This window comes from Harmonia axyridis, chromosome 5 (assembly GCF_914767665.1).
Source record: "Harmonia axyridis chromosome 5, icHarAxyr1.1, whole genome shotgun sequence".
NCBI classification, from domain to species: Eukaryota; Metazoa; Arthropoda; class Insecta; order Coleoptera; family Coccinellidae; genus Harmonia; species Harmonia axyridis.
The window spans coordinates 3,120,712-3,241,931 of NC_059505.1; the positions used below are offsets into that span (position 1 = coordinate 3,120,712).

General features: G+C 35.9%; 6 protein-coding genes and 2 non-coding genes across 15 annotated transcripts; 4 read left to right on the forward strand and 4 right to left on the reverse strand.

Annotated features, from left to right (window-relative positions):
• Nucleotides 1-328: 328 nt before the first annotated feature.
• On the forward strand, nt 329-7,375 carry LOC123680219 (trafficking protein particle complex subunit 11). The gene is made up of 8 exons (XM_045618009.1): nt 329-2,065; nt 2,167-2,550; nt 2,782-3,109; nt 4,344-4,711; nt 4,767-4,924; nt 5,686-5,902; nt 5,959-6,150; nt 7,229-7,375. Exons 1-8 carry the CDS (start codon nt 434-436, stop codon nt 7,292-7,294), a joined length of 3,345 nt encoding a protein of 1,114 aa, XP_045473965.1. The 5' UTR covers nt 329-433; the 3' UTR covers nt 7,295-7,375.
• Nucleotides 7,376-14,041: 6,666 nt separating this feature from the next.
• LOC123680723 (pre-piRNA 3'-exonuclease trimmer-like) lies at nt 14,042-36,658 on the reverse strand. Its single transcript, XM_045618764.1, has 7 exons — nt 36,259-36,658; nt 35,961-36,195; nt 35,003-35,899; nt 34,857-34,943; nt 28,045-28,139; nt 15,024-15,122; nt 14,042-14,163 (listed from the first exon to the last, which is right to left on the reverse strand). Exons 1-7 carry the CDS (start codon nt 36,387-36,389, stop codon nt 14,106-14,108), a joined length of 1,602 nt encoding a protein of 533 aa, XP_045474720.1. The 5' UTR covers nt 36,390-36,658; the 3' UTR covers nt 14,042-14,105.
• Nucleotides 36,659-36,688: 30 nt separating this feature from the next.
• On the forward strand, nt 36,689-36,760 carry Trnaa-ugc. The gene has a single exon. It is a non-coding gene; the product is annotated as a tRNA-Ala (tRNA).
• A 238-nt stretch (nt 36,761-36,998) lies between these two features.
• LOC123680721 (calcium-transporting ATPase sarcoplasmic/endoplasmic reticulum type) lies at nt 36,999-74,417 on the forward strand. 3 transcript variants are annotated; one of them, XM_045618763.1, is made up of 11 exons: nt 36,999-37,163; nt 40,766-40,901; nt 52,626-52,643; nt 63,680-63,762; nt 65,693-65,797; nt 68,109-69,881; nt 69,936-70,445; nt 70,503-70,636; nt 70,704-70,821; nt 71,228-71,345; nt 73,301-74,417. In XM_045618763.1, exons 2-11 carry the CDS (start codon nt 40,784-40,786, stop codon nt 73,327-73,329), a joined length of 3,006 nt encoding a protein of 1,001 aa, XP_045474719.1. In that variant the 5' UTR covers nt 36,999-37,163; nt 40,766-40,783; the 3' UTR covers nt 73,330-74,417. The 3 variants fall into 3 exon arrangements, with proteins under 3 accessions (XP_045474719.1, XP_045474717.1, XP_045474718.1); XM_045618761.1 differs by lacking the exon at nt 73,301-74,417 and having other exon boundaries at nt 71,228-72,969; XM_045618762.1 differs by lacking the exons at nt 36,999-37,163; nt 73,301-74,417 and adding an exon at nt 39,147-39,757 and having other exon boundaries at nt 71,228-72,969.
• Nucleotides 74,418-75,181: 764 nt separating this feature from the next.
• LOC123680724 (synaptonemal complex central element protein 1-like) lies at nt 75,182-77,813 on the reverse strand. 3 transcript variants are annotated; one of them, XM_045618765.1, is made up of 6 exons: nt 77,387-77,812; nt 76,755-76,887; nt 76,406-76,587; nt 76,033-76,352; nt 75,514-75,941; nt 75,182-75,472 (listed from the first exon to the last, which is right to left on the reverse strand). In XM_045618765.1, exons 1-6 carry the CDS (start codon nt 77,599-77,601, stop codon nt 75,269-75,271), a joined length of 1,482 nt encoding a protein of 493 aa, XP_045474721.1. In that variant the 5' UTR covers nt 77,602-77,812; the 3' UTR covers nt 75,182-75,268. The 3 variants fall into 3 exon arrangements, with proteins under 3 accessions (XP_045474721.1, XP_045474724.1, XP_045474723.1); XM_045618768.1 differs by having other exon boundaries at nt 75,256-75,472; nt 76,755-76,895; nt 77,387-77,809; XM_045618767.1 differs by having other exon boundaries at nt 75,341-75,462; nt 77,387-77,813.
• On the reverse strand, nt 77,738-77,810 carry Trnak-uuu. The gene has a single exon. It is a non-coding gene; the product is annotated as a tRNA-Lys (tRNA).
• A 205-nt stretch (nt 77,814-78,018) lies between the features above and the next one.
• LOC123680720 (cilia- and flagella-associated protein 61-like) lies at nt 78,019-100,356 on the reverse strand. 4 transcript variants are annotated; one of them, XM_045618757.1, is made up of 15 exons: nt 99,977-100,312; nt 99,192-99,526; nt 97,248-97,453; nt 96,876-97,084; nt 95,221-95,552; nt 93,146-93,407; nt 92,019-92,209; nt 89,797-90,296; nt 87,128-87,539; nt 85,328-85,723; nt 83,396-83,754; nt 81,031-81,141; nt 80,783-80,977; nt 80,176-80,241; nt 78,019-78,340 (listed from the first exon to the last, which is right to left on the reverse strand). In XM_045618757.1, exons 1-15 carry the CDS (start codon nt 100,162-100,164, stop codon nt 78,155-78,157), a joined length of 3,948 nt encoding a protein of 1,315 aa, XP_045474713.1. In that variant the 5' UTR covers nt 100,165-100,312; the 3' UTR covers nt 78,019-78,154. The 4 variants fall into 4 exon arrangements, with proteins under 4 accessions (XP_045474713.1, XP_045474714.1, XP_045474716.1 ...); XM_045618758.1 differs by having other exon boundaries at nt 99,952-100,119; XM_045618760.1 differs by lacking the exons at nt 99,192-99,526; nt 99,977-100,312 and having other exon boundaries at nt 97,262-97,446.
• Nucleotides 100,357-101,909: 1,553 nt separating this feature from the next.
• Nucleotides 101,910-111,485, forward strand: LOC123680670 (carboxypeptidase D-like). The gene is made up of 7 exons (XM_045618676.1): nt 101,910-102,147; nt 102,290-102,420; nt 104,291-104,630; nt 105,093-105,248; nt 105,380-105,498; nt 106,011-106,190; nt 111,122-111,485. The coding sequence occupies exons 1-7, from the start codon at nt 101,964-101,966 to the stop codon at nt 111,227-111,229; spliced, it is 1,218 nt and encodes a 405-aa protein (XP_045474632.1). The 5' UTR covers nt 101,910-101,963; the 3' UTR covers nt 111,230-111,485.
• The last annotated feature ends 9,735 nt before the right edge of the window (nt 111,486-121,220 follow it).

The window sequence follows — 121,220 nt, forward strand, 5'->3', positions numbered from 1 at the left end:
GAAAGAATTGCCCAAAGTGCTTATGAGAAAAAACCACCATATTGAAAAACGAAAAATATCAGAAAATGTATTCACTAATAACACGTTGATGTGTACTTAGTCATCGTGTAGTCTGTGCATTGACTCCAACAATAAAGATAGAAAGCTTTGAGCCTCCTGTCACGTGACTGACGTCACATAAGCACAGAATATATCTCTAAAAGATATATTCTGTGCTTATGTGACGTCAGTCATATCAGTCAGAATATATCTCTAAAAGATATATTCTGTGGATTGGTCAGCCTCTTGCCTACATCTGGCAACTAAGCAACTTGTAGGCCTTGCAGCCGTCAATGTCAGCTGAACTGTTTTGACATCCAAATATTAAAAACCCAACCTCAATTTCATAAATTCACAATAAAATTGAAGGATTATTTATTGACTATTAAGAGTGATGTCTCATAGCGCAATACAAAATAATTTTGATTTACCTAAAGAACTATGCTCCAAAGCATTAGCTCTTATTGGTGTTTCGGGCCTAGATACTGTAAATAATGCAATTCATAAGGCAATTTGGGAAGCCCTCACAGGATATAGAAAGTTTGAAAGAGCACCTCTATTATTCAAACTCATTAGCAACTCCTATGAATTTCCAGTTATCAAGCCAAAAAGAAATTCATACGAATGGTATATTCCAAAGGGTATTCTCAAGAAGAATTGGATGAATAAACATTTATATGAAATACCTGCCGCAATAGTAATTTTTTACGAGTTGGATTGGAATGATACTCAATGGAATGAAAAGATGATAGAATGCGCCTCAAGGGTTCAATCCATGAGAGCAGCATTAGAAGGAAGAAATACCAAATTAACAGTGGTATTAATACAACATGTTCCAACGCTACCTTCAGGAGAGGACATTCTAGCTTCTGAAAGAGCAGTTTCACTATGTGCCAGCTGTGAATTAAATTCTCAATCTTTATTTATCCTTCCTATTGGTGATCATCTACAGGACTACATTATACGTTTGGATGGTGCATTTTTTGATGTTGCACAAAATTATTACCATAATGAAGCGAAAATTATTCGTTCTCACAAAGATCATCTCAATAAAACCAATCACCAATTTTTGTATGTTAGGCATCAGTTTAAAATGGCATTTCTTTATGAACTCAAACAAGATAATATGACAGCTCACAAACATTACTCCATTGCCTATAATAATTTATTAGAAATAAGAGTTACTGATACTAATGCCAATGAAATAAGAATGATAGCAGGTTTCATTAGTTTCAAGTTGTGCAAATTACAATTTCGTCTGAACTTGCCTAGGGATGCAATATATCATTTTAAAAATCATATTGAGCATTTTAAGAATCGTCTTGGCTCTCAAGAGTTAGCCTTTGAACATTATGCTTGGTTATCAAAGCAATTTCAAGTCTTTGGTGATATTTTTGATGAAACTGTGAAACTGGGTCTTCCAGCTGTTCAAACACAGCACCCTGGCATTTATTACCAGCAAGCAGCTCAATATGCAATAATGCGTAAAAATACATGTAGAGAATTGTGTGCAAACATTAATAATTACCCTCAACCTGATCCTTTAGAGAACTTTGCACAGATGGAATATTATGGCCAAAGGCCTTGGAGGCCTGGAAAACTTACTCAAGATGTACCTGATCCACAAACAGAATTGAATGGTATTCATGCTTTGCAATTTTTGGAAAAACAAGTCAACCATTCAAATATTATCATACAGTTATATGGTTTAGGGATTTCACAATTCAAAACATATAAATGCCCCAGGACTAGGAGATATCTAATTTTACAAATGGCAGATGAATATTATGATGCTCAAGATTTCAGTAAAGCTTTAACTTTGCTCACACATATGTTGTGGGATTTTCGTCAGGAAAAATGGTGGTCGATAATGTCAAATCTTATGATCAAAGCTTTGAAATGTGCATTTTTGATAGCCAGTTCTCACGACTACTTGCTGCTTGCTCTGAAATTACTTGGGAAGTGTACTGATGTTAGTTTGGACTACAAAAAAAGAATATATGAGAATTTCAATAAAGTATTGAAGGTAAATATAATGAAACATGATTTTTTTACTAAAACATTTTGCTCCATATTCATTGTAAGAAACCACAAAATATAATGTTGATTAAATAAATATTTTTTTAGAAAGAAATACCATTTGGCGATCCTGACATACCACATGAATTGCTCCAAAAAGCTATCATCAATTGGCAACCAATATTCACTAATTCACAATTTAATGTTGTATTGGATATGACGAACGTCACAAGCTGCATAGAAACTAAAGCAAGATTCTTGAGAAAGCATTATGAAGTCGATCAAAAAGTATCTGTGGAGATTCTGCTCAGAAATACAAGCCCATTTAGTTTAACTCTGGTTCAAGTATCTGTATGTATCGTCACTTCAACACTCACATCAGAATATGCAGTAAATACTTTGGGAAAAACTATGGAAATTAAAAGTAAAGAAGTGAAAAAATTTATGATTGAATTTTATCCAGATCAAAGTGATATCTTGAAGGATATACAGGTGAGGTTTTTAAGTGAAGTGAAGCTTTGCTGCGAAAAAATAAACATGTAAAAATAATGTTAAAATAGCAAATTTTGCGAATAATTAAAATGAACTACAATTAGCTCATCTACAATAGCAAAAGAACATTTGTATTTATTCGATACTCAGATTCAGTGGAAACCATATTAATTATAATTATAATAATCCATTTTGAATTTTCAAGGGAATGAAAGAAAATTGAAATTTCAGATAGGAAATGTTACCGTCCAAATGGGAACGCCCGGTTGCAAATTGGAACTCAAGTTTGGAAGTAACAATGAATCTAACCAAGTCCATCCTGAATTGCTCCACTTCAAACATACAAAAGAAACTGTAGATTTTGATAACATTAGGTCACAAATGAGTGCAACTATAGTACCTCGAAGATCTAAGCTAGAAATAAACTTCGTTCACAAACAGCCAGCTTTGTTGGGAGAATGGTATGAGGTTTGCATGCATATGGATAATAAAGAAGATAATTCCATAGACAACCTGGAAGTAACTCTTTTCTTGATAGGCGAAGAAGCTGTTTCTACATGTAAGTTTCTACCAGATCTCTTGCTTTGAAAAGTGAAAATTTCTATTGATAAGATAAGCCAAATATGGAAAAACCTCAGAGAAATCAATATGAAGGAAAGCTGTCAGTTTTTGAGCTGTCATCTTTTGACATTTGACAATTAAAAACTACACCATTATTAAAAATGAAACGATACATGTTTCAACAACGCATTGAAATTCACAATAAAAATAGTAAAAATTTTGCAGTCACGGTTCGCAAAACTAAAGCACTTTTGGGACTTCGTGAAGCACCATCGGCAATAGTCAAACTGTAGGAAAAATTTGATCCATTGGGACAAGTTAGTAATGTGAAGAATCGAAACCGTGTGTCCCTCAAGAACAACTGTGAATATTTCTGCTGTAGTCCTTATTGTCAACGAAAACCTATTGTTGATTCGTCATCAACTTGGGAATTGGGCAGTCCACAAAAGACATCAAACTGTATTTTGAATAAAGACTTAAGTTTCAAGACTTTTCATGACAATCTTGGGAATTGATGATTTTTATGTCCGGAAATGGAAGATATTGATAGGGGCGCAGTTTATTTTCAGCAAGACGGCACCACACAAGCAACAAAACAATCGCAATATCGCAAGAAGAGTTTTCTGGCTGTGTTATTTCTCGAAGAGGTGATCACAATTGGCCTTCAAGATCTTGTAATTTAACACCTTTAGAATTCATTTCTTTTGGTACACGTGAAAACTTTGTCAACCACAATGGATTTTAGACCTTAAAGATGAAATACGTGAAGTTATTGAGGACATACAGCCTCAAATGTGCGAATTGGTCATGTAATATTTTATGAAAAGAATATGGTGCAGCAACAGTGGCAGTCACGGCTAGCTGATATCGTTTTCTATAGTTAATGGCATACCTTTCTTTTTACAATGAAATGACATACATGGATTTCTCTCAAAAATTTTTTCAATTTCAAAATGATACCTCTTATTAGAAAATCCTACAGAATGAGCCCAATTAGACAAAATTTCAGAAATATTTCAGTGGATTTCTGGAGTAATATCCATTTTTTCCCTAATTTCTTCTATTTATACAGTTATATCAAAAAAAATTGATATCAAGAAACAGACAACAAATTTATTCAATGTTCATGAAGTTTTTTACTTCTGTTGGTCCACCTGTATACAAAATTTATCTCAATATCATTATTTGCATATCTATCAATGAATTATACTGATATAGTAATTATTTTCAAGCTGACATAACAAATAATGAAGATGGAATACCTCAGAAGGCCCCACTAAGTCTCAATGTCAAAAAGCATATGGAACCAGGAGAAAAAACTTCTTCATATTTCTATTTAAGAGTCCATAAATTAGAAGTGAAAAATGTACAGATAAAATTAACATATTTACTGAATAATGATAACACTCCCGTAATCAGCACAAAGACAGAATCGCTCTTGATATCTGTAGTTCAACCCTTTGATGTTTCAACAAAATATTTATCGGTCCTCATGATGGACATCGACACATTTTATGTGGACGAGCATTTTGGAATAATGCCATCCATAAGTTGTCTTTCTCCTTGGCCTCTCATCGTTGAAACTACGTCTTTTGAGTTTGTATGGAAATAAATAAGTTGGGTTCGATTCATCTTTCTACTAGTTTTTTTTTTAGAGTCCAATGGTTCAAAGTGTTGAAGATAATATTTCTAGTCCCTTACACGGAATCCAGCTCAAAGAAGGAGAAGTGGGCACTGAATTATTCTTAGCGTCTTGTAGTAGATCTTCAGAGCAAAATGTTAACTTGGGACAGTATGTCATCAAATGGAGAAGGTATTTAAAATATTCAATTTTTTTTACTCCCGATAACAAATTCTCAAGAGTTTTTAGAAAATTCTGGCCTACATTGGGAAACATGAAATATCAATCATTTATTCTTTTATAATTTTCCGTTGAAAATATTATAATTAATATATTGAATTTTTTTAATTTATTTATTCATTAATTTTAAAAATTGAAATTTCTTATTATTTGGCGGTAAAATCAATGACATTGATACTTCCAGCTCAGTTCCTTCAATTTGGTGATTAGGATATTAAGAAGGCATTGATATTCTTCCACAAGTTCAAAATTCAAAAACGACCCACAATGTACAAAGATTTTGAATGAACGATAGTTAGAATGAGCCTTCTGTACGAGTATTATACATTACTTTCTCTAATTCACTAGATTTTTATTGAAATTAATGGAATATTTCCGTAAATATCGTTCAGTGATTCTTGCATTGAAAAATGTTGCTTGACAGAAGTGTTTTGTTTTATTTTGACAGATAATAGATGAATCTGTGACAGGAGAGTTCCAGGTACCAACATATAATAATGAAATATAACCATGAAATTTGCTCTGTTTGGCTAGATAACTACTCAGTGATCTAAATTTTTTTTTCTTCAGATTTTCTGAGAAGCAATTAAAAAAGACTATTCTACAGAATATGTATACATAATTCAGCTTTCGTATAGATAAAGAAAAATGTTGTTTGTCATTGTATCACTATTTGAAGAATTCTAATCCAATTTTTTCAATTCCATTTTCAGATCAGACGGAAAACAATCGTCTGTCAGTAAAATTAACATTACGGGATGCCCTGTACAAAAGGTACCACTAAAAATTGAGGTTGTTCTTCCAGCTCACGGTACAGTAAGGACTCCCACAGTGGTTAAATACATTTTGGAAAACAAATCCAATCAGTTGATACAATTGGATGTTGGCATAGATGGAAGTGATGGTTTCATGTTTGCTGGATTCAAACAGGTTAGACATATTAGTATGTTTTTTGCAGAAATATTCAACTCAATCTTACTTTGTAGTATATGGTTAGCATTCTACCTCATTGCAAGCAGACGGTAAAATACAATTTATATCCCCTATTCGCTGGAAGCGTTGCTCTGCCTAAACTCAATTTAAATCTGCCAGTAAATGGTTTAGTGTCACCGTTATTAAGACAAGATGATTTGAACGCCCTGATTCAGAGATCTTTGCCTACTCATCTGTTCATTATGGTAAGTTAACTATCCTATATCATTAGGTTCACCATTTTTTCTCAAATGTGAATACAGAAAGGTTGTGAGTTATTGAAAAGTTTACAATGCGTTTTTCAAGTTCTTTTGAGATTTTTACCGGTCAATGTCAAAGAAGATAATTCAGAGTGCATAGCTTGATTGTTTTGGTCCTAACTTAACGAAAAGTCATCCTGATTTTGGTTTGGAGTAAGTGAAACACAATACTTTCCTCTAATGAAGGGTGTCGATAATTCTGCAAGATATAGAGTTATATTTGAGATATTTTTGGATCCATGTTGGGGCCATTGAGCGAAATTTCATCTTCAGGGGTAAATAAGTTAACATGTAATGATTGACAAAAAGTATATATTGGATAGAGCAAGATGTTATCAGGAAAAAATGAACATTTCATTATCTAAGAAAGACATAATATATTATATATAATATCTTAGGGCCAGTTTCATAATCTATTGGAAAGAGCTCTCTTTGGTAAAGATCGTTTCATTAGAAAGTTTCCTCCAACTGGAGCTTGAAAGTGGCTCCGATTCCACGAACATATTCCGAACGTCTTTTAGAGAAAGCTTTCTTTTATTTTTTTAAAAGTTGAATTTCCTAGGGTTGGCTACTATCAGAACTAGTGATTTATTGCCTGCATATTTCATAGACATTTAAATTTTGTGTATAAAGTGAAAGTAAATGAAGGTCCTTAATTCCAAAAATGATAATTTTGACCAAAAGTCTGTATGGTCGGGGAAAAAGTGTGGTGAAAATGACACAACAGAACGAGGTTATGTTTTCTAGTCATAGAGCATGCGTGAAGAAAAGGATCCCTTTCTTGCCATAAAGGGCCAATATCGGGACTTTATGAGGATTGAGGAGAAACGCTTCAAACCTTTTTCTAACCTCAAAATTGGTTTATGAAAAACAAAAACGTTTCATTTGTGAAAGAAACTTCTCAAGGAAAACGAGACTCTACTTCCGTTTATGAAACTGACCCTCAATCCCTTATATTTCTGTTGGAAATGTCACATTTCGTTTGAATGTATTGCTGAATCTCACTGATTTGACTATTTTTCAGCCTGAGGCCAAAGGATCAGTTAAGGTACCAGACTGTGTTAATCCTCAAAATATAAGTGTTAGATAATAATTTGTTTATATATAATTATATATTTATTGTTTGTAATTGTTATTGTATTTTTATGAATTAATAAAAACAACTCTCTTATATCGTGTTATCATGTTTGCGCACTTTTCCTAAGTCCATACATTTTCAGTTTGTAGGCATAAATCTAGAAATGACGCAACAAGGTCCTGTATGTGCTCATATCAGCTTATATATAAAACTGGAACTAGCTCACGTGAACTTGACATGATTTGGTTTTTAATACTTTTTGGCCGACGATACAAAGCGATAATTGATATTTGGAAAATCGTTTAATTAATGTTGACTATAACTCTCGGCCTCTTTCAATCCCAGCCCTATTTTTCATGCAGGTGTTTTATGTGACGATTGAAATACGCAAGGTCACTCGTAAATTTCCTTCATGAAGGTGCTATCAATTTTGTTTGTCGATTGAATTCGGTGGGGAATACAGAGCGCTCCTAAATCAACGGTACAAACGAAGGATGATTTCTAGGAATAAGGACTCGTAAACATGAAGCAAATGCATAATTTTCGAGATGTTGAAATTTAAATTTCTTCAAAATATTTATCTCACAGCATCTGTCTAGAAATTCAGCTGTATCGAGAATAAAAAGGGTAATAATTCTCTCTAAGTCGTCAGAAATATCAAAATTTCCTAGAAAATTTCCTTGTTGATGGAATATTCGGATAAATTTTCGATTCAATTGTTAGTTTTGACCAATCAAATTGAATTTCTGTGTTTTTATCAGTAAGTGATGTGAAGAATCAAGACCTTGTGCGTCGCTCAAGAACAACTGAGAAAATTGTTGCTGCAGCCGGTAGTTTTTCGATCTCGTGCTACCGAGCACAATTTTTATGACCGGATTTGGAAGATATTGATGTGTATGTACTAACTGACAAAGAAACTGCAACACCCAGAAGGGGTTGTTTGAATTTTAATTTTTTTTTGGTAAAACAGACAGCAAAGCAAGGAGTAAATGATAGAAATTTGGAGAAAAAAAACGAAGGGTTTACAATCTTTTTTATAAATTTGTTAATAATGGGTGTGTCCACCGCGATTATCTATACACTTCCCAACACGTCTCTGCATTGATGCAATAAGTCTATTTCTTCTTGAGAGATACTATCCCAAGCTACATTTACTTTATGTCTCAGAGCCGCCAAAGTCCGTCGCGACTGGGGTAAATTTCCAAGCCTGCTACCCATGATGTCCCAAACATGCTCTATGGGTGAAAGATCAGGGGATCTGGGTGGCCATGGCAAAAGATTCACATGGGTCGCTTCGAAAATTTTAAACTAACTCTGGCAATCTTAGGTCGGACATTATCTTTACTGAAATATTGGATTCTCGAGCCGGTTGAGGTAAGGGAGAACATATGGCTCCACTATTTCTTGAAGGTAACACAGAGCTGTCATGTAACCTCGAATAAAGACTAAAGGTGATCTACTTGCATGTGCAATAGAACCCCATACCATAACGCCTACTGTCCGGTGTACATGACGCTCAGTATAAAACTGTGGTTCACGTTTCATTTGCACCCAAGGAGAATCTAGATTCATCAGAAAAAGGACCTGATGTCATTCCACATTCCAATGTTGACGTTCTCTGCATCACTGTGATCGTTGCCGGCGATGCTCAACTGTCAGAGGTAAAACAAGATCTTATCAGGCGGTAAACCATTCGGACAGTTACAGGATGGCCTTGTTCTCCTAACCGCTCATCAGCCAAAGATCGAGTTGTCGCAAATCGATCTCTAGTGGCCATAAGTCTTACAGGTCGATCTTGAACTTCATTTGTGACCCTTCAACGTCCGGTGCCTACTCTTCTTCCATTTTGGGCATTATGAAACCATGCTTGACAAAATCTCATAACAGTAGTTGAATTTCTGTTCGGACGGTTAACGATTTCTCGAAATGACAACCCCGCCTCCCGTAGACCAATAATTCGACCTCTGTCAGATTAACTAGCTGGCGATAAATTCCGCGTACACGTGCTCCAGGCATTTTAACAACAACTAAACATAGACTTTGGATCTCCTCGAACAGCTGGTTTGTTGTAAAATTTAAAAACTTGCAAAAAACGACTACAATATTTAAGTATTAGAAATTATTTACATGAGATAACCTATTTTCTCCAAATTCAATCATTTACTCCTTGCTATACTATCTTTTACCAAAAAAAAATTAAAATTTAAACAGTTCCTTCTAGGTGTTTCTTAGTCAGTTAGTATATTTTCAACAAGAGAGCGCTTCATGCCACACAAGCAACGAAACAATCGTATTTGTAATTGATATGAAGCTTTTTTTTAGAGAACCCTGTATATTAGTCTCTTTATAGTGAAATGAAATGCGCAACCGTAGCTTTTGCGCGCTTGTTCATATTCTGACGTCACTGCTGGGTTATATTTCGATCTTCTGATCTTAATGCCATTTATATTGATTTGTTGTGGTAGAATGAACATTTGTAAATTAAAAATTCTTCAAAATAGCCAATATTCAAAGACGAAAATAGTTTTCAGACAGAAACCATTCTTATCGAGTCGTAAAATGGAAGCCATCCAAATTTTAGAAATAAATAGAAGCCGAATTTTATCCCAAGGCGAGACATTATTCTGTGGCTGGTTAAATCAAAAATAACACCCTGAAAATCACTTGTAAGTTCCTAAAAATATAATGATCGATATGATCCGAAAATATATTGGGATTTCCGCAAAAATAACAATTACAAAGAATAATGTGCTTAATTAACTTGTTGTTGAATAAATCTTGGATGACTGGTTGATATTCGATGTGGGAAATGAAACAAACTGTCACAGAAATGTGAACTAATGAAATGAACAGAATGAATTTCATAGACGAAGGTGAATTAGGGAGATTTTTTGAAGTTTTTTTCATTAAATAGCATTACAAATGAAAGATTCCAACTTCTTAATGCAATGGAATTTTCAAAATTGCATTTTTCTTAAAAGTAATTTTGAAATATAGGTACCCTATAGGTAGAGCATTGACATGAGAGGCCAATTGAAAAGTCCCTGGTCTACCATAGTAAAACACATTTTTTTGTCAAAATTCGATTTTATTATTCAACATAGTTGCCTTCGAGGGCGATACAGCGATTATAGCGATCTTCCAACTTTTCGATACATTTTCGTAGTACGATTTGTTTTTCGCTTCAAAATAGGCCTTAGTTTCGGCGATTACTTCTTCATTGACGATAAATTTCTTTCGAATGAGCATTCTTTTGAGGTCTGAGAACAGGAAAAAGTCGCTGGGGGCCAGATCTGGCGAATACGGTGGATGCAGAAGCAATTCGAAGCCCAATTCATGCAATTTTGCCATTGTTTTTATTGATCTGTGACACGGCGCATTGTCTTGATGAAACGGCATCTTTTTTTCTTCAAATAGGGCCGTTTTTTAACGGTTTCATCCTCTAAACGATCCAATAACGCTATATAATAATCGCTGTTGATGGTCTGGTTCTTTTGGAGGTGATCAATGAATATTATACCTTGCGCATCCCAGAATACTCATGTCATAACCTTGCCAGCTGACTGTTGTGTTTTTCCTCGCTTTGGATTCAGTTCATCGTGTACAGTCCACTCAGCTGACTGTCGATTGGACTCCGGACTGAAATGATGGAGCCATGTTTCATCCATTGTCACATATCGACACAAAAATTCAGGTTCATTGCATTTAAACAACTTCAAACACTGCTCAGAATCATTAACACGTTGTTGCTTTTGATCGATTGTGAGCTCGCGCGGCACACATTTTGCACACAGCTTTCTCATATACAAATATTCGTGAATTATATGATGTACACGTTCAGATGATATCTTCAGAATGTCTGCTATCTAAATCAACTTCACTTTAAGGTCATTCAAAATTATTTTGTGAACTTCGGCATCTTCGGTGCTCATTTCACCACGTTCAAACTTAGCATACCAATCAATGATGGTTGATTTTCCTGGTGAAAATTTTTTTTTTCGCTTTAACTGTATTTTTCTCCTTCAGAAAGAAATATTTCATCAGCACACGAAATTCTTTTTTTTCCATCTTTTTTGCAAATAACAAAAGTAGCTACACCCTCAACTCAATATTTCACAAACCAATGGTAGGACTGCTGTCAAATTTTGATACGTATCGTTTGAAGGTTGGTTCTAACTAAAAATCATATGGATTTAATACTAGCTTCGTCATCTGTGCATCAGACCGGGGACTTTTCAATTGGCCCAATATGTTCAATATACAAAAGCACTGATATATGTTTTGAATATTCGTGAAAAAAAAAACATACAAAAAATCATTATAAAAGGGGTAAAACTATTATTCTGTGAAAAAAGTAATCGACCGTCGTACTGTGCTGTCTCTACTTATATGCTATAAAACACCATAGAATCTTTGGTCATCGAAGGAGCGCCAGAGCGGAAATGTTTGGTTACCTAATGTTTGACTGATACGCGGAAAACCACCTGGTGGTAATCCCTCTGAAGACCTAAGTCTTAAGTAATGTATACATCATAAGCTGTCTGAGGCCCCACAAAGGCCTAAAAGTATCGGAATAAGAAAACAATAAAATGTGTGTACACAGATGTCTTTTTTTCGAATCATCATAAAATTTTTGATCTTCATCCTAACGCACTAGAACGTTGAATTGAACATGATTCGAAATAACAACTAGCTCTGTTCTCCGAGATAAATCAATAATAGATGTAAAACAAACACAACGCTCGTGATATAATTCGTTGGAGCCAGGGCCCGTAACAAAGAGAAAATTAACTGCCTCGATAAATTAAAATTTCGAAATAGATCGTCTTTCCTCGGAGCACTTACTCTAATTATTTAGTTGCAAATGATTATTTTTTACCGAGGTATCCCGGGGTACGATTCCGGACGAAAATAACTTTGGCTTAGGTTAAATAACGAAAATTCCCACATACATTTTTGAGTCCTGTACAACTCGCGAATGATTTATCTCGACTTGCAATGTCAATTCTATTTTATCAAATGGGTTATTTTCAACTTGACTCTGGATTCGCCTTTGGATAATTTTACTGCACCGATGGTTTTTGAGATTACACGGGCCAACATACATTTTCCTGGTTAATTTTTAGGTGCAGATTTCGAAATAGACCTCAGTTTTTTTATCAGATTTGTTTTTTGAGATATACTACATTTAGCATTTTTTATACTAACTGATAAAGAAACTTCAACACCCAGAAGGAGCTGTTTAAATTAAATTTTTTTTTGTTAAAACATATATAACATAGCAAGTGGTAAATGATTGAAATTTGGAGAAAAAACGAAGGGTTTACAATTTTTTTGATAAATTTGTTAATAATGTGTTTGTCCACCGCGATTATCTATACACTCCCCAACACGTCTCGACATTGATGCAATAAGAAGGTCTCTTTCTTTTTGAGAGATACTATATCAAGCTACATGTACTTCTTATCTCAGAGCAAACAAAGTCTGTGGGGGCTGGGGGTAAATTTCCAAGCCCCATGATGTCCCAAACATGCTCTATGGGCGAAAGATAAGGGGATCTGGGCGGCCATGCAAAAGATTTACAGGATCGCTTCGAAAACGTTTCAACTAACTCTGGCATCATGAGGTCGGGCATTATCTTGCTGAAATATTGGTTCTCGAGACGGTTAAGGTAAGGGAGAACATATGGCTTCACTATTTCTGGAAGGTAGCGTAGCGCTGTCATATTACCTCGAATCAAGACTAGGTGACTTACTTGCATGTGCAATAGCACCCCATACCATAACGCCTACCGTCCGTATACATGACGCTAAACATCAAACTGAGGTTCATGTCTTTCTCCCGACGTCGTCTAACCCTTCTTCGGCCATCGTGTGCACCCAAGGAGAATCGATATTCATCAGAAAAGACGACCTGATGCCTTTCCACATTTCAATGTTGACGTTCTCTGCACCGTTGCCGCCGATACTCAACCAGCAGAGGTAACACAAGATGGGGTCTATTATGCTCTAGTCCAAAAGACCTTATCCGGCAGTAAACCGTTCGGACAGTTACAGGATGGCCTTGTTCTCCTAACCACTCATCAGCCAAAGATCGAGTTGTCGCAAATCGGTCTCTAATGGCCAAAAGTCTTTGACGTCGATCTTGAACTTCATTCGACTTCCGGTGCCTACTCTTCTTCGATTTTGGGCATTATTAAACCACGCTTGACAACATCTCATACAGTAGTTCGATTTCTGTTCGTACAATTAGCGATTTTTCGAAATGACAACCCCGCCTCCCGTAGACCAATAATTCGACCTCAATTCAAATTCACTTAACTGGCGATAAATTCTGCGTATACGTGCTATAGGCATTTTAACAACAACTATACATCGACTTTGGATCTCCTCGAACAGTTGGTTTGTTGTAAAATGTAAAAAATAGCAAAAAACGACTACAATATTTAAGTAAAAATTAAAATTTAAACAGCTCCTTCTGGGTGTTGCAGTTTCCTTATCAGTTAGTATATTTTCAATCTATGTATATTTCGCGTTATAACTAGTATTACTACAGCCAGTTGAAAAAACTCATGGATTTAAGTATTTATCAACAAGAACACATGGACTATTAAAAAAACCTGTATGCATTGGGCCTATCCCGGATAAAAATTCGAAAATTGCAGGCATTTGGGTAACATGTGTTACCCTGTGCGCAATAAGGAAATAAAGTGAAGGATATAAGGAAAAAAGTTTGGTAATGAATAATAACAAAACCATGAAGAAATAAATTTTTGTACTTAATTGTTATAATACTGTGAAACATTTCCTCACCAATGAACAAATCATCTATTTGTAACCATCAGTAACAACAAAGTCATACCAGATAACGTTACACCGCTCCTGGAAATAAAACATACCTATATTAAACAATAACCATCGAAAATAAGGAAAGAAAAACAAAAATGCTTCATTTCGTTTTATGCATAATTCATATCTGCCACCTAACCTTCAAGCCATATTCACAGTAGAAAAATGCAATAACTTTTGACCAACCAATAAAATGGCCCACTGTGTATTTATTATTATCGAATATTCGATACTGATGATGGTATAAATCTCCATTAATCCGAAACGAAGCACCGATTGTAATTCCCAATTGGGTTATTGGGATGACGGGATTGAAAATAATTTATCTGTTTACCCTTATAACATTTCGAAAGGTTTTTGGATATCCCTAGATGATCGTTATCATTGCAAAATGGAAACGTCCTCACGCAATTCAGCAAAAGTTGAACCCATCGAGGAAAAACCAATGGAAAAATATAGCTAATAATGAAATGAATGAGTTTTTATTTTCGATTACACGAACTTCATAACCTATGATTGTATAATATACGCTTATAAAAACAAACAAAGAGATGAAGAAGGTATAAGTTAAGTTTAATTAACCTCATGAATCATTAAAATGTAAGAATAACTAAACAGAAAAATAGCGTAATTTTCATTGGAGTGGCCATACCAAGATTATCCTTAAACTAAACGCCTAGTAAAGAAGGAAATATCATCAGGATTCTCATCGGCACGCTTATCGAATATTTTTGTAGTTATTGTGTTATGTTTTTCTAACTTAAATCGATTTCTGTATAAGTTGCGTGATCATTTGAAGCAATATGATAGTCCTCGTAATGATTAAGAATACTGGGAATCGAAATATCCATTATACTTAAAACGTTGCCTTAAAGTTTGTATTTTACACTTACCAGAGGGCAGCACGCACTATTGGAGAATGCCTAATGAAACTATACTCTTGTACTTTGAACTTCTTCGTTTTGTTGAATTCTCGAATCATGGATTTAGCACTGAAATAAAAGAGAATGTCGAAATGAAATACTTATTGAAATAGTTATTACAATAATAATTACATCCAGTGGGTAGAAAAGGCACAAGATTTTATATATTTGAATTGACACAGCTTCATATTGAGTGGCTTATCAATTTGTCGATTCTTCCAAAAAAGGTAGCTTTTGAGAGATACGCTTGTTGCAATATTCTATTGTTTTCGATTTATTTATCTAGATGAGGGGTTCTCATTAGATTGAGTATTTCATACGTATACTAAATCTTAAGCTAGTCGAATCTATTTTTTTATCGATATTTTGTTTGAATTTTCTATGGTTTTCAACCCAATCGGATATGTTGTGTTGAAAATATTGAATATTTCCCTTCCGATATTCTTCTTGGAATTTCTGTGGTTCTGATGATGTGATCAGCTTGAAATATTACACAAATATTAGAATTTTTGTTTTAAATCTACAGCCAAAATCTCAACTCCGTCGGTTTTGAGGTCATATTGAGGAAATTGTATCTAGTTCTGGATACGCGATCAACAAATTGAAGCTTGAAATTGTTATTTCGCATAAATAGATCAAAACCTTTCAAATAGAAAACTAACCGACAAAAATTACATTAAAATGAATCACAACTTATACAGGTTTAGAAAATACATTCGAAAATATAGAATATTCAACGTTGTTCAAGATGGTGGAATAGTGTAACTAGGGATTCATCAATCCAAGTAGCTTGACATTTTAACCAACTACTTGACTTGAAAATCAAGCTCGTGAACAATTACATACTTGAGCTTGACTTGACTTGATTTTAGATATTTATTGCATGACTTCATATAAAGCTACTTGATATTACTTGAGCTTGATATGCACGCGTCGCACGGCATATATTTCTGCAATCTCGTGCGCGCTTAGACTAAATAAGGGGATTCCTCGAGCGCCGAGAGACTGAAGCATTGGTCAGTGTGACTTTATTAGTAGTTTTCTCACATTTCTATGAAATCTATTTGTAGATTTTGGTAATTTCAGAAATATCTTGTTAACTTGGCCAAAACGACCAAGGATTTTTTATCAACGCCAGCATCTTCAGCTCCTGTTGAAAGACAATTTTCCAGAGCTGCTCCTACAGTTACAAAAGCTGTCAATAGATTAAGCGACAAATTTATAAGATACCTCGTGTGTCTTAGATCCTGGATGGGAAATTATGAAATCAAAAAAAGCCTGGAGGTTTCCCCATATCAATAAACTTTATTTTTTTATTATTCTTTATTTTGTTATGATTTACAGTCATTTAATTTAGGTTTCTATTTCAAAAAAGTTGATATTATCGGTTCTTTTATACAATAAGTTTAATAAATAGAAGTGTTTTTTGCAAGGTTCCTTCTCATGTCATCATTTTTTGTTGATGTGACACTACAAAATAAAACTGCTAAAACTCAAGTAGCTTGATATGATTCATGTACTCGATAAATACATATTTGAGTTGAGATTGAAAAACTACTACTTGTCTTGAGCTTGACTTAAAATCAAGTCAAGCTCAAGCCAAGTACCTTGAAAATCAAGCTAAGCAGTGAATCTGGACTTCTGGAAAACATAGAAAGAAACCAAAAGTCGATGTTTCGATAACTGAATTAGACGATTTAATCATCATCGAAATCTTTACACTGCCTCTATAGTATACAAACAATCCACTGGAAAGAATGAAATCAATTCGCTTGTTGAATCCCTAAGTGTAACAATAAAATCATCTGCGTGATGCGAAATCGAAAGCAAGAGTGTTCTTTTTCAATGGCTAAGTGGGGATAGTCACACTGCGGCTTGATTTACAATGTCAAGGTTTTCTTCAACCGTGGCATGAGTTATAAGACTATATCGGTTGAAAATAAATACGACAATTTCATTCCATAATATGCGAGGAATTTACAAAAGACAAATAACGAAATTTCGAATAATTTCCTCTGTGAAAATAAATATCTAGGTTCTTTTTACCATAACTGGTAAGAGATATGAAGGAGAACAGAATAACGTCAGCACTCTCATAATTATTTCAAAGAATACTTTGAGAAGCGAAATTTCAAATCAAACGAGCTAATGACAAACGCTCAGAAGTTCCCGGCTTCACATGAGTGAAGATTTTCTCTGTAACTATTGCGAAAGACGATTATCTAATATGATAAACCATAAATCCTCATTCCAGCTCAAATCACTACGATCGCCATCATCGGCTACTTTCAGACGGAGAAAGCAGCTTTCAACGCCGCTCTCGCGAATCGAGTTGATGTGTGAAATACCCACCGTGCTTTGTTTTTCAATTTCCTAGGATAAATATAGCCCGCCTTTGATCGGCATTGCCATTCATTTCATCATTTGACAGGACTTTAAACAGACATCGCAGAAATTGAACAAACAAAAAAAAAGAGTTAGCGTGGTCTATTTGGACCGACGAGAGTTTCTAGGAAGCCAAAAAAATACGTCTTGATTCGATCTGGTACCCGATATAAACCCAGATTTGTTGTCTTTGATTAATGCGATCACGAATATTTTCATTTGCGAAGAAAAGGTCTAATTTTAGAGAAGCGTTTTGTGATGACAACGTAAAATCGTGAAATTATTCGATTGTCAGTTTTCTTCGATTTCAGTTTATTGTACTTGTTTTCTTCGGACATTTGAATCCACTCATTAGACAAAAATTTCATTGAAAAAATAATTGAAGCACTGACGTGAAGACGGTTGCTTATGAGCACTCGTTCATTAATTGAAGACCACAGAAGTGTATTTAGGTATCTATATGATCTGCAAGGGCGCAATTGGAGTATGAACGAACAAGTTCCGCTTGGATTCAGGAGCTTTGGAGCTCTCGCGCTTTTCTCATTTTTTTTCGATATTCTGCTTGAATTTTATATGGCTCTAAAGTCGTTATCCCAACAAAACTTCCCACAAAGCTTGTCATAGTTATTTTTCATACAAGCAAAATATCTGGCCAATTGAAAAGTCCACGGTCTACCATAGTTAAACACATTTTTTTTTTTGGCAAAATTCGATTTTATAATTCCAGATGTCCTTCGAGGACGATACAGCGATTATAGCGATCTTACAACTTTTCGATACCATTTTTGTAGTACGATTTGTCTTTCGCTATAAAATAGGCCTTAGTTTTGGCGATTACTTCTTCGTTGGCGCCTAATTTCTTTCCAGCAAGCATTCTTCTGAGGCCTGAGAACAGAAAAAAGTTGATGGGGGCCAGATCTGGCGGCGAATACGGTGGATGCAAAAGCAATTCGAAGCCCAATTCATGCAATTTTGCCATTGTTTTCATTGATTAATGACACGGCGCATTGCCTTGATGAAACAGTACTTTTTTTTCAAATGGGGCCGTTTTTTAACGATTTCATTTTGAAACGATCCAATAACGCTATATAATAATCGCTGTTGATGGTCTGGCCCTTTTGGACGTAATCAATGAATACCTCGCGCATCCCAGAACACTGATGCCATAACCTTGCCAGCTGACTCTTGTGTTTTTCCTCGCTTTGGATTCGGTTTATCGTGTGCAGTCCACTCAGCTGACTGGACTCCGGAGTGAAATGATGGAGCCATTGTCACATATCGGCAACATTTTTACCTAAGTTTTATAGGATTTTTAGGAAAATTGTCAGAAAAAATAGTAAACGTGAGTTTTATGCATTACCTCTTATTTTTTTTTCAGAAAGCTACCCCTTATACTTTTTTTGTGAAGAAAATATAAGCAGCATATGATTTACCGTGAAAAGTTTCTCCTATGACCAAATTTCCATTAAAATCAATAGAAGCGATCAAACATTATCCACGAAAAAGTATGATTAAAATGATGGCTTCGGATAGCTGCGATTCGAAGAGGAAGCATTTTCAGACATTATGTTTATAGGAACTCTTTCTCTAATTCTGATGATCACAATTAGAAAACACCCTGGTATTTCCCGAAGTTACTTTGTGATTCCATATATTATTATTATTATTTGAACTGGGGTCTTTGTGGTTCGGTAAGCCTTCCGGGAACTGCGACCATGTAGATATTTTGTTATATACCCTACCCATTCATGGAAACCCAAGGAGGTTGTCAATAACGTTAATAAAACTGACAACCTCCTAAGGGGCTTTGGCCGTTATCTCTCTGGTATCCAGGACCGGCTTACCCATAAGAATGGTTCTTAAGCCAGCCATCCCCGGACACTTGCATACCATGTGTTCGGCTGTTTCTGCTTCCGATCCACATAACCTGCAAATCTCATCTGCTGACTTTCCCATGCGGTACAAATGATGTTTGTACCTACAGTGCTCAGTCAGCAGTCCCACCATCACGAGCTCGGCTCGTGACAGCTTCAAGAGCTTTTTGGCGTAGGTAGGTGAAATCTTCACTAATTTCTTAGCCTGAGCAAGTCCAGGAGTGTTAGTCCAGTGGATTATCCTGTTATTCAATTCTCGTAGCTGGACCGCAGCTTTATATTGGTCTTTTTCTAGCCCACAGAAAGGCTCAGGTTCAGTAGGTGTTAACCTTGATGCATTTTTTGCAAGTTCATCAGCTTTTTCATTTCTTTCAACCCCACAGTGCCCTGGTACCCATAGTAGAGTCACTTTATTGCCTCTGGCCAGTTGCTTTATGGTGTTACGGCACTCCCAAGTCAAAAGAGATCCCTGGCAGTACGATTCCAGGGATCTCAGCGTGGTTTGGCTGTCCGTGGTGATGTGATTCCATATAAGTTTGGTTGGGCTAGTTAGATCTGCAGGTTTACTTAATTTATCTTAACGCAAATCCGGCAGTCGACCAATTCTCACCGAAATGACGGATTGCGTGTTTATGAAAGCGTGACATCGACCAAGGAATGATGTATGCCACCTGCGATCTGCATGCACACACAGTCTACCCTTTCATTACGTTATATGTTCGAGCGAGCAGCCGCAAAATCGGCAAATCTCGCATAGTGCAATTCTCCTCGTCCCGCCGAATTTATATTTATCATGCGTTTACCCGATACTGAATTAGTGGCCGACCGGCCATTGTCTAAATTTAGACGTCCTATACAGCACCGGTTAAATCTGCAAAAACGACTATTGGCACATGCTCTCGCGAAAATAATATTAATAAGGGACAGGTGGACCGTAATGAGCGCGCGTTAGAATGATACAGAACGGCGGAAAACCTTCGTTTTAAATTCTCTTTAGACTTTTCGAGGGTTCTTCGAAACGAAGCGGTCTAACCTTCGATATAAAAAATTAACGATATGTTACGTAGACGCCGTGAGGTCGGGAATTTAGAGTTTTCGATTTATTTTTATACGTTTCGATTTGCGTTTTGGAGGATATAATCAAGGGACGTAGTAAAATGAGTGAGCATGTTTGTTGGCAGCATTTTTTTCAAGGATTAAGGGTAATGATGGCAAAGGCGCTTTTTCAATCGATTGATTCACTTAGCTTGGTAACTCCAAACCGGCCGAAAATTTTTTAATCTGTGAAGACCATGAGGATAATAATAATAATAATAATAATATTTCTTTATTTCAAATGATTTGTAGGTACATAACATAAACTATACAAATTAAGTGAAATGACGTCACAATTTAAGTTTTACATTGCTCTTTCAAAATATTCCTGGAGACTATAAGGTTCTAATTGAATAAGTAGATTTTTCACTTTGATTTGGAATTTTTTATATTTTGAAATGCTTTTTATCTCGTTTGGTAGTTTATTGAAAGCTCTTATACATATATGTAGGTTGGACTTTTTTCAGTTAATGTTAATCTATGTGTTGGGAAAGTTATGTCTAGAGTTCTTGTATTATATGAATTTATATTTTCGCTTGTGAATTTGCTCCTATTTTTATGTAAAAACATTAAACACTCGAACAAGTAAAGACCATACACTGTTAGAATATTTTTTGATCTAAATCTTCCTCTGCATGATTCCCTAAATCCCAATTTGTATATTATCCGAATGGCTCTCTTCTGTAGTAAAAATATTCTTTCCAGATTTTCATTTGTTCCCCAGAAAATGATTCCATATTTGTAGGTGGCTTCAAAGTTCCCAAAATATACTACTCTTAAGGTGTTCTCATTCATGTACTCGGTGATTGATCTCAGTGCATAACAATTTTTGATAATCTTTTTGATATTATTTCTGTGTGTTGACGCCAATTCAGAAATTGATCGATGTAAACGCCAAGAAACTTGACATATTCCGATAGTTGAAAATTATTATTCGATAAGGTTACTGAATCTGACTTTTGTTTCTGTGATCTGTTTGTATCAAAAAGAATAAGTTTAGTTTTATTTTCATTGAGGATCAAATTGTTTTGGTCAAACCATGACTTTGATTTTAAGAAAATTTGGTTTGCTCGTCTTGTTAGTTCTTCAAATTCTTCTGCACCAGATAATAAATTTGTGTCATCCACGAAATTGACTATGCTACCTTCATTATAATAATAATAATAATAATAATAATATTTATTCACACATGTTACAAATTAATGATTACATGTATAAATATTCGCCATTAAAAATTATATGGCCTGTCAAAAAAAAATATTATCTATTATCTTGGATAATGTTACCTAGATCATTAAGATATACTAGGAACAGTAGGGTACTAATGACACTTCCTTGATCAATTCCTATGGTTCTCATTAATAGATTTGATTTAGTCTGGATATTGTTTTGTGTGATAGAAACTCTCTGCTTTCTGTTGGAAATATAGGACTTGAGCCATTTGTTTGTATTTCCTCTAATACCATATAATTCCAATTTCCTAAGAAGATGTTCTCTGTTCAGTGAGTCATAGGCCTTAGAAAGGTCGAGGAATATACCTAAAGCCATATTCCTGTTTTCTAGTAATTCCAAAACATATTGTACAAACTGAAATATTGCTGTTTGTGTAGAACGTCCATGCAGGTATCCATGCTGAGTGTGGGAAAACAGATTATTTTCCTTGAAAAATTCCATCAATCGGATAATGAGGATAATACACTGGACACACAGCCATAGATTTAGATTTAATTAAGGAGGTTACGTTTCACTGCGACCTAATGGTCTATTGTTGCCCCATCTGAGCTATTCTCTTCATAACGTGATCTGCAGCTCGCCGTTCAGTTCCAGAGTTCTGATGAACTCCAATATCTGGGAAGGCTTCAAGGAGGCTAATTCCACACTTCTACAAGTTTTTTGTCCAAAGCAAGTTTTGCGTTGGCTAGCGATGGCGAGGCATTCCGTCACCAGGTGATCCGGAGTTTCTTCCTCCTCCCCACAGGATCTGCACTCGTCATTTTCTTCTAGACCCATTCTCATGGGGTGTTTCCTAAGGCGGCAATGCCCTGTGAGGAATTCAGTGGGGAGGTGTAGCATATTCTTACAGCAGATACTTCTTGGATCTTGTAGAGTCAAAGTTTCGAAGAAACTTTTTGGAGTGATCCAGACCCGGAAGATTCCGCCAGAGTTTCCTCTTTCGGTTACCTCTTTTTCCTGAAACTCTTTCTTGTAGGTGCATTTGTCTACACCACAGAAAGGTTCCGGGCCGATGAAAGGAGTTTGTGCTCCTTTTCTGGCAAGTGTGTTGGCCTCCTCGTTCCCTCTGATTCCCGAGTGGCCGGAAACCCAGACTAAAAAGACCCTGTTATTCTTACCCATTTCATTAAGTTTTCTTCGGCACTCCAATACCATCTTAGAATCGATGGTATATGAGTTCAGTGCTTAATTGCAGCCTGACTATCAGAATGTATCGCTATATCCCATTTCTGATAGTTTCTTGCTATGTTGATTTCTACACATCTTTCTATTGCCTGAAAGACACTTAGACAGTGGCCTAGCGATATTGAGCATTTGGTACCAAAGTCCTTATTTGTTGATTTTATTGACATGAAAAAAAAATCAGGTGAATTTTTTATTGGAGAATAAATATATGCATGATATATATTTTCTGAAACAAAATTTCTTTTTTTGTGAATTTTCATATGAAAATATTGTACAGAAAGTTCAATGGCTAAAAATGCGGTTTTTCTAAAATTAAAAAAAAATAGAGAAGTAATAGTTTATTCTAAAAAAAGTTGCAGAATGGGAATTGCCTTCTGCAACGAGTATTTGATGATATTTTCTCTATTTCAGTCAAGTTTTGTGAAATATTGTCATAATTCAAAGAAAAATTCAGATTAAACATTCTAGTGTTTGTATTGTATCTTGGCAGTTGGTGTGACTGTTACGAGAATTGACAGATTACGGAATTTCAATTTGAATCGTACGTTTCGAATTTTGAAATAATTCATAATTACGCATTAAATTCGTGAATTATGTCTGACGAAATGGATTTAACACCACCAGAATTAAGAGAAATTATGAATATAATGTCGCAAATCAAATTCAAATTATATTATATTGACAATTTGACGTGTGTTGAATTTTGAAGTCTGTGTAGACAACCACAAAACGAAAAATATAACTGAAAACAATGCTGTAATGAGTTCATTACAGCACTGTTTTTAAAACTGTAATGAACTCATTACGATTATGAAATAGAGAAAAACAAATTCTTGCTTGTGGTAGGAAAGAAAGATAAATCAGAGGAACTTTTGAGGTTACTTCAATCTTGAAAAGTGATGGCACCTCAAATACGCTGATGGGAGAGAAGTAGTTAAACATTGGCAGATCACGAGTATGCCACGTGGTATAAACCCCTCTCAACAGATGAAACCGAAAATTCTATCAATTGTAATTCGTGAAATTTTTGGGGACAACGAAAATGAGCAATGCGTGACATGGAAATAATGAACCTGGCTCTAGCGTTTCGGCTCAAGTCAATTCTGAGTCTTCCCGAGTATTTTCGAATTGAAATTAATTTACTATGCCGTCTCTACGTTCCAGACCATCCATCACCAGTTATTTTCGCGAAATGCTATTATGTAAAAATAGTGTCTCTTCGAGTGACTCGCGAATCGAGCACTGTGACCTTGCTCCCACAGAATTCGAAATGGAAATTACGTTAGCGCAGATTCTTCCCAATTTTTTTTTTTTTAACTGAAGTTGAACCAATTTTCTCGGGATGAATTTTCGGCGGCCAGGAAAATCCCGAACTTATTTCCATATCTTATGACGGCCATATCTCGGTCGCAAAATTATGCGTGCAATAATGTTATTTCAGAGCTTTGGACGTACAAACAGATGCGCACACATTTTGCGTCTATATTTATTGAGACAATAAAAACTGAAATCAGAATTCGAATTTTGTGCCAAAAAATTTAATATTATTAGAATTTTTAGGAGAATTGTTTAATTGAATTGTTGTTACGGTACACTTCTCTGCTATACAGGGTGTTGGTAAATAAGGAGTTATTCTGATTGAAAAAGTAATTACATTTTTTTATATTCCGAGTTACGGGGTGTTCAAGATTTTCTGAAAAACCGACTATTTTTTTAATACTCTGAATATTTTGAAAGGGAGAAATATAACGCCACTGAGATATTCCAAACTAAAATAATTTTCGAATTGCTCGTTCGATTTGTGACAAAAACATTTTCATACCCCTTTTTCGTATATGGAGCCGTTTCATTGCAAAAAAAAATGAACATCTTGACTTTGATACATTATCAAGAACTATCTAATAATGAATAGTTTATTGAAGAAATGAAAATATGCGTTAAGATTGAAGATTTTTTATCACAAATTGAATGAGGAGTTCTAAAATTATTTAAGCTTGAGAACAAGGCATATACTAACAGAAAAAAAAACTGCAACTCCCAGAAGGAGCTGTTTAAATTTTAATTTTTTTAGGTAAAACATAGATAGTATAGCAAGGAGTAAATGATTTAATTTGTAGAAAAAATCGTAAGGGTTCTATCGTGAAGGTTTTTTCATGTGAACGATTTTTGTTACTTAAATATTGTAGTCGTTTTCTGCAGGTTTTTTAAATTTTACAATAAACCAGCTGTTCGAGGAAATCCAAAGTGTTTTGTTGTTAAAATGCCTAGAACACGTGTACGCGGAATTTATCGCCAGCTAAGTGAATTTGAAAGAGGTCGAAATATTGGTCTACGGGAGGCGGGGTTGTCATTTCGAAAAATCGCTAACCGTAAGAACAGAAATCCAACTACTGTTATGAGATGTTGTGAAGCGTGATTTGATAATGCCCAAAATCTTAGAAGAGTAGGCACCGGACGTCGAAGAGGCACTAATGAAGTTCAACATCGACGTCTAAGACTTATGGCCATTAGAGACCGATTTGCGATAACTCGATCTTTGGCTGATGAGTGGTTAGGAGAACAAGGCCATCCTGTAACTGTCCGAACGGTTTACCGCCGAATAAGGTCTTTTGGACTGCAGTAGCTTGTGTTATCTCTGACGGTTGAGCATCGCCAGCAACGGTTACAGTGGTGCAGAGAACGTCAACATTGGAATGTGGAATGACATCAGGTCTTCTTTCCTGATGAATCTCGATTCTCCTTGGGTGCACATTATTGCCGAAAAAGGGTTAGACGACGTCGGGGAGAAAGACGTGAACCTCAGTTTGAAGTTGAGCGCCATGTACATCGGACAGTAGGGGTTATGGTATGGGATGCTTTTGCACATGCGAGTAGGTCACCTTAAGTCTTTATTCGAGGTAACATGACAGCGCTGCGTTACCTTCAGGAAATAGTGGAGCCATTTGTTCTCCCTTACCTTAACCGGCTCGAGAATCAAATATTTCAGCAAGATAATGCCCGACCTCATGTTGCCAGAGTTAGTTTAAAATTTTCGAAGCGACCCATGTGAATCTTTTGCCATGGCCGCCCAGATCCCCTGATCTTTCGCCCCCAAAGAATATATTAAAAAAATTTGTAAACCCTTCGTTCTTTTCTCCAAATTTCAATCATTTACTACTTGCTATACTATCCTTGTTTTACCAAAAAAAAATGTTTTAATTTAAACAGCTTCTTCTGGGTGTTGCAGTTTTTTTGCCAGATATATTGCAAAATTAAAAGATCGAAAATGATCTGATACTAAAATTTTTCGATTTGGGTTCGAATTTTGAAAAATTCAACGTAATATCTAATAAATGCAGATTAAGTTATTTGGTAAACGTCCAAACCCATATCTTCGGAAACATAATTCTTTATATATTTTCATACTGTGCGAAATACCATCGACGATAGACGTTCATATTTCAACGAAATGAATCAATTTCACGGTTTAGAATAAAAACTATTTGTGGCAGCTTTTACTGGCCTATAACTTCGAATTGTAATAACTGTAAACACGGATTCACACCATTCGTTTCTACAAATGATTCGGGCCGGACTATAAGAACAGGAACTTATATTTATGGATAGTAATTTCGGATATATTGGATTCTCTCGTCGTTTGAAAGTCATTAAAATATAAAATACATAAGTATGAGGAGTTTCGTCATTTTCTAAGAATAAGTGGAACTCTCAATGAGAGGTTTCATTTTTATATTAAAAAAACGAGTATATTTTAAGAGAAATTAATGCATGTTTATTTCATTGTAAAGAGGAAGGTATGCCATTGATGATGAAAAATGATAGCAGCCAAATGGCCGCCACACCTACAGTTGCAGAACCATATTTTTTTCATGAAATTTTCCATGGCCAAATAATAATAATAATAATAAAATTCATTTAGCACCCGGCTAGTACAAAAAATATAAAATCAACACAACAATAATATAATCATTCACATTTCTCTGGAGTGGCCATTCAATCTTCCGCAGAATGCACCCAAAGATGGTGCCGTCTAAATTTCCTCTGGGAGACCATTATACAAACGAACACCCTCATAGAACAAGGACTTCTGTAAAGAAGTTGTTCTCACTGTGCAGATATTGAAGTTTTTTGCTGACCTAATATTGTAGTCATAAAAATTTCCTCTTCTTTCTAAGAAATCTTACAGATATCGTGGTACAAGATCATGCTCTATCTTGTAAATTAGGGTTAGATTGGCCTTCTTGATATTTTTTCCACAGGTAACCAGTTCAATTCATTATGCATGACTACTACAGGTGTGAGCTTACTACATCACACATTTACGGCTGTATATCCTTTATAACTTCTCGTATTCCTTCTTTAAGGTTTTGAATCGATTGTGGAGCATTGGTATATATGTGTACCTTATTTTTCACGTGGCCCCCGAAAAAAGTCTAAAGGATTCAAATCACAAGATATTGGTGGCGGATTGTGACCACCTCTTTGAAAAATAACACGTCCAGGAAACTTTTCTTGCAATATTACGATTTTTTTGTTGATTGTGTGGCACGTAGCACCACCCTGCTGAAAATAAACGTCATTCACACTAATCATAGCTCGGTAGCGCAATCTATTCATCGTAACTGTTACACCATCTTTATTTTCGATCAATTCCAATCTCACCACCAACACAAAAACTGCACCAAACAGTGGTACATTGAGGATGGAGATGCTTTTCAACAATCATTCTGTTTCCGAGTCCCAAATGTGACAATTTAGCTTATTAACATAGCCTCCGAGGTGAAAATGAGCTTCATCACATTTTTCGATTGAAATCCGGACCACTTTGATGCATTTCAAAGGCCCAATTAGCGAAGATAACAACTCAAATATCAACCAGTTTCACTATTCTCGGCCGAGGAGGTGCTTCACGTCGACCAAAAAGTGCTTTAGTTTTGCGAGTTGTGATTGCAAAATTTTCACCATATATGTTATAAATTTTAACAATTACAAAACGTTGTTGAAGCGTGTATCGTTCAGATTTTAGCAATGGTATAGTTTTTATTTCTCGAATGTCAAAAGATGACAGCTGCCCAGATAGCGGACTATTCAAAATTGAATTTCTTATTGGAAAACCCTGTAGTAGGAGCCAGGCCAATGCAAATTAGTAGTATGAAGAACTACCCCGGATGTAATAACAGATTTTCATTCGATATATTCTATTTTTATATAAATCTCACCTGGAATAGTTGTCGACAGCTATTAATGCTTTACTATTTTTCCAAGACATCGGTTTGATTTCTATACTGCCGAATGCACTCAAAGCTGAAGTCAACTGAAAAAAAAAATAAGATAATTAATAAAAACTGGAATATTCAAAATTCAATAACAAATTGGAAAGAGTAAACCAAATTCATATCTCTGCAGATTTCCCAAATTTTGGTGTTCCTATATTGAGCTACAAAGGAATATGAGAGAAGGTTTGGATAATTTTGAGAAAAAAATAGCTATAAACATGGGCTCGCAAAAGCTCTGTCTCCGAGATAAAAGGTTTGTAGTCCTACTTTTTTATGATGATCATACCAATTTATCGAATCTTTATTAATCTTCGCTAGACATTGGGTATAGAGATTCACGGCTTGGCTTGATTTTCAAGCTATTTGGCCTCAATCTCAAGTCAATTATTTATTTATCAAGTACTTCAATCTTATCAAGCTACTTGATTTGTACTAGTTTTAGTATGTAGTGTCACATCAATGAAAAAATAATGAAATGAGAAGAAACCTTGTAAAAAACACATTAAACTTATTGTATAAAAGAGCCGAAAATATCAACTTTTTTGAAATAGAAACATAAATTAAATAACTATGAATCATAACAAAATTTTAAAAATAATAAAAGAATAAAGTTTCTTAATATCCAGAAACTTCCAGGCTTTGTTTGATTTCATAATTTTCCATCCAGAATCTGAGACACATGAGGCATCTTATAGATTTGTCGCCCAACCTATTGAGGGGTTTTTGTAACTGTAAGAGCAGCTCTGGAAAATTGTCTTTCAACTGGAGCTGAAGATGCTGGCGTTGATAGAAAATCCTTGGCCATTTTGGCCAAGTTTGGAAAGATATTTTTGAAACTACCAAAATCTATCAATAGATTTCATAGATATGTGAGAAAACTACTAATAAAGTCACACTGGCGAATGCTTCAGTCTCTCGGCGCTCGAGGAATTCCCTTATTTAATCTAAGCGCGCACGAAATTGCAGAAATATATGCCTTGCGACGCGTGCATATCAAGCTCAAGTAATATCAAGTAGCTTGATATCAAGTCAGGCAATAAATATCTACCTCAAGTCAAACTCAAGTCAAGCTCAATTATGTAATTTTTCACGAGCTTGATTTTCAAGTCAAGTAGGTGGTTAAAAATGTCAAGCTACTTGGCTTGATGAATCCCTAAATGTATTGAAAGTTGTTGCTAAAAAGAGGTGAATTTCCCGAGTATTCAATACCGGTTTGGAACCAACAATGAAACCTAATTTCATTTTTAAAATAGTCCAAACATGTATATCGAAAAATGGGTACCGCTCAATTTTTTGCGTCGATCTCAAATCGGATCAGCATATCTAATAATAAAGCATTAAATGCGGATAATTTGTCAAACGTGAAAGCTTCAAAAACAATTGTTACAGCAATTAAGTTTCACCATTCGTCATATGGACCAGTTGTCCGTCTTTTCACAGTTTTAAAATTAATCACGACGACTGACGAAACGGCTACTTCCGGTGTTGAATTTCGGATGCAAGATTTTTCGGGCAATAGAAAATAGACATGAGTATTAATGTGAGGTTTCCGTAATAGAAGTGAAGAATTTTTCATGAAATGAGGAAAAAATCAATTTGGACCAAATCGTTCACCTCATTCAAACTTGATCCATTATTCACTCAAAATCTATCTCAGCAATATGCCATAATTTGGGTAGAAACTCAGCAGATCATAGATTAATGGAATTCTTATGAAAAAAAAAATCTGGAGACAAAAGGACTCACATTTTTTCGAATATTTCTGCAAAATTTCTTTCAGAAAACCTTTCTCATTTTCCATTATATAAATTTGTAGTATTCTATAAGACTATTTGCAGTTTGGAACAAAAATGTACAGGGTGTTTATCAGAATATCATGAACTTGGACAATTTAAATTCATCAATTAGAACCAATATTTTTCATTATTTCAATCAATTTTACGTATAAAAAGAACAGCAAAGCCTATATGTACCTAAAATGAATAGTTATGAAAGAGTGAAAGAGTTATCGTGGAAGAATTGGAGTGTGGAGTAGTCTGTGACTTCCGGAAAACACAGAAAGAAACTAAATTTCGATGTTTGGATAACTAAGTTTGACATTTCATGAATTGTGATTAATTGTTCGTTGTGATTGTTGAGAAATCCATAAACCAATAACGAATAATTGATTACTTTTCTTGAAATGTCAAATTTAGTTATCGAAATATCGAATTTTACTTTCCTTCTATCTTCTCCGGAAGTCACAGACTACTCCACACCATGGGCGCCCGCAGGGGGGGGCAGGGAGGGCCATGGCCCCCCTGAGATTTTGATTTCCTCATTTTTCAGCACAACACCCTCAATATAACTTTATCAATCCAAAGAGCAAGGAAAAAAGGAAAGTAATGGATTCACAACAATTTTCCGGTTTTCAATGACAATCGACGCCTTATCGTTTTGCAATAATTTTCATTTTGCCCCCCCCTGAGAAAAATTTCTGCGGGCGCCCATGCTCCACACAGTTAGAAATTGCGGTTTTTCCTCATTTGAAGTTCTTCCTCGATAACTTTTGAAGTATTCATTTTAGGTATAGGGTTTGCTCAAGTATTTCCCTCTTTTAATACGTCGAATTGACTGAAAGAATAAAAAATATAGGTTGTAATTTGAAAATTTTGAGTTTTGATGAATTTGTATTGTCCAAGTTCATGATCTTCTGATGAACACCCTGTGCATTTTTGGTCCAAACCGCAAGCAGTCTTTTAATACTACGTTTTTGTAGAATCGAAAATGAAAACGGTTTTTTCGAGAAATATCCTGCAGAAATATTCAAAAAAAATGTCCTCATCGCCACCATTTTTTCATAAGAATCCCATTAACTTATGAACCGTTGAGTTTTTACCTAAGATATGGCATAAAAGAACTATCTAATGATGCAATAATATACTGGGTGTGCCATTTGAAATAAGGAAGTAGTAGTATGTTTCCGGTATAACCGGGAGTTGTGGAGATCTGAAAATATTTCAGGGAGGAAGATCAAAGTCTCAAATCTCAACGTGCAAATTTTCAGCACGAAATTATGATTAGTTTTCTATGCACGTCTATTAGGCCATCGTGGTGAATCACCCTGCATAAAATTCTGCGGCCTCCAACCAAAGCAGAAATTGGCGCATGAGCAGCTGTAACCCAAGAGCGAACAGGTACCTTAAATTTGTACAATGACTTCCTAATGACTTCCCATGATTCCTATGATTTTCCATGATTATAATTAACCTTAGTTTCGGCTAATATCAGATTATAATTTTTTTTTTTTGAAAAATAAAAAGTGAAAAATTATTTTCGAAAATAACCCATTAATGCGTGGTTTTTCTTGCAACTTTTTTGATAGAACACTCTACTACTACTACGGCTCACCAATTCTAACACCGCTCACCGATTTTTCGTAGACCTCACAGTTCAAGAAAAAACTGAGTTCAAAATTTGGGAAAAAAACCGTAAAAATTGAATCTCTAAACAAAAATCTGCTAAATAATTTGTCACAGACCCCTCAAATATAAACTTTTTGGAAGTTCAAACTTTGATATGAAACATGATGAGGTTTCAAGTTCTTGCATATAGGTGATATAAAAAAGAAAAGAAAAGTTACAAGAATCATACACTAATTGCCACAAAATTATGATTAGTTTTCCATAAACGTCTGATAGGCCATCTGCGGTCTCCAAAGCAGAAATTGGCCCATGACCAGATGTAGCCGAAGGGCGAACAGGTACCCCAAATTTGTACAATGACTTCCCATTACTTCCCATGCCTTCCCGTGACTTCCTATGACTTCACATGACTTCCCAAAGCTGTTCGCCCCTCTGCTGTAGCTGCAATATTTGACTCTTGACGAGGAAGACCTGGGTTCAAGTCCACAACAATTCCTTTCAATGATATTCTGAGAGGAACTGTAAAACTTGCAGTGTTTTCATTATATGACTTCCTCAATTTACACATTGAAAACAATACTCTTGGCCAATTGTACTTCTTGAAGATAGAACCTTATCTCCAATACGTCAGAGGAGTCAAGAAGTCTACTCGCTGACCACGTCTTCAGCTGACGGAATTAGAATGTCCTCATCTATTTCCATCCTAGCGCAAACCTATACGAAACTCCCGTTGAAGAGAAACGTACAATCTTTTATCTAGTTATTGTGTCTTCCGAAAAACGCAACTATAAATACGAAATTTAGAGGTCCCTCCTGGTGGATATTTTTAGAAAACAATTCGCAGCAATATAAATATAGATCAGTAAAACGTACCGTACATAATTTACATTTCAAAAAGACGGCAAGTCTAAAAGTCTGACATGCGACATGCGTTCCATACGTGTCTACGTAAAATGTTCCAAAGTGAACATCATGGAACAGATTCGTTACTCAACTATATTAACGATGATTATATGACGACAGGATCGAAACACAGGCTCATAAGCGTTGGGGATTATTATAAGTAGCTTCGGATCGTATAATGAACATCATTTGGATTATTTGTTATGATTACAAAGTCTGGTAGGATTAAATTCATATAGATCAAAATATTGCTCCAACATTTCCCACTAAAGGATCCTTTTGGTGTACTACGTACAATAATAAACTTGTTTGAATTGTTCAAAAAATAAAATTTCAAACGGCTAAGTTCTTTTAAGTCCAAATTGAAAAATTTCAAATTTCATTACTTCTTCCAAAATTCATCAAATATTCAAAATTTCAAGAAGTAGAACTTTGGGGTATATTATTATTATTTGAACTGGGGTCGTTGTGGCTCGGTAAGCCTTCCGGGAACTGCGACCATGTAGATCTTTTGTTCTCTACCCTACTCATTCATGGAAACCCAAGGAGGTCGTCAATGGCGTTGATAAAACTGACAACCTCCTTAGGGGCCTTGGCCGTTACCTCACGAGTATCCAGGACAGACTTCCCCATATGAATGGTTCTTAGGCCAGCCAGCTCTGGACACTTGCATGTCATGTGTTCAGCCTTTTCTGCTTCTGATCCACATAGCCTGCAAATCTCATCTGCTGACTTTCCCATACGGTACAAATGATGTTTGTACCGACAGTGCCCCGTCAGCAGTCCCTCCATCACTCGAAGATCGGCTCGTGACAGCTTCAAGAACATTCTGCAGTAGGTAGGTGAAATCATCACGAATTTCTTGGCCTGAGCAAGTCCAGGAGTGTTTGTCCAGTAGGTTATCCTGTTATTCAACTCCCATTGCTGGACCGCTGCCTTATATTTGTCTTTTCCTAGCCCACAGAAAGGCTCAGGTCCAGCAGGTGTTAACCTTGATGCTCTTTTTGCAAGTTCATCGGCTTTTTCGTTTCCTTCAACACCACAGTGCCCTGGTACCCATGGTAGAGTCACTTTGTTGTCTCTGACCAGTTGCCTCATGGTGTTACGGCACTCCCAGATCAACAGAGACCCCTGGCAGTACGATTCCAGGGATCTCAGCGTGGTCTGGCTGTCCGTGGTGTTGTAGACATGAGCCCCCTTGAGGTTCATTTTAAGAAACTTCTGAGCGCATATGTAAACAGCCAGTATCTGGGTCTGTTAAATAGTGGGCTCACTTCCCAGGTCTTTAGAGATCCTCAGTTTAGGTCCATATACCAACTTTGTGGTATAGTAACAGTATGGGTTTTCAATTTCATGATCATACATCATTTTAAGAAGAAAGTCCTATAAACATGGGGCCGCAAATGTTTTTTTTCAAGATACAGAATGTTAAAGTTTGATTTTTTTCTCATTCATCCTTCCTTCACAAGATTTTCAACTTAATGTTAGCATAGATATTGCAATCCAATATGATATAACTAATTGTGAATGCAAATCTACAGGTTGATATTTTTGTGGAGCAGAGCCCGCTTCTTTCTGCCAGAACTTATTTTTGGTGGACCCCTGGTAGTTTGGAAAAATGTAAAAAGGAACTTTGGCCCAGTACTACCACACGTTTTGGTTCCTTGTAGTTTTGTCGTATCTGTTACCAATTTCGAAAAAAAAAATATAAACAATTCTCTAGTAATCCTCAGGAAAATCCAAATTATTATAAAGATCCAGTTAATAAGCTGTGATGAATAAATCAATTATAAGTTTTGGTACTTATTTACCCAATCTGTAGTGAAGATTAATAAAGATTCAGTGAAGTGGTATAATCATCACACTAGGCGCCTCCATTTTTCAAACAATTAGAAGAGTATGAATAAAAATTAGAAAGTTGAATGAACATTTGTGCATTTGCCATACTGTAATATATCAGGAAGAATTTGATAAAGCTAATTGCTCCTCAGAAGATAAATTTGTTGAAATGAGAAACCTGGCCAGACAGCAAAAATTAAAATAATAATAACAGAAAGTAATAATATAAATCATTATCTCTGTTCATATAAGTTTTATAGGAAATATGAAACAGACTACTAACAAATATTTCTTGGTTTTCCTTACATGTCAAAGAAGAAATTGACCTAATGTTCAAATGAATAATTAGATATCACTGCAATCAACCCCTTTTCCTAAACTCACAATTTGATATTTAGAGTCCCATTAGAAGACATAAAAAAAACTATCAATTAACTTTGAATAGAAAGTGGCTTTGATTATGTACCAGATAGGTAGTAATATTAACGGGCGCATTCACCATTTATTTAATAATAATAATTTAATTGGTAATTGATTCGTTATTTTAATACTGTCCGAAAACAAATCAATAAAATTGTCTGCATATAATGTATTTTGCATATGACTTACCTCCATGAAATCGAGTTTTTTATTTCCTTGAGGTTCTATCACATAGTAAGGTGGCCTAATACTTGGAGGATCTTCACCATTCAAATTCTGAAATACATAAAAATAAATGAACTATTCAGCATAACATAATATTTGAGAACACTCACAATGTGATTTACAGAACATCTAATTACATTCAAACAATTATTATACTGCGACATTCCTCTCAAATATTCTGTTGGCATAAATATTTTACCTGATGGATGTTTTTGGCACATTTCAGAAAATGCTAACCGAATAAAAATGTAACCTGCACAAAATGCATCCCAACCTGCATTGTGGTACTTCCCAATCAGTTCTTTATCTCCTTCAATTTGTATACTGGTTGAATCCATCTTTGTTAAATGTCTACCTACTCCATCACTGAAGAACTCATATAAAGATTTCAAGTCTGTATTATTACAACGTTTTTCTTCAGGATTTTTTCTTTGTATATTATAATAGATATGCTTAGTGTCAAAAATTATAGGAAATAGTTTTGTGGACAATTTTTTGAAATCATCATATTTATCCGGTAAATTTCCTTCAAAGTTTGTGAGAAGTATGAGAACATCCATCAGGGCATTATGGCCGATAATAGGTTTCTTCAACGAAACAAGAAGTTTATAAACTTTTCCAAAGCCAAGAAGAGAATCAATTATCTCTTCATTGAAGTCATTTTCATCATTCAGTTCATTCAATTCCTTAGCATCAACTCTGTTTAATGTTAATATCCGATGTGGAAAAATCCAAATATCTGAAAAGTTTCTTCTGATGAATTTATGGAAACAAAATTTGAACTCTATGTCAGTTTGATATCTGCTAGAAAAATCATCCAGAAGCAATATATCACCAATTGTTGCTGTTTCGTACCATTCATTAACTATTTTTGAAACATTATCTAAACAAGACCTTATTTCACCCATAAAATTCATATTAGTTTCATAAATTTCATTATTTTTGAGCTTCCTTCTCAAGTCTTCTTCTTGAATCCTACTCATGTAGGGTATACCTTTCAAAAAGCACTGCAAAAATACTTGTTAATAAGACGAAAACGAAAATATCAAGAAAAATCATTGAAGGTACCTTATTAAAGTCAAAATTATGAAAGGCTAAAAACTCAATAGAACTAGTCTCAAAATGAAAATACCTGTTCACATGAGAAAACAGAGCAGGTTTTACATAGAAAGTATATGCTTTCCCTACATAATGATTTGCATCAGCATCAAATTTAAAGGCAGTTAATCCTATTTGTAAGGGAATTGAGTTTTCAACATTTTTTTTTAGTTTATGATATCTCTGTTTTGGGGTATCGAATAAACTGAAACAAAAAAGGGGGTACATAAATTATCAGTCTGCAAATTTAAATATTATCATTAATTACCTTGGAGCATAATTAGAGAGAGGATTCAAAGCACTGAATTCCAAGTCGATACCGATGAATTTTGCAGCTTTGATATTACTCTTGATATCCTCGAAGTTTTGCTTGAATGTGGATGAGTCAATTTCAGACATTTTCAGTTTCAATAATAAAATATCAACCCAAAAGGTTTTTATTCACACCGACAATATTTGTGAGGTTATGCCGTTATGATCTTTGAGTTTAGAATATTTTTCTATTCTATATTATATTCTATAATAAAAAATGGTCATGGTATAGAAACGAGATTTGCACTTCTAACATTTGTCATCAACTTATGATTATATTTTTGACACCCTGTGAATTTGAATTGGTGTGGAATACATATTTCTTTTTCACTTAAAAAATCAAGTGTTTATACATGTGTCTAAGATATGACAGCATGGTACATGAAGGGGATGTAGCTCAGTGGTAGAGCGTTCGCTTTGCATGTGAAAGGCCCCGGGTTCGATCCCCGGCATCTCCAGCAATTTTTTTTAATTATCATTGATTTCAAAAGCATAAGCCATTTTTTAAAGAATGATTTTAACAAAAAAATAGTTTTTTCAGAATTCAAAGTGATGAGGAAGAAGAATTTTTATGCCTTGAGCGAATGGAGATGTAACTCAACGATATATATTCAGGAGGGACCAGAAAGTCCCAGTTTTGGCCCCTTGCCCAGAGTCCCCGACAGGTAGCTACCGAGCTTATAAAAGCATCAACGCACTACAATCGTTGCCCGTTCGTTCAATACCTCAGTTCATACGCCGCCAATTAACTTATGGGGGCCTAACAATCGTTATTATTGTGTTAAGTTTTTCTTCTTTTTTCTTTCAACGGTTACCGTTATCATCAAGTGATTAACAGGGACCAGAAATTTTGTGATATCGGTAAGTGTGAAGTGAAGTGCAACAATTGGATTATTACACTTAGGAAAAAGAAAAAGTGATTTGGGGAAGGTGTGGTAACTCGACAATCTACTACCCCATTTCCACCAAGTGTGAAGTGAAGTCTCATTTGTTTACGTAAGCTGTTGGTTGATGTAAATATTGCAAGACTAGGTACTGCCAACCAGTACCTAGTAAAGTACCAGTTAGAATTTGAGAAATGAAACACTATTCAACAATAGGAATATTTACTCTTGATAGACTCAAAAAAGTAAACATACCTGGAGTCCTACTTCATATGGTTGTCATTGAAATGGCTTTAGGTGTGCGCTACTAGATTCTCCAATAATTTATCTTCAAAATAAACTGTAGCAATACAAAAAGAACCATCATTTTCCTGGTTCCAAAATTATTGCAATCTATGAACGAAGAAGCTCAAATAACAATCATACTGTTTCCAATATTCAATAACAGGGGTGATTGACCTCCATAACTAATTTGAAGATAGCAGATATCAGTTCACAGAAGTAAAATATACATTGCATTCAAACAGAACTCACAAAGCTTTGAAAAAATAGTCTTGACATTTCTGTAAATACTGCAGAAATTTGTTTCAGTTGAAATTATTCTTCTATGCTCCCATCATAGGAAAGTCCTGTGACTGACTATTCTCCGATTTTCAATTTTCATTGTTCGTTTCTACAAATTTTCCCAAATCATTGAATATACAGTTGTTATATTTGCTTTAAACTGACCAAGAAGATGCCAATCATGAAAAATAGTCACTTTCTGAAATGAATATATTCGTTGACACATCTTATTGTGAACTTGGTGTTATTTTGTTTTATAAATTCTGAATTACTGGTACTGTTACATCATGCCACCGATGATGAAATTCAAGCTGCTGAAATTTTATCCGAATTTTTTTCATATAGCGATGTCGCCTATCATTTCACGCTAAATCTGGTTGCCAAAACAATTAAAAAATACGGTCGCTAAGAGTCCCATGTGCTAAAATCGTCCGTTGGTGAATTGGCACTGTGCCTAGAAACCCGGGATATTTGGATACTACAAGTTATTTGCAGGTTCTAAAATAAAACAACTTTTGCACTAATGACGCATTTATATATTTCGTTTTCTTTAATGTTTTATCTAAGAGGGAAATATATTCACATATATATATTTTCGGCCCACATTCATGTTTGCGTCTCATGTTATGTATTTCTGGATAAAAATAATCGCGAGTAGGACACATCATACTTGACGTTAATGTCTTATTCAATCTTATAGTATTTTGGAGTTCAATGTTTTTCTGTTCTGTTAGAACTGTTGACAAATTCTTCATCATAATAAATGGGATTCGAATGAAAATTACAATAATTTCGACCTAGAATAAAATATACATAAACAGAGAGTAAACAAAAATTTTTCTTCTCAATGATTCCAAGACATCAAGACAATTTCCCAAGAAGCTTGATTATTATCCCATCTGCTCCGCCACTGGAATTTTTAAACATGAGAAATTGTCTCAAAATCGAAACCACCATAATTCGATTAACAATGTTCTTCAATAAATAGAGAAAAGAATTGAATAAGTAATAATAATGATAAGTAATTGTCTAATTGTCATTTCTCATATTGCACCAATCAGAAATGACCACATACTGGCCTATTATGTACTTAACCTATCCTAGCTGATGTTCCCTTATCATCATTTTGAATATATCTTGTTGAATGACTGGCTTATTTTCCATAGAAAACTAAGGATATTTAGATCCAAATATTTATCCCATTTTCCGATTTTCCCAAGAAAATCTATGTGGACATTGTGCTTTCATTTGATTCGCAATACCCACTCTGTAGATAAAATTGCCCGTCATTGTCATCTGTTACATGTTGCCAATGTTTTTTCCTCATCTGAGGTAACATTCCGTGAAATGAATGAATTTTTCACTATATTTTTTTAAAACTCTATGAGAGCAGATTGAGCGCATTTATTAACTGTATATACATATGTTATTATTGAAAAAGAAATTCAGCAGACAAATATGTTATTTTGAATGATAGTCTAAAATCCAAAATAATTTTCGTTTTCGTTTATGTACCTACTTGATTGAAGAACTAATAGCTCGTTTCAAATTCGGCTTTTTTGAAATAGATGAAAAATCAAACCATAGTCAATAAAATATATCTAAATCGTAATATACCTATCTAGTACATTCTATAACATCTAAGTAAAGTGAGGCTCAGGTGTTGTTAGCCGCCGGCAACACCGCCAGAATTCAGTTTTAACGTGGCTTGTTCTCGATGGTCTGTCGTTCGTGAGACAGGCGAGTTCCGTTGTTTGACATGAAAGTTAGATTTTAATGACTAGGTCTTTAGTGCGGAATTGAAAAAGCTCAATAAATAGATAATTTAATCCCTAAAAAATGTTAAAGTCTGTTACGTCTGTTCGGTAATAAAACTATTTTGTGTATAAGTGTTAACAAAATTATATTTTACTGAATTTCCCCTCGGTGTGATACTTGGAAAATTTAAGGTTATATTGAGTTGACAAAACTTTTTTACACTTTTCGGGCAATTTCCTTTTTGCTTCGGTGAGTATAATATTAACGAAATATCTTCGTATCAATATTCCATCATTGAGTTCAGTAATATTTTGATAATTGAACATTGGGAAATTATGATATAATGAACTATGTACTAATATTTGTAAAAATTCCAAAATGCATATAAATTTGTAGTTTGAGAAGTCATCTATTTATTATAACGGGGAATTTTCCTTGGAAACTCTGAATTACTTGTGTTCGGAGTTAAGGTGTGAAATATTAATTTCAGGTTACTTCTGTGGTTAATTATCGAATGTGAATTATCCTTATTCACAATGATTTTCTGCAGGAATATTCGTATATTATGATTAGAAATATTCCATTGAGAAAAGAGAATCCTGTCTTAATAAATCATCATAATATACTTCCTTACTAGGATGAATTCAGTCTTTCCTTTGATGCCAATAACCTTCTGTACTTAGTTCATTTTATTGTTACTGAAATAATTACCGGATAATTTTATACAACATCTTGAAGCGAAATATTTCAAATTTTCGACATCAGCTGCCGGTGTTATCTCAATAATCAATTTCCATCTACTTCACTACACCATTATTGTCTTGGGTCATATGAAACCTCATTAACATTTTATAGCCTTACAATTACTTCAATAATATTGGTTTCATGAATAGATTTCGCTTGTTGAATTCTAAAAAGTTCTTTACAACATATTTCCTTTAGAATTTTCAATGAAACTTCATTTTCTTTATCCAATAAATTGATGCAGTTACAGAAAAAATGAGATATTTTGAATTAAAGGAACATTTTCATTGAAAATTTAAAATTCTATATAAAGTGTTTCACACGAAAAAGTTGAGTCGTTATTTAAAATGCATTTTGAATTCTAATTGGAATACATTTTTTTCATTATCATCCGAGCTGTAACAAAACAAAAGAGACTACTCACGCTTACGTTACCACACATCCCCCAAAAAATAGTACCTAATTCATGGATATGTAGATTCATATTATTTTTTATTTTATAATTCTTCACAGGGGTTTTAAACCAACGCCATGGAGGACGCACACGCCAAAACAGTGGATGAGGTATTGAATCACTTCAATGCCGATCCAGAACGGGGTCTTACACTAGATCAAGTAAAAAGGAACCAAGAAAAATATGGTCCAAATGGTAAGTTACAATTTTCAGTACTAAAATTTAAGGAAATTAATAAAATGAGCAAAGAAGATGCAACCAAAACAAATCAAACCCTAATTATAATCTATCTTTATGAATAAGCTACAGAATCATCAGGGACTGATACGTCATCAGTGACGTATGAATTCGAAAATTATAGACATTGTGACGAAATAATCTGATCGAGAACGAAAACTGAAGAATTAATCATAATATAAATATCACGCTGCGCAGTATGAACCTTTGGTTATTTGTTCCGAAATCAGATTAAAACGAATTGTATTGATTAAATTTTGAGGGAAATGATTTCCTCATTTTTATCCTTCAAAATTTATGGATCGAGTTCTTAAACTGGGAAGATAAATGCTGTAAGTAAAGCAACCGAGTTTAGTGCCAAATTTCGTGCAAATAGAGCTTCATATTTCCTAAGAAAAGTTATGGACGGCCTACGCAAAGAATTTTCATTGTAATTTTCCGTTGTGTACATTACGAAATGCAAATTGAAAATTGGTACTGGACATTTTGTTTGATGATACCGAAGGCTTTTCATTGGAAAAAATGTACCGAAATATATCAAATTGGTCCATTCATATACTATATTTTATTTCGATGTTCTTTCACCATCCGAATTTCCATCAAATTTCAATTATGTTGAGATTTGTTTGTTCTTGTTGTTGAACTGTTGAGCATTCCATTCAGTGCTACTATTTGCCTAAGGATATTATCTGGATAGTGTCTATGTACTGTTTATGATCCTGGCATAGGAATTGTAGACTAGGGCCTGTTAATGGTCTGATAAGTATAATCCTATATAAACTAGCCTATGATAGTTGCGTCAGTAGGTAAACAATTTTCGTATTCCTGAACGATTTCAGTGGTAATGGAATGATAGGATCCAGATCTTCCGAAAGTTCAAAAGTCTGAAATTGGTATATTTCAGGTCAGTTCAGAAAGTTTTCCATTTATATGTATGCATACAGGATGTTCCTAAAGTTGGAGGTACAATTGCGAATGACAGATTCCTCGGATCAATTTGAGAGACAAAATTCTTTAAACATGGGCAAAACATAAGATTTATTTTCGAAATACAGGGTGTCACAGTTTGTTTTTTAACAATTTTTTTTCTCAACACCTTCCCTTCACAAGATATTCAACTTAAATTTGGAATATATATTCCAATTTGAAGTTTTCATCGTGTGATATGCTAATAATCTACAGGGTGATATTTTTTCTGGAACAGCGCCCGCTCTTTTCAATAATTTTTTTTGGTGGACCACTGGTAGTTTAGAAAAATGTAAAAAGAGAGTTTGGTCCATCAAGTAGGTACTACACTTTTTGGTTTCTTGTAGTTTTGTCAAGATCCCGAGAAAAATTTCAAACCATTCTCTAGTAATCCTCAGGAAAATCCAAATCATTATAAAGATCCACTTAGTAAGCTGTGAAGAAAAAATCAATTATTATTTTGGTACTCATTTACCCAATCTGTAGCGAAGATTGATAAAGATTCGATAAACTGGTATAATCATCACAAGAAAAGAGGACTACAAGAAACACCCTGTATCTCGAGAAAAAAAGCGTTTGCAGGCCCATGTTTTTCTTTCTTGAAATTAACCAAAGAATCTCTCATTTTCCTTTGTACCTCCGATTTAGGAAGACCCCCGCATGCACTTGTTATTACTTTTGAAATTATGTTTGTTTCTTGATAACATTTTTTCGAGTTTCAATTTAATCATGTTGTGACAACTTCTTTTCCTAGAAGAAACAATACGTTGTTTGGATGTGTTCTTTTATTTAGTAGGTGTTTGTAGTTTTGATCTAGGTTGTTTTCGAAGGATGTTGTTGCTATGCATTTTTTATTATTTTTTTCTTAAATTTATTATTCCGTTCTCTATAACTGTTCCTCATTTTTGTTGTACCCTTTTTTCGAGGAAAGTAACGCCTTTCATCAAGTTGTTCTGTTTAATGACGTAATTAGGAGTAGTTTCTGGATTATCTGATCTGTCATTAGAGAAATCTCAAGGTGTATTATAATTAATAGCTTAATAATTGAGTGTCGTATATTTTTGGATGATTCACTTTAAATTTGTGTGGGTCAATGATTTAATCGTGTTCCATTGACGTCCAAAAACATTCTCTTCACGTTCTGTGTTCCTAATCACAAAAAATATCAATGTTTGTAAATCTTAAATAATAAGGGAATACATTAACTTGAGAAAATATTGAAACACAAAAAAATGCTACGAAATGTAATTGTGAAAAATCTACTATTCATAACTCATTCGGAATTTCTCTCAAAATTGTCATCTCCTTGAATACAAAGTGACTATCTTCATTCTTGTTCAGAGCATGTCCCTAATCCTCTTTGTTATATTTACATATATGTACATGATCTATGAGACTCAGGTGTGGAGATTTTACTGGCCATGTCAATGTCAAAACTAAAATTCTTTCGTTATTCGATAAATCCATCGAAAAATAGCGACACGTACACGAGCATTGTTATGACTCAAATGCACCAACAGCCCTTTCAAATTGGCAAAATAGGGCAAATATTGTTCAGCTTTGGAATTCAAGGTCTCTTCTCACAACTACATTGCATTTCCTGGTGTTGTCTCAGGCATTTCTAGATCGTCTCGACACCCTTGTTTGAATGAAATCCAAATTTAGATTCGTCCACGAATGAAACTGTAGGTAGGCCATTCATACAATTGCATCTCAGTTCTGGACTTCTTCCGGCTCAGCAAGATTAGAATCTTGCTGCGCGATTGTCTCCATAATGATATTGACATCTAATCAAGAAGTACGACTAAACTGTATTGCTTTTTTTTACTTTTTCACATGTGGCTGGCAGGCATTTGTTCACATGATAGGATACATGAGAAATGAGAGCAAATATTAGTTAAAATACTCCTTCCTTAGACTTTTGTGAGTCATAAAATTTTGATTGTGTATCGATATGACTTTTCTGAACTGCTGGAAAATTGCTCTACTTCTGATAGTCTGTGCGGTCATTTGAACAATTCTCTTTCCAACATTGCTTTGAGAAAAGAAGGGTATAAGTAGGCGTGTTCGATATAGATTATTTGAAATCTGAGATTTGAAAATTTCGAATATTGATCAGCTTTGAGCGTGAAATTGTTATCCTAAAAACCAAACACATCATAAAACATTTTGAAAATTATAAATAAATCAATTGAAATCGACTGATCGAAGTATGTGCTCAAAATCATATCCTCCTTGAGCCTCGCAATAACCGAGACTATCATAAAACTCTGCCCACGAATTCGATACCATCGCTGGTATTACCGAGCTTGCCATGTCGATTATTTTTAATCTAAACTCTTTCGAACTTTCGTACCTGTCATGTAAATTTTGTGAGGCAAGTAACCCCACCGAAAAAAGTCGAGCGGAATTGAATCTTGTGAGCTTGAGGGCCATGATATAATACCTTCTGATGTGTAATTTAGCGGTCCAGGAAAAGGTCTGTTCAAATATTATAGAACTAGAAGTTCTGTGCTGAAACCAAACGTTTTATAATGATATCCTTTAGCATCCTCAAATAGGTCCTACAATTGCGTCCTGTTTGTTACTCTAGACGTCTGAAGAATTGTGGTGGCCTTGGAAAGAAAATATTCATAGGTAAACAAAATATTTGACTTGCATTCGTTATTTTCTTGACATTTTTCTCCCATTATCTCACAAAATTCCATTAGTCTGATACAATTTCTGGGAAACTTTCTTGTGTAGTTTCATTTTTTTTTCAAATCATTTATTTCAGACTTCAAATCAGTTTTAGGTTTCATACCCAAGTTTTTTTTTCTGATTATGGCTTACTGTGTGGTCTTGAATGTTGATTCCTTGAGAAAATTGAGTGCTGGACATGGGCTTATTTGCTTCCACATTTAAATCCCTTTTTACTATTTCTTTAAAGGAGGGTTTCTTTATTGTCATGATAGTATACTTTAGATAGTACATGATAGTATACTTTTAGATTAAGATTTAGGGGATGTTTCATTGCACCGTAATATTATAATCTATTGTGTCCCCATCAGAGCTACCTCACTTCTACAAGTCTCTTTTTCGAAAATTTTTTGCGTTGGTATCCAGTAAGGAGGTGTAGCATATTCTTGCTGAGATCCAGATACTTAGATCTCGAAGAAACTTTTTGGAATTATCCAACCCAAGAAGATTCCGCTAGAGTGTTTCTCTTTCGGTTTTTTCCTTCATCTGAAACTCATTCTTGTAGGTATATTTACCTGTACCACAGAAAGGTTCTGGGCCAATGAAAGGAGTTTGTGCTCTTTTTCTGACAAGTGTGTTGGCCTCTTCATTCTCTTTAATTCCAGAGTGGCCGGGGACCCAATCTAAGAAGACCTTGTCATTCTTGCCTATTTCATTGAGTTTTCTTCGACACTTCCATACTATCTTAGAATCTGTAAAGATCTCCAGTACCCTAGTTGAACACGTTCTCATAGCTCCAATGATCATTTATTGCAACAAGGAAGAGATTTGGAGTGGAAAAGTGTCCTAACTAGTTACTTCACTGCCTGGTTTGATTCACCAGATGATTTACTCATATCAAAATGCAGACTAAACAAGTAAATGCTTCGGATGCTTTGGATCCAACTGAATTTTATGGATTTTTGAGCTCCAAACGTCCAGCCAAATGGTTTCTGGGTATTTTATGGGGACGGTGATTGGGGACTCTTTCCAAATCTTCTTTTCTACTTAGCATCGTAGGGAAGGTTTTCTCGATGCAAATATTCATACATTTTTTAGAATGGAAATTCTTACACTGAAAGGCCAAGTGGAAATGAGACTATGCTAAGAGTATAATACTGATAGCAGAGATGAAGAAATGCATGGATGGAGGATGCATTCTCCTCTTGTTTCTAATTGGATTTGTGGAAGGAAAAATGTTGTCAACTTGCCAGTACCGTATAGACGTTTTCAAAGGCGCAATTGGCGCATGCATAAACGAGCGCTCAAGGGTACCACACTTAACGTCGTTAGTACTTTCCCCATTATTTTCGAATGATCACCTCAAATACACATATTCCAATTACGTTCGATGAATGACTATGCGATAATGACAACTTATCGTAAATATGACGTAAAGGCGGAGTTCGAATTGTGGGTGACACGAACTCCGTGCGAATTTCGCTAGCTTTTTCACCTGAGACCGGTCTCAATGTCGTTTATAGGCGCAACAGCGGCGACCTCAATAGTTTTGTAGATATATAGATGCCGGTCGATCACGTGGTACGATAGTCGAAAACGGGTACATCGATAAGTACTAAAAATATCGATAAATATTGACGATGCCCGTATAGAAAATAGATCTATGAACTATATACTGGCGGCGGTCGTTAAAATGTTATACGACCACTTAAAATTCTTACACGTTGGTGGTATTCGGATTTGGCAGAGTGGACGCCGATGCTGCCGATGAGACGTTTCCTCCTTTCCTTTCTCCCTCCTCCACCGCCAGAGTGCGTAAACCGCGACCTTGGCTTTGATACGATAACTATTTTTTTTTTCGTTCTGGGTGTTGTTGTGCTCAGGCAGATATCGTATGTTATGTCAGAGGTTATTATGAAATCGAATCCGCCTTTATGGCCGTTCTTGTTGATCTCATCATCGGCGGGAGATTCGTTCGAATGTGGCGCCATCTATTTTATTTGTTTAGTTTTTTGCGCGATTGATGTTTTCGAGCGGTCGTTCCCCGGACTATATCGTCACGGTTAGGGAATCCGATCCCGCACCAAAATCGATCTTACAACTTTTCGATACCATTTTGTAGTACGATTTGTCTTTCGCTTCAAAATAGGCCTCAGTTTCGGCGATTACTTCTTCATTGGCGCTAACTTTCTTTTCAGCGAGCATTCTTTTGAGGTCTGAGAACAGGAAAAAGTCGCTGGGGGCCAGATCTGGCGGATACGGTGGATGCGGAAGCAATTCGAATCCCAATTCATGCAATTTTGCCATTGTTTTCAATGATTTGTGACACGGCGCATTTTCTTGATGAAACAGCATCTTTTTTTCTTCAAAGTGTTTCGTTATTTAACGATTCCATCCTTTTGGAGGTAATCAATTAATATTATACCTTGCGCATCCCAAAATAGTGATGTCTCAACCTTGCCAGCGGACTGTTGTGTTTTTCCTCGCTTTGGATTCGGTTCATCGTGTACAGTCCATTCAGCTGACTGTCGATTGGACTCCGGAGTGAAATGATGGATCCATGTTTCATCCATTGTCATCTATCGACGCGAAAATTCAGGTTCATCTCACTTAAACAGCTTCAAACACTGCTCTGAATCATTAACACGTTGTTGCTTTTGATCGATTGTGAGCTCGCGCGGCACCTATTTTGCACACAGCTTTCTCATGTACAAATATTCGTGAATGATATATATATTCAGATGATATCTTCACAATGTCTGCTATCTCGATTAACTTCACTTTGCGGTCATTCAAAGTTATTTTGTCAATTTTTTTGATTTTTTCGTCTGTGTCCACCACTTTTGAGCGTGCACTGCGTTCGCCGTTTTCGGTGCTCATTTCACCACATTTAAACTTAGCATACCAATCAATGATGGTTGATATTCCTGGTGCAGACCCTGGAAACTCTTCATCAAGCCAAGATTTTGCTTCAACTGTATTTTTTTCCCTTCAAAAAGCAATATTTTATCAGCAAACGAAATTCTTTTTTCCATCATTTTTCAAATAACAAAGGTAGCTACACTTACAACGCAATATCTCACAAACTAATGGTCGGATTGCTGTCAAATTTTGACACGTATCCTTCGAAGGTTGGTACTAACTAAAAATCATATGGATTTAATACTGGCACCGCCATCTGTGCATCAGATCGGGGACTTTTCAATTGACCTAATATACTCTTTGTACTCAGAAAAGGGTCTTATGCTATTCAAAACATACTATAGCATAAAAGTGTTCATTTCATGGCAAGAGCTGCCGATAAGTGCCGTCTCACAGTTTTTCCAACTAGTAGAAACAATTTGTTATTCAAAATTGAACGTCTGTGTCGTGGTCCAAAAAAAAAGTCTGAAGGTTTTAAATCACAAGATATCGATGGCCAATCGCTTGCGTGGCACATAGCGCCGTCTTGTCGAAAACAAACGTCGTCCACATCAATATCTCACAATTTCCGCCATAAACAAATCATTAATCATAGCTCGGTAGCCTAATCCATTCACTGTAGATAACTGTGAGCCTAATACCTAATTTCAAAGATCTACAAACCTGAGTTTTCCTAAACATTACGGGCTACAGCAGCGATATTCTCAGTTTTTCTCGAGCCTCGCACACGGTTTCGATTAATCACATCACTAACTCACCCCAACAGCTCAAAATTTTCCACCAGTGTCACTATTGCCTGCTGAGAAGGTGCTTTAGTTTTGCGAACTTTGATTCCAAAGTTTTCACCATTTTTGTTGTGAATTTTAACAATTTTAATGCATTGTTGAACCCGGATTTTAAAAATTGAACCTCTTATTGGAAAGGGATAACCAGATCCATAGAAAATTCAAGCAGAATATCAAAAAAAGCGTCGAAAATCTGCTGCTTTCCTCTTTTTTTTTTCAAACTAATGACTGCTGGTTCAAAACCCGCTGAATTCATTTCATTTAATCAAAGGTAATTTTTTCATATGAAAATCAAAGAAATAATAAAAAACATCACATAAAGTTTACGGCATTCTGAGTCTTTTCACAACGAGCGCTGGGAAAACAGCATTCTGACGACGAAATTAATTTTTCCAGCTTGCTGAAAGAGCAAATTTTTTTGCGCCGGTTGCTCATTATCACGAATCCTTTTTAGGATAAGCTTTTAACCGACTCGATATCGCTGGAAAGCATGACATCGTTAGATGGAATTCGTTATCTCTGATAAGAATTCATTCCAGTCGGGTATTTTATTGAATTATCTCTCAAGAAATCTGACGACATATTCGAGATTCCCAACATTCGTTCCATCCTTGATATATTATGTTAAATTATGTCTAACTCGTTATGGAATTTTTTCCGTATTCTGCTACTGTTATTCTTATCATAGTTTGACCTTTTTTCGAATCTGTCGCGATTTCGTTAAAACTCTTGAATTGAACATTGCAATCTCCATTTTGGCGTTTGAAATTAGATTAGATTAGAGATTCAAAGCTATACTGGAAATTTCAAACTGCTAACAGGCCAATTGAAAAGTCCCCGGTCTACCAAAGTATAATACATTTTTTTTGGTAAAATTCGATTTTATTATTCAACATAGTTGCCTTCGAGGGCGATACAGCGATTATAGCGATCTTCCAACTTTTCGATACCATTTTTGGGGTACGATTTGACTTTCGCTTCAAAATAGGCCTCAGTTTCGGCGATTACTTCTTCATTGGCGCTGAATTTCTTTCCAGCGAGCATTCTTTTGAGGTCTGAGAATAGGAAAAAGTCGCTGGGGCCAGATCTGGCGAATACGGTGGATACAGAAGCAGTTCGAAGCCCAATTCATGCAATTTAGCCATTGTTTTCATTGATTCGTGACACGGCGCATGGTCTTGATGGAACCGCACCTTTTTTTCTTCAAATGGGGTCGTTTTTAACGATTTCATCCTTTAAACGATCCAATAACGCTATATAATAATCGCTGTTGATGGCCTGGCCCTTTTGGAGGTAATCAATGAATATTATACCTTGCGCATTCTAGAATACTGATGCCATAACCTTGCCAGCTGACTGTTGTATTTTCCTCGCTTTGGATTCGGTTCATCGTGTGCAGTCCACTCAGCTGACTGTCGATTGGACTCCGGAGTAAAATGATGGAGCCATATTTCATCCATTGTCACATATCGACTCAAAAATTCAGGTTTATTGCACTTGAACAGCTTCAAACACTGCTCAGAATCATTAACACGTTGTTTATTTTATCGATTGTGAGCTCGCGAGGCACCCATTCTGCACATAGCGTTCTCATGTACAAATATTCGTGAATGATATGATGTGCACGCTCAGATGATATCTTCTCAACTTACGGTCATTTAAAATTATTTTGTGAACTGTTTTGATTTTTTCGTCGGTGACAGCCTCTTTTGAACCTCCGCTGCGTTAGCCGTCTGCGGTGCTCATTTCACCACGTTTAAACTTAGCATACCAATCAATTATGGTTGATTTTCCTGGTGCAGACCCCGGAAACTTTACATCAAGCTAAGATTTTGCTTCAACTGTATTTTTCCCTTCAAAAAGCAATATTTTATCAGTACACGAAATTCTTTATTTCCATCTTTTTTTCAAATAATAAAAGTAGCTACACTCACAACGCAATATCTCACAAACTAATGGTCGGACTGCTGTCAAATTTTGACACGTATCGTTTGAAGGTTGGTACTAACTAAAAATCATATGGATTTAATACTAGCACCGCCATCTGTGCATCAGACCGGGGACTTTTCAATTGGTCTAATAGGTCGTTCAGTCGGAAAACTTATCGTTTGAGACCAAAATTTTAAAAATACTGATAATGTAACAAAAATGGAAAGAAAATAATTGTTTCTCCTACGGTCTGCTTCTTTCGTGGATATTTCTTAATTCCAATATACTAGCAGATTAGATTTTCATGGATGAGTTGATCTGGAACAGGCTTGATTGAGAAATTCGTTCTGTTTTGAAGAAAATCATTGAACGCTTAGCGGATGATTAAATTTTCCTGTGCAGTGGTGCCTTCGTCAAAGGTTAGAACGGAAATAGAACCATAATTTACGTCACTATATTTCAATGCGATTGTTGCAACACGGATCTAAAAGTAACTTCTGATATTATAGGAATCCAAGAAAATGCAGCTATGATGCTAGAATTAAACCAGGAAGCCGAAGGGGTTTCGAAAACGATGGAATTCGTATGATGATAATACGATAAGCAGGGTATTAGATCGGCTTAGGAATTATTAAGCCTATCGCACAACTGATAAGTTGTGCGAAACACTGGAATTGCTTCCGAAGTCTACCCAAGATAGAGAAATAGCATTATGATCTCTTTATTTTTGGAAAAAATCATTTTGGCCTCTGAAATTTTCAATCGAAAGATGAACAATTTGTCTGTGTGTCCGCACATTCTAAAGGGTGTTTTTTTTAGAGCTATAGAACTTCAAATTGCAATAAAACGACGATGGATTATTATTCGATTGACATGAATTTTATTTATCCGCAAGATAATATTGTGGCATTACATTTTAAATATGATTTCTGGCATATTACCGCCACGGCTGGCTCGGATGTAGTCCAATCTGGACGTCCAATTTTCGATGACTTTTTCCAACATTTGTGGCCGTATATCGGCAATAACACGGCGACTGTTGTCTTCCAAATGGTCAAGGGTTTGTGGCTTATCCGCATAGACTAATGACTTTACATAACCACACAGAAAGTAGTCTAGCGGTGTTAAATCGCAAGATCTTGGAGGCCAATTCACAGGTCCAAAACGTGAAATTAAGCGGTCACCAAACGTGTCTTTCAATAAATCGATTGTGGCACGAGCTGTGTGACATGTTGCGCCGTCTTGTTGGAACCACAGCTCCTGGACATCATGGTTGTTCAATTCAGGAATGAAAAAGTTAGTAATCATGGCTCTATACCGATCACCATTGACTGTAACGTTCTGGCCATCATCGTTTTTGAAGAAGTACGGACCAATGATGCCACCAGCCCATAAAGCGCACCAAACAGTCAGTTTTTCTGGATGTAACGGTGTTTCGACATACACTTGAGGATTAGCTTCACTCCAAATGCGGCAGTTTTGTTTGTTGACGTAGCCGTTCAACCGAAAGTGCGCTTCATCGCTAAACAAAATTCGCTTATGAAAATCGGGAACAACGGCAATCTCAATTTGGGCTATTTGCAAGCGTTGTTCAGACGTGAGTCTATTAATGATGAATTGCCAAACCAAACTGGAAATAAATCACTTGACAGCTGTTAAATCGGTCGCCATCTTGAACAGTAATGCCAACTTAAAGTTATATACCTCGAAAAAAAAACACCCGTTACATCAAGTCAGTGTTATTCTCGATTTTTTTGATAAAACGTTGGACCCAAGTGTAGAACCAGTACACCTTGGATAAACTGCTGATTGCTTATCTCTGCATCTGAATATCACGATCAATCAAATTGCAATAAGTCATTTACGTCATAGCTAAATTACCAGACTTCTGTTGACATTTCTTCTTTGCATTATCGATTCATAACTTGATAAAAAATTCAAACGGAATTCAATATCAAAAATTAAAGATATATTGAAAACTGCCTGTACATTCTCTTTCGATCATTTGGATTCACGAAGGAAAATGCTACAATTGAAATAGGACAGAATTATAAAACGTTAACAGCGGTTTGATAAATTACCCACCTATGCAATGATTCAATTGAAGACAACAAGGACAAACGTCATATTGAATTCACTCTTTCGATTTCCTTCAATGAAATCGTGTCGAAAGTGACGTTTTTCGAAAAATTGCATCGTAGCATAACTGGGTGTATGACGTTGTAGCAACAGACGTTGTGACGTCAATAATCAAGGCCGAATTTATACGTGTGTTAACAAATGATATTTATTTATTTTGTGAATAAGAATCTGGTTTCCCATACGGTTTATTTTATTCGATTTATTTATCTCCATGTTCTCTGTTTATCGTATGACTGATGTATTTTATTTTTTGTTGCAGAACTTCCAGCGGAAGAAGGTGAGTAACATCAGGCCATGGATTTTAGTCGACATTCCTACACCTGAGGATGTATACAGGGTTTCCCAAATTCGATGCTCACTGAAAGCACATCGAGAACTATAAGACTATAACTATAGAGAATAAAACTCTCTTATTACTATAGAAAAAATCTTCATGGATCCCCGATCACTTCTTTCCAAATAAGAGGATATCAGAAAGGAGATCATAGATATCTCGATTCTTTCTCGAGTTACAGGGTGTTATAGTTCTCGAGAGGGTTTCAGTGAGCATCGAATTTGGGACACAACCCTGGGTTTTTTCTCAGAAGTAATGAGAATTTGGCAACTTTTCATCCTCAGCCAAATTATTGGAAGGATTATTGATCGATCTGGAATCAACTGAAGAATTTGAAGGAAATAAACGATTCAGCTAGAACTTTAAGAAAAATTCAACGATTTATAAGACAATAATTATTTGTCAAGGTCTAATAGTAGAAAATATTTTAATTTTGTTCGCGGCTGGTTTCTGAAAAGAACTAAAGCAACAATCATGCAATCATATACAGGTGTTCGTGTGAATCAAAGAAAGAGTATAAGCAAAAATCCCTCAAGAGATGTGTTTTTGAGGAAAACTTGGTACGCCACTGCTTTTCTTGAAAATAAATATCATTAGGTTTCATTCAATTTGTCAGAAAGAGCGAAGAGCCCTTTTTCATATTTTCTCAACTTGGCATCCTTCTTGAGTAATGAGAGAACATTCGAAATGACTAATGAAAAGATAGAGGGATCCTCTTATTTCTAATTGGACTCCCACTCTTTGTGGACGGAGAAGGGGAAAACGTTGACATTGGACATTCTTCATGCATTTCTTTCTAACACGTAGATATCAGATCCCAAGATACTCTCTTGCCGGCACTGTATATAATCCTATTATTGACTGTTTTACACAAAGCGTCATTGTCTTGTTTCTGTAACCTTTGAGAAACCGTCGTCAGAAACCTTAGAGTATAGAATAAACTATTCTATTCAGTCAGAAACCCTGATTTATAAACTTGACGTTGTCGGTCACTGGTTGGCCAATAGTGATAGGTATATTCAGTGTTAGAAACGGCCAATCACAACGTCAGAAGGCACGTCAACGTGAACGTCAACGTCAAATTTATAAATTCAAGGTTATAGACTTGAAGATGCCGTTTGCATCTGACGTGCCATCTGATGTTGTGATTGGTCGTTCGAAACACGGAATACATTTCTATTGGTCAACCTGTTGACGACATCGTCAAGTCTATAAATCAGGTTAATACTTTCGAAATCTCTGACTGTCGGTTTCTTAAAGGTTTGATATTATAATATACTGTGCCGGCAAGTCGGTATCTTGAAAGATTTTCACCTTTTCTGTAGTAAATTTGACGAATTTCAATGCGTTGTTGAAACGTGCATCGTTCAATTTTCAGTAATGCTTTAGTTTTCACTTGTTAAATGTCAAAAGATGACAGTTTCAAAAGTAACAACTGCCCAGATGGCGGGTTATTCAAAATGAAAGCTCTTATTGAAAAACCCTTCAGATAAAATTCTCGGATTAATTATATTTGTAGTCACTTTCATCCTCTCTCAAAAAATTTCAATAATCTCCTCGTAACAAACTGAATAATGTTAGAGGTTGCGATTGACGCATCTAGTCTAGATAGAACAACGTGCACGCATCAGGGCCATCGTTTTTTGACAAGAGTCCAACTAGCTCTCCTAATTTCAACATCCAGGGCCATAAAAAAAAACGAACGAGCCTTCTACTAGCTTCCCTAATTCCAACAAATGCGCCAGTTTGTCGTTATCACACATATTATCTAAGCTACGAGCAGTGAACTCTGGAACACCCTCAAAATGCGAGCAAAGTGAGGAAGACTGAAATTGAGTCATTCCATCTCACTCTGCGCTGTGTTCGATTGGAAAAAATTAATTTAATCAATGATTTGTCATTCTAATTGAGTTTTCTTCGGAATCTCAGACGAACAAGCACTTATATGATTTATATGATTTTAATCATATTAGTGTACAACTTTGCTTCCGCCGTTTAGCAATAGATGGCTGTAGCGGTGAGTGGTAGTCGAAATCAATTAGATCGTAGATGTCATACTATAAGCTTAGGTATTAGTAAACATAACGCCATAGAAATATTATTCGATTTGTGTCTGCATCATTAAGTTATTCTCGATTAAACATGTCAGCTCACGAGCCAAATTCTCGTCATTTGCGGGACTCTTTAATTTTCTGCTTTAATATGAAGAAATCTGCGGCTGAAGCTCAACGAATGCTCTAAAATACCTATGGCGAGGCCGCTATTAGTGAAAGAACGTGCCGAAAGTGGTTTCAACGCTTCACGAACGGTGATTTTGACCAGCATGGCGGTGGAAGAGAAAAGGTTTTCGAATTGGAGGACTCGTGTCAAACGCAATAAGAATTGGCAGGATCATTGGGAGTGACGCAACAAGCCATTTCAAAACGCCTGAAAGTCATGGGAATGATTCAGAAACAAGTAAATTGGATATACCGTACGAGTTGATGCCGAGAGATGTTGAAGGGCGTTTGTTTGTTTGTGAACAGCTGCTTGCAAGGTAAAGACGAAAGGGATTTCTACCTTGAATTGTAACATCAGACGGAAAATGGCTTCATTATGATAATCCCAAGCGCATAAAATCATGGGGTTATCCCGGCCATACTTCCACGTCGACGGCCAAACCGAATATTCACGGTTCCAAAGTCATGCTCAGAACCAGCTGAGACCAGCTGGACGTAGTGTATTATGAATTGTTAAAGCCGTCTGAAACAATCACAGGCGATAGTTATCGATCACAATTGATGCGTTTGAGCCGAGCATTGAAAGACAAACGGCCGCAGTACAATGAGAGATATGATAAAGTGATTTTACAGCATGACAATGCTCGACCCCATGTTGCGAAAGTGGTCAAGACACTCGTCTCAATCTCCAGATGTTGCTCCTTTGGACTATCACTTGTTTGGATCATTGGCACACGGCCTGGCTGTACAGCACTTCTGGTCTTATGAAGAAGTAAAAAATTGGATCGATTCGTGGATCGCTTTTAAACATTACCAGTTTTTCCAAGGCGGGATTCGTACGCTGGCTGTTTTTTCCAAAGGAGCCTCGAATTTTGGAGAAAAACGGCGGAAGAAAAGTTGTACGCGTATGTAATACGCTCTATTAGTAATGACGTCACACACCGCCATTTTAGTTCTCCTGTCAGTGTTCGGAATCCAAACAAACAAATTGTCATTCAAATTAGTACGTTGTCGTTGAAGAAATTGGCTTATTTTGATAAATAAGATTATTTAAGGAACGATTTTACTATTAATTGATAGACAGAAGGCACGAGATTAATGCCAGTTAGTTCTAACTTGAAGTTCAACCAATAAACACGGCTTTGTACAAAATCTGGGGAATGATACAGGATTCAAACTTACTGGTATTAACCTCGTTCGTTCTGTCTATCAATAAATACCGAAATCGTTCCTCAAATACTCTTATTTATAAAAATAAGCCAATTCCTTCAACGACACCGTACTAATTTGAATGACAATTTATTCGTTTGGATTCCGAACACTGACAGGAGAACCAAAAATGGCACACTAATATCTAAATATCAGTTCATTCAAGAACGAACATTATTTTTCAATGACTATTTGCTTTCCAATGATAATTACATTCGAAGGAAAGAATAGAGAAATAGTTTAATTGAAATTTCTTCAGGGAAGGTTCATAATTATATGAAACGTAAAAATTAATCGAGAATTAGGTTATAATGATGTAAACAAAACCACTCTAGAGAGAGTAGGCTTGACGCAACTTTTTTGTCGTATTCTGATATCTAGGAGGGCCGTTCCAGGCGACATTTCAGAGTTCACTGACTACGCTGAGGCGAGGCTGGATCCGAATGCGACGGACCAATGTTCCAGTTTCATTAACCTCCAAGATTAAGAGCTCGACGGATATAAATCTCTATAGCTCGGCGTATACCTTGCGGAATCAGGAAATGAGGATTTTGCGCGCAATGTGGGATTTCTGACCCATCGCGTGGTAATGTTGGTCGGAACTGTTTTTCCTGCAAGGTGTTTCCAACGGGTTGTGGGCAAGGCTGTGGTTCAATCTGTTACGTTCCCGCTTTTAGGATATGCATAAATATTAATTGAGAAATGGGTGCTTCGGGTGCTTGTCCTAGTAGGGTGTTATCGGTCTACCTGAATGTTTGCGGATTTTGAGTCTAAAATGAACTCGAAAGATTACGTTTTAGACTTGACGTTGCCGTTTGCAGTTGACGTGTTATCTGACGTTGTGATTGGTCTTTCGAACCACGGAATACATTTCCATCGTTCAATCTTCAGTAATGACGTAGTTTTTACTTGTCAAATGTCAAAAGATGACAGTTTCAAAAGTGACAGCTGCCCATATAGCGGGCTCAAGGTTTATAGATTTAGACAGGTTGTCTCGTAACTTTCAACCAATCAGCGTCAACCATTCGTGACGTCACTCGGTTTACACATTCGAATAAATAACATTTGATTATAATGAAATCGTGGGTTTTCACGGATTTTCTTATTAGTTTGATCGCGTATATCGTTCGTAGCATATCCTAAATAGTCTTTAATATCTTCAATCATAAAATAGCTACGATAAAATGTCTGTCAATGATGGCCAATGGCGATACAGACACTCTATAGACCTTGACAGACACCGGATGACGCGTTACCCCACTCTTCAACCCAAGTTAAGAGACAACCTGTGTAATCTACAGACCTTGTAGCGGTCTATTCATAATGAAACCTTCCATTAAACAACCCTTGGATCTCGGAGTAATGAACATAGATAGAGGGAGCATATGTCATTTTCAGTAAGCAAATTTTTGTCCCCAACATGAACTATCAAATTTGACAAGAAGCGCGCGGAAATGAAAATATATCAGTGTTGCGATATTTCCCTCAATTCACGAGTTTCTCCACAAAGAACGTACTTTTTATGTCCCATAATGAATCAACGTTTCATATCAACTCAAAATATATCGAGATGAATACATAAATATATCAGAAATTCAGAAAACAAACTTTAAGCGCGCCAAATGACGTGAAACAATCGATGACACTAGGGGAGCAAAAGTTGCCAAACATTGGATTTCACCAGGTAATTACAGAAAATAATAAATATGAAATTAAAAGTTCTGCACCGTATTGCACTAGGCCTGACGGTTTGTGCTTGAAATGCGCATGTCTTCATCAGGCCTATTTTTGACGCATGATTCAACCGAACTTTTCTCCTTGAAATGTCAAAATGCAGGACGACCAACATAAATTTTATCTGTTTCACGTGACACAACTCGAATCAGGAAGTGCAGTAATTTACTTCATGTTTTAATACTGGATGTACAATTACATTAATACATAAAATGTGACATAAATCTTTCAAATATGTATGAACAAAACATAAACATAACCTCAAAGAGAACTTCAAGGTTTGCGACTCTGTAATTAGCCCTGAAACTGCGTAATAGTGCCAGACATAATATGTCAGGAAATCAACCCAGAAATAGACCAGAAATTGGCGTCAAAATATAGACATGGAAAAATCTGTGATACGAAAATTATACTCCATATTTAAAAATTTATAACTCCAAAACTAATTGAGCTAAAATCTTGCGGTAAAAAATATTTTTATGCGTTTCTTACCAACTGGTTGTTTAATAGTAGAGATTAAATATGCAAATTTGAATATTTGGAATCCGATATTTTTCCTAATTGTCGAATTTATGATAAGTGAAATATTTAACATTTCCTGTATCTACCTGCTGAAATCCAAGGTTTGGCAACTTTTGCTCTCCTAGTGTCATCGGTTGTTTCACGTCGTTTGGCGCGCTTGAAGTTTGTTTTCTGAATTTCTAATATATTTAGATATTCATCTGAATATATTTTGAGTTGATATGAAACGTTGATTCACTATGGGACGTAAGAAGTGTGTTCTTCGTGGAGAAAGTCGCGAATATCGTATTACTGATATGTTTTCATTTCCGCGCGCTTCATGTCAAATTTGATAGTTCATGTTGGGGAGAAAATTTGCCTACTTAAAATGACATACGCTCCCTCTATCTATGTTCATTACTCCGAGGCAATACCGCACCTTGCAAGCAGCGTTAAACACAACCCTACCCATCCCGTTTCGACTTAGATAATCCAGAAATTCCGGGTCAAATGCGAAAGTAGTTGACTCTAATCGCTTCACCGCTGATTAAGCAGTTGTGCAGATTAAATATACTCATTTACTCTACGATTACACACACTTTCGTAGTTTGTTTCAATTTGTGTTTTCTATCGAATGATAAGACTATCTAGATCAGCTATTAAGACTGGTGGCGCTGCCAGGATTTTGGTTTGAAAAGGGGGGGGGGAAACGAGACAGTTGAACTGAACAATTCGTGATGATAATAAAGAGATAGGAACAATTTAATGAAGAATAGGAAGAAATGGAACGAAGAATCAATGAATAAAAGATTTACCAATTACATAATCCTGATATTCAGAAATACTGGATTATCCAACTGTCATTCGAAGCGTCGTATGTTCATTTGAAGGTTAGCTTCTTCATAATATAGATCGTTTATCTACTGCTGAACATGTGAAAATTGAGAAAACCCAATGCAAAAATAATGATGCTGTAGTAAGAACATTTCTTGCGTTGCTGGCAGAATGCAACATAATCGTCCATCTGAACGTGCGATTGGTAAGACTGGATCTGTAAATGATCTTAAGTCGACATGGAAGTGCCGTAAGACCATAAGGCAACTGGCCAGAGGCAATAAAGTGACTCTACTATGGGTACCATGACACTGTGGTGTTGAAGGAAACGAAAAAGCCGATGAACTTGCAAAAAGTGCATCGAGGTTAACACCTGCTGGACCCGAGCCTTTCTGTGGGCTAGGAAAAGACCAATATAAGCCAGAGGTCCAGCAATGAGAGTTGAATAACAGGATAACCCACTGGACAAACACTCTTGGACTTACTCAGGCCAAGAAATTCGTGATGACTTCACCTACCTAAGCCAGAAAGGTCCTGAAGCTGTCACGAGCCGAGCTTCGGGTGATGGTGGGACTGCTGACAGGGCACTGTCGGTACAAACATCATTTGTACCATATGGGAAAGTCAGCAGATGGGATCTGCAGGCCCTGGGGATCAGAAGCAGTAACAGCTGAACACATGGTATGCAAGTGTCCGAGCTGACTGGCCTAAGAACCATTCATATGGGGAAGCTGGTCCTGAATACCCGTGAGGTAACGGCCAAGGCCCCTAAGGAGGTTGTCAGTTTTATCAACGCCATTGACGACCTCCTTGGGTTTCCATGAATGAGTAGGGTAGAGAACAAAAGATTTACATGGTCGCAGTTCCCGGAAGGCTTACCGAGCCACAACGACCCCAGTTTGAATAATACTGATCTTAAAGCCCATACTTCATCGAAATGCACTGCTGCAGCCCCAAAGCCAATTCCCGGCTGCGCCAGTGGCTAGGACTGTAAAGTTATGCGATTGTGTGAATGTATTTCTTGTGTTGAACAGATGGTGGAATGCTCATAGTGTTGAGGGAATAATGAATATTTAATGAACTAAATCATAACTTGAATTTCCACAGTTATTTGGATAAAATATGACAAGAAAAGTTATTCTTCTGTACATAAATTAAAGATTTAATTCAATTTGAAATAAATTCATTTTTTCTGTTTATTTGAACCCAGATTCAAAAGTTCAAAGTCCTTGGAGACCTTGTCAGTATACAACACCATATCTAAATCTTATTGATAGTTTTGGGGAATATCGTTATTTATATGTTATCCTTCAAAAAGTTCTAAAGAAAAAAAATCTAATAACTTGGAGGCCAGGAAATACATTGAATACAGAAAGATTTATTTTGTTGAAAATTCACCGAACATGAAATGCTAGTCTATTAATTTTGCTTCAATATAAGTAGCAAATAAAAATTTGTACACTGACAATAACAGTTAACTACTTAATGTTCATTCATAATATCAACCAATTATGATAAGAACATTCGAGTTTCAGCAACATAAAAAGGAAGTAAAAAAATAATAATCCTTATGTAATATTATCATGTTTTACATTTCAGACTTATATTTGCAACAGGTTTTTTTACTTTTTCCAAACCCTAATTTATCCTTTTTATTTTGTGTATTTTAGAAGAACAAGAGAAAACAGACCTCATTGCGAAAAAAAAATCAATAGAATATTATAACGCTATTAAAATACTTTAAGGTCGAATATTATGACTGGCATCATCGGATTGTAAACATATTTCTCTTGAAACACAATAAAAACCTGTTCACTAGAACGGATATAATTTTTATTCCTTTCTGAAATCGAATAGAGTAGAGATAAGATTCGAAATATGAGAAGACAATAATAGAAGATTCTAACGGTCGGATATTAGGAAGTTAATAAATCAATGATGGATGTGATAAAGGAAAAAATACAGGTCTTCGCCCCGTATACTGATTTATCGTCTAAACATCGAATTTTTCCAGACGATTTCTGTTTGTCTGACTTTCGCACAGCGAAACGAAAGTAAGAATACCCTGATCAGTCATGTGGCGAATTTTCCGGTGTGTGTGTGTAAATTAATATCGAACATCTGGAACGAAAAATTCCAAGTTTGACGTCACGCGCTGAAATATAAATTGAACGTTGGTGATTGCGACGTCAATATAATCCAGCATTTTAATGGATTTCTGCATAATTTCCGAATTTTATCAATGGACACCTTTCAATTTCGTCATATCTCCTCCCGTAACTTATGGAGCGCCAACGATTGGTTTTGCGCACGGCTTGGCTCGGTGCTCACCCGTGGTCATCTTACAAGATTAGAATGTCAATTTTCCGATTCGCGTCATGTGGTACAGGTGTCCCAAATTTGGTGTTCACTGAGATCGTCTTGAAAACTATAGGAGTTGGAGAAAAAAAATGTTCAATAAGTCCCGACCTCTTTTTTATTTAATTGGTGAAGATATTAGAGAGCAGATCATATATAGACATCTTGATTCGTTTTCGAGTTTCTGAGCGTTTCTCAAAAACACTGTCAAATATTTTCGTCTTGAAAAATATTCCAAATCCTAAAATTATTCAATAAAAAGGATTCAAACTATAGGGCAGGCTTTCCTAACCTTCATATTTTCGAGCCTCCCTGAACCATGAATAATATTTTTATGCAGGAAATATACTAACTGACAAAGATACTGCAACACCCAGTAGAAGCTGTTTGAATTAAAAATTTTTTTTTGTTGCTAAAACATAGATAGTATGGCAAAGAGTAAAAAATTGAAATTTGGAGAAAAAAACGAAGGATTTACAATTTTCTTCAATAAATTTGTTAATAATGTGTTTGTTCAGCGCGATTATCTATACACTCCCCAACACGTCTCGGCATTGATGCAATAAAAAGTTCTATTTCTTCTTGAGGGATACTATCCTAAGCTACCTGTACTTCATGTCTCAGAGCCGCCAAAGTCCGTGGGGGCTGGGGTAAATTTCCAAGCCTTCTACCCACGATGTTCCAAACATGCTCTGGGCGAAAGATCGGGGGATCTGGGTGGCCATGGCAAAAGATTCACATGGGTCGCTTCGAAAAAGTTTAAACTAACTCTGGCAACATGAGATCGGGCATTATCTTGCTGAAATATTTGATTCTCGAGCCGATTGAGGTAAGGGAGAACATATGGCTCCACTATTTCTTGAAGGTAACGCAGCGCTACCATGTAACCCCGAATAAAGACTAAAGGTGACCTACTTGCATGTGTAATAGCACCTCATACCATAACGCCTACTTTCCGGTGTACATGACGTTCAAAATCAAACTGAGGTTCACGTCTTTCTCCCCGACGTCGTCTAACCCTTCTTCGGCCATGATGTGTACCCAAGAAGAATCGAAATTCATCAGAAAAGACGACCTGATGCCATACCAAAAAGTTGACGTTCTCTGCACCACTGTAATAGTTGCCGGCGATGCTCAACCGTCAGAGGTAACACAAGATGGGGTCGATAATGCTGCTGGCCAAAAGACCTTATCCGGCAGTAAACCGTTCGGACAGTTACAGGGTGGCCTTGTTTTCCTAACCACTCATCGGCCAAAGATCGAGTTGTCGCAAATCGGTATCTAATGGCCATGAGTCTTAGACGTCGATCTTGAACTTCATTTGTGCCCCTTCGACGTCCTGTGCCTACTCTTCTTCGATTTTGGGCATTATCAAACCACGCTTGACAACATCTCATAACAGTAGTTAGATTTCGGTTCGTACGGTTAGCGATTTCTCGAAATGACAACCCCGTATCCCGTACACTCAATATTTCGATCTCTTTCAAATCCACTCAGCTGGCGATAAATTCCGCGTACACGTGATCTAGGCATTTTAACAACAGCTAAACATCGACTTTGGATCTCCTCGAACAGCTGGTTTGTTGTTAAATTGGAAAAAATTGCAAAAAACTACTAGAATTATCTCATGTGCTTATCTATATATTACAAGATGAGGAGTGAGATTTTTAATGATTTTCAATGCCCTAGTTGAGCACGTCATAGCACCAGTGATACAAACACGGACTAACCTTTGTACCTATCAAGGGCTCTCATCGTACTGCTCTGACTTTTTTTGGCAGGCTACACCATAGTATAAATAGTAGTATCATATGATAATATCATAATACTATGGTAGTATCTATATACTATGGCTATACTGTTGTCCCATAGGTTATTATCGGTCTCACAATCATGACGTTCATCTATGGAAGTATCCATCCCCAAATCTTACCAGTCAGACTTCTGCACGCCATCATTGGTTTATATGAGTTCAAGTGTAAAGTTAATTCTGCTGAAATTACAAACCTTCAAAGTTTTTCAGTTGAAATTGTACAAACCAGATCGACATAATCTGTATTAGTTAAAACTTAACTCATTTATACTCATTGCTATTTATCTAATACTTCTGTATTTTTTTTTCAGGAAAGTCGATATGGCAATTAGTTTTAGAGCAATTCGATGATCTTCTAGTCAAGATTTTATTGTTAGCCGCTATTATCTCATTTGTAAGTATACTTCTCATGATAATCTAAAGATTCATCTGCTAAATGGACCAAAACTTGGGAATAAATTCACGCTACTTTGAGCAACGCATGTTTGTTTCGACATCTGGACAATCCTTTAAATTTCGAATTGAGGATTTCCTGTTTTATTGACCCATTAATTGATGAGTTTTTATGAGTTTCATGACTTCTATTACACCAATTTTCTAGTTAATCTTTATTTCATCCAGCTCAGTAAGTGCAACGTGAAGAGATAATGATTTTCTTAATTTGTGTTGATCTTTTTTTAAACGGGAATATTTTCGTCGAGGAACACCATCCAATTTTTATTTTTTTCGTTTATTTCTAGCAATTCAAAGGTGTTTTCACGCGTCTGAAATTTTCGAAACCAATAAATCTTCAACGTCTCCCTTGATGTTTGACAGATGCAACTGTATTCAAACTACGCCCATCTATTATTAACTTGTCAAACGTAACACGAAAATATATACAGTGTAATTCGAACCTTTGTATTTATAAATAACGGGTAAATATAGACTCGTTTATTCAATTGTTTCGATAACAAAAAATCCATTGTTTTGGTCTTTCTGTTCTGTGATAATATAATTGACATGATGGCTGTTATAATTTAGCTTTTCAATTTTGAAATAATATCAAGTAGCTTATTAAACTTTTTTCCTTGTAAAAAGTATGAAACGTCAATACGATATTTTGAATAAGAATAGTTATTTATAATACAAGTGCAGAAGGCATTGATATTCTTCCACGAGTTCAAAATTCAAAAACGAGCCACGAAGTGGCGAGTTTTGGAATGAACGAGTGGTAGAATGAGCCTTCTGCACTTGTATTATAAATAACTATTCTTATTCAAAATATCGTATTGACGTTTCATACTTTTTACAAGGAAAAAAGTTTGATAAGCTACTTGATATTATTTCAAAATTGAAAAGCTACATTATTTTCTCTAATTCATTGCATTTTCATTGAAATTAATGAAATATTTCCATAAATATGATTTTTGCATTGAAAAATGTTGGTTGGCAGAACTGATTTCTTTAAGGCAAATTGATGAATTGACAGATAGAGCCGTGGCGGAAAGTTCGGAGTACCAACATAGAATAATAAAATATAACCATGAAAACTGTGCGTTTCTGATATATTCTCGCACGATTTTGTTCTACAAGATGTGGAAGAATGAACGGAATAACCACAGAATTGGAGAAAAATATTGAATGAAGATTATAAAATGATCCAAATTACATAAATTTCCAGTTGAGCACTGTAGGATATTACGTGGATTATATAAACAACGAAACAAATATGTGTAAATATTTCTAATGAAAGTATAGTTCAATATTGATTGGATATGTATTAGAAAGAATGGAATTTCTGTACGAGTTTTAGATATCATTTTCTTCATAAAATTAAATTCAATCTGATGATTTTTTTCCAATTTCGATCGCTTACCCCGCGGAAATCGAGAAAATCAATTAATATATATTGTTTGAACACTATATACAGGGTGTTCCACCATTAATGTGACGCTCTATTGAGGCTAAGTGCTGAAATTTTCGAATTTTTTTCGACATAGTATCATTTAGCTCCATTAGAGCTACATTCCCAAATTGTTTGGAAATACACAGGGTGTACAAAAAAAGTGTAAATTTCGAAACATAAGTGATTTTTTTTAAACATCATGTTTTTCATTGAATTTTCATGGAATTATTCATTGCATAGAATAAATCAACCCAAGATGGTTCGAAGCTTCATATATTTGAAACTCACCATTTTTGACAAAATTTCGATTTCTCATGAATTGTAGGGTCTCTGGAAAAACCTGATAACTTCAGAAATGAATGATTTTATTAGAATGAGGTTTTGAGAGGTTTTTGAATATTAAAAAATCACTAATGGTTGTCTATTTTTTTTTCAGATCCTCGCTTTATTTGAGGAACATGAGGGTGCATTCACAGCTTTTGTAGAACCTTTTGTTATTCTTCTTATTCTTATCGCAAACGCCGTCGTGGGAGTATGGCAGGTAAGCTCAAAGCTACTACTCTGATATAAAAAGTGGCAACACCTAACAAAAAAATAATGAAAACACTTTTGTCAAATTTCCACTAACACTCTATTTTTTATATATTATATTGCGCAATTTTTTATTATATTCCAATGCAACATTACCGGGTGTAACAGCTTATTTGACAAGATAATAAAAACATAAAAAAATTGCTTTGTATAACATCAAAGTACCTTCCCAATGATGTATAAAAAAGGTACGTACATTTGACAGCACAATAAGGTTCAATATAGGTGCCTGCTATTTCGTTTGTTTGTCATCTTGGGTTGAGTTATGCGGTACTGATGATCCCTAATAAGGGCGAAACCGGTATATCGCTACTCTCCCTTGATGACGTGCATTCTCCTTGGTTTACTTTCGATTATGGTTCCTATGAAATAGCGTGGAAATCTTCTGTTTGACAATGGTTATGTTGATGACATTTTTGTTGATACATTAACCAGATAGATAATTAATATCGTATGATATTACATACTTGGAAATCGTACTTCTTTTTCTTTCTTTTTGTATTTTCTTCTTTGACAGCACTGTGGTAGCTACCCCTCATTTTTCATTTTCAAATGACACCCCCTGTATATTTTCAGTGGAAATTGCGTCATTCTATTTGGAATACAACGATAGCACATACTTGGTATTTATTTATTAATAACAATAAAGACCTTATCATTTTGTGAAGTATGAAATGCAACCAAAATACCTACTATGCAATTCAAAAAACGAAGAAACATTTATAGCAAGTTTTTTGTTATAAAAAACATCGGTTTTTTAAAACAAAAAAATCATCTACTTCTCATATGTGAAGTTTGTACAAACATGGGTGGAGGCATTTAATTTTTATAAGGATGATAAAATAACGTAAAAATCACAAAATATTATTGGTTTTGTTGTTATTACTGAAAAAAGTATGTGCTATCGTTGTATTCCAAATAGAATAACACGCAATTTTCATTGACAATATACAGGGGGTGCCATTTTAAAATAAAAAGTGAGGGGTAGCTACCAAAGGGGTGTGAAATGTGAGAACCTTTTTCAAACATCATTGGAAAGGTACTTTGATGTTATTCAAAGCAATTTTTTTATTATCTTGTCAAATAAGATAGATATTGCATGTATACGATAACTTGAGTCACCCGGTATACATAAATAAACCTGAAATTCTGTATACCATATGACTGAAGGAAAAAATGAACCCGTTGGAATGTTTGTAAATTAATTAACACTCAAGAGATGGTTAGCTCTTGATAACTCAATCCTTTTTAATTTGAATCTAAAATATACCTATAACTAAAGCATAGAAATTAGACAAAAGCGTTTTCAATATTTTCCAATGAATGAAAGAGAAAAATGATTTAAAGGGTGTTTTTTTTAGAGCTATAGAACTTTAAATTGCAATAAAACAACGATGGATTATTCGATTGACATGAATTTTATTTATCCGCGAGATAATCTTGTGGCATTACATTTTAAATATGATTTCTGGCATATGACCGCCACAGCTGGCTCGGATGTAGTCCAATCTGGACGTCCAATTTTCGATGACTTTTTCCAACAGGGTTTGTGGCTTATCTGCATAGACCAATGACTTTACATAGCCCCACAGAAAGTAGTCTAGCGGTGTTAAATCACAAGATCTTGGAGGCCAATTCACAGGGCCAAAACGTGAAATTAGACGGTCACCAAACGTGTCTTTCAATAAATCAATTGTGGCACGAGCTGTGTGACATGTTGCGCCGTCTTGTTGGAACCACAGCTCCTGGACATCATGGTTGTTCAATTCAGGAATGAAAAAGTTAGTAACCATGTCTCTATACTGACTGTAACGTTCTGGCCAACATCGTTTTTGAAAAAGTACGGACCAATGATTCCACCTGCCCATAAAGCGCACCAAAGAGTGAGTTTTTCTGGATGTAACGGCGTTTCGACATACACTTGAGGATTAGCTGCACTCCAAATGCGGCAGTTTTGTTTGTTGACGTAGCCATTCAACCAGAAGTGCGCTTCATCGCTAAACAAAATAAAATGGACGTAGTGCGCGATACGTATTCCGCACAGAACCATTATTTTCGAAATAAAATTTCACTATTTGCAAGCGTTGTTCAGGCGTGAGTCTATTCAAGACGAATAGCCAAACCAAACTGAGAATAAATCACTTGACAGCTGTTAAATCGATCGCCATCTTGAACAGTAATGCCAACTTAAAGTTATATACCTTAAAAAAAACACCCTATATATCTCATATTATAGTTAACCTAACGGTATTGTCTTTCAGGAAAGAAATGCCGAATCCGCAATCGAAGCCCTCAAGGAATACGAGCCCGAGATGGGCAAGGTCCTAAGGGCGGACAAGTCCGGTATCCAAAAGATCAGGGCGAGGGAAATCGTCCCAGGAGATATCGTCGAGGTATCCGTTGGTGACAAGATCCCCGCCGATATCCGTCTGATCAAAATCTATTCGACCACCCTCCGTATCGATCAGTCCATCTTGACCGGTGAATCAGTCTCCGTAATCAAGCACACCGATGCCATCCCAGATCCCAGAGCCGTCAACCAGGACAAGAAGAACATCCTGTTCTCCGGTACCAACGTTGCCGCCGGTAAGGCAAGAGGTATCGTAATGGGAACCGGATTGAACACCGCCATCGGTAAGATCCGTACCGAGATGTCCGAGACTGAAGAAATCAAAACGCCTCTCCAACAAAAACTCGACGAATTCGGTGAACAATTGTCCAAAGTTATCTCTGTTATCTGCGTCGCCGTATGGGCCATCAACATTGGACACTTCAACGACCCCGCCCACGGAGGATCTTGGATCAAAGGAGCCGTCTACTACTTCAAAATTGCCGTTGCTTTGGCTGTAGCTGCCATCCCAGAAGGTCTACCCGCTGTTATCACAACTTGTTTGGCTTTGGGAACCCGTCGTATGGCCAAGAAGAACGCCATTGTCAGATCTCTACCATCCGTCGAAACTTTGGGTTGCACCTCCGTCATCTGCTCAGATAAAACCGGAACTTTGACCACCAACCAGATGTCCGTTTCTCGTATGTTCATCTTCGACAAGGTCGAAGGAAACGACAGCAGCTTCCACGAGTTCGAAATTACCGGATCCACCTACGAACCAATCGGAGAAGTCTTCCTCAAGGGACAGAAAGTGAAATCCTCAGAATACGACTCCCTCCAAGAATTAGGAACCATCTGTATCATGTGCAACGATTCTTCCATTGATTTCAACGAATTCAAACAGGCCTTCGAGAAGGTTGGCGAAGCCACCGAAACCGCTCTTATCGTACTTGCGGAAAAAATGAACCCGTTCAGCGTGAGCAAAGGTGGAGACCGTCGCCAGAAAGCCATTTGCGTCAGACAAGACATCGAAACCAAATGGAAGAAAGAGTTCACCCTGGAGTTCTCCAGAGATCGCAAATCTATGTCTTCTTACTGCGTGCCTTTGAAACCATCCAGGCTTGGAAACGGACCCAAATTGTTCGTCAAAGGTGCACCAGAAGGTGTATTGGACAGATGCACACACGCCCGCGTCGGTACACAGAAAGTTCCTCTTACCACTGCCCTCAAGAACAGGATCTTGGAAACTACAAAGGCCTACGGTACTGGTCGCGATACCTTACGTTGTCTCGCCTTGGCTACCTGTGATAATCCAATGAAACCTGAAGATATGGAACTTGGCGACTCAAACAAATTCTACACATATGAAGTTAACCTTACTTTCGTTGGTGTTGTTGGTATGTTGGATCCCCCACGTAAAGAAGTATTCGATTCTATTGTAAGGTGTAGGGCTGCTGGAATCCGTGTCATTGTCATCACTGGTGACAACAAAGCCACCGCTGAAGCTATCTGCAGAAGGATTGGAGTTTTCACTGAAGATGAAGATACCACTGGAAAGTCTTACTCGGGACGTGAATTCGATGATCTCCCAGTTTCTGAACAAAGGGCAGCTTGCGCACGTGCTAGATTGTTCTCTCGAGTGGAACCTTCCCACAAATCTAAGATTGTTGAGTACTTGCAGAGCATGAACGAAATTTCCGCTATGGTAAGTTCTAATACCTACTCATAAGATCATTCCTATTAACCTTCCTATTTTCAGACTGGTGATGGTGTGAATGATGCTCCAGCTTTGAAAAAAGCTGAAATTGGTATTGCAATGGGTTCAGGAACTGCCGTGGCCAAATCTGCCTCAGAGATGGTACTTGCTGATGATAACTTCTCCTCCATTGTGGCTGCTGTTGAAGAGGGACGTGCCATTTACAACAACATGAAACAATTCATTCGTTACTTGATTTCCTCAAACATTGGTGAGGTTGTCTCCATCTTCTTGACTGCCGCTCTTGGTCTTCCAGAAGCTTTGATCCCTGTTCAACTGTTGTGGGTCAACTTGGTAACTGATGGTCTTCCCGCTACTGCCCTTGGTTTCAATCCACCAGATCTTGACATCATGACCAAACCACCAAGGAAAGCTGATGAATCTCTTATTTCCGGCTGGTTGTTCTTTAGGTATATGGCTATTGGAGGTTATGTAGGTGCTGCAACTGTTGGTGGTGCTGCCTGGTGGTTCATGTACTCTCCATATGGTCCACAAATCACATATTACCAATTGGTGAGTCATTGTATAAACTATCCTTGTCTATATTTAACCATGATTGACCTTTTGTAGACCCATCATTTGCAATGCATTGGCGGTGGCCCCGAATTCAAAGGAATTGACTGCAAGATCTTCAACGACCCACACCCAATGACCATGGCCTTATCTGTACTTGTAACAATTGAAATGTTAAACGCCATGAACAGGTAATTTAAATAGTCTAATTCCTAATCAGAACTTTCTTTAATTATTTTTTTTTTATCTTTTTCACAGTTTGTCTGAAAATCAATCTCTTATTGCTATGCCCCCATGGTCTAATTGGTGGTTAGTTGGATCAATGGCCCTTTCCTTCACTCTTCACTTCGTTATCTTATATGTTGATGTCCTTTCAGTAAGTTATTTTACTTCTTCATTTTTAGTTTTTATTTATATGACAAGAGAAATTCCTAATGTCCAGTATGCAATTTGAAGTTGAGTTGGTATACCTTAATTAGGTTTACCTGTAGAAGCCTTTAATGGGAATAACAACAAATTTACTGTTTTGTTTTAGAGCCTATTGGCTATTCAAAATTGGTGTGTATTATATTAATGTACTTTCAAAGCGCCTTGTTTTGATGAAATATTTTGAATAAGGATTTAACTGGATATCATTTTAGTATTTTTTTTTTAATAATCATATACATATCAATATGTATATGCATATACATACAATATGTATATGTCGGTTGTCGGTATTTCGTCAGTTGAGTATAAGGTTCCTTGTTTTGTGCTTTCTTTGACATTTATCTTCTGTTTAGGCCGTATTCCAAGTGTGCCCACTGACATTAGAAGAGTGGATAACCGTGATGAAGTTCTCAATTCCAGTAGTGTTACTTGATGAAACACTCAAGTTTGTCGCAAGAAAGATCACTGACGGTGAGAATCCAATTTACACTGTTTATGGAATTGTACTAATGTGGGCTGTGTTCTTTGGTTTGTTGCTTGTGAGCCCCATATAAGTGTGATCTGACTATATAATTTTAAAAATACCTCAATGGACAGGGGTACGCGTCTTGCGCTGTGTGTCTGTGTTACAATATCCAACAGGATTAAGGAAATTGCTCAGGTCATCTTTCAACATCGAGGATTTATTTTTTAGCTCTGCATATTCATTGAAATAGTGCCTTTATAGTGAAATCCTGTATTCAGTACAATATAAACATTAGCAGTTTCCTTTTGTCATTGAAAATTCTCATATTTTAAGATTTAATTGGATTTTTATGTGAGCCACTCTAGCAGAAAAATTATTTTTCCTCTTCGATGTTCAAAAATGACTTCAAACTATTAATCTTATATTGAACTGTAGTCTTGAGACAACATCTGCATTTGCAATTGTAAGAATAATACTTATTTAGTGAAAAATATAAGAATAATTTGTAGATAGTTATTCTGTCGAATAACTGAATGAATAATCTGATTAAGCAATTCTTTGGGATTTCGAAATCGAAAAATCTAGAAGACTGACTTCAAAAACTTTAGAAATCCATTTATTGAATTTTCAAAATGAAACGATATCATGCAGGCCTCACTATGCTATTGAAAGACATACAGGACACCAACAAAAAGATTTTTGACCCAAAAACCTCAATATTCTCGTTCCTGAATTATTTTAATTTTGCGTCCACGTCTCTTCTGTACTTAAGTAATAAGTAAATTTTACATCGGAATACTTTTTTTTTCACAGTGAATCATGTCCTATAATTTTTGTTTGTTGATAAAATAATCAGAGTTACAATTCAATTACATCAGATTTGTAACTATGCATTTGTTCTTGAGTCGAAATCAAGTGAACCAAATAAAATTTTAAATTAATGAACTCTACGAAGTCTACAATTTGGACAAAGGGGAAGATCATATTTTTTGCAGATTGTTATGGATCTTTTTTAATGGTAAATTTTTTCAATTCGAAGGGGAATATTTATATCAGACACATAAAATGTACATTTGCCAAAAGGGTTTTATGAAAATGGCTGTACATCTAGTAGTAATATTGTCTTGAATTTAATATTTATTTATGGCAGTTTATTTTTTTGTATAGAAATAATGTTAGAGTGAAGTTTTGAACAGTTTACCAAAATTAGTTCATTTCACTGAACTGAAATTTTTGTAGTCCTCTTTTCAGGTAAACTGAAAATTTTTCGATAATGATTTGAATTCAAGATATTCTATCATATTTCATTGATGGCCCATACAAATCTCTTTTTCTCATAATTTACACATCAAATCAAATATTATATGATCAGGAGATGAGAGTAAGTCCATCATTGAAGTATGTTAAATTTTTTTGGCTGAGTGCCAAATTTAAGGTTAGGATCTTTTTCTATCTATTCCAACAACTATTTATGAAAATGATTTTATTGTAGGCAATTTAGTGATTGATATATTTGATGTAGAACATACCTCCATATTTCAGCCTTTTGTAAAATATTTTACTGCGAATAAATGTAAATATTTGTATTGGGCCGTGTTGAGAAAACAATAAAGTTAGAAACATTTTGAATTTTGCCAAACATTAATTTTTTTGTAAACTTAATTATATATTTATTTATGCTGAAGTGATTAGTAGTATCTGATGTTTCATATGCACCAATTTGAAGTGTTGTATTTGCCAATTGCTTCATAAGCTTTGTGAAATGTTTGAATTTAAAGAAATTGTTAAGAGCAAAGTTGATGCCACAAAATGAACAAGTGGTAAAGCATTAACAATCCGCCTCAAAGAAAAAACAGCTTGACTAATCTACATCATGCAAAATGGAGCTTCGTAAGTATAAAATTTTAATATTTGAATTGAGTCTGATGTTTTTATATTCATCCATAATTTTTTCCCACAGTTACCGAAGTAGCAGCACCACGAATGTGAAAAGCTCAATTGAAGGATATGAGCTAAATTAACACACCCCTTCATTGGTTAGCGAGTAATGTGGACGTTTTACTTTGGAATGAGTGTCTCCTTTCAAACCCTAGCATCTAATTTATTTAGGTTTTGCCAAAAAGAAAAGAGTTTATATCAAGACAAGAACAGCCCACAGAACCACAAATATTTTTGTTTTTAGGTCTTCCAAGCAAAATTTTCCGATAATATTTGGTTATATGGGCTTTTATGTCTTGATAGGAATTTTGAAATAACTAAGCTGATAAAACTCTTTGTTTCAGTTGGTGAAGTTGTAGTAGATAAATGGCAGTAATATCAACATCACCAATATTGATGCTTTTCACATTGTTATGAGTAAGATAACTTCTAAAAGACTTGGCAGCTTTTATTTTTCACCTTATGTTATCATCAACTTCTAGAAACAGTTAACTAGATACGCAAGTGGAAATAATTCATGTTCAATATGCACGTCCATTAGTAAATACACAACTCCATTGTTTTTGTTAATATTTTTGTGTTGACATCTGTCTCACCAGTCTTTCCCAATTTTATTCGATATCTGAAGTGAGCCGATGATTGACACAAAATGTATATAGAAGATACTTTTAAGTTTTATTAAATACATTTGTTATTTTAAAAGACTACATTTTCATCTTTTATTTTAGAGATTTGAATGTAATTTTTATTTCATCAATTGCAGTTTCATAAGTCGGAATCAGCACTGAACAAGCACTTATAAGAAAATAGGGGAGGAATATCCTCTTCGGCTATCTCTGAGTGTTGTTGGTCCTTTAATACTAGTCTTTTCTTCTATATTGCAGAGGTGTTTGTTGCCATATTCATTGTTTGGTCGGTATAATGGACAACTTATAATTGTCACCTGAAGCGTGTTTGTTTTATTCATTTTATGTTTATTTCATTTAGGTAGTTCAAGCTGGTTTCGACTAATTGTGGCTGTGCTGGATTTTACAGCTGAAACGCCAATGTATAGTTAAATAATCGAATTTTCATCAGTTTTGTAAATGATGACATTTCTGTAAATAAATTGGCGCCCTTGAAGCCGACTAATAAGGTCACTATTTCATTATTTATCCCATACACATTTATGCATTTGTTAGAAGTCCAGAAAAACAAGAATCTTTGATGAAAGGTGAGAATTGATCAACGAAAACATTCCTGTGGATTGTAAAATGAAGCATCTTAGTAAAATTCATAAAACTAGATGTCATTGTGTTAATTTTCAATCAATTTTCTGTTTAAATTTCTAACTGAATTCGAAGAATTTTTACTTTTATCAAAATTTTGAGAATCCTGCAATCTAGTATAAATATAAATTACCTTCTTTTTCAAGCTCTTTGTCTTCAAACTGTTATTTTCAGATATAATGTTCGAGAGAGTAATTCATGTATAATATTTGACAAGAATAAATTGCAAAAGGACTCACCATAACATAATATCAAATATTTCAAGCGAATATATTGAAAAGAAAAACTTTTTATGGTCAATATAACAAAAACTATCGATATTTTTGAAGTGAGGGTTGGTATGAAGTATCTTTAATTTTTCATGTAGAAACAGATAAAAAAATTTGTTTTTTATTGAAGAAAAGAAGGTTGGAACTGACCAGGAAAAACTGAACAGCCTGTGTTACAAAATATTTTTAATAAGTAGTGCTCAAGCAATAAATTAGCCATAAAAAGTTGAATTTTTATCTTTTTCCTAAACTGCAGATATAAAGTCAATCAGGTAATTTTGCAAATGATTTTTGTCTTTGTTACAATCTTGTAATGTAGCAGACTTTTTGAATTATTTATTATTTCAGCATCAAATTAATTAGTACATCAATTCCAATATTTATAATTACTCTTATATGATTTTGATTAAATATAAAAATCACAAAAATAGCATCAGACAATTCCAAAAACAATTATTGAAGGCATTTTTGAGTATTTCCACGCTTGCTATACAAATTCACAATGCAAGAAAACTTTTCATTCTGTTCTTCGAGATTTTTTATAGTTTGTTCATTTTCTTTGATTTGTCTTTTGAAATCAAGTAGGGGATTTCCCTGAATGTCATATTTCTCATGTTCTTCAGCCTCTTTCGTTCGTCTCAATGAATCTAGAATAAACTAAATTTGAATGATTGAAATTGTCTCATATATCTACCTACTTTATGCGTTTTATAGAATTTATTTGTGTATGTATTTTCTTCACTATACTTTTTTCTGACCGATTCAATTTTTTCGTTCAATTCTTTGCTTCTATCAGTAAGTTTCTTCACAGATAAAAGTGTTTTCTCTGTTATATTATCTACAGCTTTCATTAAGTAGTTGATGTCTTCTAAACTTTGTTCTAGTTTTTTGTTGATTGTGCACATTTTCGAATACTTGCAGATTAATTCCTCATATTTTATTTTGAGATCATTTGAATTTTTGAAAAGGTTATTATTCGTTATTTTGTAATTAGCGATTTCCGCATCTCGACCAGCTAATATTTCTTCATAGTTTTCCAAATTAGTGCTGAATTTTTTTTCATTTTCAATATGTTCCTGTTCAAAATATTTCACTTGATTGGTGAGATTATCATTCAACAACTCATCTGAAATTGAATGATGAAGGAATCACTATTTACAGTATTTATCCTATTCCTAATTCCATTTCACTGAGAAAAGTGGATTCGAAAGACTTACATGTGTCACAGTTCTGTTGTAAATTTTCTTTCTCTTTTTCTATATTTTTTATTTTATCATTCAAAGTAGCTACTTCTTTTCTTGAGTTCATTAAATCTTCAGTTATTTTATAGTTTGAGACATTCAATTCTTCGATCTCCATTTCCATGTTATCGATAATTATTTTTATTTCTCGTTTTTCCTCTGATAAAATATTGTTTTCTTCAGATTTTTCATTGAGTTTATTTATTAAATTATGGTAGTCTTGTTTCAATGAATTTGTGAATTTTAATATCCCCCCAAATTTTGTTGCTGAACATATTGTCTCATTCATAGTTCTTCTGAAAAACAAGGATTAATCTGGAAACTTGTTTTGAATATGGATAATACTTGCAGTAAATGTTTAGTAGATGATTCTTCAAAATTTTCTGATATGAATTTAATTATATCCTTCATGAATTCGTTCATTTCGAAACAACTATCGCACACAATCATACTTTGAATGTTTGTTTGGCATTCCTTATTGATAATAAGATTTGTAGATGAATTTGTAGGATTTAGAATTGCTTTTTCATCCTGAAATTGATAACATATTTTTTCAAAAAGCCATATTGGCCAAACCTATATATAGGAAACAAAGCTTTGACAAATTATAGGAATTACCATGATACGCTATGTTCCCTAGCTTCAAAGTTATGTAGGTGGGTACCTTGTATATGACTTTAGCATTTTTATGATCTTACCTCTTCTGAATTGATCAATTCCCAAAATTTCTGTGCACATCTACCCAGAGTAATTCTTGTTGGATAATGAACATTTCGCCTTTTTCTATCGCTGGCCTTTCGTTGGTTTAAAAAATTTAACATAATGTATAATCTGGAATCCTAAGAACAATCAAAATTGATGTCTATTCCAGTTTAGGAAAATCATTCTAGAATGGCTATATTTTCATTCCTAATTCCTAGTTATTGGTCTCAAGAGCCCTAACACCTCCATTCTTCAAGACTTACTAAAATTACTTTGCTAATGAGCAGTGGCGGATCTATTTGGTAGGTACTATTCAGGGAGGGGTAATGAATATAAAAATTCTCATATGACAGAAGTAAAATATGAATATATTACCTACTGATAGACATACATATCATATATGTATATTGATAATAAATGAAAAAAAAACCATTCTGCATTTGCAAAAACCAAATAAAATACATTTCAAATTCAAAAGGTATTTTTTATGGTATATACTTACAAGGAAAAAATAATGTAGGTATATTTTAATTCCCCCTTTACTTTACCACCCCCTCTAGACTCGCCACTGAGATGCATAAGTGTGGTTGTCACGTCTCAAAAAAGATTTATGAGTAAATTGACTTACTTTTCAACCATCATTTCCAAACATTTTACATACGTCAGCTTCTCGTTATAAGGGGGGTATAAATCTCTGCATTCGTCCACATATTTTTGAGGGAACAGCCAAGATTTAAGTTTGTAATTCTTCATATTCTGGTAAATGTTATCTAGAATTCCATCCAAGCATTTCAAATCTTGAGTGAGAGAAATCAAAAGGAAGTCTTGTTTTGTATATTCCATTATTTTACGAATTAATAAGTCTATTTCCTTCTGGGTGGTTTTATGAATGTCAAAATGACACAAAATAGTTCAGAATCAAACTTATGTGTCTTGATATTAAAGAAATTATATATTTGAAAACGAAAAAAAAAAAGTTCGCCCGAGCAGGGACTTGAACCCTGGACCCTTGGATTAAAAGTCCAATGCTCTACCGACTGAGCTACCCGGGCTCGTGTTAGATTTTTGAATAACTCTTGCATAAGACTTACCAATAATCTTTAATTTGAATACAACAAAAAAAAGCTGTTGAGCTGAAAAGAAAAAAAAAATAACTCGAGAAAGGACATTTAGCGCCGATGATTAATCATTTTATGTCGAAGACGTCTTTTAATAACAAATAATATTAAGTTTTAAGTTACTTAATAATTACACGATACAAACGTTTTGCTATTGAATGTATTTATATTACACACTTTATTTGGATGTTGCATATACTATTTTGAACACGGGATAAATACAAGCAATTGATAATACACCTTATTAAAACCTGACAATCTAAGTATATTTAGTTATTTTATTTCGTGAACATGGGACTTGTCCGGTGATTCTCTAATATTCTCTGTACCAGGCTTGGATACGCAAACATGGGCAGATGTATTCTGTTTCTCTGAATATATTCGAGCACTTTTTCTTCGATTTCATTGATAACAGTACTGTCTCGAAGTATGCAGCTTATTTCGTAGTTTTGCCTATCCGTCAGCTGAAATTATGGATTATAGAATGAAGTTTTTTCGTAGGTAGGTACCTGCTATTTGAGTAGTGTAGAAATAAATTTGTTAGCAGAAGGAGTATTTTAGCAAGCCACACTGATCAGCAAAAAGTTGTCCCTATTGAACTTTTTGCTATCAACTTAAGCCAGCTGAAATAGTAAACTGAGAAATGCCCACTCATATTTGAAAAAGTTTAAGATAACACTGGCAACGTTCGAAGGGACAAACTTTCTTGGATTTAAAGGTAGGTAGGTATTTCATTTAATATATATAAACATTTCATTAAACACTATTGGCAACGATACTTCTACGTATTGAAGCTACTCAATATGCCAAGAAGATAAAATTCCATTAGTTATAAAGTGTGTTTCTTTTAGAACTATAGAATTTTAAATTGCAATAAAACAACGATGGATTATTCGATTGACATGAATTTTATTTATCCGCAAATAAATATGATTTCTGGCATATGATGTAGTCCAATCTGGACGTCCAATTTTCGATGACTTTTTCCAAAATTTGTGGCCGTATATCGGCAATAACACGGCGAATGTTGTCTTCCAAATGGTCAAGGGTTTGTGGCTTATCCGCATAGACTTTACTTTACATAGCCCCACAGAAAGTAGTCTAGCGGTGTTAAATCACAAGATCTTGGAGGCCAATTCACAGGTCCAAAACGTGAAATTAGGCGATCACCAAAGGTGTCTTTCAATAAATCGATTGTGCCACGAGCTGTGTGACATGTTGCGCCGTCTTGTTGGAACCACAGCTCCTGGACATCATGGTTGTTCAATTCAGGAATGAAAAAGTTAGTAATCATGGCTCTATACCGATCACCATTGACTGTAACGTTCTGGCCATCATCGTTTTTGAAGAAGTACGGACCAATGATTCCACCAGCCCATACAGCGCACCAAACAGTCAGTTTTTCTGGATGTAACGGTGTTTCGACATACACTTGAGGATTAGCTTCACTCCAAATGCGGCAGCTTTGTTTGTTGACGTAGCCATTCAACCAGAAGTGCGCTTCATCGCTAAACAAAATAAAATGGACGTAGTGCGCGATACGTATTCCACACAGAACCATTATTTTCGAAATAAAATTGCACTATTTGCAAGCGTTGTTCAGGCGTGAGTCTATTCATGATGAATTGCCAAACCAAACTGAGAATTTGACAGCTATTAAATCGGTCGCCATCTTGAACAGTAATGCCAACTTAAAGTTATATACCTCGAAAAAAACACCCGTTATAAATATGGAAGATGCGTTCATTTGAACAATTACTTTTTCAACATCGCTTTGAGTGAAGGAGAGTACACGTAGGCGTGTTTTAAATGACTCGATTTAAATTATTTCAATTCTGAGTAAGTATTTTGTAGGAAACTAGAGCAGTGTATTCTCATATGATGCCGACACCAGAGTCGAAGAGTTGCAGAGGTAGGAATGTAATGATGTATATTCTTGTTTTTTTCTAATTGCTCTGTCTGTTTGTGGAAGGGAAGAAGGAAACACGTTTTTGCTTTTCGTTGGTTGACTTTCGGCATTCATTATGCATTTCTCTATAATGCTTTGATATATAACATCCTAAGACACCGATTTATCAGCACTTTATATACCTAGCACCCCTACGAAAAGAAATAAAAATTTTTCGATCTTGTTTCCGTGGAAATATGGTCATTGTATTGAATAGCGCCACCTACAGAAGAAAAGTATCGACAATATTCAGTTTGAGTCACCAGGGTTATCTTAAACAAAATTTAATCAGTGGAAAAACCAGTATTCATTTTGTGTTTATATCGTGATAAATCAATGAAAAATTCTTACCAAGCTCCACCTATTCTTTTCGAAGTACTCTGTAATGATTTCAGACATAGTTTGACCATCTTCCATCTGAAATTTAAGGATAAATAAATCGTAATGGGGATACTAGAACTTGATATAATTAAAAATGTACTATTCCTAGGATCTCCTAGGTGTATCTGATCTGACAACGTCAATTAGCTGCTAGCTGAACGACCATAGCTTGCAGCTAAGCTCACGTTGTTATCGAAATCTAAAAAGCAATTGGCCCAACTCGGATATAAGTCGACTTTCCTGAAGTGAAAATGAGTGATTTCCATTATGATGGGCCTTATGTACTTGTACATTATTTTCTCTACTTCACTTAATTTTTATTAAAATTATTTGTTTAGAGATTTTTCCATTGAAAAATGTTGTTTGGCAGAAGTGTTTTCGGTGTCTCAAGTTTTGGCAGATAATAAATAGATCACTAAATCAGTGACAGAAGAGTTCCGAGTAGGTACCGACATATAAACTGAGGTATTCTCGCACGATTTTGTTCTACAAGGCATGGCAGAATGAACGGATTCGCCACTGAATTAGAGAAATAACTATTCCATGTGAACTAATAGAAAATTTGACGGATATTCACCTCTCTATCCGAGAACATCTCTCTGACCTCGTCCATAAGCTGTGGGAACTTATCGTAAACGATTCCACAAAGCCAGGGCTCCTTGAAGAACTCGAAGAAATCGTTGATGACTCCCATCTCAAATCTCACCAGGAGATCATTCAACACCATCACATCTTTACCCCATAAACTGATGAGATTCTCTATGTCCAAAGGCTAAGAGATTTTCGGTTACATCAAAATTTTTTGAAAGGCTAATTTTATATTACCTGTTTGCTGAGGCAACTTATGGATTCCACGGTCTTCAAACGATTGATGTGCAGTCTGAAATATCCCTGGCGTTCCAAATGTTCGAAGTCTCCGGTAACGAGAAGTTGACCCTTAAGATGATCTGGTTTAGATTTATGCAATATTGTAAAAACTTCGGGAATAATTGGTATAAAGGAAATAGAAACAATAGTTCAAAAGACAAATTCGTTTAAATCAGATAACATATCATATTAGGTACTTCGTCTGAATACATTATAATACTGGCTGTAAAAAAGTGTCAAATGTTTGTTTGAATAAGGGTATCAAGAAGAATGTAAGATTTGAGTAGCGATCCAATTTAATTGAAAACCAGGGTTTTCCAATGAGAGGTTTCATTTTGAATAGCCTACTATCTGGGCAGCTGTCACTTTTGAAGCTGTCATCTAATGACATTGAGTATATCGTGGCAGACTGACAGGTAAGAGTGGCAGTAGTGGAAAGTTCAATTGAAGGGATAATGGACCTTGAACAATAACAGTGCATGTCGATTATTGTCGATACAAATGATTTGAATGGATGTTTGGAGCTCAAAAAAATCCATAAAATTCAATTGGATCCCCAGCATCCATAGCATATACTTATTTGTTCTGCATTTTGATATGAGGAAATCATGGTAGATCAAACCAGGCAGTGAAGTAATCAGGTAGTGCTCTTTGCACTCCAAGCCTATCTGGCAATAGTCTGGTGTGCCAGAGCAGGTCAGAAAAGCACGAGGAGAATCCTTGACACAATACAAAGGTTAGCCTGTATTTGTATCACTGAAGCTATGAGAACGTGTCCAACTAGAGCACTGGTGATAATTACAGATCTCACACCTTTTTATCTTGAGATAGATAGAGCAGCCTATGAGGACACTTTAAGATCATCCAGGGGAGGTACCGGCAGTGAGGAAATTAGGAATCAGAGAGCCTGGTCTTCCCTGACTGATTACATACCATCAGTGGAACGTCCCAATGACGAGATGATAGAGCAAATTAGTATCGAGAAAACCTTCACTACGATACTAAATGGAAAAGAAGATTGGAAAAGAGAATCCACAATCCTAGTTTTCGAAAAGAATATCATTGAATGATACACAGATGGTTCTTAAACCACGACGGGGTATAGCGCTGGAGTTTTCGGGACTAGCACCAAATGCTCTTTTCCGTTAGGCTGCCGTCTAAGTGCATTTCAGGCAGAGATAGTCGCACAAGTCATATGTGTGGAAATCACCGTAGCAAGAAACTATCAGAAATCTGGTATAGCGAAATATTCTGATAGTCAGGCTGCAATCAAAGTACTGAGTGCGGAAGAAAACTCAACGAAATAGGCAAGAATAACAAGGTCACCTTAGTCTGGGTTCCCGGCCTCTCGGGAATTAAAAGGAATGAAGAAGCCAATATACTTGACAGAAAAGGAGCACAAACTACTTTCATTGGCCCGGAACCTTTCTGTGCTATAGGCAAATGTACATAAAAGAAAGAGTTTCAGGAGTAGGAAAAAACCGAAAGAAAAACACTCTGGCGGAATCCACCAGAGTTTGATCATTCCAAGAAGTTCCTTCGAAACTTTGACGCCGCGAGATCCAAGAAGTATCTGGATCTTAGCAAGAATATACTACAGCTCCTCACTGGATTCTCCAACAGGGCATTGTCACCTTAGGAAATACCTCATGAGAATGGATTTAGCAGAAAATGAAGAGTGCAGATTCTATGGGAAGGAGGAAGAAACTCCGGATCACCTGGTGACGGAATGCCTCACCATCATTAGCCAACGCAAAATCAGTTAGGGACAAGAAACTAGTAGAAGTGAGGAAGTAGCCTCCTTGAAGCCATACCAGGTCCTGAAGTTCATCAGAACTCTGGAACTGGAAGGCGAGCTAGGTCCAGAATAGATCTAATGGGGACACAATAGACTATTAGGTTGCAGTGGAACGGAACCTCCTTAATCAAATTTACTCTAAATTATTTGATACTGTTCTTTTCATAATATAGTAATTTATAGATTCTTCTTCTGTACCTACTGAAATTACTTAAAGTAATTGTAATTTTTTTAATGAGTGTTAGCGAAGGTATTGCCTTCTTTTTTAGTGAGTAATAGATGGTAAGTCGTTTTCTTGTAGATGGTCAACTTTTACTAATTAGTGAGCGTTTATACTCTACCTAGCTATTGTCAACTCTGAATAGTAGGTAGCTACATGTTGCTCAAATTTCAACACTTTTTGGTTTAAATCAACTTTTAATAAGATTATCAGTAACAGCCGACTTTTCTCAGGGAGAGTCAACTCTCACCACAGGATCAACTTTTCCTCTGAAATAAACACAATAAACGAAAAGTTCCTCTCACATAATCGTCCGACGTCATCTCTATCTCCACCGGTACCTGCCTCCCAGGCGCCTTGATGTTCAGGTAGAAGACCCCACCGGGCAACAGGCAGTGCTCGACGATGGGCTCGTGGAAATGCGGCAGAACGCCTATCTGCTTCGTCACCTGCCTGGACTTATCGCCCCTCTCGAACTTCCTCAGGCTTTCGGGAATGAGCATGGTGCGAAACTGACGGCCGATGGTCTCGCCCACTTCGTGCGCGTTGTAGTACCTGTGGCTCATGTGTTCCGCGTGGTACTTCTTGGAGTACTGAGTCAAAGTGCCGGCCGCAAAGATGAAGGGGTCGTTCGTGCGGAAGTTGCAGTCGATTATCAGCTTACCTGTGGGGGAGAGAAGGTTTAATATAATCATGCAGAAGGAATAATAGGGGAATTGTTTGAAAACAAAGAAAAAGGATAGAGACCCATTCCTTAAGAAGAAACGCTAACGGTACAAGTGTTACTCATACCAACACTTTTTCACCCTACTGAAGAGGGCTGCAGCCCCTTTAAAGATACCAACAATTCAATATGTCAATAGAAAGACCATTAGGTATCTAATGGGTTTTCGCATATTATTTATAACGAAGCCACATCTAATGCTTCAGTTAGCACCTTGAATAAGAAATGAATTTCTTAAGGGTTTCTCCTAAAATTCGAACTTTATAGGTACCGCCAATTGAGTAGTAGTTCAGTAGTTGGACGCTATGATACAAAGAAATATGTACCTAGGCGTAAAACTTGGTTTCCGTCGTTTTTTTCCGAAATTCGAGGCTTCATTGTAAAAAACTATTGTAAAAGTATTGTCCATCGCTGGCCACTACTTTCTCCCAGCTTTCGCAACATGGAACGAGCATTGTCATACTGTAAAATGTAAGATCACTTTATCATGTCTCTCGTTGTATTGCGGCCGTTTGTCTCTCAACACATTGATTGCGTACGCATAATAGACTACTCCGAGCTTATCCCACCAAATATTGAGCATGACCTTAGAAACGTGAATATTCGGTTTGGCCGTCGACGTGAAAGTATGACCGGGATATCCCCATGATTTTCTACGCTTGGAATTATCGTCATGAACCCATTTTCCGTCTCCAGTCACAATGCGATGCAGAAATCCCATCTATCTTTGCCTTGCAAGCAGCTGTTCACAAGCAAACAAACGCCGTTCAACATCTCACGGCTTCAACTCGTACGGCACCCAATTTCCTTGTTTCTGAACCATTCCCGTGACTTTCAGGTGTTTAGAAATGGCTTGTTGCGTCACTCCTAATGATCCTGCCAATTCTTGTTGCGCTTGACACGAGTCTTGATCAACTAATGCCTCCATTCTTCTCTCTTCTACTGCCATGCTAGTCTTCGACGTCAAAATACGTTGAAACCACTCTCGGCACTCACCATAAGGTATTTGATAGCATTCGATGAGTCCCAGCCGCAGATATTTTCATATTTAAGGAGGAAATCTGAACCTTCAGCAAATGTGTAATCATCATTCACGTGTTTGATTGATCGGAGTAATGAATCTTCGATTGATTTCAACAGAATGATGAGAAATGGATTTAGAACACGCCAACGAAATAACCCTTGAAAGTGATTTCAATATGTGGAAGAAGGAATTAACGAGATTCCCGATTCAAAACCTAGTGCAATAATACTGGTACTTTTCAAATATGATGTGCACCTAACTTAACGTGACCGTAGACGCGTGTTTCTGACTTTCGGCCCTCATCAGCACTTTGAAAACAAACAAGCGGAGTCAACAACAGAAGCCAGACGCCCATCTGTGGTTTCTGCAAGGATCATCGCATATTTATGTTTTTTTGAAAAATTACCCTCAATAATCATTATTTAGTTAATCGACTCACTATTCGAGACGAAAAGTTGTCTGCAGACAAGAAAAAAATTAAAAACTCACCATCGAAAACCAAGCCAGCCTTATAAATCGCCTGATAAGTCTTGTTACTTATGCTCTTCTCTGCGTACAAGAATAGGAATCTGCATCTGAGTCGGACCGAGGTAGATTTGGAATTTATCTCTATGTGGGTAATCTTATCCTCTTCATTCGTCTCCCAATCCCTCAATTTGTACCCCCTGTATAACTTAACCCCTAGCTTCATGATCAGTCTGTCTATAGCTTCCGATATCTCTGGATCCGGAAAATGGAGATTGGATGCTTTCATCGATTCACTGTTGATGTTCTGGATGGCGGTAGGCTCGACCAGAACCAGAAGTGAGGTTGGTATTCCGTACTCGATAAGAGCTCCCAAGCAGGCGATGGCTCTCATGTCCTTACCATATATGACGATGCGTTCTGTGGAAAATTTTTATTGTTTTATATTGTTTGTCAAGTTGATGTGTTGAAAAATAGTGATGAAAGTGAATTTCGAATACAAAGAAAAATGTATATTTCCTATTCAAAAAATCTACTCGATCTTGAAATGAAACTCCACATTGAAAATCTGCATTCGATGTCCCTCTAAAGACTGAGAAACTTTCATTTGAAACATTTTTTGATCCAGGCTCTTCCCAAGGAGTTTTTACTTATTAGGTGTACAACTTTTCTTCCGCTGTGCAATAGATTGCAATAGATGGCTGGTAAGTGGTAGTCAAAATAAATTGATCGTAGACGTCATACAATAAGCTTAGGTATTTATAAACATAACGCCATCCAAATATTAGTCGATTTATCTCTGCCTCATAAAGTTATTCTCGATTAAACATGTCAGCTTACGAGCCAAATTCTCGTCTCTTGCAAGAGGTTTCAATTTTCTGCTTTAGAATGAAGAAATCTGCGGCTGAGGCTCATCGAATGCTCTCAAATACCCTATGGTGATGCTGCTATTAGTGAAAGAACTTGCCGAGAGTGGTTTCAACGCTTCAAGAACGGTGATTTTGACCAGTAAGGCTGTGGAAGAGAGAAGGTTTTCGAAGATGCAGAATTGAGGGCATTATTTGATCAAGACTTGTATCAAACGCAACAGGAATTGATCGGATCATTGTGAGTGACGCAATAAGCGATTTCAAAACGCCTGGAAGTCATGGGAACGATTCAGAAACAAGGAAATTGGGTGCCATACGAGCTGAAGCCGACAGATGTTGAACGGCGTTTGTTTGCTTGTGAACAGCTGATTGCAAGGCTGAGACGGAAGGGATTTCTGCATCGCATTTTGACTGGAGATGAAAAATGGGTTCATTACGATAATGCCAAGCGCAGAAAATCATGAGTATATTCTGGTCATGCTTCCAAGTCGACAGCCAAGCCGAATATTCACGATTCCAAGGTCATGCACAGTATTTGGTGGGACCAGCTCTGCGTATTGCATTATGAGTTTGTGCCGAGCATTGAAAGATAAACGGCCGCAATAAAATGAGATGAGAGACACGATGAAGTGATTTTACAGCATGACAATGCTGTAAAAATAATGGCCAGCGAGGGACAATATTTTGAATCATAAATGTACAATCAGTTTCATACAATGAGGCCTTGAATTTTGGCGGAAGCAAAGTAGTACGCCTATGTATTTCATGGAATCTTTTTAAATGGGCCATTATGTATAATGCAATTTACTCGGATCATTCTTGGATTCCTAATATTCAATTTTGTATTTTGAATCTGAAAAACTCCTAAATTTAATACAATTATTTTCCGAAAAAAAAAATTAAATCTGTGTTTGATTGCTTCTACAAAAATCTCATCATGATAATAGATACTCACCATCTCCCATGCGTCTCCAGTCCATAAACTCTCTCTTCTGTTTTCTTATCCTGTTGAACACCTGGACGATATCGTTGTCGGTGTTGATCATGAACGCATTGTCTGGAAAATCCGACAATTTTTTTCTCGCCTTGAATTCCAGCTTGGGCACCCGATATTGTTCACCACAGAACAGCACCAGATAGTCGTAGCAGAGACTGGTCACCTCGTTCACGATGACGATCTTCTTCTGCCTCCTTATCCTGTTCACCACGCCGTGGACAGTGTTGACGTATATGCGGAGGTTCATGTTCAGGATCAGTTTGTACACCGTGCTTCCTCTGTTGATTTGAAACAGATTCCGACCTTTCGACACTTCTTTGTAGAAGGGTAAGCCGTGTGGAGACACAACTGTTATGTTGTTGAATGTCACCTTCGGATTGAAATCGATATTAGTGAGGTAGTGAGATTTGGATATTGATGAGTATTTTATTGTATATTAGGCCAATTGAAAAGTCCCCGGTCTAATAAAATTATTAAATCCATATGATTTTAAGTTAGTACCAACCTTGAAACGAAACGTGTCAAAATTTGACAGCAGTCCGACCATTACTTTGTGAGATATTGCGTTGTGTGTGTAGCTACTTTTGCTATTTGAAAAAGATGAAAGAAAAAGAATTTCGTGTGCTGATAAAATGTTGATTTTTGAAGGGAAAAATACAGTTGAAGCAAAATCTTGTCTTGATGAAGGGTTTCCGGGGTCTGCCCCAAGAAAATCAACCTTCATTTATTGGTGTGCTCAGTTTAAACGTGGTGAAATGAGCACCGAAGACGGCGAACGCAGTGGACGTCTAAAAGAGGCTGTCACCGACGAAAAAATCAAAAAGTTCACAAAATAATTTTGAATGACCGTAAAGTGAGTAAAGTAAAGTGAGTAAAGTAAAGTAAAAGAGTAAAGTGAAGTTGATTGAGATAGCAGATATTGTGAAGATATATCATCTGAACGTGTATATCATATCATTCATGAATATTTGAACATGAGAAATCTGTGTGCGAAATGGGTGCTGCGCGAGCTCACAATCTATCAAAAGCAACAACGTGTTAATGATTCTGAGCAGTGTTTGAAGCTGTTTAAGTGCAATAAACCTGAATTTTTGCGTCGATATGTGACAATAGATGAAACATAGCTCCATCATTTCACTCCAGAGTCCAATCGACAGTCAGCTGAGTGGACTGCACATGATGAACCGAATCCAAAGAGAGGAAAACATAACAGTCAGCTGGCAAGGTTATGGCATCAGTATTCGGGGATGCACAAGGTATAATATTCATTTATTACCTCTAAAAGGGTCAGACCATCAAATGCGATTATTATTCTGCGTTATTGGATCGTTTAAAGGATGAGATTGTCAAAAAACGGTCCAATTTGAAGAAAAAAAGGTGCTGTGTCATCAAGACAATGCGCCGTGTCATAAATCATTGAAAACAATGGAAAAATTGCATTAATCGGGTTTTTAATTGCTTCTGCATCCACCGTATTCTCCAGATCTGGCCCCCAGCGACCTTTTCCTGTTTTCAGGCTTCAAAAGAATGCTCGCTGGAAAGAAATTTAGCGCAAATAAAGAAGTAATCGCCGAAACTGAGGCCTATTTTGAAGCGAAAGACCAATCGTATTACAAAAATGGCATCGAAAAGTTGGAAAATCGCTATAATCGCTGTATCGCCCTCGAAGCCAACTATATGTTGAAAAATAAAAATGAATTTTTCCAAAAAAATTTGTTTTACTATTGTAGACCGGGGAATTTTCAATTGGCCTGTTATTTATGTTCTATATTGTGCCTCTCATCAGAGCTGTTCTCGCTATTAGTCGGAGTAGTTTACAGCTCGCCTTCCAGTTACAGAGTTCTAATGAACTCCAGTATCTGGAATAGCTATATGGAGGTTACTTCCTCACTTCTACAAGTCTGTTGTCCAGAGCATTTTTAGCGATGGCGATGCTTTTGCAACCCCAGGTGATCCAGAAGTTCTTCCACTTCCTCGCCAAATCTGCACTCGTCTTTTTCTTCTAGACTCATTCTCACGAGGTGCTTTCTTAGGAGTCAATGCCTTGTAAGGAATCCAGTGAGGAGGTGTAGCATATTCTTGCTAAGATCCACATTCATCTTAGATTTCAAAGTTTCGAAGAAACTTTCTGAAATTATTAAACACAGGAAGATTCCTCCAGAGTGTTTTTCTTTCGTGGTTTTCCTTCTCCTGAAACTCTTTCTTGTATGTACATTTACCTATACCACAGTAAGGTTCTCGGCCAATGATAGGAGTTTGTGCTTTTTTCTGGCAAGTGTGTTGGCGTTTTTATTTCCTTAAATTCCCGAGTGACTGGGAACCCAGATCAAACAGACCTTGTTATTCTAGCCAAATTAATTGAGTTTTCTGCAATACTATCTTAGAATTGATTGAGGCATCTTAGCTAGTCATACAAATCATAAGGAATTCTCAAAATGACCTTTTAAGTACAATATTGTTTTTGTTGACATAATTTATCTAAAATTTAATCCAATTCATAAAAGGAAAGGAGTTTTATCCTATTGAATATAAGAGACTGTATCATACCAGATCAGTTGAATAATAGGCAATAAAACATTTGAATAATTATAACAGAAATGATATAAATTATACTTACAGTTACTTACCAGCAAGTCTGGATCTGAACCAAAAACGAGCGTTTCCAAAAATGATAAGGCCGTGTCTCCACTACCGACAACCACTATCCGAGTGTTGATCTCCACCCTCTTGACGCCGGACAATCTCGTGGATGCAATGAAGAGGGACAGTACCTCGCCAGGCTCCGATACAAATGGCGGTGGAAGACAAGCCTCGTCACTAAAGGCAGGATCGTACACAGGCATGAGTCTTGGCGCCACCGGCACTAGATACTGAAGGCAGTTGAGAAGAGGATAATCCTTCATGCAGCCGTCTAGGTCTTCTGGAGACACTAGGTATACCAACAGAGTGAAATCGGCTAATCTCAGTATTTCGTTTAGGAAATATCTGCAGTACTTTTGGAACACGGGATAAATGAGGAAATTTTCCAGCATGGCCACAGTGTCGCTGTTATGCTTCATTTCGTCTGTCCATTTGTAGAGGGTGAAATGAGCGTAAAGGTAGTCCATGTTGACTTTTTGACTAACAACTGAAATAAAAGAACTTTCTGAACATTCACCTACGAAGTCGCATGGTGTTCTGGAGATGAGAAGACATAGAATTGGAGACATCAATTGTTTACACCTTCTAATATTTTTATTAATGATAATTTTGACTGGAATCTATAATGATTATTTATATATCTAGGATATTAAGTGATAATGTTAGACTCTGTGGACCTCTGGACAAGGGTTTGAAATTCACCAGAGATCATCCAAGTCTCTTAGCACCTGTGTTTCATTCAAACTATTATGGCATACCAAATAATTAATTCATTGCATACACACATTCTTCAGAAGATAGTTGAAGCTTTTTGCGTGGTTAACTCAAAACACTCTCTACCTAAATATGTATATCTGTAGGAAATTGAAATGCCTTTGATATAATAAAGAGTTTTCCAATAAGGGTAGTCTCATTCTCTTTTTCTTAGAAAAGATATTCTTGGGCTCGCCGCAGCATGTACCCAGATTATAGCCTGAGTAGTTGTCATTTTTGATACTGTCATCTTTTGACATTTGACAAGTAAGATCTAAGCCATCAATAAACAAGGAAACAGTTAGCCAAACGTGAAGCAACTTCTCGACAAAAATTTGAGCGTTTAGGACAATAAAATGATGTGGAGAATCGAAACCATATTGGTTTGTTCAAGAACAACTGAAAATATTGCTGCCTCCCCTACAACATTTGGCCCGAGAATAGGGATGCACTGCTTGGCTTGATTTTCAAGCTACTTGTCTTGAGCTTGAATCATATCAAGCTACTTGATTTCAAGCAGTTTTATTCTGTAGTGTCACATCAATAAAAAATGATGAAATGAGAATGAACCTTGCACAAGTTGCACAAAACACATTATATTAATTATTATTAATATATTTATTGAACTTATTGTATAATTGTATAAAAGAACCAAAAATATAAACTTTTTTAAAATAGAAACATGAATTAAATCTCTATAAATCATAACAAAATAAAAAATAATTAAAAAATTAAGTTTCTCAATATTGAGAAACCTCCAGGCTTTGTTTGATTTCATCATTTTCCATCCAGAATTTAAGACACATGAGGCATCTTAAAAATTTGTCGCCTAATCTATTGCGGGTTTTTGTAACTGTAAGAGCAGCTCTGGAAAATTGTTTTTCAACAGGAGCCGAAGATGCTGGCGTTGATGAAAAATTCTTGGCCATTTTGGCCAAGTTTGGAAAGATATTTCTGAAATTACCAAAATCTACCAATAGATTTCATAGAAATATGAGAAAACTGCTAATAAAGCCGCACTGGCGAATGCCTCAGTCTCTTGTCGCTCGAGGAATCTCCTTATTTAGTCTAAGCGCGCACGAGATTGCAGAAATATATGCCGTGCGACGCGTGTATATCAAGCTCAAGTAATATCAAGTAGCTTGATATCAAGTCAAGCAATAAATATCTTAAATCAAGTCAAGTCATGTTCAAGTATGTAATTTTTCACGAGCTTGATTTTCAAGTCAAGTAGTTGGTTAAAATATCAAGCTACTTAGCTTGATGAATCCCTACTCGAGAACGTCTCGCCAAAGTGTTATTTTTCGGAGAGGTGATCACAATTTGCTATCAAGATATTGTGATTTAACATTTTCAAGATCTTAAAAATGGAATTCGTGAAGTTAGATTTTATATCAATATGATACCTTTGAGTGGAAAACCTAGAATCTTCTGATAAACGATTTAAGAAACTTACTTGCCAGCCCTACCACTTGTCTTTCGCATGTCATTATCAGGGAAATGTATCGGCTCTCTTCGTCACGCAATGAATGTTCGTACTGCCTGAGCACGTCACCGGGTTTGAGCATCTGTTCGAGAAACTCCCGAACGAAGGGTTTATCACCAGCAATACTGATTCTGACGTTCATCGCACAATCCATGGAGTTTCTGTCGAATCAAGAAGAGTTATGTAGATAATGGACTAGTTTTCATTTTTTTGTTAAGGATTAATTCTAAAAATTTAAGTAAAATGAAACAAAAATGTGGGCGAATCATTGAAATATCTCTAGAAATGGAAAAGTTATGGGACTTTGAAGTTGCGCTTGGAAGAATAATTTCATAGTCTAGTGTGTGACGTCACGCCACTTACACGAGGCGACTGGTATTTGCAGAGTGCTAATGAATTCATTGGTGTACAATCACTTGTGTCGTTCTTGTTGTGTTTTGTTCGTTACACGATAGCTGAAATAAAAAAAAATCCTACAAATATTGTATTGTGCCTATGTGTGCAAGCACGACAATTAAAAACCCCAATAAATTGTTTTTTCATGTACCAAATGACATGAATCAAAGGAAGAAGTGGTGCAAATTAATGAGGCGTGACTTAATTGGACCTAAAACTACTTCAAATGTGTGTGAAGATCATTTTGATGTAAGTACCTATCAGCACTAGCTGTCTATTTCTGATAATAAAAATACTAAGGTGTAAGTTGGTTTGAAATAAGTTATTGAGTAAAAATAACTCTGTCCTTTCACGAAGCCTTCTTCCATTATGGTGACATAAAAACAAAACTCGAGTTAAAACTACACTGTTCAACTACAAACGGCGCGAGAGCCTTGGCGCGGCTAAGTATTTAAACGTAATTTATGGTGAAGCGATCACAGGCAAGTGGCGTGACGTCACAGACGAGTCGGAGACCAAAGACGTTACGCGCTGAAATACGTAAATTTAAATAATCTATTTCTCAGTCATTTATTGATGGATTTTCAAAATTTTTTCACTGATTTATCAGTTTTGCTCTATATTTTAATTCTATCGTGTCAAATATAGTATTATCAACATCACTAAACTAGTCCATTGTATCGGCTTCAAGTCAACCATACCGGTGTCGCACGAAGAGCTCGTGTGGAAAGGTGCTCATGCTTCTTGGAGTCACCCTGACGAATTCCTTAAGGAAATCAGTGGGGTGTTCTATGGAGGGCACGCACATCACGCAGTAGTTCCTTTTGGGAAAACATTCGAAAGCGGCGCCCAGTAGGACTTCTTTGGACGATTCGTGGTCAGGATGGGACACCAGGACCTCTAGGGCGAAGGCGTCGTCTCGTCCGAAGAATCCAGGTAAGGGCATGGTCTTTTTGAGCTTTTCTGTTGGAGAAGGAATCGTTTCAAACAATATCTGGCACAAGAACTTTTATGTCGAACTACTGTAGGTACCGTGAATTGGTGAATGAAACAAGAAATATTCGATCAAATTTTTTTTATTATCGCCATAAATTTGGGTTCTTATGAATAGACTAATGATCAGAACAGTTCTCTTCATTCTAGCGACAATATAAAAATTAATAATAGTGCATGAATAACACAAAAATCAAATACTTTAAAAAGTCCCCAAACCCCATGAAGCTATCAGAACCACTTTGGAATTTTCGATTTTTTTCAGGTTTATTTATTAACATATTGATCAATTTTTTCACTTCAATTGTGGGAGAAATCTCTGGTTGTGCTAGCTCAACGTTGAGCTAGCCGAACCAAAAAGCTTATCGATTTTTTATGGACAATCTGATTACATCTTAATTCAAGAGTCACGTTTGAACCCACTATTAAATTTCAGGACTTTTTTTTAAATCCTGGATTCTGCTAGAACCCAGCTAAAGAAACTCCTCACAATAAATCACTTACACAATAATTTCACGTTATATTCGGGATAATTCATTTATCCTATTATAAAATCTATATTAGGTGTACAACTTTGCTTCTGCCGTTTTGTAATAGATGATTGAAGCGGTAAGTAGTCGCAAAAAATATGTAAAATTTGCGGCTGTGGATCATCGAATGCTCAGAAATACCTATGGTGAGGATGATAGTAGTGAATATTATGATATGGATGCCGAGAGTGGTTTCAACGCTTCAAGATCAGTGATTTTGACCTCGAAGACCAGAGGAGAGAAGGTTTTCGAAGATGCAAAATTGGAGACATTACTTGAACAAGACTCGTGTCAAAAACAACAAAAATTGGCAGGATTATAGAAAGTGACACAACAAGCCATTTCGAAACACCTGAAAGTCGTGGGAATGATTCAGAACCAAGGAAATTGGCTGCCGTACGAGTTGAAGCCGAGAGTTGTTGAAGGGCGTTTGTTTGCTTGTGAACAGCTGCTTGCAAGGCAAAGACGGAAGGTATTATTATTATTATATATCTCGGCCATTATTCCACGTTGACCGCCAAACCGAATATTCACGGTATTTGGTGGGACCAGCTTGGCGTAGTGTATTATGAGTTGGTAAAACCGACCGAAAGAATCACAGGCGATCGTTATAGAAAGTAATTAATGCGTTTGAGGTGAGCATTGAAAGACAAACGGCCGAAAAACAACGAGAGAAACGATTAAGAGATTTTACAGCATGACAATGCTCGATCCTATGTCGCGAAAGTGATTAAGACATACTTGGAAACGTTGAAATGGGAAGTCCTACCCCACCCGCCGTATTCGCCAGACGTTGCTCTCTCGGACTATCACTTGTTTCGATCAATGGCACACGGCCTGGCTGATCAGCACTTCCGGTCTTATGAAGAAGTGAAAAATTGGATCGATTCGTGGATCGCTTCAAAAGGTGACCAGTTTTTTCCACGCGGGATTCATACGCTGCCCGAAAGATGAGAGACAGTAGTGGCCAGCGATGAACAATACTTTGAATCACAAATGTTTAACCAGTTTTTTTTTACAATAAAGCCTCGTATTTCGGAAAAAACGACGGAATCAAAGTTGTACGCCTATGTATCTTCATCTTCTGGCAAAAATTCAGAATGCTCAACGTCTTGAAAAAGAACAAACTGTCAACATTTTCATTGATCGACTTTAACGTGATGCTTTCTCTTCAAGCTCATTTGCACATTTTACCAGATACAGTGAAATGGTTATTGGAGGAGACTAAGACTTAACAATGTAAGTAGACTAACCTTGTACAACAGGCTTTATCTCAGAGGAAGACGAACACGTAGACAGTCTCCCCTTCTGTTGACTAGGTCGAGCATAATCGTCAGTATTCAACAGCCTGGTAGACAACAAACTTGCATGACTTTCTACGGTGAAGTAGTCGTTGAAATCGAATACGGAATCTTCCCTATGGACCAGCATCAGAGAGAGGTCTATCGAAGGATCTATTGTCCAGGATTCTTCGCTACTACTTTCAGAACTGGAGTAGAATTTGCCGATCGAACCGCTTTCCGAACGGCTTGGCACATAGCCATCCTCCTCTTCTTCTTCTGATGATGCTATCGAAGCTTTGTCACTAGAAGGAGAAGATTTTACTGATATTTTACTTCATCAACAATGATCAGGTAACCCAGGTAAGTTAGACAATTGCACTCCGAAAATTGCTACAACACTGCAAAATTTTCATCTACAACAATTTATAATGTAAGTACCTAGTATACTTATGATTTTGCACAATAAAGCCAAAACTTGTTCCCTTAAGGAATTATGATGAGTCCTGAATCCCTTATTTGTGCTTCTCTATAATATCATGTTTTTTTTTCTGTAATTGTAGCATGCACTTTTATTTTGGTTTCAACTATCATCAATCACATAAAAAATAATAATTCAGAGGTGTCAATCACAAACATGTAGTGCTTTGTATTGAGACCAAATTAATCTCCTGAAATTGTACAAATAGCTTCTGCAAAAGCATCTAACCCGATACCAGATAAATCGAAATCTAATCTAACCTCCAACGACTAGCATCAAAGTTGCGAAGAGAATTTTTGAAATGATCCAACTCAGGAAGATTTCGCCAAAGCCTTTCTATTTCGTTTTGGTCCTTCTTTTGAAACTCTTTCTTGTAGATACAAGTACCTATACCACAGAAAGGACCTGGGCAAATAAAAGGAGATTGTTCTCCTTTTATGTGGCAAGTGTGCTGGCCTTTCCACACCAGACTAAATAGACCTTGTTTTTCTTGCCTATTTCTTTGAGTTTTCTTTGGTACTCCAATACCATCTTAGAATTATTTGGAGTATTTGAGCTCAATGCTTTGTTTGCAGCCAGACAGTCAGAATGTATGGCGATATCACATTTCTGATTTCTTTCTACCACACATCATTCGATTGAAGGTACCTCTGCCTGAAAGAGACTTGGACTGCAGCCTAACGATACTAAGCACTTGGTACCAACTTCGAATACTACAGCGCCAGTAGAACCATCTAGCATTTGATGCTGTTCTTTTTGAGAACTGGGATTGTTGACTCCCTTTCACAATCTTCATTTTTTTGCATCATAGTGAAGGTTTTCTCAATGCCAATTTACTTTATTATCTCCTCACTGGTAAAGTCCGCTGATGGTATGAAATGAGTTAAAGAGGACCATGCTCTCTGATTCCTTATTTCCTCATTGCTGATACCTTCCCCGGATAATCTAAGAACTACCTCATGGACTAATCTATCTATCACAAGATGAAGAGGTGTGAGATCTGTAATGATCCCAAATATCCTAGTTGGACAGATTCTCATAACTCAAGTGATACAAACACAGGCTAATCTTTGTATTTTAGTGAGGTCTCTTTTCGTGCTGCTCTGACTTGCTTTGGCAGAACAACACGAGGAGAGTAACTACTTACAACGGGACTATTTCCATACTAGATTCTTCAAAAAACGCGTAAGCTGGACGAAAGGTTTCTGCTGGAAGTGTGTATTCGTCTTCCGCATGAGGAGTCTTGAAGGAATGAAAAACTCCTACTTCGAAGGATTCGTTCAAAACGTCATAATTGACGGTTTTATTGAGAATCATCACAGCCACCGCATAACCATTGTATTCGGCAACTATTACCTAAAATGAAAAAAACATTGTAACTGAAAAAAGTGTAGTCAAACGACAAGAAAAATATAGGTGTTGGGTGACAAAATGAAAAAACAAACACAACTATTTTATTCTCAAAAACATATGGAAATCTTCTCAATCAAAATCTTTTTACTAATTTCTCATTTCTTACATGTCTATTGGTACCTTCAACCCTTGTAAGAAGTTCGGATATGAAGTATTCCCCATATAATTCTTTGAAGGTGCTTGAGTAACGATGTATTATTGAAACTATATCATCGTTATCCTCTTCAACAGCCTTTCTTATTCTGTAGTTTCGAAAAAAATCTTTTTTCAATAGCAGGCTCACGGTGGTCGTCGTTTGGAGTGAGAAATTATCTGCGGAAAAGTTAAAGACTAGAAAACTATACTCATTTAGATCCTAGAGGGGATTCCAATGAGAGGTTTCATTCTCTAAAGTCCGCCATCTGGGCTGCTTTTGTCTAAGTAACTAGTTTTCAAGACTTTTGTCTCTAGTTTTGGGTTATCGTGAAGCACCTTCTTGGCCAGCAATAGTGAACCTGGTGGCAAAATTTGAGCTTGGTGATGTGAAGAGTCAAAACCGTGTTCATCGATCAAGAACAACTAAGAACTGCTGTTGGATGTAGTGTATGCAAAAACTCCGGTTTGTAGATCTAGGCATTCCAAAAACAAAATTACTCCATATTCTGCATTAAGAGTTGATGAGTGAATGAAGTGCTCTACCGAGGTTCGATTAATGATTTTTAATGGCCGAAATTAGAAGATATTGATGTGTATGATGTTTTATTTTAAGCAAGACGGTACCACGTGCCACACAGGAAACGAAACAATCACAATTCAGCAAGAAAAGTTTAGGTGATTAAACATCTTCAGACACAAGACCTTGAAGATGAGCTATACAGGACATATAGTTGTAAATATACGAATTGGCCTTTGGCAAATTTCATGAAAAGGATATGGTACTTCAAACGTTGCCGTACTGGCTAGTTGGCTGATATTGTTCTTCATCGTTAATGGCATACCTTCTGTTTACAATTAAATAAACATCCATTGTTTTTTCTTAAAATTCACTCGTTTTTTTATATTAATTGAAGCTCCCATTGGAAAACCCTATATTATGGGAAAAAATATTTTTTACTATACTTTCAGGCTGTAGAAACATAAACGATACACGGCAAAACTGCAAAAAGCAATGTTTGCAAATAAAGGGTGTTTTTTTTAGAGCTATAGAACTTTAAATTGCAATAAAACAACGATGGATTATTCGATTGACATGAATTTTATATATCGGCAAGATAATCTTGTGGCATTACATTTCAAATATGATTTCTAGCATATGTCCTGCACGGCTGGCTCGGATGTAGTCCAATCTGGACGTCCAATTTTCGATGATTTTTTCCAACGTTTGTGATCGTATATCGGCAATCACACGGCGAATGTTGTCTTCCAAATGGTCAAGGGTTTGTGGCTTATCCGCATAGACCAATGACTCTACATAGCCCCACAGAAAGTAGTCTAGTGGTGTTAAATCACAAGATCTTGGAGGTCAATTCACAGGACCAAAACGTGAAATTAGGCGGTCACCAAACGTGTCTTTCAATAAATCGATTGCGGCACAAGCTGTGTGACATGTTGCGATTCTTGTTGGAACCACAGCTCCTGGACATCATGGTTGTTCAATTCAGGAATGAAAAAGTTAGTAATCATGGTTCTATACCGATCACCATTGACTGTAACGTTCTGGCCATCATCGTTTTTGAAGAAGCACGGACCAATGATTCCACGAGCCCATAAAGTGCACCAAAATAAAATGGACGTAGTGCGCGATACGTATTCCGCACAGAACCATTATTTTCGAAATAAAATTGCACTATTTGCAAGCGTTGTTCAGGCGTGAGTCTATTCATGATGAATTGCCAAACCAAACTCAGAATAAATCATTTGGCAGCTGTTAAATCGGTCGCCATCTTGAACAGTAATGCCAACCTAAAGTTATATACCTCGAAAAAAACACCCGTTAGATTTCAAATTTCGGATTATTTTTCCTGAGAAATAATGAAACGATGAATATAAGAAAGAATGGTTAGTAAATTACCCCTTGGCGGTATCCTCGAAGAATATTCTGTCAAAAAAGGGGTCGCCTTGATGTTCGGTGGTATAGCAAGAGCCACAATACTAATTTTTCTGTGATCCAAAAATAAAGTTTCCAGTATTGGTGTGAGAAAGTTCGTCATATAGCTCATGTCGAACAGCAAAAGCTGTATCCATTTCGAATTCACTGTTGTCATCGTGTCCACACCAAACGTGGTTTTCATCCAACCGTCCCAAGACCAACTGGGCAGTGACTTGATATTTGGATAATCGTTCAAACATACTACACCTATCAATCTACCCTCATCTTCTATGCCTAGCGACAAACAAGAATTGTATCTGAAAGAAAAAATCATATCAGTTTTTGTCTCGCTTATTTCTGTCGAGATTTTGGTACACCAAATCTGGAAATTTTCATTTACCCATAATTTTGATCAGTGGGTTTCTCATTCAGTCAAAAAGTTTTATAAAGGCTGGCAAAAAAAGTTTATAAGTACTAGAATTCACCCATAATTTTTCAGTCACCTAATTTCCTTTTCTTGGAATCAACATGGGAAAGGATGGTGGTAAATCCAAAGAAGAAGAAGCGTTGTCATTTTGGAAATTTTAGAAGAATATATGGCATTAATGGTTAACGTCTAATGACTGAAAATTTATGGGTAATCTCATCCTTGCCATCCTTTAGCCGCCAAGACCAAGAAAAGAGGGATAACTGAGAATTTCGAAAAATTATGGGCAAAGTAAAAACCCCGTTTTTGGCTCACCAATTGAAAGCTGTCCATTCCTTACACTATGTCATAGATATCTGCATCACCGAACAGCTTATCTGTTATAGAATTCCTCAAAGAAGTCATGCGTGGTACATCTCTAACACCAATTCTTCGTACATTGTTCCTATTCAGCGGTTTTCCTTTGGGAGTATTGTAGTAGGCGAGGGAGCTTTTCGGATTGGAAAATAGGGTTTTGAAAACGGACATTTTTAAGCACTTTTGCCGGGTTAAAAAAAAAGAAGGAGCACAAAACGGAAATTAGACTTGTGAATAAAACAAACTGAACAGGAATTGAGTTTGAATGGATTTATGTCACTAACATTTCGGAAGTGTCAGTTTGAAATTTGAAATTGTCTACACTGGTCCACCATAGAAAATTGTGAGAATGATTTTAATTATATCACAGAAATGGATTTTGACAAATGAATCTTATACATCCTTCATTTTTGAGTGCTCGTTCACAGAATAGGCAGCTCTATCAATTTTTCAGCAGAAAGATCGGTAACGTAAGTAGCTCCGCTACTGATAGGTATCAGTTTGAGTTTGGTAACGTTTGTATTCTCTGATGGACGGGTTATTTCTATATTTCAAATTTAAATTTCGTCCCAAAATCACAACTGTCACTAATGTCAGTTACTCAACATGTTACCAAAAAGTAGCATAAAATAAATTCGCTACCAAAGATGGCGACCGCTCCGTAGCGGAAACTGATAGAATGCGTTCAGCAAAAAAATCATAGAATATTGACAACTGTTGAGTCTACTGAACTACTTTGTGGTAACATGTTGACATTAGTGACAGTGATTTTGGGACGAAATTTAAATTTCAAATATAGCAATAATGGAAACTGAAACATATACGTTTATAAACATTTTCAAATGTTACTCTGAATAAATTTCCCACATATTGAAGACACCAAAAGGGTAAAATTCGATATTATAACAGAAAATTGTCTCAAATCATAACCTAACCTTCAAGAAGGACCCACAGAACCTATTGCTCTCAAGAAAAGGAGCAACCCGCCCAGCAGAGAATACTAACGTTACCAAACTGATTCCTATCAGCTACCATCAGCTATCGATCTTTCTGCTGAACGCGCCCAATGGCATTGGTGGTGAAAAAATAGATACGCTCTTTTTTTTTGACTCTTTGAATTCTGAAGTAGGTACATTCCATAGAGTAATAAACATGTATACCCTGTGACTCAAAGTAATAAAGATAGATAGATGGAGCATATGTCATTTTCAGTAAGCAAATTTTGTTCCCAACACGAACTATCAAATTTGACATGAAGCGCGTGGAAATGAAAACATAACAGTGATACGATATTTCACTCAATTCGAGAGTTTCTCCACAAAGAACGCACTTATTATGTTCTATAGTCAATCAACGTATCATATAAACTCAAAATATATTGAGATGAATACCTAAATATATCAGAAATTCAGAAAACAAACTTCAAGCGCGCCAAACGACGTGAAACAACCGATGACACTAGGAGAGCAATAGTTCCCAAACCTTGAATTTCAGCAGGTAGATACAGAAAATAATAAATATTCTGCTTATTATGAATTTGATAATTAGGAAGAATATCGGATTCCAAATATATAAGTTTGCATAATCACTCAAATAATTATATTTCATTCAATATAATATAGATTCATAACGATATAGTGAAATTGTGTATTTGAAAATATATCACAATCCGACAACGTAATCTTACCATGTTGGGGACATGTAAAAATTGTGTATATTCCCTCTATGTTTATTACTCTATGCCCTGTGATTAATAATTATGAATCTTCTCGATAACAATTATCCTACAAGATGAAATTAATATATAGAATTAAAGAGATCTTAATTTGACCATTCGTTAACTTTTCCTTCTCCTTTGAAATTGAAACATGGTTCATTTCCTCCTTGTAATGAAGGGACCTTGTAGGACAATAACTAGGTCATTCCTACGTTACACTAAGATACAGTTTCTAATACGTAGATTGTAGGAGATGGCTCTTCAGAGTAATCTCCAATTCGTTTCAACCTTTTTTTTAATCTCAGTAATATGTGTATTGAGTTTGGAGTTCAGATACCACAGTCAAGATGAATTGGAACAGTTGTTGTATGGATTTGCTGAAAATGTGAGGGAACCTTTGAAAGCTAATGTGTATTCTATTGGTAAATCTAATAAAGGTAAGTTTGATAATTTACCAACATAATAAGATTAGGATTTTAAACGAATTTTGTGGTGGAAGTTAAGGCAAAATTGAAAATGTACAGGTTTTTCGCTTTTTGGTAATAAAACTTCCTTAATAATGACTGTTTCTTGGTCTAGGCCGAGATCTTCTGGTGTTTGAACTGACTGCTGTCCAGAACGATATTGAAGTAGTTCCCAATATTCAACTCACAGCAAATATACATGGAAATGAACCCCCTGGAAGGGAAATACTACTACATTTTATTGAGGTTAGTATTCGATTGGAAAAAAATATAATATGAGGAAATATGTGATAATTATTATTTTAAACAATGGTAATGCAGATTTCTAACCAAAACTTCGACCATAGAGAAATTTTTAAAATTATTTTCACACAGTTTTTTCTTCTTGGATAAAACTGTATTGAAATTTTGGGTAAAGATATAAAATAACAATCTCAAGCTTCGTGCAGAAGGAGCTAACAAATTGTATTTCGTAAGGAATAGAAAAATTCTTAGAAAAGGAGGTATTATTATTATTTGAATCAGCCTTCTGGAAACTCCAATCACATAAATCTTTTGTTCGTAACCCTACCCATTGACACAATCCCAAGGAGGTCTTCTATACTGTTAACGAAACCAACCACATCCTTAAGAGCCTTGGCTGATACCAGTGATACCTTGTAAGTATCCAGAACTAATTTTCCCATATGAGTGGTTTTTAGGCCAGTCAAACCCGGAAATTTGCACACCATGTCTCCAGCTGTTTTTTCCTCTGCTCCAAAAAGCCTGTAAATATCATCTGCTAACTTTCCCATGCGGTACAAAAGATATTTACACCGACAGTGGCCTATCAGCAGACTCTCGATTACTTCAAAAGCTTTCTGGTATAGGTCGATGAAGCACCACGAATTTCTCTGCCTGAGCAAGACCAGAAGTATTCCTCTAGAGGGTTACTCTATTGTCCAACACCTTTTGTTGCAACCACTGCCTTATAAGGTCTTTTCCAAGGCCACAAAAAGGTTTAGATTGCTTTTTCGTAAGTTCATCGGCTTTTTCATTTCCTTCAATATCACAATGCCCCGGTAGCCATAGTCATCATCATCATCAACCAGCCCTTTGCATCCACTGCTGGATATAGGCCTCCCTCATTTCTGCCCACTCTTCTCTATTCTGAGCACTCTGCATCCAGTCTGTGGTCATCCTCTTGATGTCGTCAGTCCATCGCGTGGGAGGTCTTCCCCTGTTTCTTTTGTCGGCTCTTGGTCTCCACTCGAGCAGCCTCTTTGTCCATCGTCCATCTACCATCCGTGCTACATGCCCAGCCCAGTTCCACTTGAGCCTAGCTATCTGATAGATAACATCTGTGACTCCTGTTCTCACCTGTAAGTCCTCATTTCTAACGTGGTCATGAAGTGACACACCGAGCATCGATCTTTCCATCTTACGTTGCGCAACTCTGAGCTTCTTAGCAGATGTGACCATAGTAGAGCCATAGTAGAGTTACTTTATTGCTTCTGGCCAGTAGCTTTATGGTATTATGACATAACCATGTCAGAGAAAAGGAGAAAATAACAGAGACGACAAAAGTGACAGTTCTTGATTGTGAGGAGATCTGTTTTTGTCAGACGTGAAATACAGAATGAATGTACATTACAGGCAGTGGAGATGAAGTAGTTGAGAGTGCTAAAGGAACTGACAAGATTAGATGGAAGGAAAAATAAAGAGATAGGGGATTTAGTTCGTGCGAGAATCGTTAGAGCTGTTCGTAGGAAAAAGGCTACTGGGATAGTGGAGACACTTGAATCACATGGGGCTGGAGAAAACAGTGAAACAAATATGGGAGGCAAAGGTGGATGCAAAACCTAGAAGATGGAAACCACAAGAAACTAGAGAGGTCATGGTCGAGAGGAAGATCAAAAAAGGGGAAAAACTGACAGGGAGGCAGCAATGATGACAACAGATAGAATAGATTGGAAGAAGTTGATCAAGTTTAAATAAATCTGTAGAATTTAATCTATAATACCCATATCCCTAATGTATTATATGGGTTAAAGCACTGAGTATTGAAGTATCAATGTCAATGGTTACAGGCAGCATTTTCATCATCAATGATGTGAATTTTCCTTTTTGTTTCTAGTACCTAATCTCCAATTACGACAAAAATGAAAGAATTCGCTGGTTACTGGAAACTACAAGAATCCACATTCTGCCATGTTTGAATCCAGATGGTTGGAGTATTGCCGAAATTGGCGATTGTTCTGGTATAGTGGGAAGGTTAAACCATAATGACTTCGATCTGAACAGGAATTTTCCCAATTTTGTTCCCGGCGAGGAGGAAGTGATACAGATGGAAACTGAAGCTATAATGCAGTGGAACAGGAATATTTCATTTGTTTTAGCTGGTGATCTGCATGCTGGGGCTATAGTTACCATTTATCCTTTTCATAGAGTAACGAAAACTGAATATGGGTATGACAGTAAGTATTAAATGAAATTTGTATAAATTAATCAGACTATTGAAAACAAAACCACTTGAGATTTAATGCCTGTGCTTTTCTTATTTTTTTTCATGAAAGGGACATTTGGACATCGTGGTTCTATAAAAGAACAATCCAATAAATGGCTACCTTATTGTGGTAAATAATCTAATAATTGGCGTCCTTATACTATGTAGTGGTAAACAATCTAATAAAAGGCCTCCTGGCATCCTGCGCTAGCATATATCTTATGAGGATTATTAAATCTGCTTTCAATGCTTCAGTGGTCGCAAAATTATTTGAATACATTCGTAACAGCCTAAGAATCTACAGTCGAAAGCCCAAATATGCCCAATTCCAAAAAAATTGTGGCTAATCCACAGCATGATGAAATGAGATAACACATGCAAATGCAAAGAACTCCTGCAAAAGTTCTGTTCAATGTTTTTCGTTCATTTACAGGTGAATCCAGTATTACTCCAGATGATAAGACCTTCGAGCATCTGGCCATCGTTTACGCAAGGAATAATGATGTGATGTACCAGCAAACAATTTTTTGTGATAATGAAACTTTTCCTGAGGGAATAACTAGAGGATCTTCCTGGTATTATTTTCTTGGTGAGTTCGCAATAATTCCTTTTGAATAGAATATTTTTCAATCCACTGAAAAGAAGAATAACTTCATTTATTGAATGAGAATACTTCGAAAGATCTGAAATAACAAAATTGAATATGTTTTGGTTGTACAGGAGGCATGCAGGATTATAATTACATGGAACATGGTACTATGGGGTTGACTTTTGAGATATCTTGTTGTAAATATCCACTAGAAAAGAATCTATCAGACATCTGGGAAGAAAATAAGAAGGTGAGTAATCTTCTTCCAAATAACTAGCTATCTGTAAAGAGTTGGCTGGAAAGAAGATAGAAGCACTGATACCAGGTCAGAAGTAAATTGAAATGATCCGTTTCCCAATGCTGGCCTTTATTATGCCCTATAAATGCCAGCAGATTTATTTTAGCAATGGCATGACGTCATCGGTGACGACAATCCCGGATGCCAACTGTATCCATCTTGAAAACGCGCGAAAAACTGGCAATTACTAAAGTTTGTTTTGACAACTCTGTGCTTTGTTGCAGATTTACTTATTCTGATTGTATTTATTCCATTTGTAATAAGAATTGTTTTTGATTGTATACAATTTCATCTTCTAATTCGTATAATTGTATAAAGTATATTCTTGTATATTATTTATAAAAGTTCTAAGCTTTTGAGAGGTCTCACAGAGGCCAAAGAGAGTCGGGATAGAAAACATAGAATTCTTTTAGAATTATATTAGTTTTTAGGTTGTTTTAAGTTATTGCAGACATTTTTTTCAGTCTCTCATTATGTTTTGCTGTGAAGCCAATCGAGGTGTCACAGCTCATGTGACGGATTCGACTACAGATGAACCTATATCCAGAGCGAATGCAACGATTTTAGGAATAGACAAAGTTCTTCACACCAACGAAGATGGAAGAATATGGAAAATACTGCCGCCAGGAAAATATCATTTGAGGGTGAGAGGAAGTGATAAAATCCATGTGAAAATTTGAAATGAAATATTTTTCGAGGATGAATGAGGCACAGAAATCCATTCAAGCCCGAAATTAATCAGGATATTCTAAAATATGCGGTGAATTACAAAATTTTCCGCGATGATAACATTTTTTTTCCTTGTTCTGTTGGATTATTGTCAATGAAACAAACATTCCCGAATATTCCTAAATGAATTGCTGTCAAAGCGAAATTTCTCGATAACGATAATTCGTCGAAAATTTGACTTGTTTTCCTCACCATTTGATCCAAGTGGCTTGAAATAATAGGACCATATCGGAAATTGATTTGTATTTTGTAGATATTGTTCTATGGTTTCTAAGTACGTAGGTTTATTATTTGAAAAAATAATTTTCGAATTTATTTTTCTTAATTGCTTTTTAATTCCTGTCAATAATTATTGCTGTTTTTCTGTATGATGAAGTATCAAGTAAAATGTCTCCATTAATAATAAGATTTTGAGGGTAGACAATTTCTATTCTCCTCCCAAAATGAGTATGATGTGCCACTTATATTAACAGATGAATCTCTTATTTATTTCAGAGTCAATTTAGCATTTTCTCATATATCTAGTGGAAGTTAAGTTTAAAGTTATATATTTATTTCTGAATTCTTAAATTAAGAAAGAATTTTTAAATTTAGAAATATTTCAATGTTTGAAATGATTAATTATTTTTTCCTGGAACTTTTATGGTGGACAAGAAACTACCTATCAAAAGGAAAATCATAAAATCAATTAGGTTTAATTATTGCAGTGAATACTTTCTTGCATATAATCGTAGAAGGAATCTTATGGCTGATAAGCTTGAAATCGATTTTGATATCAACTTAATCGACCTGAAATATTCAACAATTTCTAAAAGTTGTTGAAGCCTGTAGGTATATCTACTCAACACAAGTGACATAAAAAATTTAAAAAGAGATGCGCGTTAACAAGCAGTCTACACGTTGCTAAGATGTGGAAGGGTCATCAGATTAACGGCGTCTAAATTCACCATTAGATTTTGCAAAAAAATTCACAATCTTACATTTCACATTACCTAAGATGAGATCGAATAAAGTGAAACTGAAGTTTTATAAGAAAAAACTGGAAAGCTGAATTGAATGGATTTTTATTTTCTTTGAACAAATTTTACGTTACTTAATTTCCCTGTTACATTTACATTTACAGCTCTTTTCCTTCCAAAAATACATTTTTAGCTCTTGCATGATAAATTATGTGTTCCAAGCCAACTAGGTTAAAAATAAAGTAGGTTCGCGATTGAAAATAATCAATCAGGTTATATAATATCTCTAAGTATTTGAGATTTGAGAATATTATATTCAATCATCTCACATTTTAAGTTCTTTGAGAATCCTCAAAATGTATTATTTTTTCGTTGATTATATTCGATTTATTTGGTTTGTGGAAATTATTTCATTCTCTAGAAATCAATTCTCCACGAATTCATTTCAGTTTGAAGATTTCCACTCGTTCACTATACGTTCGATAAAAAAGGTGTATTATTTTGAGCTTCTAAATTTATCAAGTTATTCTAATCAAAGAAGTAATTTCTAGTGAATATAAGATGCATTTGTGCAGTATGCTTTTTATGTGAAAATTATGTGTGGAAAATGGTTTTCGTTCCTCTATTGTTACATTTGAAATTAATATTCAATCTTAAAATGAAACGAGAATCAATTCTTTTTGGAATATCTGATTGTTTCGGTAATGATAAGTTCAGCATGGACTCAATTCACTTATTGTTTTGATTTAACGGATATGATTACATTTGTTTTCCCAATATCTAAAAAATTATATAGGGTGTTTTTTTTCGAGGTATATAACTTCAAGTGGGCATTTCTGTTCAAGATGGCTACCGATTTAACAGATGTCAAGTGATTTATTCTCAGTTTGGTTTGGCAATTCATCATGAATAGACTCACGCCTGAAAAACGCTTGCAAATAGTGCAATTTTATTTCGAAAATAAAGGTTCTGTGCGGAATACGTATCGCGCACTTCGTCCATTTTATTTTGTTTAGCGATGAAGCGCACTTCTGGTTGAATGGCTACGTCAACAAACAAAACTGCCGCATTTGGAGTGAAGCTAATCCTCAAGTGTATGTCGAAACACCGTTACATCCAGAAAAACTGACTGTTTGGTGCGCTTTATGGGCTGGTGGAATAATTGGTCCGTACTTCTTCAAAAACGATGATGGCCAGAACGTTACAGTCATTGGTGATCGGTATAGAGCCATGATTACTAACTTTTTCATTCCTGAATTGAACAACCATGATGTCCAGGAGCTGTGGTTCCAACAAGACAGCGCAACATGTCACACAGCTCGTGCCACAATCGATTTATTGAAAGACTCGTTTGGTGACCGCCTAATTTCACGTTTTGCACCTGTGAATTGGCCTCCAAGATCTTGTGATTTAACACCGCTAGACTACTTTCTGTGGGACTATGTAAAGTAATTGGTCTATGCGGATAAGCCACAAACCCTTGATCATTTGGAAGACAACACTCGCCGTGTTTTTGCCGATATACGGCCACAAATGTTGGAAAAAGTCATCGAAAATTGGACGTCCAGATTGGACTACATCCAAGCCAGCCGTGGCGGTCATATGCCAGAAATCATATTCAAAATGTAATGCCACAAGATTATCTTGCGGATAAATGAAATTCATGTCAATCGAATAATCCGTCGTTGGTTTATTGCAATTTAAAATTCTATAGCTCTATAAAAAAAACACCCTTTAGTATTTGATTGTTATATAACGATTAGAAGTCGAAATTTCGTGAAAAAATTATATAAATATTGATTTGAAGAGCACGAATAGCTCTCAACTTTACGTCAGTTATTTTCTGATTTTTCTTCTTACCTTTGAACTCTAACTTGCCTAGAATTCTTACATTATCAAGTTGCACCCGGACAAGTCAGTATCAAATTTGTTAACTAGAATTCGCTTATCAGACGGTAGATTATATTTACGATTGTATGCAAGAAAGTATTCATTGCAACAATGTAACCTAATTGATGTTATTGCATTTTTTCCTTATGAGAATAAATGTGGTGATTTCTTGTCTGACATAACAGCACCACAAGAAATACCTAATAATTTTCAGATATATGCATTGTATTACTGGAGAAAATGTTGATAACATCAGGTGTATTAAAAACCGCATAATTTTTTTGATTACTTAATTGTATCAAGCTGTTTACCAGGAAATATTATTTTGATTTTTAAAATGATATTTTTTATTTTATCTCAATAATAGATGAATAAAGTAGAAAAACAAATTTGTGAAATAATTTAGCCTTAAATTACGGTTCTGAAAATCATTGTATCTTATGTATTTCATCAATTTCAATTGAGTTAGAACGACGAGAAAGGATTCTTTAACAAGAGGAATCATTTCGAATAGCTCGCAAACTTGGCAGCTGTCACTTTTGGAGCTGTTATCTTTTCACATTTGACAAGTAAAAACTACAATAAATGGATAGATAAACACTTCAACAATGGAATAAAATTGTTAAAATTCTCTTCAAAAATTTTTTAGTCACAGTTCGCTTATAACTGAAGTACTTTTGGGTCGACCTGAAGGATCTTCTTGGCCGTTTATATACTAACTGACAAAGCAACAGCAACACCAAGAAGGAGCTGTTTAAATTTTTTTTTAGTAAAATATAGATAGTATAGCAAGGAGTGAAATTCACTCCTGACAGAAAGTAGTCTAGCGGTGTCAAATCACAAGATCTTGAAGTCCAATTAACAGGTCCAAAACGTAAAATTAGGCGGTCACCAAACGTGTCTTTCAATAAATCGATTGTGGCACGAGCTGTGTAACATGTTGCGCCGTCTTGTTGGAACCACAGCTCCTGAACATCATGGTTGTTCAATTCAAGAATGAAAAAGTTAGTAATTATGGCTCTATACCTATCACTATTGACTGTAAAGTTCTGGCAATCATCGTTTTTGAAGAAGTACGGACCAATGATTCCACCAGCCCATAAAGCGCACCAAACAGTCAGTTTTTCTGGATGTAACGGTGTTTCGACATACACTTGAGGATTAGCTTCACTCCAAATGCGGCAGTTTTGTTTGTTGACGGAGCCATTCAACCAGAAGTGCGCTTCATCGCAACAAAATAAAATGTACGTAGTGCGCGATACGTATTCCGCACAGAACCATTATTTTCGAAATAAAATTGCACTATTTGTAAGCGTTGTTCAGGCGTGAATCTATTAATGATAAATTGCCAAACCAAACTGAGAATAAATCACTTGACATCTGTTGAATCGATCGCCATCTGAACAGTAATGCCAACTTGAAGTTATATACCTCGAAAAAAACACCCTTTATCTTACTCATTCGAAAATGAGACTGATGCAAATGTTGCGGTGAATGGACTGCGCTACCGAGCTGTTAATCATTTTTTATGGCTGGAATCGGAGGATATTGATGTGGATGACGTTTATTTCCAACAAGACCGCGCTACTTGCCACACAAACAACGAAACAATCTCAATTTTGGAAGAAAAGTTTCCAGGCTGTGTTAGTTCTCGAAGAGGTGATCACAAATAGCCACCAAATATTCATGATTTAACATCTTCAGACATCTTTTTGGGGCTACGTGAAAGACCAAAGCTTCACAATTGATTCAAGTTCTTTAAGATGGAATTCGTGAAGTTATCGAGGACATACAGACACTAATATGCGAATTGGTCAAAATTAAAAAAAAAATGGAAAAGGATATTTGGCAGAAATCGTTTTCGATCATTAATGACATACTTTTCTCCAATGATTTTCCTTGAAATATGCTATTTTTTTTTAATATCAAAATGAAAACTCTTATTGTAAAACCCTTTTCTTATAGATCGAATAACTCTATCAACTTTCGATTTACAGGTTGAAGCAGAAGGATACGAAACTGTTCAAAACACCTTCATTGTGTATAACGAAGACGAGGAATTCCCGAATCTGACAAAATTGGAAATCGCAATGAATCGATTCTAGTACATTTATTTGAGTGAACTTCATGTGACCTGAATATTTATTGCTCATGAAAATGCGATAAGATATGTACATAACTACTGTTCCTATAAACGTACGATAAGGCATCTAGGATATACATGGAAGTGTTGAATGCTGGACGTATAAAAAAGGATAAGTAATCAATTATGTATTCGTTTCCTGTACAATATAGGTGTTTCAATCTATTTTTATTTTCAAGTATTATGTTAGAATTCTATAATTATACCGTACTAATTGATGTTTTGTTTGATTTATGAAATGGTGGAATGATCAAAGCAATATGTTCATTCTTATTTTCAGCATTTTGTTGTTGGATGGTTAGAATTTTATTATATCGGAATAGTTATTCATAATACAAGTTCAGAAGACATTGATATTCTTCCAGGAGTTCTAAATTCAAAAAGGAGCCAGATCATATGAGCGATCAATATTGATGAAACTTTTCCAGCTGAAAATATGCAGTCATTTCGAACTCCTTAAAAGAATTCAGACTATGGTCGTATTTTTTCATGAAGTCTCCATTTCATTTTGTCGAAATGATTGTCTTCCATAGCAAAACACATTTTTTTGGCGAAATTAGATTTTATTATTCAACATTTGCCTTCCAACTTTTCGATACCATTTTTGAAGTACGATTTGTCTTTCGCTTCAAAATAGGCCTCAGTTTCGGCGATTACTTCTTCATCGGCGCTAAATTTATTTCCAGCGACCATTCTTTTGAGGTCTGAGAACAGAAAAAAGTTGTTGGGGGCCAGATCTGGCGAATATATACGGTGGATGCAGAAGCAATTCGAAGCCCAATTCATGCAATTTTGCCATTTTTTTCATTGATTTGTGACACGGCGCATTGTCATGATGAAATAGCACTTTTTCACTTCAAATGGGGCCGTTTTTTAACGATTTCTTCCTTTAAACGATCCAATAATGCTATATAATAATCGCAGTTGATGGTCTGGTCCTTTTGGAGGTAATCAATGGATATTATACCGTGCGCATTCCAGAATACTGATGCTATAACCTTGCCAGCTGACTGTTGTGTTTTCCTCGCTTTGGATTCGGTTCATCGTGTGCAGTACACTCAGCTGACTGTCGATAGAACTCCGGAGTGAAATGATGGAGTCATGTTTCATCCATTGTCACATATTGACGCCAAAATTCAGGTTTATTACACTTAAACATTGCTCAGAATCATTAACACGTTGTTGCTTTTGGTCGATTGTGAGCTCGCGCTGCACCCATTTTGCACACAGCTTTCTCATGTACAAATATTCGTGTATGTTATGATGTACACGTTCAGATGATATCTACACAATGTCTGCTATCTCGATCAACTTCAGTTCACGGTCGTTCAAAATTATTTTGTGAACTTTTTTGATTTTTTAGTGGATGACAGCTTCTTTTGGGCATCCACTGCGTTCGCCGTCTTCGGTGCTCATTTCACCACGTTTAAACTTAGCATACCAATCAATGATGGTTGATTTCCTTGGTGCAGACCCCGGAAACTCTTCATCAAGCCAAGATTATGCTTCAACTGTATTTTTCCCTTCAAAAAGAAATATTTTATCAGCACACGAAATTCGTTTTTTCTTTTTCCAAATAACAAAAGTAGCTACACTCACAACTCAATATCTCACAAAATAATGGTCGGACTGTTGTCAAATTTTGACACATATCGTTTGGAGGTTGGTACTAATTAAAAATCATATGGAATTAATACTAGCACCGCCATCTGTGCTTCAGACCGGGGACATTTCAATTGGCCTAATAGCGGGCTATTCAAGTAAGTGGAAAGTATACTGCGAGAACAGAAATGCGAAGCATTTTGGAAACTATTTATTTTAGGCACCACATGTCCCAACAAAAAATGAAGACTTCTCACTAGAATATCCGACATGCAAATAAAATTTTTAAAAGAGCATTTTAAAAAATTTGCAGTGTCTTTCGGACCACCTGAAGAGTGATCCGTAAATTTGCAGACGACTTAAAACTTCAATAACAAAATTGTTGCGAACGGTTTTCAAGATATGATCTTTAATTTAAACCATTGAACTATGAAATTTGTCGAAAGAAGTGGTCTACGTGAAAAAGGACCACATACTCGTATAACAAGTGGAGTATTTTGAAATCAGAATTTCATGGAGATTATGAGTATGATATAAAAATTAGTCATTTCCATTTAAAAAACAGGGTGGTATCGACTGTAATTAGTTTCGGACCAGTCTGTAGCGTAAAAAATAATTTGAGTTTATGCGCTGAGTACCGTTGATTCCGTCAAAATTTTTATCATACTCCTTGCCCAAAATTTCCATGAGTTATCGACCGATCGAGCACTATTGACTCACCCTGTATAATAATGAAATATAACATATAAACATGAAATCTGTGTAAAACTGAGATATTCCCGCATGAATTGTTCTACAAGGTATGGCAGAATAAACGGATTTTTTTCCACAGAATCATCAGACAAAAATTATTATTCCTATTGTTTTTCATTACAACACAACTATTTTGTAACAATTTTACCTAATATAACCCCAGGGAAAAACCTTGTAAACTCGAGAGTAATCTTATCTCAGATTTATTCCTGTGGGATTTTTTCAGCATTCCTATCGGAGAACCAAAAATAAACACAAAAAAATTAGGTGTTTGTTGATAATTTCCAATATGTGTATTGTGTACGTCTAAAGGTCGTCGGTTTAAGTTTAATTAACGAATACAGAAACCTACAATTGCGATTAATAGTCATCTATCTACCGGATTGAAAACCGCAACGGATGTGTTCAACTTCGAAGAGTTGATAACGTTGGATTTTTACCTTTGATTTTAAATGAGGACCGATAGCTTATATGCGTCATAATTGTTTTCAATTTTCTTGTGCCTTCAAGGAGTCAATATTATTCAAATATGAGAATCATATCAGAATTTTTTTAACTTAACGCTCGTTATCTCAACACGGTATATTTTAAGAGGGGTTTATACCACGAGGCATTCTCGTGATTCCCCAAAGTTCTACTACTCCTCTCCCCCAGCGTTTTTGATATCCCATCACTTTTCGAGATAAATGAAGCAATCTCTGATTTACTATCCTTTTCTACCACATGCATGTATTCAGTCTTTATTTTCAATTTTATAAAAATCTCATTTCAGCCTTTGACAAGACTTTTTGTATAATATTTTATGTGAAAATCCATAAAAAATGAATGTTTATTCGGAAAAATATATTATTTATTCTTCAATGAAAAATTCATCGAATTTCTGTTTTCCATTCCAAAAAAATTTATAAGTGAGGTCTTTCCGGTATGGAGAACTTTTTGAAAAGAATATTAGTGAATACATCATAAGTCATCATATAAATTGATGGTCTCTAGATATTTACTTTTGAATTGATCAGGCTGTAACGGTATAAAAAAAATATATTCCAAGATAAATCAATGGATGCTTATTTCATTGTTAAGAGGAAGGTATGCCTTTGACGATGGGAAACTTTATAAGCCAATTGGCAGCCGCGGCTACGGTTGCAGTACCATATCATTTTCATAAATCTTTCTAGGGCCAATTCACTTAATGCGGCTGTATGTCCTCGATAACTTCACAAATTCCTTCTATAAAGTCTTGAATCAACTGTGGAGCATTGTCATAGACCTTATTCGAAGAAAAACTCTTAAGGTGTTAAATCACAAGATCTCGGTGGCCAACTATGATCACCTCTTCGAGAAATAACAGATAATCTTTCCTTTTATATTGCTGACTATCTAGTTAACTCACTTTATCGATGAAATTTCAGGCAAGTTTGACCGATGTATTCTTAGATATCGAAATAATTTTTTATCTCTCATTCAACACGAAATACTCTATGGACATTTATTCCATTTTTATGCAACTGATTTCTGCATTTCAGTTCCATAGGTAGGGTATTTTATTTTGAACGCTCGTTCCCAGAACGCATCGCTATTGATCTCAGAGTAATAAACGTAGATAGAGGGAGCATATGTCATTTTCAGTCAGCAAATTTTGTCCCCAACATGAACTATCAAATTTGACATGAAGCGCGTGGAAAAGAAAACATATCAGTGATACGATATTTCACTCAATTCGCGAGTTTCTCCACAAAGAACGCACTTCTCATGTGCTATAGTGAATCAACGTTTCATATCTACTCGAAATATATTGAAATGAATACCTAAATATATCAGAAATTCAGAAAACTAACTTCAAGTGCGCCAAACGACATGAAACAACGGATGACACTAGGAGAGCAATTGTTGCCAAGATTTGGATACAGAAAATAATGAATATTATGCATATAATAAATTCGCCAATTAGGAAAAATATCGGATTCCATATATTCAAATTTGCATATTCAATTGAAAATCACACAAATAAATACATTTCATTCAATATAATATACATTCATAACGATATAGTAAAATTGTGGATTTGAAAATATATCACAATCCGACAACGTAATCTTACCATGTTGGGGACATGTAAAAATTGCGTATACTCCCTCTATCTATGTTTATTACGATATGGTATTGATATACCGAAACATTTTAATAGAAAAATCAAAAACAATATCCAATACTTCCATGATTATCGGGTTGAAATCTTGTGTGTATATAATATAGAAGAACCAGGTTTCTTTCTTGGATGAGTGTATATAAATTTTCGCACATGTACCATGCATCATTAGAATCTATTACCTCATGATAAATTTCCTGAGTTAACATTAACTGTCAATATTTGAAGGGATCATTTGAAAATAACATCTGTCGAATATAAATTCTTAAAAATATTTAGATTTGACGTAGAGTCCTAAAATAAATTTATATTTTCGTGTTCTGGATCACCTGATTCGAATTTAAATAAGCTGAGGTTTTCAACATAATAACCGATTATATGAATTTTTATGGGCGTGCAAAACGTCACTCTATAAGACCCAGGCACTACCAGTGCCATACTAATTTTTTCTCGTTGGTACCAAGCTTCAAATGAAGCGTGTCAAAATTTCCAAACATCAAGTTCAATCTGGAATGAGATATTGAAGGTAACTGACGGTACATTTGTTTCTTTTTGAAAAATGGAAAAAAACGAGTTTCGTATATTGACAATACTTCTTGTCACAAATCGATGAAATCCAAACCATGGTCCAATTGCTTATTCTCCAGATTACTGGTTTTTGCACACAGCACAACTCAAAAAATTGAAAATAAAAAAAAATGTCGTTCTAATGAAGGCAAACACAGAAAATATGTTAGAGGAGCATGTAGTACATGACTTTTGAGTCTTGGAGGTGACTACAGATCGAAATTCGAATATTATAGAGAAATCGAGATAGAAGTGTTCAGGGTCAGAAGGTCAGAATTCACTCAAAGAAAAAAAAAAGGTTTTCAGTAGAGCAGAAAAAGAAAGATAACACAGGGGAACAGCTGTTTTGGTGTCCAGGTTTTTTGAGCTAATTCCATATCAATTTGGTGTCCTGAATTCAAATAACGTAGTCATTTTTACCTAGGAGCTCAAATTTTTAAGATATCAAATTTTAGAAAACTGAAGGGTGTTTTTTTAGAGCTATAGAAATTTAAATTGCAATAAAACAAGGATGGATTATTCGATTGACATGAATTTTATTTATCCGCAAGATAATCTTGTGGCATTACATTTTAAATATGATTTCTGGCATATGACCGCCACGGCTGGCTCGGATGTAGTCCAATCTGGACGTCCAGTTTTCGATGACTTTTTCCAACATTTGTGGCCGTATATCGGCAATAACACGGCGAATGTTGTCTTCGAAATGGTCAAGAGTTTGTGGCTTATCCGCATAGACCAATGACTTTACATAGTCCCACAGAAAGCAGTCGAGCGGTGTTAAATCACAAGATCTTGGAGGCCAATTCACAGGTCCAAAACGTGAAATTAGGCGATCACCAAACGTATCTTTCAATAAATCGATTGTGGCACGAGCTGTGTGACATGTTGCGCCGTCTTGTTGGAACCACAGCTCCTGGACATCATGGTTGTTCAATTCAGGAATGAAAAAGTTAGTAATCATGGCTCTATACCGATCACCATTGACCGTAACGTTCTGGCCATCATCGTTTTTGAAGAAGTACGGACCAATGATTCCACCAGCCCATAAAGCGCACCAAACAGTCATTGTTTGGTGTAACGGTGTTTCGACATACACTTGAGGATTAGCTTCACTCCAAATGCGGCAGTTTTGATTGTTGAGATAGCCATTCAACCAGAAGAGCGCTTCATCGCTAAACAAAATAAAATGGACGTATTGCGCGATATGTAATCCGCACAGAACCATTATTTTCGAAATGAAATTGCACTATTTGCAAGCGTTGTTCAGGCGTGAGTCTACTCATGATGAATTGGCAAACGAAACTGAGAATAAATCACTTGACAGTTGTTAAATCGGTCGCCATCTTGAACAGAAATGCCAACTTAAAGTTATATACCTCGAAAAAAAAACCCGTTTTAAGTTACATTACTTCAACTCAAAACCGTAAGTGTAGTAAGCAAAAGTAGATACGAAATTGTTATTTTATTCATACAAAATACAATATTATGTCGTAGGTACTTACAAACAAAAAAAAACATTGAAGAAATCAAACAGACACTCAACACTTCATAAGCTCCTTTTCCGCGACATTCTTTAATGTTTTTTTTGAACAATCCCTTTCTAAACTCCAGCAGTAATCTGCCATCATGTGCATGCCCCATCTTCCTTGGTAGCGGTTCTCCAAAACTTTAATATCTTGGTGAAATATTTCACCTTGTTCCTCACTCATGTCACCTAAATTTTTTGGAAAACGGTCTAAGTGACTGCGTAAATAGTGTATTTCAATATTCATATTGCATCCTAAGGATTTGAAACTATTTAGCATCTTGTTAACCATTTCAACATAGTTTTGAGCTTTATGTTTGCTAAGAAAATTTTATACAACTGCAAGAAATGATGTCCAAGCTTCTCGTTCAACTTGATTCATTGAACTTATGAAGACAGGATCCTTAATTAATTGTCTTATTTGTGAGCCGTCAAATATCCCTGCTTTCAGTTTTTCTGTGCTCAATTGATACTTTTTTACCCATTTATATGCAAAACATGACCCATTTTTATCAAGAGCCTTTACAAATTGCTTCATTAAGCCCAACCTTATATGCAACAGAGGAAGTATGATTTTTTTTTCTCTTACTTACCCGAGTTAGAAGAATAAAAGGGTCAGTTCAGGTACCTGATAGGCAATGGTTCCACTATTCACCTATATTGGCATTTACTCGATTACAGACAATAAAATCATTGTACCTACATTAATGAATTATAATAATTTAAAAACTCTCATAAATGAATATACTAAATGAAATCCACATTGGTATATAAGTATATGTATCTAAAAAAGTAGAGCTGATAGAGAAAAACGGATTGCATGTACATATTTAGCGTTATGTCTGTGTCTTCAATGACGTAACCACATACGAAAAGCACTGAGTTCCATCATCGTCATTGTTTCAAAAAATAAATTCAAATCGTGTTTGTCTATTGAATAATTCGTAAGATCAACATGGTCTAACAAACTCTATATGTATACATTGGATAATTTCAGGTTTCTAGACTCGAACATAGAATAAACAGGTGATCCATCTCCATTTATGTAGTGAATCTGAATTCCAAGGTCCTCTGTAGGTACCATTGTTTAGTAGGTTGATATAAATCAGTTTCAAAATGAGTTTCAAATGGGAATTCTCGTTGACCTACAATCTCGACTATTAGTCATGATTGTTATTCAAAGTTTTAATAGATACTTTTGTTTATTTATTCTTACAGGAAGGAATGTATCTGCCGAATAAATCTTCTTTATTTCATTGAGTTGACTGACACCTACTGGTCTATAATCCTATACCTATAAATAAATATCGAGAGTTTTGAGATTTCATTCATCGCTACCATTATTTGCATATGGTATAAATTGAGTGGAATGAAGATCATGTTTATAAAGGGCTTTCCACTGGGACGTATGCCATTAACGATATCGATAACTTCAAGAATTTCATCTTTAAGATCTTGAATCGATTGTGGAACATAGACCTTATCATTCACGAGGCCACAATGAAAAAAGTCTGAAGGTGTTAAATCACAAGATCTCGGTGGCCAATTGTGATCGAAAAATAACAGCTCCAGGAGACTGTAATTTTCATGAAAGACGAGGAATCAACCTGTGTTTTTGTCTACACTACGAGCAAGCGCGGTATTAAAAAAATAATTCTTATTGGAAAAATTATCATGATGACAGGCGACCTGAATTGGATGAACTTACGATTAAGTCAATTTGAATTACCTAAACACGTGAACAGACTCATTTGTTCCTGTAGTGACGTCATTGAAAAATGGAAGAATTTAAAACAACATTGAAATCTAATCTCAGTGAAACTGTATTGTGAGGATGAATCAAGGTAAATCTTTACAATGAAATAATAGGTTTATGACTTACATCAAAAATAATATTCAGTAAGAAGATGAGTCAGTAATGAAAACAAACGCTTTGGTATAATATGGCATTTTATTGTTTATATTTACTTATAAGTGATGTCACTGATGTCAAGTTGAATTATATATATTATATTGCATTTTGGTGCATTGTTTGTTACTTTTTTGATGAATATTTTTGCGAATGGGAAATATTCACTTCTTAAGTGCTGAATGAACAATTTTGAATAATTTAAGGGTATTGGAAAAATCTCACAAACACTCTATTTATATTGGAGAAATGCCTACTTGGTTATTTATTGTGATTGAAACAAAAATTGTTGGTCTTACTATGTATTTACTCTCGAAATTTATCGATCGAGTCACATGGTACTGAATAATGGTAGGAAGATATTGATGAACTATTAATTAAGAGAGTGATGGTAACAAATGTTACAAATTACCATAGATGTTGTCAAGTAGATCAAATGAGTGTAGTGAAATAAAGATTTTGGATCTGAAATTTGCTGGCACTGGGAATTGATGATCTGCCAAATTGAGAGTATCCAGAGTAACCTGTATGCCTATGTACAGGGTGGCCACTTTTGGATGGGAACAACTCATTATACACTAAGCTGAGCTGGTCCCACCAAATACTGAGCATGCCATTGAAAACGTGAATATTCGGTTTCGCCGTCGACGTGGAATCATGGCCGGGATATCCCCATGATTTTTAGCGCTTGGGATTATTATAGTGCACCCATTTTTCGTCTCTAGTCACAATGCGATGCAGAAATCCCTTTCGTCTTCGCCTTGCAAGTAGCTGCGCTTATACAAACAAACACCGTTCAACATATCTCGGCTTCAACTCGTACGCTACCCAATTTTCTTGTTTCTGAATCATTCCCATGACTTTCAGGCATTTTGAAAGGGCTTGTTGCGTCACTCCTAATGATCCTGCCAATTCTTTTTTCGTTTGACACGAGTCTCCATCAAGTAATGCCTCCGATTCTGCATCTTCGAAAACCTTCTCTCTTCCATCGTCAAGCTGGTCTTCGACGTCAAAATAACCGTCAAAATAAACCACTCTCGGCACGTTCTTTCACTAAGAGCGGTCTAATCATAGGTATTAGAGAGCATTTGATGAGCCTCAGCCGCAGGTTTCTTCATCATAGAGCAGAAAACTAAGACCTCCCGCAAATGACGAGAATTTGGCTCGTAAGCTGACATGTTTGATCGAGAATAACTTTATGATGCAGACACAAATCGACTAACATTTTTATGGCGTTATGTTCACAAATACTTAATCTTATTGTATGACATCTACGATCTATTTATTTCGACTACCACTTACCTACCGCTACAGCCATCTATTGCAAAACGACGAAAGGAAAGTTGTACATTTAATAATATAGAGTATACCATTAAAAAAAAACAGCCCTCCTCTTTATCTTTGAAACGGTCATTGATTTATATCTATGATCTGTCATGAGTATCATG

Excerpts from the sequence above, each read along its gene's own strand:
- LOC123680219 (XM_045618009.1), top strand. The coding sequence starts at position 434 with ATGTCTCATAGCGCAATACAAAATAATTTTGATTTACCTAAAGAACTA. Across the intron at positions 2,551-2,781 it reads ATATCTTGAAGGATATACAG|ATAGGAAATGTTACCGTCCA; the intron begins GTGAGGTTTTTA and ends TTGAAATTTCAG. Across the intron at positions 5,903-5,958 it reads TGTTTGCTGGATTCAAACAG|TATATGGTTAGCATTCTACC; the intron begins GTTAGACATATT and ends CTTACTTTGTAG.
- LOC123680721 (XM_045618761.1), top strand. The coding sequence starts at position 40,784 with ATGGAGGACGCACACGCCAAAACAGTGGATGAGGTATTGAATCACTTC. Across the intron at positions 63,763-65,692 it reads TAGCCGCTATTATCTCATTT|ATCCTCGCTTTATTTGAGGA; the intron begins GTAAGTATACTT and ends TTTTTTTTTCAG. Across the intron at positions 69,882-69,935 it reads TGAACGAAATTTCCGCTATG|ACTGGTGATGGTGTGAATGA; the intron begins GTAAGTTCTAAT and ends TCCTATTTTCAG.
- LOC123680724 (XM_045618765.1), bottom strand. The coding sequence starts at position 77,601 with ATGGAATATACAAAACAAGACTTCCTTTTGATTTCTCTCACTCAAGAT. Across the intron at positions 76,888-77,386 it reads TTGGAAATGATGGTTGAAAA|ATTATACATTATGTTAAATT; the intron begins GTAAGTCAATTT and ends TTAGGATTCCAG. Across the intron at positions 75,473-75,513 it reads AATTCTATAAAACGCATAAA|TTTATTCTAGATTCATTGAG; the intron begins GTAGGTAGATAT and ends ATTCAAATTTAG.
- LOC123680723 (XM_045618764.1), bottom strand. The coding sequence starts at position 36,389 with ATGTCTGAAATTGACTCATCCACATTCAAGCAAAACTTCGAGGATATC. Across the intron at positions 34,944-35,002 it reads GATGTTCTGTAAATCACATT|AATTTGAATGGTGAAGATCC; the intron begins GTGAGTGTTCTC and ends TATGTATTTCAG. Across the intron at positions 15,123-28,044 it reads GCTGTCGACAACTATTCCAG|TGCTAAATCCATGATTCGAG; the intron begins GTGAGATTTATA and ends CTTTTATTTCAG.
- LOC123680720 (XM_045618757.1), bottom strand. The coding sequence starts at position 100,164 with ATGTCCGTTTTCAAAACCCTATTTTCCAATCCGAAAAGCTCCCTCGCC. Across the intron at positions 97,454-99,191 it reads TTCGAGGATACCGCCAAGGG|ATAATTTCTCACTCCAAACG; the intron begins GTAATTTACTAA and ends ACTTTTCCGCAG. Across the intron at positions 80,978-81,030 it reads TAAGTTGCCTCAGCAAACAG|CCTTTGGACATAGAGAATCT; the intron begins GTAATATAAAAT and ends AAAATCTCTTAG.
- LOC123680670 (XM_045618676.1), top strand. The coding sequence starts at position 101,964 with ATGGCTCTTCAGAGTAATCTCCAATTCGTTTCAACCTTTTTTTTAATC. Across the intron at positions 102,421-104,290 it reads TACTACTACATTTTATTGAG|TACCTAATCTCCAATTACGA; the intron begins GTTAGTATTCGA and ends TTTTGTTTCTAG. Across the intron at positions 105,499-106,010 it reads TCTGGGAAGAAAATAAGAAG|TCTCTCATTATGTTTTGCTG; the intron begins GTGAGTAATCTT and ends CATTTTTTTCAG.